The following is a 144,179-nucleotide window of genomic DNA, read 5'->3' as shown; positions in this document are numbered from 1 at the left end:
AGAATCTTCAAGACTGATTTCCTTTAAGATGGACTGGTTTGATCTCCTAGCAGTCCAAGGGACTCTCAAGTGTCTTCTCCAACACCACAGTTCAAAAGCATCAATTGGCGTAAGGTTTTGGCGTAGTCAATAAAGCAGAAGTAGATGATTTTCTGTAACTTTCTTGCTTTTTTGATGATCCAACAGATGTTGGCAATTTGATCTCTGGTTCCTCTGCCTTTTCTAAATCCAGATTGAACATCTGGACATTCATGGTTCACATACTGTTTAAGCCTTGCTTGGAGAATTTTGAACATTACTTTGCTAGGTTGTGATATGAGTGCAGTTGTGTTGTAGTTTGAAGATTTTTTGGTATTTCCTTTCTTTGGGAATGGATTGAAAACTGACCTTTTCCAGTCCTGTGGCCACTGTTGAGTTTTCCAAATTTGCTGGCCTATTGAATGCCACACTTTCACAGCATCATCTTTAAGGATTTGAAATAACTCACCTGGAATTGCATCACCTCCACTAGCTTTGTTTGTAATGATGCTTCCTAAGGCCCACTTTACTTTGCATTACAGGATGTCTGGCTCTAGGTGAGTGAGCTCACCATCGTGGTTATCTGGGTCATGAAGATTTTTTTGGTATAGTTTTTCTGTGTATTCTAGCCACCTCTTCTTAATATTTTCTGCTTCTCTTAGGTCTATACCATTTCTGTCCTTTATTGTGCCCATCTTTGCATGAAATGTTCCCTTGGTATCTCTTATTTTCTTGAATAGATCTCTAGCCTTTCCCACTCTGTTATTTTCCTCTATTTCTTTGCATTGATTACTGAGGTTGACTTTCTTATCTCTCCTTCTATTGCTTGGAACTCTGCATTCAAATGGGTACATCTTTCCTTTCTCTTTTGCCTTTAGCTTCTCTGCTTTCCTCAGCTATTTGTAAGACCTCCTCAGACAACCATTTTGCATTTTCTGCATTTCTTCTTCTTGGGGGTTGTCTTGATCATTGCCTCCTGTAAAATGTCAAGAACCTCCATTCTTAGATCTGCGGGCACTCTGTCTATCAGATCTGATCCGTTGAATCTATTTCTCACTTACACTGAATAATCATAAGGGATTTGATGTAGGTCATACCTGAATGGTCTAGTGATTTTCCCTACTTTTTCAATTTAAGTCTGAATTTTGCAGTAAAGAGTTCATGATTTGGGCTCCAGTCAGCTCCCATTTTTGTTTTTGCTGACCGTATAGAGCTTCTCCATCTTTGGCTGTAAAGAATATAATCAATCTCATTTTGTTATTGACTATCTAATGATGTCCCTGTGTAGAGTATTCTCTTGTGTTGTTGGAAGTGGGTGTTCGCTATGTCCAGTGTGTTCTCTTGGCAAAACTCTGTTAGCCTTTCCCCTGATTCATTTTGTACTCCAAGGCCAAGTTTGCCTGTTACTTCAGGTATCTCTTGACTTTTGCATTCCAAGACTGGTTCAAGAAATGGTCCAAGACTTTACTTTAAATGCTATCATCAACTAATAATAAAAGGAGGAGGTTAGGGAATGGAAGAAGCCATTTAAGGGAGATTATTAGGTGATGCAGTAAATAAGGGTGTGGTGGTTTTGCAGATTAACATCCAGGTCCATTTCTTAGACAAGCTTTTCTTGATACTTAGTCATCATCCAATTCCTGAACCAGAGAGGGACATACACTTACAGATGGAGATATCCTTAATAAATGTTAATCTGCTTCATAAAATGGCATTTCTACTTGCTTTTCCAAGATTCTCCTGGTGCTGCTGTTTTTTTAAAATTAATCAGTCCAAAATAATCCTTTTGTCAAACGGGCATATTTTGGGTGTGCTATATTGTGCTCCTCTTGACATGTCTGTGTCCTTATTTACTTATGAATGCATCTATGGAAGGACATCCTGATATCTTTAAGTTTTTAAGTATTATGAATAGAGCTGTCTTACATTACTTTATGCTAGTTTTTATTTCACAGTTTTGCAAAGCAGTTGTCTAAATACAAGAGGTACACTTCTTGGATCCTAAGGTAAGACTGTTTAGATTTGTAAAAAAGTGCCAAACTGTCTTCCAACGTTGACTGTCAGTGCATTCCACCAACATCTTGAGTGTTCTCCTGTATGCTTCTTTACTATCTCTTTAACTTCTTTGGCCAGGAGTGTATTTCAATCTTTACCGAATTTTAAAAAGGTCGTTTGGTGTAATTTGAGTCAGATCCTTTTTCAGATACACGTTTTGGAAATGGCACAGTAGTGAAGAACCCGCTTGCAAATGCAGGAGACATAGGAGTTGTGGGTTTGACCCCTGGCCTGGGAGGATGTCCTGGAGGAGGGTGTGGCAACCCACTCCAGTATTCTTGCCTGGAGAATGCCATGGACAGAGGAGCCTGGCGGGCTACAGTCCATAGGGTCACAAAGAGTATGGCCTGACTGAAGCAACTGAGCATGCATGCAGTATGTGCTTTGTCTTTTGGTTTTCTGAATAAAGTCTTCCATTGAGTAGAAACTTTTATTTTTATAAAGTCCACATTATTTTTTATTTTGTTGATAGACTCTTTTGTTAAAAGTTATTTTTTGTTTTATTTTTATTTTTGGCTGCAGTGGGTCTTTGTTGTGTACAGGCTTTGTCTACTTGAGGTTGTGGGGCTACTCCTTGTTACAGTATGTTGGCTTCTCTTGGAATTGGCCTCTCTTGCTGTGAAGCATGGGTTTCTAGGCTCTCAGGCCCAGTAGAAAATATTTTAAAAAGAGTTTTCCTGATGCATGCATATAGGATATTTTTCTTTTCTGTTTTCAATTTCTTTATCAATGCCCTATAGTTTTCTGATTATAAGTATTTTATGTCTTTGGTTAAATTTATTCCAGATAGTTTTTTTTTTTCTTGAATTGTTAGTGGGGTTGTTTTCTTATTCTTTTTGATGGTTTGTTATTCAGGTATAGAAACAAAATTGATTTGTGTGTATTCCATTTTGCAACTTTGCTGAACTTACCTTTTCACATATTTTTTGAAGTAATGTAAAAGATTGTGAAGCTAAAACCTCACTGTTTCTCCTGTAATCCAGATCATCCACAGGACCCAAGACTTAGTGGCTACTAACGCCCGCTTCCCACAATGCCTCTTAATACTAATACCATATGGACTCCTACAAGGGAAATAAGTGTCACAACTTCAGTTGAACTTGATGTGGTAAATCTTGGCATCTATAACAAAGTTTGATGCTTGTCTTACCTGATTTCTTGAATGGTATTGTCATGATTGTTTTGAAAAGTAACTGACTTTCCACTAGTTTAAAATGTACAGAAAGCTTTTAATAATGGCAAAAAGTACTCATATTTGCCAATTCACACAAAATGTTCAGTGTGTTTTACCCAAAACAGTGACACTGTCTTAAGGAATCAACACCTAGCCCCCACCCCCATGAGGAAATCATGAATTCTGTGTTATAATTTAATACACAGGCCCACTTGCACTTTCACCTACTGTCCCAACTGCATGAACATATCTTTTTCCATCCTGATCCAGTTTTCTTTTCCTGGAACCATTGCTGAGTTTTCCCATCATTTGGACAGCCTTGATGGATTTAAACCAGACAAGTTGAGTATGGGATCTAGGTCACCTTTTATGGTATGGCTTTTCTCACTAAGGACATTTTTAATATTCATCTATGTTGTAACAATTATGACCACTACACTTTTTTCCCATTTCCATTCAAAATATAAAACACAGCATTAACCATTTACTTCATTTTAAGTATGCAGTTTTGTGATATTAATTACTTTCACATAGTTGTACAAATGAGTTAAATAATGTGTGTACCTCATGTGTACATGGTTGATACTCACATTTATCTATATCTATCTATCTATAAACACACCACAGTCACACACACATACACATCTTTATCCATTTACCAGTTGGTGGACAGGTAGATTGCTTTCACATATTTGCTGATGTGAATAGTGCTGCTATGAATATAGTGGTGAATGTATCTTTTTGAAATATAGCTTTGTCTGGATATATGCCCAGGAGTGGGATTGCTCATTCATATGGCAACTTTTTAGTCTTTTGAGGCTCCTCCATACTGTTTTCCACAGTGGCTGCACCAATTCCCACCAACAGTGTAGGAGATTTCATTTTCTCCACTGCCTCACCAGCATTTGTTATTTGTAGATATTTTATTGGTGCCATTCTGATGACTATGAGGTGACAGCTCATTGTGGTTTTGATTTGCATTGCTCTAATAATTATCAGTGTGGAGTGTCTTTTCCTGTGCCTGTTGATCATCTGTATGTCTTCTTTGGAGAAATGTCTATTTAGACCTGCCCATTATTTGATTATTATTTTTTTTTGAGATGCACGAGTTCTTTGTGTATTTTGGAAATAAGGCCTTTTTGGTGGCATCATTTGCAAATATTTTCCCCAAAAAACTACACAGGTGCTGGGATAACCAGATCCCACATGCAAAAGAACAAAGTTGGACCCCTACTTCCCTTGTTATACAAAATCAACTCAAAATGGATCAAAGGGCTAGATGTAAGAACCAAAATTACACACCCCATAGAAGAAAACATGAGAGAAAAGCCTCATGACCTTGAATTTGGCTATGATTTCTTAGATCTGTTACCAAAAGCACAAACAACAAAAGACAAAAGAGACAAATTAGACTTTCCAAAACAAAAGTTGTTGTGCACAAAAGGAGTAAGGAAAAAGATTTGCCATACAAAATGGCACAAGACGTTTGCAGATCATGTACCTGATAAACGTCTATAGCCTACAAGCCAAGACTCCACTGGTCCAGTGGGGTGCCCGTGAGGCCTCTCCTGTTCCAGGTGATAAGGGGGTTTCAGGCCCCACAAGACCTTTGAGCTGGACACTGGTCATCCTCAGCACCCTCAAGGAGAGAGTGCTGGATGGTTTTGAGCCCGGTTCCTTCTCATCACTGCCCTCAAAGACTGGAGGCTTCAATATGCCTCCAGAAAAACACAGAGTCTTTGCAAGGCTTTGAGAACCAAGAGACCATCCTTCACTTTCTTGAAAAGTGCATCTTATTTCAAAGCAGTGACCTTTTCCAATGTGGCTCCCATGGTGTTCTCCCACCCTCTTTATTTTTCTGAAAGTGGCCAGGGAAGTTTGGGTGTCTCCAGTCCCCAAACCAAGTGACAAGGCCAGTGAGGCCAAGTCCTGGTGGTCCTTCCTTTCACTGGATCCTAACTCAGACTCTTAGGTTGAGATTGAAAAGCCCCTGCTTCTCCATCAAGAATTCTCATCTCCTCACTTTCTCTTCTGAACACAGCTGTAGAGTTACTGCTACAAAATATGGCCACAAGGCATCAGCATTTCTTCATGTTCCACTTTTTATTTCTTTTTTCTGCACATTCTTTGTTGTTTTATTTTGGAGTAGGGTTGATTTCAGATGCTGTGTTTGTTTCAGGGGTATGGGAGCTTGATTCAGTGATACACAGACGTTTATCAATTATTTTGGGGTTCTTTTTCCCTAGATAGTGGGTTTCAGTGTCTCCAGTACGCTGCCCTTTGCTATTCAACAGTTTTTTTTTTTTCCTGATGCTCTGTTTGATGTATATTAATGTCTGTTTGTTCCTTGCAAACTCTTCATTTATCCCACATCCCTTTTTTTAATAATCAGAAGTTGGTTTTCTAAGTTTGTGAATTTGTTTCTACTGTGTAATATCCTACATTTACATTAGTTTTAAGAAGATACCTGTCAGTGATACCTTGTGATATGTGTCTTTATCTCTCAGCCTTCCTCTACTTAATATTGTAATCACTCTATCCATCCATGCTGTTGTCACTGGCATTATTCTGTTCTGATTCAGGGCTGGGTAGCTTTGCAGTGTAGAGGTGCACCATTCTGTCTTCATTTTCCTGTCTATGGATAACTTGGTTGAATTTGTTGCAAGGAGAAGGAATAAAAAGGGCTTCTCTGGTGGCTCAGCCAATAAAGAATCTGCCTGCCAATGCAGGAGACATGGATTCAATACCTGAGTGGGCAAGATACCCTGGAGAAGAGAAAAGGCAACCCACTCCAGTCTTCTTGCCTGGAGAATCCCAGGGACAGAGGAGCCTGGTGGGGTACAGTCCATGGGGTCACAAAGTGTTGGACATGATTGAAGCAACTGAGAATGCATGCAAAGGAAAAAAAAAGAGGAATGAGTTTTTTATTCTTTCCTTTTTTTGAGAACAAAGGGGATAAAGAGAACAGTGAGCAGGTCTGAACATTCCTATATATATATATATATTTTTTTTTTTTTCACTTTAACTGCTCCTAAATCTGAATGTCTATAACTAAGTTTGCTTCTCTGCCCCTTAACTCTGCAAGAACTATGGTTAACAATTTTTCTTTGGACTCTATGCTAAATATATCCCCTACCTGGTGTTTACCCTTACAACACTCTTCCCCTTGTATTTACATATCAGAAAGAAGGCCGCAGAGCCACCCTAACTGCCAGGGTCAGTTACTGGGTTACTGACTTAAGCCTATGACCATCTTTGAAAAAATGCAAAAGGAAGAAATCAAGACCATATACCCTTTGTTCCTCATCACTGACTCCTGACTGTGAGCCCTTGCCTTATATAAGCCCCTAGACTCTTCATAGGCAGGGTGGAGGGCACAGTGTTTGAGGCATGACCCTACTGTGTTCCCATCTCTGCTGGCTTGAGAATAAAAGCCACCTTCCTATTTCCTTCAAACTCTGTTTCTGTATTTTTTATTGGCTTCACTCAGCCTTTAAGCAAAGTTTTTGGCCTGCAAGAATTCTAGTTTGGCCATTGTCAGTAGAGCTGCCCTGAAAACAAGGGTGCATGGGTCACTGTGAATTCTGATATTTTTCTGGCTCTGAGTCCAGACCTGGGATTGTCGAGCCATGTGGTTTCTGGATGTTTATCTGATAAGGAACCTCCTTGCTGTTTTTGATAGTTCCTGCACCCATTTACAACCCCACCAAGAGTGTAGGAGAATTCCCATTTGCCTCCATCCTCTGCAGTCCATATTCTCTGTAGATGTTTTAGACAGAGGCCATTCTGACCTGTGGGAGGGGATTTTTCATGGGAGTTTTGATTTGTGTGGATTTAATATACAGTGGTGTGCTGATGTCCATGCTATTGCAAATAGTAGGACACAACTGAGCGACTGAACTGAATACATATTGAGCTGGAGGAACTTTCCAGGTGCTTTTCGATATTGTACAGTGTGACTACAGTTTACCTCTTGAAATTGTCTTCTTGAAAGGTGGCCTTGTTTGAATTCCTGTCTGATGATTTACCTGGGACATGACTGGATGGGAGGTGTCATTTACAGTCCCGCAGGCCTTGTGAATATGAAGAGCCCAACAGCACTATGTTTAAAGTTGTTGTTCTGGAAGACGGCCCTAAGGAAATATCATTGTTTCCTGCCCCACTCTGGTCCTCAGGCATTGAGTCCCAAGGAAAACTGTTCATGGATTGTCAGCTAGAGTGGAATGTGCCAGAAGAAACACCCAAGGCTTGTGTCTCTTCTCCTTCCCCCTTACCCAGTGTCCCCAGAACATATCCCAGTTTTTTTGGAACACCATTCTGCAGAGGGTGCTGTCATCTGTAGGTGGGGTGACCCTAAGGATGGAGGCTGGAGGTAGGAAGCCCAGCCTAGAGGACATACAGTGGCCAGGGGACCTTGCAAACCTGTTGCAGCTCAGAGGCTCCACCAATTATTGGATGAGGTAGGCTTGGTTTCTCAGCAGGAGGGCTCACCTGCCTCTGGAGATTGGGTGCTCATGTGGAGGGCAGGAGGCATCCAAGGTCCATCGTGAGGTCACATTTCCTGCCACAAGATTTGTCTGCAGTGAGACTCTCCAGTCTTGGAAACCAGCTCATTCTCCAGGGGTGTGACACCATCTGAGTCACCATGGCCTGAGGTCAATAGAGTCAGCCTTTCTGATTCCTTTTTTGTACTTTTATTCCCTAATTTGAATTGGCATATGTAGTTAAATGACAAGGTTGTGTGTGTGCGTGTGTGTGTGTGTCTGTGTTTTTCCTTTTGTATTGATACCAACTTGATTCACTTGTACGTAGATGTATATATCTTCTCTTCCAAGTTCTTTTCCAGTATAGGATATTACAGAGTGTTGGATAGGATTCCTGTGTTACACAGTGGTTCCTGGTGGAGTCTTTTTTTAATAATATTAGACTCCCTATGTTGGACTGAATCAGTTCATTACTCCCTGTTCCAGTTTTTTGTTTTGTTTTGTTTTGTTTTTATTCTTTCTGGGGACCACTGATTCTTTTCTGAGTCTGTGAGACTGTTTTCTCTTTGGTTAAGAAGATCCTCTGTATACATATTTGGATCCCAGCTACAAGTGATATCTTAAGCTAATATCCCTCCCTGTCCCTCTCACCTCACTTGATATGATCATGTCTACTTTATTCCCTGAGGCCGCCCATGGCATTCTTTCTTGCTTATTGTGGCCGAGTGATAATTCATCATGTCTTTGTACCCCATCTTCTTTATTTCTTAAGGACATCTTTGTTTGCAGGTGTTTTTTCCCATTCTGAGGGCTGTCTTTCTCTTTCATTTAGGGTTTCGTTTGCTGTGCAAATGCTTTTAAGGTTAATTCAGTCCTGTCTTCTTAGTTTTGGTTTGTTTCTCATTATTCTAGGCACACTTGGTGGAATTGATATTACAGCATGCCCCCCCCATATTGTCCTCAAATTTGCATAGTGTCCATCCTATATTTAGATCTTTATCTTCTTTAAAGTTAATTTTTGTGTATAGTTTGAGGGATATTCTGATTTCACTCTCATTTTCATTGTTGATGTATGTCCACACTCTCCTCCATAGTGGCTTTCACTATTTTCATTTTCAGCAATGGAGGTGGAGGGTTCCCTTTTCTTCATGGCATCTGGCAGATTTAACCTTCGTTGACTGCTTGACAGTCACCATTCTGATTGGTGGTGTGAGGTGAGACTGAATGCCCTTCCTTAATATTTAGCAAAGTTGATATCTTTTCATGTGACTTTTTTTTTAATGTGTGAGTTAAAGGTACCTGTTAAAATTAGCTTTGTGGCAGTCTACCCAGTTATGAATTCTTTTTGATGACACCCCCCAGGAGACTCCAGGAGATCAGTTGTTTACTTAGAAACCCTTGGACCTTGTGAATGTTGAATGCCCCTCAACATGGCTTTCTGTTGATGGGCAGGGCTATGGCTCTCCCTGTTGTTTCACCTGAGACCAAACTATGGTGGAGGTAATGAAGACAATGGCAACTTCCTTCAAAAGATCCTGTTCCCGCACTGCTGCACTCAGTGCACCCGACCCTTCAGCAGGCCACCCCCAACTCACACCTCTGTCAGAGACTCCTGGACACTCACAGGCAAGCCTGGGTCAGTCTCTTTTGGGAACATTGCTCCTTTCTCCTATCTCCTGGTGCACACAAGGTTCTGTTTGTGCCCTCCAAGAGTCTGTTTCCCCAGTTCTGTGGCAGTTCTGTAATCAAATCCCACTGGCCTCCAAAGTCAAATTCCCTGGGGTTTCTCAGTCCCTTTGCCAGATCCCCAGGTTGGGAAATCTGTTGTGGGTCCTAGAACTTTCTTCACAGTGCTAGAATTTCTTTGGTATAATTGTTCTGCAGTTTGTGGGTCATCTGCTCAGTGTCTCTATGGTGGGGTTAACGGTGACTTCCTCCAAGAGGGCTTATGCCACACCCAGGACTGCTACACCCAGAGCCCCTGCCCCTGCAGCAGGCCACTGCTGACCTGTACCTCCACAGGAGATGCTCAAACACTCAAAGGCATGTCTGGTCAGTTTCTGTGGGGTCTCCTGGTCGCACATGGTTTTATTCGAGCCCTCTGAGTGTCTCTGGCAGGTATGGGGCTTGATTCTAAACATGATTTTGCCCCTCCTACCGTCTTGCTGGGGCTTCTCCTTTATCTATGGATGTGGGGTATCTTTTTTTGGTGGGATCCAATATTCTCCTGTCCATGGTTGTTCAGCAGTGAGTTATATTTTGGAGTTCTCACAGGAGAAGTTGAGCACATGTCCTTCTACTCCACCATTTTGTCACTTTGCATTAAAGATTTACTAAGCATGCCCCCCCCATCAGAACAAGACCCTGTTTTCCCCACAGTCAGTCTCTCCCATGAGGAAGCTTCCATAAGCCTCTTATCTTTATCAGTCAGAGGGATAGAGGTGAGGTGGTCTGTGAGCTGACCTTGCTGGATGGAGGTGGGGTGGTCTGTGTGCTGCCCTGGCTGGATGGAGGTGGGGTGGATGTGTGCTGACCTTGCATGGGTGGAGCTGGGTGTTCTGTGTACTGACCTGGCATCTGTGGAGGTGGTGTGGTTTGTGTGCTCATATGGCATGAATGGAGGTGGGGTGGTCTGTGTGTGACCTGACAAGAATGGAGGTGGGTTGGTCTGTGTACTGAAATGGAATGGATGGAGTTAGGGTGGTCTGTGTGCTTTATTGGCATGGAGGGCCCTGTGGTGGTCTATCTGCTGCCCTACATGGATGGAGGTGTGTTGGTCTGTGTGCTGACCTGGTATGGATGGAGTTGGTGTTGTCTGTGTGGTGACCTGGCATGGATGGAGGTGGGGTGGTCTTTGTGATGACATGGCATGGATGAAGGTGAGTGGTCTGTGTGCTGACCTGGCATGGATTCATGTGGAGTGTTTGGTGTGCTGACTTGGCATGGATTCATGTGGGGTGGTCTCAGTGGTGACCTGACAAGGATGGAACTGAGTATTCTGTGTGCTCACCTGGCATGTTAGGAGCTAGGGCGGGATCAATGTGTGTGTTCCTAAGTGACAGAGTTGAGCTGTGCTTGGCTGGTAGGTGGGTGAGCAGATTGATGATCATTCAGGAAGGAGGAATATACTTGGTGGTAGAGAGTCAATTCTCTCTTGATAAGAAGTCTGGGTACCCTGAAGAGGAGAAAGTGGTCTGGGGCTTTCAAGGCAAAGATATGGGACTGGAGTTCTCAAGGAGGAGGAAAGGACAAACTTTTTTTTTTCCTCTACATTCCTTAGTCTTTGACACATAAAACTTTTTTTTTTTTTCTTTAAGCCTGGTACTGATGATACACAACAAACAATTTAGTTTAAACTCTGTAATGCTGCTGCTGCTGCTGCTAAGTCGCTTCAGTCGTGTCTGACTCTGTGCAACCCCATAGATGGCAGCCCACCAGGCTCCCCTGTCCCTGGGATTCTCTAGGCAAGAACACTGGAGTGGGTTGCCATTTCCTTCTCCAATGCATGAAAGTGAAAAGTGAAAGTGAAGTCGCTCAGTCGTGTCTGACTCTTAGCGACCCCATGGACTACAGCCTACCAGGCTCCTCCGTCCATGGGATTTTCCAGGCAAGAGTACTGGAGTGGGGTGCCATTGCCTTCTCCGAAACTCTGTACTAGGGATTATTTAACAACAATGTGTCCTACTTGCGGACAGTTTCTTCTTCCTGAAAACTTTCTGGCTAATCCTGTTATCTTAAAATGTAAATTATGGGAGTGGATCTAGTAAAATCTTTACAGCCATGAGACATTCTTTTGATTTATTGTAAAACTAATTTAAAAAGTATATAACTCCCTTGCTAACACTAGAAAGGGGGGCATTCTCCTTCCCCCTTCTGATGTCTATGTCAGAAGCTTTCTCTGTCCCTTTTCTTACTTTAATAAAACTCTGCTACACAAAACTCTTGAGTGATCAAGACTGGTCCCTGGTCCCGAAGCTAAATCTTCTTCTTCAGAGATCATGAATCCGACATCATTCACCATAAGCTATCAGGGGTGGGTTTGATTTTTTTGGTTGACCTCTTGCCCTTTGTAAATGAGAGACCAGCTTTATGTGTGTGTGAAGTGAGTATTAATTAGCAGGGGGTCACTCTGACTCTCATTTTCTTAAACTGATAGCATCAAAATTATTTTTGCAGTGACTTGCATTAGCCCCAGGGAGCTCCACACCTTGGCTCCATACCTTGCTCCTCTTTCAGGGAGGTTTAGTGGGTCTGCCTGGCAAGTCCTTGGGAAAGCCTGTGGAGTTCAGTGCTGACACTGCATTAGTGCCATGTACTGGTCTGTTCATTTACTCTAATGTGCACTTTGCAAAACCATTATGAGATGTTCTCTTGAGATTTCTTATTCTCCTAGCAGTTGATACAGTGTAGCTTGGAACAGATCCAGAAATCAGTAAGTGGAACGTACTCTATACCTGTCCTTTTTTTGTTTAACAGAGTTTTATTTCATTTTTACTTGGAGGATAATTACTTCACAATATTTTGATGGTTTTCTGTACATCAACATGAATCAGCCATAGGTATACACATGTCCCCTCCCTCTTAAAAACCTCCCTCCCATCTACCTCCACATCCCACCCCTCCAGTATCACAGATTGGGGTTCCTGTGTCATACAGAAATTCCCACTGGCTATCTGCTTTACATGTCATAGTGTATATGTTTCCATGCTAATGTCTCAGTTCATCCCACCCTGTCCTTTCTGCACTGTGTCTGCATCTCTGTATCTCTATGTCTGCATCTCCATTGCTGCCCTGCTAGTAGATTCATTGGTACCATCTTTCTAGATTCCCTATATATATGCTAATATACAATATTTGTCTTTCTCTTTATGATTTGCTTCACTTTGTGTAGTAGCCTCTATGTTCATCTACCTCATTAGCAGTGACTTGAATGTGTTCCTTTTTATGGCTGAGTAATATTCCATTGTGCATATGTATTGCAGCTTCTTCTAGTTGCTTTAGGTATAAGATTAGATAATTAGGTAATTTCTTGAGGTAGGTTTGTACTGCTATAAAGTTCTGGAAAAGGTCAGTTTTCATTCCAATCCCAAAGAAAGGCAATGCCAAAGAATGATCAAACTACCAAACAATTGCACTCATCTCACATGCTATTAAAGTAATGCTCAAAATTCTCCAAGCCAGGCTTCAGCGATACATGAACTGTGAACTTCCAGATGTTCAAGCTGGTTTTAGAAAAGGCAGAGGAACCAGAGATCAAGTTGCCAACATCCGCTGGATCATTGAAAAAGCAGGAGAGTTCCAAAAAAACATCTATCTCAGCTTTATTGACTATGCCAAAGCCTTTGACTGTGTGGATCACAATAAACTGTGGAAAATTCTTCAAGAGATGGGAATACAGGCAGACCACCTGATCTGCCTCTTGAGAAACCTGTATGCAAGTCAGGAAGCAACAGTTAGAACTGGACATGGAACGACAGACTGGTTCCAATAGGAAAAGGAGTATGTCAAGGCTGTATATTGTCACCCTGCTTATTTAACTTATATGCAGAGTACATCATGAGAAACACTGGGCTGTAAGAAGCACAAGCTGGAATCAAGATTGCTGGGAGAAATATCAATAACCTCAGATATGCAGATGACACCACCCTTATGGCAGAAAGTGAAGAGGAACTAAAAAGCCTCTTGATAAAAGTCGAAGAGGAGAGTGGAAAAGTTGGCTTAAAGTTCAACATTCAGAAAACTAAGATCATGGCATCTGGTCCCATCACTTCATGGGAAATAGATGGGGAAACAGTGTCAGACTGTATTTTTTTTTGGGGGGGGGGGCTCCAAAATCACTGCAGATGGTGATTGCAGCCATGAAATTAAAAGACGCTTACTCCTTGCAAGGAAAGTTATGACCAACCTAGATAGCATATTGAAAAGCATAGACATTAGTTTGCCAACAAAGGTCTGTCTAGTCAAGGCTATGGTTTTTCCAGTGGTCATGTATGGATGTGAGAGTCGGACTGTGAAGAAAGCTGAGTGCCAAAGAATTGATGCTTTTGAACTGTGGTGTTGGAGAAGACTCTTGAGAGTCCCTTGGACTGCAAGGAGATCCAACCAGTCCATTCTGAAGGAGATCAGCCCTGGGTGTTCTTTGGAAGGAATGATGCTAAAGCCGAAACTCCAGTACTTTGGCCACCTCATGCGAAGAGTTGACTCATTGGAAAAGTCTCTGATGCTGGGAGGGATTGGGGTCAGGAGGAGAAGGGGACGACAGAGGATGAGATGACTGGATGGCATCACGGACTCGATGGACGTGAATTTGAGTGAACTCCGGGAGTTGATGATGGACAGGGAGGCCTGGCGTGCTGCGATTCATGGGGTCGCAAAGAGTCGGACACGACTGAGTGACTGAACTGAACTGACTGAGGTGTTGACAGTTTATGTTTTATTCAGTAAGAATCTGTTAGGATTTCAAAACCAGGAGGCAGCATCAAAAGTTAAGAAATTTATCACTTTTCTATATATGGGAAGATGCACCTGCCATCTCACCAAAATCATTCCCTTTGATACACATCTTACCACCTGGGACCAGTATACTGTCTTCTCCTTCCTGAGTTTTCTCAGGGATCACCATGGGGAGTGGCTACAATCTGATGGCTGCTAGAGAGCAGGTATTCTTCTACTTCCGGAGTTTCCTTAGGGCTTACAGTGGGGAGTGGCTGCCCTTTGATGGCTGCTAGAAAGCAGGCATTCTTTTCCTTCCTGAGTTTCCTCAGGGTTTACTGTGGGGAGTGGCTTCAGTCTAATGGCTTCTAGAGAGTAGGAGGAAGAACCTGGGTCCCCACTGAGATCATCTCAGCAGAGACAGCAAGCACCTCCTGTGACTCCAGACACTATCCCAACGTTCAAGTTCAGTGTTCAACATGCAAGATCCACAGCCATCAGCTCAGCCACCATGCTCTGCACTTAGTTGCTATGCAGCCCTGAAACCTACACTGCAGGAGGCCCTCTAAATGTGGCATCCTGTCCAGGAAACTTGGAGGATGTCCAGCCACATCCTCCAAGCCAAACCAATGCCCAGCTTTGCTGAGAGGGTCTCACTGGGCACCCAAGTTCCCCCTCTTGCTCTTCCACATTCCATACCTGAGTGGGGAGAAGTCAGGGGCTGGGGGCAGAGTGCCTCCAAGCAAGTAGGGCAGAAGTTTTCCCATGATCTCTTGTGGTCCATCCCTGGGAGCACAGTCTAATGTCACTTTTAGTAGCAGAGAACATGTGTCCCCAGATCAGGCAAACTCTCTAAGGCTGGGAGCTGTGAGCACTAACACAGGAAACCCTGAGTGACCTGCTTAGGCTGGAAGACTAGTTCCTGGGATGTGATCTAAAGTCTGAAAGTAGCTTCTCATTGGGATTAGCCTTCTCCAGACCTAGCTTAGGGGCAGCAAGAGTGCAATAAGTGGTCCCAAGCTGGGGCAGTCACACAGTGCCTCTCAACAGCCCTGGGGAGACTGTGCAGTATAGTGACCACGAGCCCACATTCACCCAGCAGATGGCCTCTGAGAGGTCTGTGACAGACCAGAGTGACCACAAGCCTGCACTCACAGAGCAGACAGCCTCTGAGAGGTCTGTGACAGACCAGAGTGACCACGAGCCTGCACTGACCCAGTGGATGACCTGTGAGAGGTCTGTGACACACAAGAGTGACCACAAGCATGCATTCAGCCAGCAGACAGCCTCTGAGAGGTCTATGACAGACCAGAGTGACCACGAGCCTGCCCTCACCCAGTGCATGTCCTCTGAGAGGGCTGTGACAGGCCAGAGTGGCCACAAGCTTGCATTCACCCAGCAGACAGCCTCTGAGAGGTCTATGACAGACCAAAGTGACCATGACTCTGCACTCACCCAGTTGATGGCCTCTGAGAGGTCTGTTAAAGGTCAGAGTGACCACAAACCTCATCCACTCATCTTCTTAATGTCCCAGCCTTAAGGAGAGCGTTTGCCCAGCGTTTAGTGGTGCGAACAGGCATGTAGATCTTTTCAGAGCACATGACACACCAGGGGATAATTAAAGTAAGCGGAACACACCCCAGTGATTGGTGTCCGAAAGACCAAATCCATCAAAGAAAGACCCCGTGGAAGGAGCCACCCTTTGAAGCCAAGTGGATCGAAATCAATGAGTGTCCACCCCCAGGAGTGCAGTTCCAGGTGAGCGGGTGACAGACACCCCCCAACTCAGCTGGATGGTAGCCAGGGGCTTCCCTACTGTCCAGAATAACCTTGGCCTGAGTCTAAGGACTTCACAGGGGGCTACCCAACCACTTCATGTGTGGGACCTCAGGTAGCATCCCTGATTCATGGCTGCAGAAGCTGAAGAGGGGTGCACTCAGAGTTCCTGGTCCCCTCAGGCATTTGTCACTCAGGCTTACCGTCTCTGCCTTCCTGGGGACCACCCTCTCCACCATGTCTGTCGCCATCTATTCCATTCCCCCTTCTGAGAAAAGGTGAGACCTGGGCAACAGTGCTGGCAGGACCTGTGCAGGCAGGATCTCTGTCCCCCTACTCTTTTTCAAAGGGCACGTTTCACAAGGTGGTAGTAAAGCTTTCAAACGCAGAGCATGTTCCATGCTGAGAGCTTGGCCTGACTCAGGAAGAAAGCTCAGAGGGACCCCTTGTCCGCAACACAGTCAAGACAAAGTGCTGGGAGCTTCCCAAAGAGAGGGAAGAGTGAGTGAGGGCTGGGCTCCAGGAGAATTCAGGGGCTGGGCCCCGGCCCTCCTCCTTCTCTGGGGTTCAGCCCTCCTGACCATTAGATGTGGGTTATGGAAGTTCTCCCGAGAGCCACACACACCTAATGCATGGCCCTAATTTTGTGTGAGGACATATGGGGCTTCTCAGAGCACCAGGGAGTGCCCGATGGGCAGAGAAGGCTGGGGGATTTGGACACCAGAGAGCGAGAGCCCATGACAGCATGGCCTTAACCTGGGGCTCCAAGACCCAGGGCTCGTGTCTGAGTCACACTTGTGGGGTGTCTGCTCTCTGCAGGAAGCACTGCAGCTGTGTTCCCACAGGCCAAGCTCTGACAGAGCTTTGGGCTCGGCCGGGGAGCTGGGGGTGCTCGGTGCAGGACACAGACGGTACCAGGGTCAGAGCACTGCACAGGAAGTCTCTGTGAGTGGTTGAGAAAGGCCAGAGCCAACTGCCCCTACTTGGAGGACATGGACATTCACCTGAGGGAGCAGAGAGGACCCCACACCCCCAACAACCACCCCAGAGGCCAGGCTAGTAGCATGCTGCCAGAACAAGGGCTCACCCATGACACCAGGCAGGACATGCCCCAGAAGGCTGAAGCAGGGAGTCCAGGCCACACGCAGGCCCAGTGACCCCAGGTGGGCACAGACAGCCTCAAATTGCATCAGCACCCAGATGTCAAGATCAGGGGGCTCCTGGGTGAGGTCAGGGTGGGGGGTCCCGACATTTTGCAGACCCAGGCCAGCTCGTACTGCACATCCTTGATGGTACTGTTCTTGATTCCAGAATGTCCGAGGAGAGGAAGGTGTCAGGGAAGTGTGGCCTGGCTCCACTGTGAGGACATCCACACAGGAGGGACTGCCATGAGAAAGCCTCAGTGCGGGACCCCGGTGTGTGTCCACCCTCAGACCCTGAGGGAACCTAGCCTCGGGGCTGGCTTCCTCAGGTCACCCCACTGGCCAGGACCCCAGAGCCAGGCCTGGCCACACCAAGGACCCCTGTCCACATCACCCACTATTTCTGTGACATCTCCCAGGTCAGGGGGCAGAGGAACAAGGCCCAGCTCTGGGCAGGGTCTCTGCCAGGTGAGGTCTGGCCTTCCAGCTCCTGGGTACCGAGGCCTTGTCTGTCCCTTCCCAGCAGCGCCCAGTGACCAGGATAGTCCAGCCCAGGGGAATACTGCAGACCACCACAGATGCTCCAGGGAACAGATGCTAAGCCTGAGCCAAGAAGTGCCACTCAGGGAAGCCTTCCAAGTACCTGCAACAGGCCACCGTGGCCCTGCCTCTCCTATAAGTGGCCTCTTCCAGCTCATCTTAGTGTCCAGGCAGATGGCAGCCGTGGCCTCAGCTAAGAGGCCAAGCTGCAGCAGGCAGTGGACGCGGGCTAGGACGGCTGGAAGGCCAGGGAGGGGCTGGGGAGACCTTGAACACACCGGAGCCAAGAGACCACGGCCAGGAAACCACGACTGCCCCTCCCCAAGGCTGAATGAGGGTCTGCACTGGAGGGATGGAGCCCCAACCACAGCCCTCAAGGCCTACCTCCAGCTTTCAGGCCACGAGGGTCAGGGCCAGGGGGCCCAGACGAGGCCACCAGCACCTCGCTAAACTGTACCTCCTCCTTCTAAACGGCAGTGGCCAGTGCCTACACCTTGAGCTCCAGGATGAGGTTCCTGAGGCCTGCCTTCTGCTGTACCTCCAGGATGCCCACAGTGAACTTCCAAGGACCCTTTCTTCCTTTCTTCCACATAAATACAGAAATCTGTATCTCTAACCCAGAAATGTATAACTCTAGGAACGTTTTCACTGTACACACAAAACCTGAACCTCACATGCACAATCCACAAGGACCTCATACTCAGCTATCTGTTTGACTTCTAGGGTCAAAAATCTAACAAAAGGTATATATCTCCCATAGATCATCATACCTGAATCAGGCAGCTGTATGCTGACAACAGTCACAGCATTGCAAATAGACTACACTACAACATAGCACAGGCATGATATAGCACAGAGAAGGAAAGAAAACCAGTGCCTACTTTATTCCCCACAACCTCCCTGACTGGGGCTGCTACCCCATCCCTGGAGCCTAACCAGGCTTGGGGTGGGCTTGAGAGAGCCTAGCATGGTGCCCAGCATTGAACCCTTTTAAACGTTTACTGTCTGCTTTGTTCTGGCTTGGACCAGACTCCCCAGTGGGATCCACGCCTCCAGGGACTTGGGAACAAATACTACTAAGCCACCACGTGCCCTGGTGCTGAGCATTCCAGCTCAAGCCTCCTTCCCAGCAAACTGTCACCCCTCATTTTTGTGAAAATGGAAAATACCTTCCATGAAGATGTGATGCTGTGAGTTGGAAATATAACTGAAAGTTCTGAGATAAATGTGCTGATTATGGAACACACTTGATCCAGCTTTCTATGAAACACCAGTGACAGTAATACCTTATATTTGTTTCACACTTTAGTTTATATGAGGTTTTCATTTGTAGTCTTTTCAGTGCTGCTTCCTAATAACCAATTTCACAAGTTTTTCAAGAAATCTCTGGGCTCCTTCTTCAGCAGCTCTAGGCTGGCCTCTGGCCCTGGGACCGATATAGGTCCCTCAGCTCCTTGGAGCCAGATTAACCCTAGCCTTTTGGTCTCACTTCCCAGAGTTGTAACCAGTGGTTAAGAGCACTCCACCCCTCCCACACACCTGCAAGCAGACAGCTGTGTCTAGAGCCCAGCAAGTAGCACAGTCTAGACCCCAGCACTCCTGACAAAAGTGGGGCAGGGCAGACAGACGGCAGGGAGAAGGGATGCTGGGCAGTAGTTCCTGCCCAGACCTTGTGTAAATGCAAAGCTTTCTGACCCTCATCCCCTTCTCATGGGCCTCCCATCCCTGTGTCTTCAGAGGCCTCTGCCCATGTGTTCTTTCCCCAAACCTGGCTTTTTATTGGGGGGGGGGGGCTTGGAAATCCCATGGATAGAGGAGCCTGGTGGGCCACAGTCCATAAGTTTGCAAAGAGGCTGACATGACTTAGCCACTACTCCACAACAAATGGAGACGGCAATGGCACCCCACTCCAGTACTCTTGCCTGGAAAATCCCATGGACAGAGGAACCTGGTAGGCTGCAGTACATGGGGTTGCTAAGAGTTGGACACAACTGAGAGACTACACCTTCACTTTTCACTTTCATGCATTGGAGAAGGAAATGGCAACCCACTCCAGTAGTCTTGCCTGGAGAATCCCAGGGATGGGGGAGCCTGGTGGGCTGCTGTCTATGGGGTTGCCCAGAGTCGGACATGATTGAAGTGACTTAGTAGCAGCAGCAGCAGCAACAACAACTAGTAGATGATAAAGCGAAAGAAGGTTAAAAAAGAGAGAGAGAGAATACAAAGCAATGAAAAATCATGTCACTGTCTTTATAAGGTAATTGAGGACCTGCTATCACCAATAGAAACTTTCAGATGAACACACAGTTGGAAACTGTACTGTGTTCCTACATCCTACCATACACATTCCTGCTATAATCTGACAGCAAAGACTTGTGAAATAACAACAATCATCATGATAATCAATTTCTGCTATTCATGACTATACTCTTCATTTTCAACACATTTTTGTTGAATATTTAATCGGTGTGAGGCATTCTCTAGGGGCTTATCTGGGGGCTCAGACAGTAAAGAATCTCCCTGCAATGCAAGGGGCCTGGCTTTGATCCCTTGGTGGGGAAGATCCCCTGGAGAAGGAAATGGCTTTTGGCTATTGACTCCAGGACTTTCGATCACTAGAGATCTCCTGGCCCCATAGAACACACAGTGCCCTCCCAAAGGCCTCCATCTCAACACTAAGACTAAGTCATACCCGAAAGCTAGCAAGCTATAGTGCCAAACGCCCCTCGCCTATCCTTCAGCCAAATAGGGGCACAACCTTGCATGTCAGTAGACAGGCTGCCCAAAGCCATACTGAATCCACAGACACCCCAAGCCACACTACTGGACCCAGCCACTGCCCTTCAGAAAGACAAGATATAGCTCCACCTACCAGAACACAAACACAAATCCCCCCAACCAGGAAACCTTCACAAGGCATTGGTCCAAACCCACTCAGGGGAGGCAGACTCCAGTCTGCCTGAAGAACTCCAATCTGTAGTTCTTCTGCCTGAAGAACTACAGTCCTTCAACCTTCAAAAAAGAGATCCCAAACAGAGTAAATTAAACAACATGACATGACAGAGAAACATCCAGGAAATTAAGGAACATGGTTAAAACCCACAGGATTGAACAACTGAACAGTAAACAGGAAATCTACCTGGAAAAGAATTCAGAGGAATGACAGTAGAGATGATCCAAACTTCTGGAAATAAAATGGAGGCATGGATAGACTAGAGACACAGATTGAGAAGATCCAAGAAGTGTTCAACATGGACCTTGAAGAATTAAAGAATAAACAATCAACAACAAACAATGGAATAACTGAGACTAAAAATCACTGGAGAAACCATATTTAAAAAATACACATGTATCCCAATGTTCCCTGTAGCACTATTTACAATAGCTAGGCCATGGAAGCAACCTAGATGTCCATTGACAGATGAATGGATAAAGAAGCTGTGGTACATATATATAATGGAATATTATTCAGCCACAGAAAGGAACGCATTTGAGTCAGGGCTAATGAGGTATATGAATGTACAGCCTATTAAACAGAGTGAAGCAAGTTAGAAAGAGAAAAACAAATATCATATATTAACACATATATAGAGAATCTAGAAAATGGCACTGATGAACCTATCTGTAGGACAACAATGGAGACACAGACATAGAGAACAGAATTATGGAGACAGGGTCGGGGGAGGAAGGAAATGGTGAGAATAGCATGGAAACATATACACTACCATATGTAAAAGAGATGGCTAGTGGGAATTTGCTGTATGATTCAGGGAACTCAAACTGGGCTCTGTGACAACTTAGAGGGGTGGCATGGGATGAGAGGTGGGAAGGAGGTTCAAGAGGGAGGGTCATATGTATACCAATGGCTGATTCATGTGGATGCATGGCAGAAACCAACACAATATTGTAAAGCAAGTATCCTTCTATTAAAAATAAAGGAAAAATAAAAGACCCTGGAGCAAATCAACACAGTGTCTGAGGCAGAAGAATGGATAAGTGAGCTGGAAGATGGAATGGTCAAAATAACTGAAATAGAACACAATAAAGAAAAAAGAATAAAAAGGAATGAGGACAGTCTCAGAGACCTACAGGACAACATTAAATGTAACAACATTCAAATCATAGGGTTCCCAGAAGAAGAAGACAAAAGGAAAGGCCATGGGGAAATACTTGAGGAGATTAGAGTTGAAAACTTATCTAAAATGTGAAGGGAAAGAGCCACCCAAGTCCACAAAGCCCAGAGAGTCCCGCATAGGATAAACCCAAGGAGAAACATGCCAAGACACCAAACTAACAAAAATTAAACACAAAAGGCAGCAAGGGAAAAGCAACAAATAACACACAAGGGGATCCCCATAAAGCTAACAGATGATCTTTCAATAGAAACTCTGCAGGCCAGGTGGGAATGGCTGCTGCTACTGCTGCTGCTAAGTCGCTTCAGTCGTGTCCAACCCTGTGCGACCCCATAGAAGGCGGCCCACCAGGCTCCCCGTCCCTGGGATTCTCCAGGCAAGAACACTGGAGTGGGTTGCCATTTCCTTCTCCAATGCATGAGAGTGAAAAGGGAAAGTGAAGTTGCTCAGTCGTGTCCGACTCTTCGTGACCCCATGGACTGTAGCCTACCAGGCTCCTCTGTCCATGGGATTTTCTGGGCAAGAGTACTGGAGTGGGTTGCCATTGCCTTCTCCGGTGGGAATGGCAGAACATACTTAAGTGATGATTTGGAAATGCCTACAACCCAGATTACTCTATCCAACAAGGATCTCATTCAGACTCAAAGGAAAAATCAAATGCTTTACAGACAAACAAAAGCTAGGAGAATTCCACATCACAAAACTAGCTCTTCCACAAATGCTAAAGGAACATCTCTTCATAGGAAACACAAAAAAGAGGCCTACAAAAACAAACCCAAAACAATAAAGTAAATGGTAACAGGGTCATACATATTGGTAATTCGCTTAAATGTAAATGGGCTAAATGCTCCAACCAAAACATACAGACTGGCTGAATGGATACAAAACAAGACCCCTATATATGCTGTCTACAATAAACCCACCTTAGACCCAGGGATATATACAGACTGAAAGTGAGGGGCTGGAAAAAGAGATTCCATGCAAATGGAAATCAAAAGAAAGAGGGAGCTGCAATACTCATATGAGATAAAGTAAACTTTAAAACAAAGACCATTACAAGACACGAAGAAGGACACTACATAATGATTGAAGGATCAATCCAAGAAGAAAATATAACAATTATAAATATGTATGCACCCAACATAGGAGCATCTCAATACATAAGGCTAATGCTAACAACTATTAAAGGAGAAATTAACAGTAACACAATAATAGTGGGAGATTTAATACTCTATTCACACCAACAGACAGATCATCCAATCAGATAGTTAATAAGGAAACACAGGTTCTAAATGATACATTGGACCAGTTAGACCTAATTGATACCTACAGGGCATTTCATCCAAAAACAACACATTTCACTTTTTTCTCAAGTGCATATGGAACACTCTTCAGGACAAATCACATACTGCACCACAAATCAAGCCTTGGTAAATTTTTAAAAAGTGAAATCATTTCAAGCATCTTCTATGACCACAACTCCATAAGACTACACATCAACTACAGAAAAAAAAAAACTATAAAAAACACAAACAAATGGAGGCTAAACAACATGCTTCTGAAAAACAAACAGACCACTGAAGAAATCAATAAAGAAATGAAAATATGCTTAGAAACAAATGACAATGAAAACACAAGGCAAAACCTGTAGGATGTAGTAGAAGCTATGCTAAGAATTAACTTTAGCAATACAAACCTACCTCAAGAAACTATCAAATAATCTAATTTATGCATAAAGCAATTAGAACAACAACAACAAAAAAAAATCCTAAGTAGAAGTAAAGAAATCATCAAGATTTATGAGCAGAAAGAAACAAAACAGAAACATAGCAGACAAAGATACCACTCACACAAAAAGAAATTTATAGACCAGTGTCACTGATGAACATAGATGCAAAAATCCTCAACAAAATTTTAGCAAACAGAATCCAACACATTAAAAAGATCATGCATCTTGATCAACTGAGCTTTATCCCAGGGATGCAATGATTCTTCCATATACACAAATCAATCAATGTGATACATCATATTAACATATTGAAAGATAAAAAGCATATGATCATCTCAGGAGATGCAGAGAAAACTTTTGACAAAATTTAACATCCATTTATGATTAAAAAAAAAAAAAAAAAACCTCTCCAGAAAGTGGGCATAGAAGGAGTATACCTCAACATAACAAAGGCCATACACAGTAAACCCACAGCAAACATTATCCTCAATGGTGAAAAATTGCAAGCATTTCCTCTAAAATCAAGAACAAGATAAGGGTGCCCAATTGTCACCACTATTCAACATAGTTTTGGAAGTCCTAGCCACAGCCATCAGAGAAGAAAAAGAAATAAAAGGAATCCAGATTGCAAAAGAAGAAGTCAAACTCTCACTGTTTGTACATGACATGATTCTTGACATAGAAAACCTTAAAGATGCCACCAGAAAATTGCTAGCACTAATCAATGAATTTACCGAAGTTGTAGGATATAAAATTAATACACAGAAATCCCTTGTATTACTATACATTAACAATGAAAACACAGAAAGAGAAATTAAGGAAACAGTCCATTCACCATTGCAACAAGAAGAATAAAATAATCAGGAGTAAACTTACCTAAAGAGACAAAAGACCTGTATGCAGAAAACTGTAAGACACTGGTGAAACAAATTAAAGACGACACAGATGGGGAGATACACCATGTTCTTGGATTGGAAGAATCAATATTGTGAAAATGACTACACTACCCAAAGAAATCTATAGATTCAATTCAATCCCTATCAAAGTACCAAATGGTATTTTTTTCACAAAACTACAATAATTTCACAGTCTGTACGGAAACACAAACTACCCTGAATAGCCAAAGCAATCTTGAGAAAGAAGAATAGAGCTGGAGGAATCGACCATCACAATCAGCCATCACAATCAACCCACGTCTACAGTCCTGACTTCAGACTTTACTACAATACTACAAAGCTCCAATCGTTGAAACAGTATGGTATAGGCACAAAAATAGAAATATGGACCAAGGGAACAAAAATAGAAAGCCTGGAGATAAATCCACACACCTATGGGCACCTCATCTTTGACAAAGAAGACAAAAGTATACAATGGAGAAAAGACAGTCTCTTCAATGAGTGGTGCTGGGAAAACTGGGCAGTTACGTGTAAAAGAATGAAATTATAACACTTTCTAATACCATACACAAAAGTAAGCTCAAAATGGATTAAAGATTTAAATGTAAGACCAGAAACTATAAAACTCTTAAAGGAAAACATAGACAAAATACTCTTTGACATCAACCATAGCAAGATCCTTTACAACCCATCTCCTAGGGTAATGAAAATAACAACAAAAACAAACAAATGGGACCTAAGTAACTTCAAAGTTTTTGCACAAGAAAGGAAATTATAAGCAAGGTGAAAAGATAGCCCTCAGTATGGGAGAAAATAATATGGGAGAAAAAAATGAAACAACTGACAAAGAACTGATTTTCAAAATATACAAGCAGCTCATGCAGCTCAAAAATGGAAAAACAAACAGCCCAATCAACAAGTGGACAGAAAACCTAAATAGACATTTCTCCAAAGAAGACATACAGATGCCTAAAACACACATGGAAAGATGGTCAACACTTCTCATTATTAGAGACATGCAAATCAAAACTACAGTGAGGTGCCACCCAACATTGGTCAGAATGGCCATCATCAAAAAGTCCATAAACAATAAATGCTAGAGAGGGTGTGAAGAAAGGGGAATCCTTTTGCTCTCTTGGTGGGAATACACACTGATACAGCCACTATGGAGAACAGTATGGAGATTCCTTCAGAAACTAGGAAGAAAACTACCATATGACACAGCAATGCTACTACTGCACATATACCCTGAGGAAACCATAGCTGGAAAAGACACATGTACCTCATGGTTCACTGCAGCACTATTTACAATAGCTAGAACATGGAAGTGACCCAGATGTCCATCAACAGATGAATGGAAGAAGAAGCTGTGGTACATATACACAATGGAATATTACTCAGCCATAAAAAGGAACACATTTGAGTCACTGCTAATGAGGTAGATGAACCTAGAGGCTACTACACAAAGTGAAGTAAATCATAAAGAAAAGATAAATATTGTATATTAGCATATATATATAGGGAATCTAGAAAGATGGTATTGATGAACCTACTTGCAGGGCAGCAATGGAGATGCAGACATAGAGATACAGAGATGCAGACACAGTACAGAAAGGAGAGGGTGGGATGAATTGAGAGATTAGCATGGAAACATATGTACTACCACATGTAAAGTACATAGCCACTGGTAATTTGCTGTATGACACATGGACCCCAATTTGTGACACCTAGGGGGTGGGATGGGGAGGAAGGTGGGAGGGAGGTTTTTAAGAGGGAGGGGACATGTGTATACCTATGGCTGATTCATGTTGATGTATAGCAGAAACAATCAAAATATTATGAAGTAATTATCCTCCAAGTAAAAATGAAATAAAACTGTTAAAGAAAAAAACAAAGGACAGGTATAGAGTACATTCCACTTACTGATGTCTGGATCTATTCCAAGCTGCACTGCATCAACCACTAGGAGAATAAGAATCAAGAGAACATCTCATAATGGCTTTGCAAAGTGCGCATTAGAGTAAATGAGCAGACCAATACATGGCACTAACGCAGTGTCAGCACTGAACTCCACAGGCTTTCCCAAGGGCTTTCCAGTTAGACCCACTAAACCTCCCTGAACAAGGAGCAAGGCATGGAGCCAAGGCATGGAGCTTCCTAAGGCTAATGCAAGTCATTGCAAAAATAGTTTTGATGCTCTCAGTTTAAGAAAATGAGAGTCAGAGTGACTCCCTGCTAATTAATGCTCACTTCACACACACATAAAGCTGGTCTCTAATTTACAAAGGGCAAGGGGTCAAGCAGAAAAATCAAACCCACCTCTGATAGCTAACGGTGAATGATGTCAGATTCATTATCTCCAAAGAAGAAGATTTAGCTTTGGGACCAGGGACCAGGCTTGATCACTCAAGAGCTTTTTTGTAGCAGAGATTTATTAAAGTAAGAAAAGGGACAGAGAAAGTTTCTGACATAGACATCAGAAGGGGGACGTAGAATGCCCCCCTTGCTAGGGTTAGTGAGGGAGTTATATACTGTTGTAATTAGTTATTACAATAAATCAAACCAATGTCTCAAGGCTGTAAAGATCTTACTAGACCCACTGCCATAATTTAAATCTTAAGATAACAGGGCGGGCGGCTGTGAGGGTGCACAAGCGCGGGCGTCTGCAATGGTGCAAAAGTGTGGCTGAGAGGAGCTTCCCCACGTCTGAGGTCAGGAGAGGCAGCAGAAAGGAACTACCCCATGCCCAAGGTCAGGGGTGGCAGCCAGGAGGAACTACCCCACGTCCAAGGTAAGGAGCAGCGTCTGCGCTTTGCTGGAGCAGCCATGAAGAGATACCCCATACCCAAGGTAAGAGAAAACCAAGTAAGATGGTAGGCATTGAGAGAGGCCATCAAAGGGCAGACAGACTTAAACCACAATCACAGACAACTAGCCAATGTGATCACACAGACCACAGCATTGTTTAACTCACTGAAACTAAGCCATGCCATGTGGGGCCACCCAAGACAGACAGGTCATGTTGGAGAGGTCTGACAGAATGTGGTCCACTGGAGAAGGGAATGGCAAACCACTTCAGTATTCTTGCCTTGAGAACCCCATGAATAGTATGAAAAGGCAAAAAGATAGGACATTGAAAGATGAACTCCCCAGATTGGTAGGTGTCCAATATACTGCTGGAGATCACTGGAGGAATAACTCCAGAAAGAATGAAGGGATGGAGCCAAAGCAGAAACAACACCCAGTTGTGGATGTGACTGGTGATAGAAGCAAGGTTTGATACTCTGAAGAGCAATATTGCATAGGAAACTGGAATGTTAGGTCAATGAATCAAGGCAAATTGGAAGTGGTCAAACAGGAGATGGCAAGAGTGAACATCGACATTCTAGGAATCAGAGAACTAAGATGGACTGGAATGGATGGATTTAACTCAGATGACCATCATATATACTACTGTGGGCAGGAATCCCTGAGAAGAAATGAAGTAGCCATCATAGTCAACAAGAGAATCTAAAATTCAGTACTTGGATGCAATCTCAAAAATGACTGAATGATCTCTGTTCATTTCCAAGGTAAACCATTCAATATCATGGTAATCCAAGTCTATGCCCAAACCAGTAATGCTGAAGAAGATGAAGTTGAGCAGTTCTATGAAGACCTACAAGACCTTTTAGAACTAACACCCAAAAAAGATGTCCATTTCATCATAGGGGACTGGAATGCAAAAGTGGGAACTCAAAAAACACCTGGAGTAACAGGCAAATTCGGCCTTGGAGTACAGAATGAAGCAGGGCAAAGGTTAATAAAGTTCTGCCAAGAGGACACACTGGTCATAGCAAACACACTCTTCCAATAAAACAAGAGAAGACTCTACACATGGACATCACCAGATGGTTGACACTGAAATCAGATTGATTATATTCTTTGCAGCCAAAGATGGAGAAGCTCTATACAGTACGCAAAAACAAGACTGGGAGCTGACTGTGGCTCAGATCATGAACTCCTTATTGCCAAATTCAGACTTAAATTGAAAAAGGTAGAGAAAACCACTAGACCATTCAGGTATGACCTAAATCAAATCCCTTATGACCATACAGTGCAAGTGAGAAATAGATTTAAGGGACTAGATCTGATAGACAGAGTGCCTGATGAACTATGGACAGAGATTCGTGACATTGTACAGGAGACAGGAATCAAGACCATCCCCATGAAAAAGAAATGCAAAAAAGCAAAATGGATGTCTGAGGAGGCCTTACAGATAGCTGTGAAAAGAAGGGAAGTGAAAAGCAAAGGAGAAAAGGAAAGATATAAGCATCTGAATGCAGAGTTCCAAAGAATAGCAAGGAGAGATATGAAAGCCTTCCTCAGTGATCAATGTAAAGAAATAGAGGAAAACAACAGAATGGGAAAGACAAGAGATCTCTTCAAGAAAATTAGAGATACCAAGGGAACATTGGTATCTGAGCACCGAAGAATTGATGCTTTTGAATTGTGGTGTTGGAGAAGACTCTTGAGAGTCCCTTGGACTGCAAGGAGATCCAACCAGTCCATTCTAAAGGAGATCAGCCCTGGGGTTTCTTTGGAAGGAATGATGCTAAAGCTGAAACTCCAGTACTTTGGCCACCTCATGTGAAGAGTTGACTCATTGGAAAAGACTCTGATGCTGGGAGGGATTGGGGGCAAGAGGAGAAGGGGACGACAGAGGATGAGATGGCTGGATGGCATCACTGACTCGATGGACATGAGTCTGAGTGAACTCTGGGAGTTGGTGATGGACAGGGAGGCCTGGCGTGCTGTGATTCATGGGGTCACAAAGAGTCGGACATGACTGAGCGACTGATCTGATCTGAAGGGAACATTTCATGCAAAGATGGGCTCGATAAAGGACAGAAATTGTATGTACCTAACAGAAGCAGAAGATATTAAGAAGAGGTGGTAAGAATACACAGAAGAACTGTACAAAAAAGAACTTCACGACCCAGATAATCATGATGGTGTGGATCATTCAGCTAGAGCCAGACATCCTGCAATCTGAAGTGAGGTGGGCCTTAGAAAGCATCACTATGAACAAAGCAAATGGAGGTGATGAATTCCAGTTGAGCTATTTCAAATCCTGAAAGATGATGCTGTGAAAGTGCTACAGTCAATATGCCAGCAAATTCAGAAAACTCAGCAGTGGCCACAGGATTGGAAAAGGTCAGTTTTCATTTCAACTCCAAAGAAGAGAAATGCCAAAGAATGCTCAAACTACCACACAATTGCACTCATCTCACATGCTAGTAAAGTGATGTTCAAAATTCTCCAAGCCAGGCTTCAGCAATACGTGAACTGTGAACTTCCAGATGTTCAAGTCGTTTTAGAAAAGGCAGAGGAACCATAGTTCAAACTGCCAACATCTGCTGGATCAGTGAAAAAGCAAGAGAGTTTCAGAAAAACATCTATTTCTGCTTTGTTGACTATGCTAAAGCCTTTGACTGTCTGGATCACAATAAACTGTGGAAAATTCTGAAAGAGATGGGAATACCAGACCACCTGACCTGACTCTTGAGAAACCTTTATGTAGGTCAGGAAGCAACAGTTAGAACTGCACATGGAACAACAGACTGGTTCCAAATAGGAAAAGGAGTATGGCAAGGCTGTACCTACTTATTTAACTTATATGCAGAGTACATCATGACAAACGCTGGGCTAGAGGAACCACAAGCTGGAATCAAGATTGCCAGGAGAAATATCAATAACCTCAGATATGCAGATGACACCACCCTTATGGCAGAAAGTGAAGAGGAACTAAAAAGCCTCTTGATGAAAGTGAAAGTGGAGAGTGAAAAACTTGGCTTAAAGCTCAACACATCAGAAAACCAAGATAATGTCATCCGGTCCCATCACTTCATGGGAAATAGATGGGGAAACAGTGGAAACAATGGCAGACTTTATTTTGGGGGGCTCCAAAGTCACTGCAGATGTTGATTGCAGCCATGAAATTAAAAGACATTTACTCCTTGGAAGGAAAGTTATGACCAACCTAGACAGCATATTAAAAAGCAGAGACATTACTTTGTTAACAAAGGTCCGTCTAGTCAAGGCTATGGTTTTTCCAGTGGTCATGTATGGATGTGAGAATTGGACTATAAAGAAAGCTGAGCACTGAAGAATTGATGCTTTTGAAGTGTGGTGTTGGAGAAGACTCTTGAGAGTCCCTTGGACTGCAAGGAGATCCAGCCAGTCCATCCCAAAGGGGATCATTCCTGGGTGTTCATTGGAAGGACTGATGTTGAAGCTAAAACTCCAATACTTTGGCCACCTGATGGGAAGAGCTGACTCATTGGAAAAGACCCTGATGCTGGGAAAGATCGAGGGCAGGAGGAGAAGGGGATGATAGAGGATGAGATGGTTGGATGGCATCACTGACTCAATGGACTTGGGATTGGGTGGACTCCGGGAATTGGTGATGGACAGGGAGGCCTGGCATGCTGTGGTTCATTGGGTCACAAAGAATCGGACACGACTGAGCGACTGAACTAACTGACTGAAAATAACAGGATTAGCCAGAAAATTTTCAGTTCAGTTCAGTTCAATTGCTCAGTCATGTCTCTTTGTGACCCCATGAACTGCAGCATGCCAGGCCTCCCTGTCCATCACGAGCTCCCAGAGTCCACCCAATCCCAAGTCCATTGAGTCGGTGATGCCATCCAACCATCTCATCCTCTGTCATCCCCTTCTCCTCCTGCCTTCGATCTTTCCCAGCATCAAGGGTCTTATCAAATGAGTCAGCTCTTCATATCAGGTAGCCAAAATATTGGAGTTTCAGCTCCAACATCAGTCCTTCCAATGAACACCCAGGACTGATCCCCTTTAGGATGAAATGGTTGGCTCTCCTTGCAGTCCAAGGGATTCTCAAGAGTCTTCTCCAAGACCACAGTTCAAAAGCTTCGATTCTTTGGTGCTCAGCTTTCTTTATAGTCAACTCTCACCTCCATACATGACTACTGGAAAAACCATAGCCTTGACTAGACAGACCTTTCTTGACAAAGTAATGTCTCTGCTTTTTAATATGCTGTCTAGGATGGTCAAAACTTTCCTTCCAAGGAGTAAGTATCTCTTAATTTCATGGCACCAATCACCATCTGCAGTGATTTTGGAACCCAAAAAAATAGTCAGCCATTGTTTCCACTGTTTCCCCATCTATTTGCCATGAAGTGATGGGACCATATGCCATGATCTTAGTATTCTGAATGTTGAGCTTTAAGCCAACTTTTTCTCTCTCTTCTTTCACTTTCATCAAGAGGCTCTTCACTTTCTGCCATAAGGGTGGTGTCATCTGTATATCTGAGGGTATTGATATTTCTCCCAGCAATCTTGATTCCAGCTTGTGCTTTCTCCAGCCCAGCGTTTCTTAGGATGCACCCTGCATATAAGTTAAATAAGCAGGGTGACAATATACAGCCTTGACATACTTCTTCTCCTATTTGGAACCATTCTGTTGTTCCATGTCCAGTTCTAACTGTGGCTTCCTGACCTGCATACAGGTTTCTCAATAGAAAGAAGGTTTTCGGGAAGGAGAAACTTTCCTCAAGCAGGATACATTGTTGTTATATAATCCCTAGTACAGAGTTTACACTGAGTTGTTTGTTGTGTATCATCAGTTTCAGGCTTAAAGAAGAAGAAGAAAAAAAAAAAAACATTTTATGAGTCAAAGAGTGAGGAATGCAGAGGGAAAAAAATCATTTGTTTTTTCCTCCAGCTTGAGAATTCCAGACCCATATCTGGGCTTTGAGAGCCCCAGACCCCGTTCTGCTCTTCGGGGAACATGGACTTCTTATCAAGTTGCTTACAAATTGACTGTTTCAGCACCAAGTACATGCCTCCTCCCTGACTGATCATCAACCTGCTCACCTACCAACCAGCCAAGCACAGCTCAACTCTGTCCCTTAGGAACACACAGATTGGTCCCACCCTAGCTCCACCCATGCCAGGTGAGCACACAGACCACCCCACCTCCATTCTTGTCATGTCACCACTTAGACCACCCCACATCAATCCATGCCAGGTCAGGACACAGACCACCCCAGCTCCATCCATGCAAGTTCACCAATGAGACCACCCAGACCCATACATGTAAGTCAGCACAAAGACCACTCTAGCTCCATCCATGCCATGTGAGCACACAAACCACTCCACATCCATCCTTGTCAGGTCAGCAGACAGACCACCACATCCATCCATGCTGGGTCAGCACACAGAACTCCCCACCTCCATCCATGCCAGGTCAGGACACAGACCACCCCAGCTCCATCCATGCAAGTTCACCACTGAGACCACCCCAATTCCACTGATTCCAGGTCAGTACACAGAACACCCACCTCCATCAATGCCAGGTCTCCACACAGACCATCCGACCTCCATCCATGCCAGTCAGCACCCAAACAATCCCCCGCTCCATCCATGCCAGGACACCACTCAGCCCAGCCCACATCCATCCAGCAAGGTCAGCTCACAGACCACTGCACCACTATCCCTCTGACTGATAAGGATAAGAGGTTTATGGAACCTTCCTCATGAGAGAGACTGACAGTGGGGGAAATAGGGTATTTTTCTGATAGGCGGGGCCATGCTTAAGTACAGTTCATTTGCTCAGTCATGTCCAACTCTTTGCATTCCCATGGACTGAGGCACGCCAGGCCTGCCTGTCCATAACCAACTCCCGGAGCTTACCCAAACTCATGTCCATTGAGTCAGTGATGCCATCCAACCATCTCATCCTCTGTCGCCCCCTCCTCCTCTCGCCTTCAATCTTTCCCAGCATCAGGGTCTTTTCAAATGAGTCAGCTCTTTGCATCAGGTGGCCAAAGTGTTGGAGTTTCAGCTTCAGCATCAGTCCTTGCAATGAATATTGAGGACTGATTTCCTTTAGGATGGAGTGGTTGGATCTCCTTGCAGTGCAAAGGACTCTCAAGAATCCTCAACACCACACTTCAAAAGCATCAATTCTTCGGCGCTCAGCTTTCTTTATAGTACAACTCTCACATCCATACACGACTACTGGAAAAAACATGGCCTTGACTAGACAGACCTTTGTTGGCAAAGTATTTTATTTTAATAAATATTTTAATATGTATTTATTTTATTTAATATTTATATTAAATATTTATTAAAATATTTACTAAAATAATTTAATCTGTATTTTAATATGCTGTCTAGGTTGGTCATAACTTTTATCCCAAGGAATCTTTTTATTTCATGGCTGCAGTTACCATCTGCAGTGATTTTGGAGCCCCCCAAAATAAAGCCTGCCACTGTTTCCACTATTTCCCCATCTATTTGCCATGAAGTGATGGGACCGGATGCCATGATCTTTGTTTTCTGAATATTGAGCTTTAAGCCAACTTTTTTCACTCTCCTCTTTCACTTTCTTCAAGAGGCTCTTTAGTTCTTCTTCACTTTCTGCCATAAGAGTGGTGTCATCTGCATATCTGAGGTTATTGATATTTCTCCTGACAATCTTGATTCCAGCTTGCGCTTCTTACAGCCCAGCATTTCTCATGATGTAGTCTGCATATAAGTTAAATAAGCAGGGTGACAATATACAGCCTTGATGTACTCCTTTTCCTGTTTGGCACCAGTTTGTTGTTCCTTGTCCAGTTCTAACTGTTGCTTCCTGACCTGCATACAGATTTCTCAAGAGGCAGATCAGGTGGTCTGGTATTCCCATCTCTTGAAGAATTTTCCACAGTTTATTGTGATCCACACAGTCAAAGGCTTTGGCATAGTCAATAAAGCTGAGATAGATGTTTTTCTGGAACTCTCTTGCTTTTTCAATGATCCAGCAGATGTTGGCAGTTTGATCTCTGGTTCCTCTGCCTTTTCTAAAACGACTTGAACATCTGGAAGTTCCTGGTTCATGTATTGTTGAAGTCTAGCTTGGAGAATTTGGGGCATTACTTTGCTTAGTAAATTTATAATCCAAAGTGACAAAATGGAGGAATAGAAGAATATGTGCTGAACTTCTCCTGTGAGAACTCCAAAATACAACTCGCTGTGAACAGCCATCGACAGGACAATGTTGGATCCCACCAAAAAAGATACCCCATGTCCAAGGGCAAAGGAGAAGCCCCAGCAAGATGGTAGGAGGGGCAAAATCTTGTCTAGAATCAAACCCCATACCTGCCAGAGATACTCAGAGGGCTCAAACAAAACCTTGTGTGACCAAGAGATCCCACAAAGACTGACCAGACCTGCCTTTGAGTGTTTGAGCATCTCCTGTGGAGGTACAGGTCAGAAGCTGCCTGCCACAGGGGCAGGGGCTCTGGCTGCAGCAGACCTGGGTGTGGCATAAGCCCTCTTGGAGGAGGTCATCATTTACCCCACCACAGAGACACTGAGCAGACGACCCACAAACTGCAGAAAAATTATACCAAAGAAATTCTCACACTGTTAGGAAAGTTCTAGAACCCAAAACAGAATTCCCAACCTGGGGATCTGGCAAAGGGACTGAGAAGTCCCAGGGAATTAGACTTTGGAGGCCAGTAGGATTTGATTACAGAACTTCCACAGGACTGGGGAAACAGACTCTTGGAGGGCACAAATAGAACCTTGTGCACACCAGGACCCAGGAGAAAACAACGGTGTCCCCCAAAAGAGACTGACCCAGACTTGCCTGTGAGTGTCCAGGAGTCTCCAGTGGAGGCGTGGGTCGGTAGTGGCCTACTTTAGGGTCAGGGACAATGAGTGCAGCAGTGCATGCACAGGATCTTTAGAATGAGGTCGCCATTTTCTTCATTTCCTCCACCATAGTTTGGTCTCAGGTAAAACAACAGGGAGAGCCATAGCCCTGCCCATCAACAGAAAGCCGTGTTGAAGGGCATTTAATATTCACAAGGTCCAAGGGTTTCCAAGTAAACAACAGTTGATCTCCTGGAGTCTCCTGGTGGGGGCGCAGGGGGTGGAGAATCATCAAAAAGGAATTCATAACTGAGTAGACTGCCACAAAGCGAATTTTAACAGGTACCTTTAACTCACACATTAAAAAAAAAATCACGTGAAAAGTTGCTAACATTGCTAAATATCAGGGAAGGGTATTCAGTATCACCTCATATCACCAATCAGAATGGTTACTTTCAAGTACTCTACGAAGGTTAAATCTGCCAGATGCCATGAAGAAAAGGGAACACTCCACCTCTGTTGCTGGAAATGAAAATAGGTGAAAGCCACTATGGAGGAGAGCATGGATGTGCATCAACAATGAAAATGAGAATGAAACTAGAACATCCCTCAAACCATACACAAAAATAAACTTCAAAGAAGATAAAGATCTAAGTGTAGGACAGATACTATGCAAATTTGAGGACAATATTAGCATAAGATATCACTTGTAGCTGGGATCTAAAAATGGATACAGATCATCTTCTGTATGAAGATGAAACAGTCTCACAGACTCAGAAAAGAATCAGTGGTCCCCAGAAAGAAAAAAAACAAAACTGGGACAGGGACTAATGAACTGATTTAGTCTAACATAGGGAGACTAATACTATAAAAAAAAAAAAAAAAAGTATCCACCAGGAACCACTGAGTAACACAGGAATCTTATTCAACACTCTGTAACATCCTACACTGGAACAGAACCTGGAAGAGAAGATATATACGTATACGTACAAGTGAATCAAGTTCCTGTTGATCCAAAAGGGAAAAAAAAAAAAACAACAACGACACAATCTGGTCATTCAACTATATATGCCAATTCAAATTAGGGAATAAAAGTACAAAAAAGGAATCAGAAAGGCTGACTCTATTGCCCTCAGGCCATAGTGACGTGGATGGTGTCACATCCTTGGAGCATGAGCTGGTTTCAGTCCCAAGACTGGAGGGTCTCAGTGCAGATGGAGCTGGGAGCATGTGGCAGGAAATGTGACCCCATGATGGACCTGGGGTGCCTCCTGCCCTCTGCATGAGCTACCAATCTCCAGATGAAAGTGGGCCCTCCTGCTGAGAAACCAAGCCTACGTCGCCCAAGAATTGGTGGAGCCTCTGGGCTGCAACAGGTTTGCAAGGTCCCCTGGCCACTGTATATCCCCTAGGCTGGGCTTCCTACCTCAATCTTTAGGGTCACCCCTCCTACAGATGACAGCACCCTCTGCAGAGTGGTGTTCCAAAAAACTAGGATATGTCCTAGGGACACGGGTAAGGGGGAAGGAGAAGAGACGCAAGCCTTGGGTGTTTCTTCTGGCACATTCCACTCTAGCTGACAATCCATGAACAGAGTTTTCCTTGGGACTCGATGCCTGAGGACCAGAGTGGGGCAGGGAGCAATGCTGTTTCCTTAGGGCTGTCTTCCAGAACAACTTTAAACATAGTGCTGTTGGGCTCTTCATATTCACAAGGCCTGCGGGACTGTAAATGACACCTTCCGTCCAGTCATGTCCCAGGGTAAATCATCAGACAGGAATTCAAACAGGGCCACCTTTCAAGAAGACAATTTCAAGAGGTAGACTGTAGTCACACTGTACAATATCCAAAATCACCAGGAAAATCCTTCCAGCTCACTATGTATTCAGTTCAGTCACTCAGTCACATCCTACTCTTTGCAATCCCATGGACTGCAGCACACCACCATGTACTACATCCACGCTAACCAAAACTCCCATGAAAAATCCCCTCCCACAGGTCAGAATGGCCACCATCTAAAATATCTACAGAGAATATGGGCTGCAGAGGATGGAGGCAAAAGGGAATTCTCCTACACTCTTAGTGGGGGTGTAAATGGGTGCAGCAAGGAGGTTCCTTATCAACTAAACACCCAAAAACCACAAGACCCAACAATCCCATGTCTGTGCTCAGACACAGAAAAAATCAGAATTCATAGTGACCCATGCATCCTTGTTTTCAGGGCAGCTCGACTGACAATGGCCAAACTAGAATTGCTGCTGGCCAAAACCTTGGCTTTCTCTGCCCAGTGAAGCCAAATAAAAAATACAGAGATAGAGTTGGAAGGAAATATGAAGGTAGCTTTTATTCTCAAGCCAGCAGAGATGGGAACACAGTAGGGTCATGCCTCAAGGACTGTGCACCCCCCACCCCACCCATGAAGAGTCTAGGGGCCCATATAAAGCAAGGGCTCACAGTCAGGAGTCAATGATGAGGAACAAAGGGGATAGGATCTCAATTTCTTCCTCCTGCATGTTTTCAAAGACAGTCATAGACTTAAGTCAGTAACCCAGGAACTGACTCAGGCAGTTGGCATGGCTCTGCAGCCTTCTTTCTGATATGTAAGTACAAGGGGAAGGGTGTTGTAAGGGTAAACACCAGATAGGGGAGGTATTTAGCATAGAGTCCAAGGAAAAAAATGTTAATTGTAGCTCCTGCAGAGTTAGGAGGCAGAAAAGCAAACTTAGTTACAGACATTCAGAGTTAGGAGCAATTAAAGCCTTTGACTGTGTGGATCACAATAAACTGTGGAAAATTCTGAAAGAGATGGGAATACCAGACCACCTCACCTGCCTCTTGAGAAACCTCTATGCAGGTCAGGAAGCAACAGTTAGAACTGGACAAGGAACAACAGACTGGTTCCAAATAGGAAAAGGAGTACATCAAGGCTATATATTGTCACCCTGCTTATTTAACTTATATGCAGAGTACATCATGAGAAACGCTGGGCTGGAAGAAGCAGAAGCTGGAATCAAGATTGGCAGGAGAAATCTCAATAACCTCAGATATGCAGATGACACCACCCTTATGGCAGAAAGTGAAGAGGAACTAAAAAGCCTCTTGATGAACGTGTAAGAGGAGAGTGAAAAACTTGGCTTAAAGCTCAACATTCAGAAAATGAAGATCATGGCATCTGGTCCCATCACCTCATGGCAAATAGATGGGGAAACAGTGGAAACAGTGTCAGACTTTATTTTGGGGGGGCTCCAAAATCACTGCAGATGGTGATTGCAGCCATGAAATTAAAAGACGCTTACTCCTTGGAAGGGGAGTTACGACCAACCTAGATAGCATATTGAAAAGCAGAGACATTACTTTGCCAACAAAGGTCCGTCTAGTCAAGGCTATGGTTTTCCCAGTAGTCATGTATGGATGTGAGAATTGGACTGTGAAGAAAGCTGAGCGCTGAAGAATTGATGCTTTTGAACTGTGGTGTTGGAGAAGACTCTTTTTTAATATAAATTTATTTTTGAGAGTCCCTTGAACTGCAAGGAGATCCAACCAGTCCATTCTAAAGGAAATCAGTCCTGGGTGTTCTTTGGAAGGAATGATGCTAAAGCTGAAACTCCAGTACTTTGGCCACCTCATGCCAAGAGTTGACTCATTGGATAAGACTCTGATGCTGGCAGGGATTGGGGGCAGGAGGAGAAGGGGACAACAGAGGATGAGATGGCTGGATGGCATCACCGGCTCGATGGATGTGAGTTTGAGTGAACTCTGGGAGTTGGTGATGGACAGGGAGGCCTGGTGTGCTGCAATTCATGGGGTCGCAAAGAGTCTGACATGACTGAGTGACTGAACTGAACTGAAAGTAAAAAAAAAAGAAACTAGGAATTTTCAGGCCTGCTCACTGTTCTCTTTATCCCCTTTGTCCTCAAAAAAGGGAAAGAATAAAAAACTCATTCCTTTCTTTTTCCTTTGCATGCATTCTCAGTCACTTCAGTCGTGTCAAACACTTTGTGACCTCCATGGCCTGTAGCCCACCAGGCTCCTCTGTCCGTGGGATTCTCCAGGCAAGAAGACTGGAGTGGGTTGCCTTTCCCTTCTCCAGGGGATCTTCCCTACTCAGGGATTGAACCTGCATCTCCTGCATTGGCAGGCAAATTCTTTATTGGCTGAGCCACCAGTGAAGCCCTTTTTTTCCTTCTCTCTGCAACAAATTCAACCAAGTGATCCATCGACAGGAAAATGAAAACAGAATGGTGCACCTCTACACTGCAAAGCTACCCAGCCCTGAATCAGAACAGAATAATGCCAATGACAACAGCGTGGATGGATAGAGTGATTACCATACTAAGTAGAGAAAGTCCCAGAGAGAAAGACAAATATCACAAGGCATCACTGACAGGTATCTTCTTGAAACTGATGCAAATGTAGGATATTACCCAGTAGAAACAGACTCACAAATTTGGAAAACCAACTTCTGATTATTAAAAAAATGTTAGCGATGTAGGATAAACGAAGAGTTTGCAAGGAACAAAAAGACATGAATATACATCAAACAGAGAATCAGGGGAAAAAAAAAAAAAAACTGTTGAACAGCAAAGGGCAGCATACTGGAGACTCTGTAAACCTCTATCTGGGGGAAATGAACCCAAAAAAGAATTGATAAATGGCTGTATATCACTGAATCAAGCTCCCATACTTCTGAAACAAGCACAGTATTGGAAATCAACCCTACGCCAAAATAAAACAAGGAATGCGCAGAAAAATAAATAAAAAGAGGAACATGAGGAATCGCTGACGCCTTGTGGCCATTTTTTATAACAGCAACTCTACAGCTGTGCTCAGTGCAGTTCAATCGCTCAGTCGTGTTTGACTCTTTGCGACCCCATGGATTGAAGCACACCAGGCTATCCTGTCCATCACCAACTCCTGGGGCTTGCTCAAACTCATGTCCATTGAGTCAGTGATGCCATCCCACCATCTCATCCTCTGTCATCCCCTTCTCCTCCCGCCTTCAATCTTTCCATGCACTTAATATTCACAAGGTCTGTGGGGCTGTAAGTGAAAAACAACTGCCTTCCAGAAGTCTCCTAGGGATGGTCAACGAACAATAATTCAAAACTTGGCAGATGATCACAGAACCAAGTTCAACAGGTACCTTTATAAGAGATGAAAGAGGACACAGAGGAGAAGCCTCATGAAGACAGAGGCAGAGATGGAGGGAGGGGGCCACAAGCCCAGCGACCCCTGGAGCCCCCAAAGCTGGTAAAGGCAGGAAGGACCCTATGCTGGAACCTCTGGAGGGACTTCAGTCCAGCACCACCTTGATCTCAGGTGTATGGTCTCCAGGACTGGAGGAGGGTGAACTTCTATTGTTTTAAACCACCCAACATGTGGTCATTTGTTAGAGAAGCCACGGAGAACTCACACAGCCTGTGCTCTGTAGGATCCTAGAAGTGTGGGTCTCACCAAAGGCAGATGGAGGGTGGATTACAGAACACTTAGAGTCAACACTGGGCCCTCAGAAATGCTAAAGCAGTGGCTGGACTCCAGAATGTTGAGGAGTCAATCTGAAGCATGTCCCTAGGGTACCAGCTGCACATGCCTCCCCAGGTTCTTACACCTGTACATGTGGCATAGTAAGTATCTAGTCCTGACTGAGGACATTTAATGTCACTGTTCACATTGCTCATTAAGAACCCACCAGGTACACAGGTGAAAACCCAAGTAGGATGCTAGGATGAACAATTCTGAAGATGGTTGGGATGGGGACTTTCTCCCATGCAGCCAGCAGCCCCAATATCCCTGCCTCTGCAAGAAGTGTCCTTACTGGGATGCTGGTAGGCCACGAGCAGGCATCTGGGAGTAAAGGTTAGCTGCCCCCAGGCCAGCTGCTCCTGAACCTTATCCACCCTTCCCAGGTTAAGATGTTGAAATATGTGGAAAGACCTTAGAAAGTGTGGAGGAAAGTGTTGGGAGCCACACTAGTGACAGCTCCCTTGCTGAGTTGGTGCCTGCAGACCAGGCAGGATGATCCTGGCCTGGGTGCTCTTCTGGAAGCTGTCACTTTCCCTGAGTTGCCCCCTCCACTGTAGCCACTGCCTTTTTTCTTGCATCCTTACTTCTGCCTGGGGAGGCTTCAGACAGCAAGCATGGGCATCACATTCCCTTTCTCAGCAGGTGGCAGCCTTCCAAGTCCAGCGGAAGGTCCAGCAGAGCCCCACTCACCTCTTGCTGCCTGGATGGGGTGTTTATATAGACCCCAACCCAGGAATACCTGGGAAGGGCCGGCCAGCTAGGTCAGGCTGCCCAGGTCAGCCAATCTTCACCCATCAGGGGCTCACAGTTGCAGAAAGCAGGCCTTGCTGCACAGGTCAGGACCAAGGACCAGGTGTGGGGTCCTGAAGGTCACGATGGACATGTGGCTGTAACTCTGGTTTCTTTTCTCATCATTTCAACTGGTCCATGAGTAGGGAACAACTTCACAAAGGCCATCTCTGCACAAGAGCAATCCAGGAGTCAGGGAGAAGGGAGTTGGTGGTGGAGGGGGGTAGACAGGAGCCCAGTGGCCTGGGTGCAGTGAAAGCCTTTAGAGGACTTGCTTCACTGGAAGGAGGCTGCAGAGTGAAGCCTCGGGCCATAGACCTGTGCAGGAGACTCTTAGTTCAGGTCCGGCTCTGAAGCACCCTGGGTCAGCTCTGACCAACAGGTGGGCTAGGGGTAGCCTGCAACAAGCGCTATGTGCATGCTTCCTGTGTGGAGCTGGAGGGGTGCCCCATGGCCTTGAAGGGACCTGCCCTCGTGAGCTCCCCATGGCCTTTTGGGGACTAGCCTCATGGGCTGCCATGTGCCTGCCCAGGAGAGCCCTGGGCACTGGGATTGTGTGTGAGCAAGCTTCTTCTCTTTGCAGCTGGTGCAGAGTTGCTTAGGAGGCAGGGTAAAAGGAGCCAAGGGCAAAGGTCAGGAGCAGGGTTGGGGGTTCCTCAGGTGTGCCCCCATGACTCCTGAGGTGCAGGGTTCATTGGAGTCCGTTACATCCACCTGGGGACCACCATGTGCCTGACCTCAGCCTTGAGCCCCCGACCCATGGCATCAGCACAGACCAGCCTGATGCAAGGCCCATAAGTTTGGACACTTCCATCAGGACTCAAGGTGATCTCCTGGAGCCTGGAGCAGAGGCCTGACCTCTGTGCACAGGCGAACCCGCCCTGCAGAAGTCCTGGTGCAGCACCCATTCAGTGCTGTCAGCACGGGTGCCCTTGGGGGAACCAGTGTCTGCATCCCTCCCCTGTGACCACAGACTGTGCAGCCCTGTTTGGCCCACAAAAGCAGAGGCAATGGAAGGCCCATGGGGGCGTGGGATCTGAGGAGTGAGGACTCAGCTACCCTTGCCTAGTGACCCAAGCCACACTGTCCACCCTGGGGTTGGTCAGGCCTTCCCACATCCTGCAAGAGGGCTGCCTCTCCTGTGTTTGGGGCACTGTCACAGCTGGGTGACTAGAGGGGGCCATCACCTGTCAGCCAGCATTGCATGGTGACTAGAGAGGGCCGTCACCTGTCAGCCCAGGTGGATTGAGGACACTAACCAAGAGCAAGCATGTGAGCCAAGAGATTGGCCTGGGTCAGCCCTGAGGCTGGACGGAGGCTGTGGAGGAGGCAAGGGTCAGGGAATAGTGGTTGGAACGCAGAGCTGACCACCCTGTAGCAGACAAGCCAGCGAGGCAGCAGGGGGAGGTGAAAATGGTACCCTATGGGAGGATGGAGACACCAGCAGGCCTAGCCACAGGCATGGGGATCCAGGCTGTTCCTTCCTAGACTTCACCAAGAGTGCCCTCAGCGCCCCCCAGGACTGCTGGAAACCACCTCGTCTCCAGCTAGACCTCAGCCAGGAAAGCAGGAAACCTGCAAACTCAACTGGACCATGCAGGAGTTGAGATGGGGAAGTGTGGGCGCTTGGAGCCTAGAAAGCAAGATTTCCTGTGGGGGACAAGATCAGAGGGTTCTGGAGAGAGACAGGGATGGACATGGACAGGGTGTTGGGCCTTGGACAGATGGATAGACGAGGGGACCATCAGTGAGTGTCCCCCACTAGTGCACGTCCATCCTCCCTCGGGCAGGTCCCCTCCCCTCAAAGCTGGGTCCAGAAACAGAGACAGGCAGCTCCAGGTAATCAATAGATCAGTTTATTATCCAGTAACTTACACAGTGGAATCAGGATCCAGGGACAATCAGAAGTATTTGCAGCTGCTCTTTGCATGGCCGGAGGTCACTGGGATTGTTGACAGTTGACATGGCGGGGGGCAGTGATTGGAAACAGGGCGTACAGTCCTGAATCAAGGTTCATGAATAGTTGACTGGTCTCATGGGTGCCAGGAACACTTCAGGGAAAGTCTTCATGGGTTGAGGACTAACAAGGCAGAGGGGCTACCTGGCTCTAATGATTATTCAGTTCAGTTCAGTCGCTCAGTCGTATCCGACTCTTTGCGGCCCCATGGACTGCAGCACGCCAGGCTTCAACAGCCTTTATTAGCTAGAAAACGGGTTTATCTAGGATATTTGTTGAGGGAATAAAAAACCTTTCCAAGGAAGTATTGATAGTGCATGATGACTAACTCCTCCCAAACAAAACCAAACACAATGGAGCAAAAGTTTTGTGAATATCTATCTAAATGAAGGCAGAGAAGAGGGCGGCAGAGGATGAGATGGTTAGATAGCATCATCAACTCAATGGACATGAATTTGAGCAAACTCCAGGAGATAGTGGAGGACAGAGGAGCCTGGCATGCTGCAGTCCATGGGGTCACAGTCAGACGTGACTTAATGACTGACCAACAACAAAGTGAAATGCGAGAAGGCAGAATGGTTCTTTGAAGACGCTTTACAAATAGCTGAGGAAAGAAGAAAGCAAAATAGAAGGGAGAAAGGGAAAGATACACCCAACTAAATGCAAAGTTCCAGGGAATGGCAAGAAGGCCTTCTTCAATGAACAGTGCAAAAAAAAAAAAAAAAGAGGAAACAATTGAATGAGAAAGATTAGAGATCTCTTCAAGAAAACTGGACATATCAAGGGAATATTTCATGCAAGGATGAGCATGATAAAGGACAGAAATGGTAAATAAGGACCTAACAGAAGCAGAAGAGATTGAGAAGAGGTGGCAAGAATACACAGAACTACTATACAGAAAAGGTCTTCATGACCCAGATAAACATGATGGTGTGATCACTCACCTGGAGCCAGACATTCTGGAGTGTGAAGTGGGCCTTACGAAGCACTACTACAAAGCTACTGGAGATGATGGAATTCCAGTTGAGGTATTTCAAATCCTACAAGATGATTCTGTTAAAGTGCTGCACTCAATACAGCAGCAAATTTGGAAAACTCAGCAATGGCCACAGGAATAGAAAAGGTCAGTTTACATTCCAATCCCAAAGAAGAGAAATGCCAAAGAATGTTCAAACTACTGTACAACTGCACTCATTTCATATGCTGGCAGTCATGCTAAAAATCTTTCAAACTAGGCTTCAGCAGAATGTGAACCAAGAAATTTCAGATGTACAAGCTGGGTTTCGAGGAAGCAGAGGAACCAGAGATCAATTTGCCAACATTCATTGGATTATGGAGAAAGCAAGGGAGTTAAAAAAAAACAAAAACCGACTTATATTTCAGTGTCTATGCTAAAGCCTTTGTAGGGATCACAACTGAAAAATATTTTTAAATTTATTTTTAATTGGAAGATAATTGCTTTACAGTATTCTGTTGGTTTCTACTAAACATCAACATGAATCAGTCATAGTTTTACCTATGTCCCCTTCCACTATGGAAAATTCTTAGAAATACCAGACCACCTTAACTGTCTCCTGAGAAACTTGTATATGGGTCAAGAAGCAACAGTTAGAATTGGATATGGAATAACTGACTGGTTCAGTACTGGGAAAGGATATGACAAGGCTGTATGCTGTCACCCTGCTTATTTAACTTCTATGCAGAGTACATCAGGCAAATGCCAGGCTGGATGAATCACAAGTTGGAATCAAGATTGCTAGGAGAAATATCAACATCCTCAGATATGCAGATGATACCACTCTAATGGCAGAAAGGGAAGAGGAATTAAAGAGTCTCTTGATGAAAGTGAAAGAGGAGAGTGAAAAACTTGGCTTGAAACACAACTTTCAAAAAACTAAGATAACGGCACCTGGGCCCATCACTTCATGGCAACTATAAGGGGATAAAGTAGAAACAGTGACAAATTTTATTTTCGTGGGCTACAGAATCACTGCAGACAGTGACTCCAGCCATGAACTTAAAAGATGCTTGCTCCTTGGAAGGAAAACCTAGACAGCATATTAAAAAGCAGAGACATTACTTTACCGACAAAAGTCCATATAATCAAAGCTATGATTTTTCTAGTAGTTAGGTACAGATGTGAGAGTTGGACCATGAAGAAGGGTGAGCACTGAAGAAGCGATGTTTTCAGATTGTGGTGCTAAAGACTCTTTAGAGTCCCGGACAGCAAGGAGATCAAACCAGTCAATCCTACAGGAAATCAACCCTGAATATTCACTGGAAGGACTGATGCTTAAGCTGAAGTGCCAATGTTTTAGATAGCTGATGTGAACAGCCAACTCATTGGAAAAGACCCTGATGCTGGGAAAGATTGAAGGCAGGAGGAAAAGGGGGCAACAGAGGATGAAATGGTTAGTTAGATAGAACCAATCACTCAATGGACTTGAATCTGAGCAAACTCCAAGAGATGGCGGAAGACAGAGGAGGCTGACATGCTGCAGTCCATGGGGTTGCAAAGAATCAGACATGACTTAGTGACTGAACAGCAACAATAGCTAGTTTTGTAGGCCAGGGGTTCTTAGCCAAAGTTGATTTTGCTCCCCTACTCCAACTTAGCAGGAACACTGGGACATTTTTAGTTGTCACAATTGGAGACAGTGTGCTCCTGGCATCTAGTGGTTTGAGGTTAGGGATGCTACTGAACATCCTGCAATGCACAGGACAGTCTCAAAGAACATCCGGTCCCAAACATTGACCGTGCAGATTGAGAAAGCCTGGTTTATGCAAGACCCTTCTGACTACTCTACCAAATACCCTGGGTTCCTTCTCATTCTATTGTGGCCAGAATACTCTTTCAACATAAGCTGGGGCAATAACTGGGCTCAGCCCTTTGAAACATCACTACCCCTTCATTGCCTGGAGTCCAGTGTCTTAAAAATGATCCCTTTACTGGGTTATTTCAAGCAGGAGGGTAAATATACTGTTACTCCATCATATTCAGAAGTGAAGTCTGTAAGGGGTATTACTGAATTTAATGCCCTCTCTCTGAGCATGAGACTTTTAATTGGAGTATAACCGCTTTACAAGGTTGTGTTGATTTCTGCTGTACAACAACAAGAATCAGCCATTAATATGTGTGTGTGTGTGTGTGTGTGTGTGTGTGTGTACCTCCCCTCCTCTTGAGCCCATAAGACTTTTAAAGTTTTCTTTATTTTGGTCCAAACTTGGAATATGAATTTTAAAAAGGTAAATCAGGGTGTCAACCTGCACATATAAATTTTCTTTCACAGCCATTCCTCTTTTTGGAAGAGATGTAACAAGTCACAATATATTTTGAATATAGATGTTTAATAAACACAGTTTAATAAATAACATGAATCCAAAATAATCTTGTACAATGTACCATGACCAAAAGAATGCTTTAACTTCTCAAATGGTCTTTCTCCATAAGATGAAACAGTTGAATCAATCTTTAGAATGAATCCAGGAAGAGCTTGGCTGGGCTAGATTGGCAGTGCTGTTCTAACCAGAAGCTAGGAATTTCGTTGAAACTCCTTTCCCTATACGCTTTTAGAATTCTGTTTTGCCAGTGAAATGAACTCACATGAGACTTGGAAAAAGGAAGGAAAGTGGAGGCCAATATTTTTTGCAGGTCAAGGCACTCAGACATGAAGATGCTAAGGTACCTGGCTTATCTCCCGGCTTTGTCTCAATCTCCTCCATTCTGCATCCAGCTCATCCTCTTGACTACTGGCCCTCCTCACCAACTGGGGACACAATAGGGTACTTGGCATCAAGTTTACTGAGACCATCGCTTCTTTGCCAGTCTTTGTCACACACCTATTTTGGCAAACAGACATGGAGGGCTTCTCAGGTTTTCCAACTGTTCACCAGCACTAGTACATTAAGTGAAAATATTTAGGACTCTTCCTCTTATCCCCTGGCACCTGGTTTCCAGACAGTCTCTTCCTACTTTGTCATACACCCGTGTACACTTGAATTCAGTATTAAACCCCTTATTTCCATCATCCTTGTCTTGGCTGTTTTCCTTACTGAATTCAAACCAAATCATAGGTCAACCACCACCACCACTCAGCCCCATTTATTATCACCACTCTACCCTATTACTTTTTAAAAGACAGTTCTAATGAGGTGGATGAAACTGGAGCCTATTATACAGAGTGAAGTAAGCCAGAAAGCAAAACACCAATACAGTATACTAACGCATATATATGGAATTTAGAAAGATGGTAACAATAACCCTGTATACGAGACAGCAAAAGAGACACTGATGTATAGAACAGTCTTTTGGACTCTGTGGGAGAGGGAGAGGGTGAGATGATTTGGGAGAATGGCATTGAAATATGTGTAATATCATATATGAAACGAGTCACCAGTCCAGGTTCGATGCACAATACTGGATGCTTGGGGCTGGTGCACTGGGACGACCCAGAGGGATGGTATGGGGAGGGAGGAGGGAGGAGGGAGGAGGGTTCAGGATGGGGAACACATGTATGCCTGTGGCGGATTCATTTCGATATATGGCAGAACCAATACAATACTGTAAAGTTTAAAAAGAAAATAAAATTAAAAAATAAAAAAAATAAAAGACAAAGGGGTCCAAACAGATCTGCTTCTAATGTAAAATATTGCACGAGGGTCTACAGCTGCTATTTTTGTTGTTATATAAATTTCCATTAAGACCCCAGGGAAGCAACCCAATTTCTATGTCCACCTTGAGGCTGGGAAGGCAGTTAAGACAAGGAAGAATCATTATCTGATGGAAGTCCTGCCCATTTATTCTGAAGGAAAAGTATGAATTGTGACACTATTTGACCTTGTGGCCAACAGGCTGAAGAGAAATAATTAGCCTGGGCCACTTCTTTTTCTGTTCATAACAACAAATAATGGCATCACCAACTCAATGGACATGAGTTTGAGTGAACTCCGGGAGTTGGTGATGGACAAGGAGGCATGGGGTCACAAAGAGTCAGACATGACTGAGCGACTGAACTGAACAACAAATAAATAGCATTCCCCCAGCCCATCTCTAAGTGTCTCCCTCGAGGAGGCCTGGGGAAAGCTACATGGGCTGTTTCTGAGTTGCCTTATCATGTACTAGAACATATTCTATCATTCTTTACTTCAGTTACCAAGATTCAAAGGCCCCAAGTGACCCATTATTCTTTTGCTGTGGCCAAGCTTTTTGTACATTTGATATTTGCCATCCTCTTTTTCTCTTTACCTAAATCTGTTTTGCTATAACAAATTATTCACTCTCACCCTTGTATGCCTTCCTTTGAGTCATCTATTTCAGAACCAGTCAGAGTTGAGTTGAAATGGATTACAATCCCTAGGGTTCTTTTGCTGTTCTGTCTCAACCATGGTCTCAGGATGATGGCTGTAGAGGCTGTGTGGTCATTTCATGATCTTTTTGTTGGTTACAGTACGGCCTACGTATTTTTTAACTTTTGTGTCTTTTGATTTTGAAGAAAATTTTATACACCTGAGACAGTACTATAGCTCTTTAAGTCTCCAGGTCACATTTTTAAATGTATTTTCATCATAAGTAAAATATTTTTATTCCGCAAACTATGGCAAAATGTCATCAGAAGAAATTAGATTCCACGAAGAAATTCTCAAACAAGCAACTCATTGTATTACTCTTATATTTTTATTAAGGTCTTCAGTTTGTGCATCATTTAAAATAAGGTATGTGCTTCAAAAAGCATTCCTATACATAAATAGACCAAGAGATGGTTAAGTAATTTATCCCTAAAACATGCACATCACTTTTATTCAGGTGTGTATAAGAAAGGGAAATGAACTTTCTGTCTTTTTTGTTGAATTAAAGGCATTTTGAAATTATTATTAAGAACGCCAAATGTTTTCATGGAACAAATGCTTTCCAATACAAAATGCTAATGGAATTAAAAGGCATTAGTGTTGATCAAAAGAACTGAAAAAACATTTCCACTATACACGATCACAAGGAAAAGGGTTCCAGTGGGTTGAAAACATATGTCAAATAAAGGAATCAGCATGAACTGAAAGGTTTAGATGGAAGAACAGGTAGCAGGATCCAGATTATGTGACATACATATATATATATATATATATACATATATATATATATATATATATATATTCAAGGCACATGACTAGGCTAAACAGGTGGCTAGGTTTCATAGACCAATTTGTTCTTTCATTGGGAAAATAGTCAAATGTAATATAATTTCCATTTACTGGCCTTTATTGATAAATAAATGCAATTAGATCTATAGAGCAAATGTTGTCCTTTCAGATACACACCAAAAGTACACGCTAGCTAACAGATGCCAGAGTAGCCAAAGCAGTATGATTACATTCCAGTTTTTTTTCACACTGCAGTTACATGGATGTTAGCTAAAATGTCTTTACATTGTTTCTAGATATCATACTGTCTACTCTCAAGTTACACAAAAAATAATCTTCAAAACTAGGCAGGTTAAAGAACTTACTAAACCACAAAGGATATTCAAACTATTGTTCAACACCAGTTAAACCCAAACCCTGGAATTGACTGTTGATTATATTCAGCCTGGGCTTTTCCCAGGCTGGAAAAGTTCTCCCACACTATCTCCCTTCATAAAGCGAAAATGCTAGCACATTGGCTGTCGTTCTCTTCTTTTTCTTTGGTGAATCAGTGGAATGCACCTACCCACGCCCTCTATTGCCCATTCTATTATCTGTACAATTGCCCTAAACATTCATGAAAGGAAAAGGAATATATAAAAAATCCTAGCCTTCAACAATATTTAAACCACCATTTTCTGAAATCAACTGCAATAGGGAAACAGAGGATATCAAGCTCTGCGAAGTTTGTGAATGATCAAAACTCTCTTTCTAAAAGTTAGTAATATGCAGACAAGGATAATTCTGTGTGCTTCTAACAGGCTAGCAAAACATTCCCCTTTTGACTGAGATAAACTGTTTAATATCAACACTTTACCTGCTTGGGTTCCTTGAAACACCAACAATTACATTACAATTCCCCAAATAACAACAATTCTCCATGAACATTGTTTTCAAGCATCTAAAACCCTTCAAAATCAAAAGACATTGAGACGAGATGTTAGCAACTTTTCAACTTTTGTGCGCACAAAGGTCATCCAGAATTTTAGCCGATAGCTCATAAGACAGGTGGTTTCTACCTTGGTGATAGCTTTGTGCAATTACAAACAAAATGTTTCTGCAAGTGGATGACACTAATTTACAAACCAAAGAAACAAAATGCTTTTTTTAAGGCTACTGCTACAATAAATGGTTCAGTCTGAAGTGCACTAAAATAAACAGGTCGACAGGACAAAGATAAACCTGGAGGCATGGGACAAGATTTCAAAAAAGAAAGAAAGAAGCAGGTTGAAGACACTGGCAGACACCATCTCTCAGTATTAAAAGGCCTGAATTACACGGATTGCTTTTAACTCCTTGGTCTTTCATATCCTTGGTTAATGATAACTTTTTTATTTCTTCACACAGTTTGGCCACGTAAATCCACCACAGAGAGGTGACACAATAATATAGATGAATACCTGGGGTGGGGGAGAAGGCAATTTTATTTTCTTGAATCTATCACAGGCTCCTAAATAATATATAAAGGCAAGACCAACGAACAAATTTTGGTTCCATCAGAGTAGCAGTGGTATAATAATACAACATACTAATCAAGTATTTCCAAAGATAGTAGTAGAATTAAAATGATCTTTTCTGATATAACTCACATCTACTTGAATTCCACTCTTTTTTTTTATTGGTAAACAGAGCAGTGGGGTTGTTTCTCTTCACTGGGAAGTGAGCAGACTAGAACTATATAAGCCACTCTACTGAAAACATCATTGTCATAAGAATCACAAATTAACATAATTCCCTTGAGGTATGATTTTATAATTAAGTACATTTTTAGATTTTGCACATGGATTTATTTTTCATTATTAGGGTGATTAAAAATCATAAAAAACATGAGTAGACTCTATATCTATACCACCTATGAGAAAGAATGTTGCCATGAACATTTCAGTGGATGTATTGTAATTATTCAATTGTAAGTAACACAGCAAAAACACGAGTCCTTTAAAGATGTGTTTCCTTTTTAATTATGGTATTATAATTGTAAATTATTCTATTTTAATGGTGTATGCTTGCTCACATTACTACATTCCAAAAATAGGTTTACTATCAAATTTAGGTTCACTGCACTGTTAGTCATTCTGTTTTGATTTAAATTATAACCTTCTAAGATCTTTAAGTAACTGATTTCATTAATCACATGCTTAGAAAAAAATGTGGATTTTTTTTCTCTACAAATGTTGGGGAAAATTATGGTTATTAATGAATACAGTAAAGTGCTCAAATTATATTCACAAACACAGATATTCCAACTTGATATAAAGCTGATATTTGCCACAAGTAAAATATAAGGATTTTTAAAGCTGAAGTACAATACTTGAGGTGACAGCACTTTTTGTCAGAGGTGGCAAAGTCCTCCAAATGTAACAAGTAATCAACAAAAATAATCAGTAATCAATAAAAATAATCTGAATGTAACAACTACTACTTTTATAACTCAATCTAAATTCCTAGATCACGGAAGGAAGAGGAAGCTAAGCTGAGAAGCCAAGAATGTGCCAGCCTTGGATACCATGGAACCTAAACAAGAAGACACGCAAGGCTATGGCACAATTTCTAGGATAACATGAATACATCTAGGGCTGCCATTCTTGGTTAGGCAGGTCCAGCTGTCTAAGGCAGGAAGACCTTCAATAGCCACCTTCTGGTGGCTCGGAAAGTAGAGTCTGCCTGCAGTGCAGGAGACCTGGGTTGAACCCCTCGGCCGGGAAGATCCCCTGGAGAAGGAAATGGCAACCCACCCCAGTATTCTTGCCTGGAAAATCCCATGGACATAGGAGCCTGGCAGGCTACTGTCCATGGGGTCACAGAGTTGAACCCAACTGAGCACCTTCATAACAGCCTGCTCTGTGGATTTTGGACTTGCCTAGCCAGCTCCTGCCATTCCATAAACTAATTCCCTGTGATATATCTTTTAATATATATTCAAAGAAATTCAAGGATAGAGAATATCTGTTAACAAGTATAAAAGTTCCATGAAAAAAAATGTTAAAACATAATAAACATCCCTAGAAATTTAAAACATGGCTTCCCTTGTGGCTCAGTTGGTGAAGAATCTGCCTGCAATGCAGGAGACCTGGGTTTGATCCCTGGGTTGAGAAGATTCCCTGGAGAAGGGAAAGGCTACCCACTCCGGTATTCTGGCCTGGAGAATTTCATGGACTGTATAGTCCATGGGGTTGCAAAGAGTTGGACACAACTGAGTGACTTTCACTTCACTTACAAAAATAAACATTTTAACATTAATCATTAATTTTTTAAATTAAGACCTGGATAGCAGAATAAACAGAGCTGGAAGAGTTAGCTGAATGATTCATCCAGAATGTGATACAAGAAAGGAGTTTAAACATATTAAAAAGGCTACCAAACATGCAGGATAGTTCAAAGTGATCCAATATCTGTTTATATTAGAGTTCCAAAAGGAGAACAGCATATAGACTATATTTACACACAAGAGAATTATTGCATTATAATAAGTAAATACTAGGAAATGGAACTCACCATGCATTAAAAAGTACCTCTTAGTACTTATTCCAGAAATTTAAAAAAAGTTAATTATTATTGCTTTCATTAATGTCATTCAATATATTAATAGTAAATGTAGTTTTATTATCAATTCATTGGGTGGAGAAATATCATTTCTTAAACTGAAATGCCTATTTCCAATTAAAAACAAAAACTTTTAGTACTCTAGAAATAAAAGGTTCTTTCACTTCACAATGAAAGTCTAATAAGAATTCATAGTAAATATCACTCATAAATATCAGAAGCATCCCAATTAAAACCAGGAACTAAATAAAAATTCTCAGTGATACTGTAATTATTCAACACTGTTGGTAAATGCTATATATATACATATATATATATATATATATGATAAGGTTAAGATTATTAACAGATGGCATTAACCTAATTAACCTAAGATAATTAACCTACAGCAGGAGTCAGTAAACTATAGCCTTCACCTGTGAGCTAAGAATGGTTTTTATAATTTTCAACATTTAAAAAAAAAAAAAGAATATGTGACACAGACAATATGCAACCTGCAAAGCCTGGACCTCACAGAACATTTGCTGACTCCTAATCTACAGCACACAGAAGAATCAACTGACAAACTATTACAACCAATAAAACTTATACAAGGTTGCCAGAAACAAAAAGATGAATTAGAAAAGAAAAAACAGAAACAGATGATAGAATTAACTAGAAAAGAGAGAATATGGACTCAACTGGAAAATGTAATTTGAAAAGAAGCCCATTTTAATAGGGAGAAAACCATGAAATAACCAGGAATATCATAGGAACTTCAGAGGAAAGTAAATGCATAGTCATATATTTCAGCATTAAAAGTTATATGTAGCTCATTTCAGAGTGCTAATCATTGAGAAAGAATTCCAACACCTAATTTCTTAGAGACTGAAAGATAAAAATCACTAAAGGACAAAACTTACAACTGATATGATGATGATGATGATAGTGAGCTTGAGATTCTTCATGCACATGGCTCGGGCAAGATTTCTGCTGGTTGTTTTGAAGGTGACAGACTAGGGAAAAAAAAAACCATGAATTGTTTGATCCCTGGCAATGACTACATGACGGATTTGCAATAATATCTGCAAAACTTTTACTTTCATTAATTCTGTTCCACTGTTCTTTACACCTTCCCTCTCTTCACATGTAGACTGGCCATTTGTAATCTCTAGATTCCCAAAGCAGGACTCTGCCATATATATAGTAAGCAGTAAACCCATTGCAAAGGGTTCCCTCCTTTTACTTCTGCACTGTAGCAGTACATGTAACGATGACCACTAGAAGTAGTTCTCCCTGCTAGCAGAAAAGCCTTTTTCTCCTTATGCTTCCAGTAAGAAAGTTTCTTTATGAGCCAGTTGGCTGGAAACACATTTGCCTATTCTGCCCCATTTAATCCTGCTATTGTGAACCATAAGAACTGTTTAATTCCCCCAGGAAGTTATGTATTTACTCATATGAGGGCCCAAACCCAAAGAACTTGACTCCTTCAGTTATCCATTTTCTTTTGCAGCATCAATTTCTTAATATATACCGAACCATTCCCACCAGGACACATGCAGTTTCAAACAAACAATAATCACTAATAGTTCAGAAGTTCCACTCCTAGATATATACCCAACAGAGAGGTATGTACAAGTTCAGCTAAAGACATATATAGAAATGTTTCCAATTGCATTATTTGTTTTATTTCAAAACTGGAAACAACCCAAATGCCTACCAACTATACTGCAAAGAATTTAACCGTGCCTGAAAAGGGATCTGACCTTTGCCCTCAGCTCCTGAAAGACAACCTTTTCTTGCTTGGGAACCATGTGCCTGCCAAATAGTAACTGTAGTTTAGTGCAGGGACTAGTCACTCCAGGAAGACCAACTGTATGATTTAGGATAGGGGTTTAGGTCAGACCTAGAGGAGCTTAGACTGTAGACTGAGATTAAGCAAGTAGGCAATCATAAGTCAATCATGCTTATGTAATGAAATTGCAATGAAAAATTAAACAATAAAGTCCTACTATAGCACAGGGAACTATTCAATATTCAATATTCTATAATAAAACCACAATGGAAAAAGACATGAAAAAGAACACATGTATATACACATATATGTATAACTGAATCACTTTGCTGTATACCAGAAACTAGCATAACACTGTATATAAATCAACTATGCTTCAATAAAAACAACAACAAAACTGAGCAATGAAGCCTGGGCAAGCTTCCATGTTGTACAATACTCTGCATATGTTGCAAAATAAATTTATTTGATGGCAAGATAGGAAAAATTTAAATATAAAACATTTTCTCTATCCTTTGGCTTCTTCCCTTCCCTCACTGTGCATTGTATATCTGCATTAGGCATCGACCAAATCTTCTCTATAACCAAAATACCTGCTCAACCATAAAAAACCAACATTCTACCAGAACCAACAAGACAACTTAAAGATAACATTCTTTCTTAATCTTGTAATGGGCCACAATCTGGATTGTGTAAACTGTCAACAATACGTCATTTAATGTCCAGCCCTCTGTCTCAAAAAAACTGATAGAATTGTGCCTTGACTTCCAATGGGCAGAACAGTTCTCAGAGCTTTCTGAGATGCTGTTCCCAGGTTATAATCCTCAAATTTGGCTCAAATAAAATTTTCAATTTCTGTGATCAATGGATTATTTTTTTGTTGACAATGTCATCACACATCTATGCTGGGAGAGTAACAAGCCCACAGGGAGAGAACAACAGAAACTCTGGGTTTGGTACCTCCCCTGAACTCCACCCCAATGTGCTTCTGCTCTTGGTTGAGCTTAATCTGTAACATTTGCCTGTAAAAAACCATAACGGTAGGTATAATAGTTTTCACAAAGTCCTTCTAGCAAGTTATCAAACCTGAGAGTGGTTTGGGGAATTAACAAACTTGCACTTGGTGTCAGAATTGAGGGCTGTTTGGGGACTGTGGCCTCTAAACTGTATATAGTTGGTGAACACTTCTAAGTTGCCTAAACTCTTTACAGTTATTCACAAAGTCACAATAAAGAATCCAAGGAGGAAGAAGATAATATGAAGAAGTAGTAGTAGTGAGCAATGAGCTTCCCTGATGGCTCAGTCAGGAAAGTATCTGCCTGCAATGCAGGAGACACAAGAGACATGGGTTCAATCCCTGGGTCAGGAAGATCCCCTAGAGGATGAAACAGCAGCCCACTCTAGTATTCTTGCATGGAGAGTCCCACAGACAGAGGAGCCTGGCAGGCCACAGACCATGGGGTCACAGAGTCAGACACGACTTAGTGACTACACCACCACCACCAGGGAGCAATAAAACTAATATAGTTAAGTGATTCAATGTATTGAAGATTTCTCCACAAGCCTCAGGTTAATATTCAAACACTAATAAATCACCTACTTAAAACCAATTCAACTAAACAGAACAATTGTTACACCTTACCAAAGCTTTCCGTGGAGACAGGTGGGGGTGGGTATAAGTAGAAAAGAACAAGAAAAAAGAAAAAAAAAAAAAAACCTGTGAAAATGACAAGGGCAAGCTGACAAGCCTATGGCCTATCCACTCCATGATGATGATTCCATTAGCAGCTGATGATGCCCTAAAATTGGGTGAAGGACTTGACTAATTTCTCCAAAGAAGATACAACAATAGCCAATAAGCACATAGCTTCCCTGATGGTTCAGATGGTAAACAATCTGCCTGCAATGCAGTGACCCAGGAAGATCACTGGAGTTGGGAAGATCCCCTGGAGAAGGGAATGGCTATTCACTCCAGTATTCAAATTGGGAAAGAAGTATGTGAAGGTCGTATATTGTCACCCTGCTTCTTTAACTTGTATGCAGAATACATCATGCAAAACGTCAGGCTAGATGAATCACAAACTGGAATCAAAACTGCTGGGGGAAATATCAATGACATCAGATATATAGATGATTCTAATCTAATAGCAGAAAGGGAAGAGGAACTAAAGAACCTCTTGATGAGGGTGAAAGAGGAGAGTGAAAAGGCTGGCTTAAAACTAAACATTCCAAAACCTAAGATCATGGCTTCTGGTCCCATCACTTCATGGCAAATATTAGCCTGGTGAAAAAGTAACTGCAGTTTCAGACTGTGAATTTTAAATCATTATAACTAGGCTCAAACACATTTTTATTAATAAAACAGGAACCATTACAATCAACACATTTTTGCCAGTGTGAAATAAGTTTGTTTATTCCTGTGGCATAAAAATCCATGCTTTGGGATTCGCTGAATTCTTGGGAAGCATTTTCTGCCTCCTGCTGGTTGTGGAAGCATTTTCCTTGCAAAAAGTTGTCGAGATGCTTGAAGAACTGGCAGTCTGTTGGTAAGAGGTCAGGTGTTGAATATGATTGATGAGGCAAAGCTTCATAGCCCAGTTCATTCAATTTTTGAAACACTGATTGTGTGACGTATATTGTCATGAAGAAGAATCGGGCCCTCCTATTGACCAATGCTGGATGCAAGAGTTGCCAATTTTAGTGCATTTCATCAATTTGCTGAGCATACTTCTCAGATGTAACAGTTTTCTTGGGATTCAGAAAGTTGTAGTAGATCAGACAGGCAGCAGACCACCAAACAGTGACCAAGACCTTTTTTTGGTGCAAGTTTGGCTCTGGGAAGTGCTTTGGAGCTTCTTCGAGGTCCAACCACTGAGATGGCCATCGCCAGTTATTGTAAAAATCCATTTTTCATTGCATGTCACAATCCAATCAAGAAATGGTTCATTGTTGTAGTACAGAATAAGAGAAGGCTACACTTCAAAACAATGATTTTTTTGATTTGTGGGCAGTTCATTTGATAAGGCACCTACTTATCAAACTTTTTCACCTTTCCAATTTGCCTCAAATGCCAAATGACCATAAAATGGTTGATGCTGAGTTCTTGGGCAACCTCTTGTGGTGTTTTAAGAGCATCAGCTTCAACAATGCTCTCAATTGGTCGTCATCAACTTCCAATAACCAGCCACTGTGCTCCTCATCTTCAAGGCTCTTGTCTCCTCTGCAAAACTACTTGAACCACCACTGTATTGTATGTTCATTAGCAGTTCCTGGCCCAAATGCATTGCTGATGTTGGGAGTTGTCACTGCTGCTTTATGACTCATTTTGAACTCAAATAAGAAAACTGCTCGAATTTGCTTTTTGTTCAACATCATTTCCCTAGACTAAAATAAATATAAAATAAACAGCAATAAGTCGTTAGCAAAAAAAAAAAAAAAAAACAAATAAAGCGAGAAGTGTGCATTAAAATGATGTATAACATAACCACATTTACTTAAGAATGTATTCAGCAAAGTGCAACAATGTAAAACCATAATTACTTTTGCACCAACCTACTAGAAGGGGAAACAGTGATAGATTTTATTTTCTTGGGCTCTAAAATCATTGCGGATGGTGACTGCAGCCATGAACTTAAAAGAGACCTGCTCTTTGGAAGGAAAGCTATGACAAATCTGACAGCATATTAAGAAGCAGGGACATCACTTTGCCAACAAAGGTTTGTATAGTCAAAGCTATGGTTTTTCCAGTAGTCAGGTATGGATGTGACAGTTGAACCATAAGGAAGGCTGAGTGCCAAAGAACTAATGCTTTGAAATTGTGGTGCTGGACAAGACTCTTGAGAGTCCCTTGGACTGCAAGGAGATCAAATCAGTCCATCCTAAAGGAAATCAGTCCTGAATATTCATTGAAAGGATGGATGCTGAAGCTGAAGCTCCAATACTTTGGCTACCTGATGCAAAGAGCCAACTCAATGAAAGAGACTCTGATGCTAGGAAAGATTGAAGGCAAAAGGAGAAGGGTAGTGACAGAGGATAAGATGGTTGGATGGCATCACGGACCCAATGGACATGAGTTTGAGCAAACTCTGGGAGATAGTGAAGGACAGGGAAGCCTGGCATGATGCAGTCCATGGGGTCAAAGAGTCAGACACGACTCTGTGACTATACAACAACAAATAAGCACATGGCAAGATGATTAACATCACTAGTCATTGTTGTTGTTTCAGTTGCCAAATCCTGTCCAACTCTCTGTGTCCCCATGAACTGTAGCCTGCCAGGCTCCTCTCTGTCCATGGGATTTCCCAGGCAAGAATACTAGAGTGGGTTGCCACTTCCCTCTCCAAGGGATCTTCACAACCCAGGGATCAAACCTGTGTCTCCTGCATTTCAGGTGGATTCTTTACTGTTGATCCACCATGGGAAGCCCCATTAATCATTAGGGAAATGAAAATCAAAACCACAATGATCCCACTTCATACCAATGAGCATGGTTATAATAAAAATATGGAAAATAACAAGTGTTGGTGAAGATGTGGAAAAACTGGTATCCTTGTACATATATATATAGTGGACATATATGTATACATATACATATACATATAGTGGGACTATAAAATGGTGCAGTAGTTAAAAAAAAATGTTTGGTAGTCCCTCAAAAAGCTAAACACAGGATTACCATATGATCCAACAATTCCACTCCCCCATAAATACCCAAAGTAACTGAAAGCAGGGACTTGAATGAATACTTGTAATGCCAGTGTTCATAGAAGCATAATTCACAAGAGCCCAAAGATGGAAATAACTCAATGGTCAATCAACAGATGAATGAATAAAAAAAGTGGTATATCCATATGATGGAATATTATTCAGGCATAAAAAGAAATTAAGTTCTGATACATGCAACAACACGGATGAAACTTGAAAATATGATGCTAAGTGAAATAAGCAAGGCACAAAAGAACAAATAACTATAGGATTCCAATTATAGGTATCTAGAAAAGGAAATTCATAGACAAAAAGTAGATAAGAGGTTATCAGGGGCTGAGGAGAGTAGGAATGGGAAGTAATTGGTTAACAGTTGCAGAATTTCTGTTTGGAACAATGACAAAGTTTTGTACATTGATAGCTATGACAGTTGTGCAACACTGTAAACATAATTAATGTCACTGAATTATACACTAAACTGGTTAAATGGGAAATTTATTATATATATTTCAAAATTAGAAAAATATAATATGCCAAAGCCCACTGAACTGTATACTTTAAATGGGTTAACTGTATGGTCTGTGGTTTATTTATAAATAAATAAATTTAAAAAGCTGTTAAAAGATCAAGAGGTGATAAAATGAAACAATTTTTTAAATACTTGAATAAAGAAATAAAAAAGAGGAACAAAGAAGACAGAGCAAATAAAAACCAAAGCACAACATAGCTTACTTAAACCCAACTCTTCCAATATTTACATTATACATAAATGGAATAAACATTTCAATTATAAGCACACTTTATATATTCAAGAACATAAAGGAAAGCTTGCAAATGTTTAAGGAGATAACACAAAAGATATAAAAAAGATCCCTGTAGAGATGAAAAATACATAAAATGGGAGTAACAGATTATAAACTGCAGAAGAAAAAGACAAGTAAACTCAAAGACATAGTAACAGAAACTATCCTAAACGAAACACAGAAAGAAAAAAGACCAAAAAATAATGAACAGAGCATCAGTGAGTCGTGGGACAACTTCAAATAGTTTAATGTACATATAGTTGGACTACTAGAAGGAAAGGACAAAAAAATATTTGAAGAAACAATAGCTGACTATTTTCATAATTTGATTAAAATCTACAAACTCACACTTCAACAAACTGAAAGCTGAATAAACATGAAGAAAACTACACTAAAGTATATTATAATGAAATATCTTAAAACCAATGATAGAAAAATGTTAAAAGCACCCAGAGGGGGAAAAAGACACATTATATATGCAAAAGCATCAATGGAATTTTTGTCAGAAACAACATAAAAGACAGCAATGAAATATCTTTAAAATATTGAATGAAAAAACTAATGCAAAATTCTATTCTGTGAAAATATCTTTTAAAAAAAGGAAATGAAAGACTTCAGATATACAAATACTGAAAGAATTCATTATTAGCAGACCTACAATGCAAGAAATTTTAAAAGACGTCCTATAAGCAGAAAGAAAATGTCACCAGACGGAAATCTGGACCTACAGGAAAAAAATGAAGCAAGTTACCAGAAATATTAACTACACGTGTAAACAGAAATGATGTTTTTTTAACTATTTAAATCTCTTTAAAAGATAATCAACTGCTTAAACAAAGAAAACAACAGAAAGAGGTGAGGGGAAGAAAGAACAGATGGTACAACAGGAAACAAATAGTAACATGGTAGATTTAAAATCTTCCCACACAGAAAACTCCAGGCTGGGACTGCCTCACTGGTGAATTCTTCCAAATAACTAAGGAATAGATAATTTCAATAGTACTAGCAAAAAACTCTTTTGGAGAACAGAGAGATGCAGGTAACACTTTTCAACCTGTTTGTTGGGGCTAGCATATCTCTGATACCAAAGCTCCAAAATAAAAGTAAATGACACACCAACGTCCCTCATGAACAAAGATGCAAAATTCCTGAATAGGTCAACAGCAATCCAGTAAGATATTATATAAAAAGGATAATGGATCATGACCTTGCAGGAATGCAAGGCTGGTTTAACATTCAGAAATAAATATTAATTTAGTAAGTTAAGTTCAGTAATATTAACTGAATAAAAGAGAAAAACTATATAATTCTCTCAGTAAGTAAATAGAGAAAAAATATTTGATAAAATTCATGAATAACTTTCAAATGAGGAATTGAAAGAACTTCTTTCATCTGATAAAGTGTACCTATAAAAAAATCAACAACATAACTGAAAATACTGAGTATTTCCCCACAAGATGTGCTCCATGCAAGAATGTCTGTCTATTCTTATGACTTGTCTTCACTATCATGTAGGTTCTAGTCAGTGTAATAAGACAAGGAAAAGAAATAAAAAGCAAGCATCTACCAAAAATGCTAGTAGAATAAGTGAATTTTGCAAAGTTGCAGGATACAAACCAGGTCAATATATAAAAATCAACTTCATTTCTATATATGAGAATAAATATTGAAAACAAAATTTTAAATTTACAATAGAACAAAAACCATGAAATTCTCAAAGGTAAATTTCACAAAGTATGTGCAAGACTTGTATACAAAAAACTAAAAAACACTGTTAAGAAAAATTAAAGAAATTCTATGCAAAGCAGAGATATGCCAGGTTAATGCATAGGAAGACTCAAGGCTGTCAAGATTCCCAAATTTCCCTAAATTGACTTATTAAATGCAATCACAAAGACACATTTTAAAAAAAATAAAAGGATGGAAAATAACAGGCTTATTCTGAAACATAAATGGAAATGCAAAGGACCTGAAATGGTGAAGACAATCCTGGAGAAGAACATCGTGAAGAACTTAGGGAATTCTATAAAGCTCAGTTAGCAATACAGTGTGGTACTGGCATAAAGGCAGACAGACAGACTATGGAACAAAATAAAGAACACAGAATTAAAGCCCAAAGAGAAGAATGGATAAACCAATTGTGGTTGGTAGATTTATACGATGGAATATGCAGTACAAAAAATAAAAATAATAAATTATTACTACACTCAACACCATGAACAAATCTCATAGGCATACTGGTGAGTGAAAGAGGCCAGACAGAAAAGAATATATAACATATGATTCCATTTTTCTATACATTCTAAGAACAGGAAAAAACACTATCTAGGGTGATGTAAGTCATAAAAATGACCTGTTAGGGACTGTTAACTGGAAGAGGCATGAGGCAGTTTTCTGAGGTGTTGATAGTGTTTCATATCTTAATATATGTCTTGATCTAGGTGGTATTTGGGATTCCCTGGTGGCCCAGTCAGTAAAGAATCTGCCTGCAATGAGGGAGACCTGGGTTTGATCCCTGGGCTGGAAAGATCCACTGGAAAAGGGAAAGGCTACCCACTCCAGTATTCTGGCCTAGAGAATCACTTAGGACAGAGGAGCCTGGCGGGCTGCAGTCCATGGGGTCACAAAGAATCGACACACTTGAGCAACTAAGCACAGCGTAATACAGGTGGTATTTACATGGGTATGTTGTTGTTGTTTAGTTGCTAAGTTGTGTCTGACTCTTTTGCGGCCCCATGAAACTGCAAGGTTCTTCTGTCTATGGGATTTTCCAGGCAAGAAAACTGGAGTGGGTTGCCATTTCCTTCTCCAGGGGATCTTCCCTACCCTGGGATCGAATCTGTGTTTCCTACATTGCAGGTGGATTCTTTATCACTGAGCCACCTGTGAGTCCTGTTCAGTTCAGCTCAGCTCAGTCATGTCCGACTATGGACTGCAGCAAGCCAGGCTTCTCTGTCCATTATCAACTTCCAGAGCTTATGCAAACTCATATCCACTGACTCAGTGATGCCATCCAACCATCTTATCCTCTGTCTTCCCCTTCTCCTCCAGCCCTCAATCTTACCCGGCAACCCACTCCAGGGTCTTTTCAAATCAGTCAGTTCTTCGCATCAGGTAGCCAAAGTACTGGAGCTTCAGCTTCAGCATCAGTCCTTCCAATGAACACCCAGGACTGATTTCCTTTAGGATGGACTGGATGGATCTCCTTGCAGTCTAAGGGATTCTCAAGAGTCTTCTCCAACACCACAGTTTAAAAGCATCAATACTTTGGCACTCAGCTTTCTTTATCCTCCAACTCTCACATTCACACATGACTACTGGAAAACCATAGCTTTGACAAGATGGACCTTTGTCAGCAAAGTAATGTCTCTGCTTTTTAATATGCTGTCTAGGTTGGTCATAGCTTTTCTTCCAAGGAGCAACTGTCTTTTAATTTCACGGTTGCAGTCACCACCTGAAGTGATTTTGGAGCCCAATAAAATAAAGTCTGTCACTGTTTCCATTGTTTCCCCATCTATTTGCCATGAAGTGCTGGGACCAGATGCCATGATCTTCGTTTTCTGAATGTTGAGTTTTAAGCCAACTTTTTCACTCTCCTCTTTCACTTTCTTTTTTTTTTTTATTTTTTATTTTTTTGTGGTCTTTTTTTTTTAATTTTATTTTATTTTTAAACTTTACATAATTGTATTAGTTTTGCCAAATATCAAAATGAATCCGCCACAGGCATACATGTGTTCCCCATCCTGAACCCTCCTCCCTCCTCCCTCCCCACACCATCCCTCTGGGTCGTCCCAGTGCACCAGCCCCAAGCATCCAGTATCGCGCATCGAACCTGGACTGGCAACTCGTTTCTTACATGATATTCTAGGCTCTTTAGTTCTTCACTTTCTGCCATAAGGGTCGTGTTATCTGCATATCTGAGGTTACTGATATTTCCCTCAGCAATCTTGATTCCAACTGTGCTTCATCCAGGCCGGCATTTCACCTGATATATTCTGAATAGAAGTTAAATAAGCAGGGTGATGATATACAGCCTCGATGTACTCCTTTCCAATTTGGAACCAGTCTTTTGTTCCATGTCCAGTTCTAAATGTTGCTTCTTGACCTGCATACAGATTTCAGATCTCAGGAGGCAGGTCAGGTGGTTTGGTATTTCCATCTCTTGAAGAATTTTCCATAGTTTGCTGTGATCTACACAAAGGCTTTGGTGTAGTCAATAAATCAGAAGTAGATGTTTTTCTGGAACTCTCTTGCCTTTTTGATGATCCAACGGATGTTGGCAATTTGACCTCTAGTTCCTCTGCCTTTTCTAAACCCAGCTTGAACATCTGGAAGTTCACGGTTCACGTACTGTTGAAGCCCAGCTTGGAGAATTTTCAGCATTATTCTGCTAGTGTGTGAGGTGAGTGCAATTGTGCAGTGGTCTGAACATTCTTTGGCATTGCCTTTCTTTGGGATTGGAGTGAAAACTGACCTTTTCTAGTCCTGTGGCCACTGCTGAATTTTCCAAATTTGCTGGCATATTGAGTGCAGCACTTTAACAGCATCATCTTTTAGGATTTGAAATAGCTCAACTGGAATTCCATCACCATGAACAGTATGAACCCCATTAACAGTATGAGAACCCCATGAACAGTATGAAAAGGGAAGCCTGCTACAGAGGTACAAACATATATATATATATATATATATATATATATAAAATAACTGAGCTGCACATTTATTAATAGTACACTTGCTGTACTTTGCTGTATTTGTTATTCTTCCATAAAAAGAGGCAGCAGTTAGTTAATTAATACCTTTTATTATTCTGAGTCATTTAGTCAACAAAATTAAGAAGGCTTTTTTTTTTTTTTTTCTGGAAAAGTGCAGACTCTATTAGTACTGGTCAAACACAGGCCACTACGGCTAAAAAAGGTCATTTCCAGGGATTAAGGGGGCTTCCCAAGTGGCTCAGTGGTAAAGTATCTGCTCACCAATGCATGAGACACCAGTTTGATCCCTGGGTCAGGAATATCTCCTGGAAAAGGAAATGGCAACCCACTCCAGTATTCTTGTCTGGGAAATCCCATGGACAGAGGAGCCTGGTGGGGCAATAGACCATAGAGTCGCAAAGAATCAGACACAACTGGGTGACTAAATAATAACAACCAGGGATCAAGAATAACTAAGAGATGGACTAAGTGAGTGAGTGACAGTCACTCAGTTGTGTCCGACGGACTGGAAGTACCAAAAATCTGCCAGCAGATTTACAATCAGATAACGTGTCTTCCCTCTTTGTCCCCAAGCAATGGTTTACAAAGTGAGACATTATAGAAGCCTGGTGTTTTGACTTCCTGCATGGTGGCACCCTTCCTTCAATTTCCATGTACTTTGGCTAAAGACCGCACTATTCTCCTAAGATCCACTGTTAATAGATGTCCCTGTAAAACTAACAATAACAATAAACCTTTAAATAGCTCTTACTATATATATGACACTGTAAGGGACTTTGCATGCATTGTGTGCTTTAACCCTCAAAATACTATGAAAAAGATACATCTCCATTTTATATATGATGATTGGAGGCACAGGGAGGTTAAGTAACTTGCCTAAGGTCACAAAACTAGTGAGTGGCAGAGATGGGATTCAGTCTCAGGCAACAGACTCTAGAGCTTGTGCTGTAAACCACTACAATCTAGCTGTCAGTTAAGAATGAACAAGACTTCTACTCTTCATGTAAATTTGCAGATCCAAACTGTGACTGATCTCTGCCCTCCTTCTATTCATTATCTATTCACTTCTTCTATATCTATCATCCTTCAAAACTTTCATCTGGTAACCAAATGGAAAATGCAGAGACACACATTAATTGCAGCAAGAGTAGATTACAGGGACATGTCAGTCTCTGCCTCTTGCTTAATACAAAGAAAAGTCAAACTCTCATGGTAAGCAAGTAAGTGACTTTACTGTCTGGTTTTCGGCATTCATCATGGGTCACAAGTGGCCTGTACTTTTGTTCTGTGTGTTACAAAATGTACACTTCTATGCAGCTGAAGTGCTAAGTTATGTAGGCACCAATCCAAGCTTTAAAAAAAAAAAAACTGTTCTTTTACACTGAGTATATTTTCCAAACAAAAGCTTCCTTAATGGCTATTAATAAGTTTCTATGCCTCAGTGTTATCCTCCTCATCACAAAGTAATCATGTAACAGGGGTTAGAAAGGAAAAAAAAAAAAACTCCACTAAAGTATCAATTTTAAGACATTTCCCTATTATTTTAGCCATTAACCACAGTATTTCTACTTTACAATACTATCATATCCCATACTTACCGAATCCACAAGATTTTCTGTTTTATCTATTAACAATTCCAATCTTTCGCCTCGCTGAGCTACCAGATCTGAAAATGTTGGGAAAAGAAAAAATATCATGTTCATATTACAAAATTGCTAATTATGGCTTTAATACAAATCGGATTTTAATTATAGTTGATATTCTTGACAACTCATATTTACTACATAAGCACTTACATCTTGAAGAAATAAAAGACTGTACTCAACTCTGGCAGATATAAGGGTTTCCCAAGTGCCTCAATGGTAAAGAGTCCACCTGCCAAGCAGGAGATGCTGGTTTGATTCCTGGTTAGGGAAGATACCCTGGACGAGAAAATGGCAACCCACTCCAGTTTCTTGCCTGGAAATCCCACGGACAAAGGAGCCTGGTGGGCTACAGTCCATCGAGTTGCAAAGAGTCGGACAAGACTGAGCAAAGGGGTGTGCACGTCAGACACAAACAGATAAATGAATGGGCATGATTGTGTTTCAGCAAAACTTTATGTAGAAAAACAGGCCAGATTTGATGCAAGGGCTATAGTTTGCAAACACCTAAATGAAGGGTATGATCTGAGAGTAAAAACAAATGAGAGGTGGACATTTCCAAAATCACAGTGTGAGGTCCTCCCCACAATGTCTCTCCAATAAAACCATCACAACTGGTAAAAATTAGAAAAAACAAACAAAAACAATTCAAAGTCTATGAAAACTGTGACTGTCCTAAGGGCATACAGCAAATGGAGAAACATTTATACAAGAAAATCAATGAACTCTCAGTGAGAACAGTGAGAGTCTCAGGCATTTGAGCCACGATCTACTTCATCCTTCAGTTCAGTGAAATGGCAGCTCTACTTCTGGCAAATAAAGCCTGGGAGCTCTCTTTTCCCTCAGGTCCCATTCAAAAGCTATGATTTCTCCCCACGAGGGGCAACTCATCAGCATTTCTCCTCCTGTCTCACCCCATTCCCAGGTCCATGAGGCAGAAGCTCTATTCGAGCACGGCATAGATGGTAGGTGTGAGGGCTCCTCCCTCTACCAAGCCCCTCGACACACACACAGGGCCGAAGCTCTACCACAGGAGGCAGGACAAGAACCCTGGGCTGTGAGTGTCCCTGCCCTGACATAACTCATAGAGTAGAGGTTCCACACTAGGAGGTGGCAAGTCAAGAAGACCAGGGTTACCCAGCACTCCAATGGCAGAGCACGGGTGTCACTCTAAGAGAAGCACTTCTCTGCCCATATCCACAGCACAAGAGCAGTGGTTGTTCCCAGGGGGAAAGGCAAGCCTTAGGAACAGATCTTCCCTGAGAGTTCAGACTTTATTTGGAACAGAGTATGGGCAAGTTCAAGCCTAAGGGTGCTGTCAAAAACAATGTACACCCATGGCTGATTCATGTCAATGTATGGCAGAAACCACTATAATAATGTAAAGTAATTAGCCTCCAATTAAAATAAATCAATTAATTAAAAAATATAAATTTAAAAAAAATGGAGATTTTGGATGTAAGCAATGACAATGAAGCTGGTAGCTTCATGGGAATAACAAGTTAAACTGTGGGACAGTTGGAAGTTAACAGAGAGTATTTGGGGAAGAATCAGCTAAGAAGAACCCTCCTGAAGTCAAAACAAACACCTAAGACTAGCCGCAAAGACAAGGGAACACAAACCTAATTAGATCACTGGAGGAATTTATGTCTGGGGAACTGTGAGAAAAATAAAAATAGAGCAACTAGCCTGCAATTAGTGGAGGCTAACAGCTGGGTGAGATACAACAAAGGCAGGCTTATTAGGGAGATCAAGAAAATAAACCAAGAGAGCTCTGTCATTCCAGGGTGACTGTGGGCATGCCCAAGACTGTTCCCTCTGAGAAGTGACACTGGAGGCTGCACACTGTGGGAGAAACGGACTTCAAAGAAAAAGTCCAGCCAAGTCACTATACAAGTAAACAACAAACCCTGGAAGTTGGGAAACAGAGCCCAGAGTTGCTACATTATCTAAACTGTCCAATTAAAAAAAAACATATATGAGAGATGAAAAGAAACAGGAAAGTGTGATCCAGACACAGGAAAAAGAACAGACATTAGACACCTGGGGAAGGGGGAGCTGAGCTGTTTCACTCAACAAGAGAATGAAATTAGAAATCAGTAACAGAAGAAAAACTTATGAGATGAAGTAAAAGCAGCGTGCAGAAGGAAATTTATAGCAGCAAACACCTACATTAAAGAGAATAAAATGTTACAGACTGAACTGCATCCATACAAATTCATATAATGAAGCCCTAACCCCTAATTCAGAGATGGGGCTTTTGGGAAATCATTAGGTTTAGATAAGGTCATGTAGGATTATGATGGGATTCATGTCCTTCCAAGAAGAGACACCAGAGAGCTTATTCCCTCTTTTATTTCCAGCCATCTGAGCACACAGTGATAAGGCACAATCTACAAGGTGGGAAGACAGTTCCCACCAGAACCCAACCATGCAAGCACCCTGATCTTGGATTTCCAGTCTCCAGAACTGTGAGACAATCACTTTCTGTTGTTTAAGCTACCCAGTCTGTGGTACTTTTTATAGTACTCTAAGTTGACTAAGGGGAGAAGGCAATGGCACCACACTTCAGTACTCTTGCCTGGAGAATCTCAGGGATGGGGGAGCCTGGTAGGCTGCAGTCCATGGGGTTGCTAAGAATCGGACATGACTGAGCGACTTCACTTTCACTTTTCATTTTCATGCACTGGAGAAGGAAATGGCAACCCACTCCAGTGTTCTTGCCGGGAGAATCTCAGGGATGGGGGAGCCTGGTGGGCTGCCGTATATGGGGTTGCAGAGTCGGACACAAATGAAGCGACTTAGCAGCAGCAGCAGCAAGTTGACTAAGACAAAAGATCTCAAATTAATAACCTATCTTTTTACCTTAAGGAACTGGAAAAAGAAGAGCAAACTAAATCCAAAGCTAAAAAGGGGAAGAAGATAATAAACATTAGAGCATAAAAAATATCAACAAAACAACAGAGAAAATCAATGAAACCAAAAGTAGGTTTGAAAACATCAAAAAATCAAACAAATATTTGCATAAACGGATCAAAAAAAATTTCTCAGTGTGTATGCCCAGCAGTAGGATTGCTGGATCATAAGGCAGTTCTATTTCCAGTTTTTTAAGGAATCTCCACACTGTTCTCCATAGTGGCTGTACTAGTTTGCATTCCCACCAACAGTGTAAGAGGGTTCCCTTTTCTCCACACCCTCTCCAGCATTTATTATTTGTAGACTTTTGGATTGCAGCCATTCTGACTGGTGTGAAATGGTACCTCATAGTGGTTTTGATTTGCATTTCTCTGATAATGAGTGATGTTGAGCATCTTTTCATGTGTTTGTTAGCCATCTGTATGTCTTCTTTGGAGAAATGTCTATTTAGTTCTTTGGCCCATTTTTTGATTGGGTCGTTTATTTTTCTGGAGTTGAGCTGTAGGAGTTGCTTGTATATTTTTGAGATTAGTACGTGTACCCCAATGTTCATCGCAGCACTGTTTATAATAGCCAGGACATGGAAGCAACCTAGATGTCCATCAGCAGATGAATGGATAAGAAAGCTGTGGTACATATACACAATGGAGTATTACTCAGCCATTAAAAAGAATACATTTGAATCAGTTCTAATGAGGTGGATGAAACTGGAGCCTATTATACAGAGTGAAGTAAGCCAGAAGGAAAAACATAAATACAGTATACTAACGCATATATATGGAATTTAGAAAGATGGTAACAATAACCTGGTGTACGAGACAGCAAAAGAGACACTGATGTATAGAACTGTCTTATGGGCTCTGTGGGAGAGGGAGAGGGTGGGAAGATTTGGGAGAATGGCATTGAAACATGTAAAGTATCATGTAAGAAACGAGTTGCCAGTCCAGGTTCAATGCACGATACTGGATGCTTGGGGCTGGTGCACTGGGACGACCCAGAGGGATGGTATGGGGAGGGAGGAGGGAGGAGGGTTCAGGATGGGGAACACGTGTATACCTGTGGCAGATTCATTTTGATATTTCACAAAGCTAATACAATTATGTAAAGTTTAAAATAAAATAAAATTAGAAAAAAAAATTCTCAAATTACTAAAATAATCACTATCAACTTCACAGAAATGAAAGGGATCCTAAGAGAATACTATGAACAAGAGTATGTCTTTGTGCCAGTACCATACTGTCTTGATGACTGTGGCATTGTAGTAAACCCTGAAGTCAGGCAGGTTGATTCCTCCAGTTCCATTCTTCTTTCTCAAGATTGCTTTGGCTATTCGAGGGTTTTTGTATTTCCATACAAATTTTGAAATTATTCGTTCTAGCTCTGTGAAAAGTATCATTGGTAGCTTGATAGGGATTGCATTGTATCTATAGATTGCTTTGGGTAGTATACTCATTTTCACTATATTGATTCTTGCGATCCATGAACACGGTATATTTCTCCATATATTAGTGTCCTCTTAGATTTATTTCACCAGTGTTTTATAGTTTTTTATATATAGGTCTTTAGTTTCCTTAAGTAGATATATTCCTAAGTATTTTATTCTTTTTGTTGCAATGGTGAATGCAATTGTTTCTTTAATTTCTCTTTCTATTTTCTCATTGTTAGTGTATAGGAATGCAAGGGATTTCTGTGTGTTGATTTTATATCCTGCAACTTTACTATATTCATTGATTAGTTCCAGTAATTTTCTGGTGGAGTCTTTAGGGTTTTCTATGTAGAGGATCATGTCATCTGCAAACAGTGAGAGTTTTACTTCTTCTTTTCCAATTTTGATTCCTTTATTTTTCTGCTCTGATCACTGTGGCCAAAACTTCCAAAACTATGTTGAATAGTAGTGGTGAAAGTGGGCACCCTTGTCTTGTTCCTGACTTTAGGGGAAATGCTTTCCATTTTTCACCACTGAGGATAATGTTTGCTGTGGGTTTGTCATATATAGCTTTTATTATGTTGAGGTATGTTCCTTCTATTCCTGCTTTCTGGAGAGCCTGACTTCAGGCTCTACTACAAAGCCACAGTCATCAAGACTGTATGGTACTGGCACAAAGACAGAAATATAGATCAATGGGACAAAATAGAAAGCCCAGAGGTAAATCCATGCACCTATGGACACCTTATCTTTGACAAAGGAGGCAAGAATATACAATGGAGAAAAGACAATCTCTTTAACAAGTGGTGCTGGGAAAACTGGTCAATCACTTGTAAAAGAATGAAACTAGAACACTTTCTAACACCAGACACAAAAATAAACTCAAAATGGATTAAAGATCTAAACGTAAGACCAGAAACTATAAAACTCCTAGAGGAGAACATACACAAAACACTCTCCAACATAAATCACAGCAGGATCCTCTATGACCCACCTCCCAGAATATTGGAAATAAAAGCAAAAATAAACAAATGAGACCTAATTAAAATTAAAAGCTTCTGCACAACAAAGGAAACTATAAGCAAGCTGAAAAGACAGCCTTCAGAATGGGAGAAAATAATAGCAAATGAAGCAACTGACAAACAACTAATCTCAAAAATATACAAGCAACTCCTGCAGCTCAATTCCAGAAAAATAAACGACCCAATCAAAAAATGGGCCAAAGAACTAAACAGACATTTCTCCAAAGAAGACATACAGATGGCTAACAAACACATGAAAAGATGCTCATCATCACTCATTATCAGAGAAATGCAAATCAAAACCACTATGAGGTACCATTTCACGCCAGTCAGAATGGCTGCTATCCAAGTCTACAAGCAATAAATGCTGGAGAGGGTGTAGAGAAAAGGGAACCCTCTTACACTGTTGGTGGGAATGCAAACCGTACAGCCACTACAGAGAACAGTACGAAGATTCCTTAAAAAACTGGAAATAGAACTGCCATATGACCCACCAATCCACTTCTGGGCATACACACCGAGGAAACCAGAATTTAAAGAGACATATGTACCCCAATGTTCATCGCAGCACTGTTTATAATAGCCAGGGCATGGAAGCAACCTAGATGTCCATCAGCAGATGAATGGATAAGAAAGCTGTGGCACATATACACAATGGAGTATTACTCAGCCATTAAAAATAATACATTTGAATCAGTTCTACATGAGGTGGATGAAACTGGACCCTATTATACAGAGTGAAGTAAGCCAGAAAGAAAAACACCAATACAGTATACTAATGCATATATATGGAATTTAGAAAGATGGTAATGATAACCCTGTATGTGAGACAGCAAAAGAGACACAGATGTATGTATGGAACAGTCTTTTGGACTCTGTGGGAGAGGGAGAGGGTGGGATGATTTGGGGGAATGTCATGGAAACATGTATAATATCATATGAGAAACAAATCGCCAGTCCAGGTTCGATACAGGATCCTTGGGGCTGATGCACTGGGATGACCGGAGGGATAGTTCAGGGAGGGAGGTGGGAAGGGGGTTCAGGATGGGGAACACGTGTATGCCCGTGGCGGATTCATGTTAATGTGTGGCAGAATCAATACAATATTGTAAAGTAATTAGCCTCCTATTAAAATAAATAAATTTAAATTAAAAAAAAGAGTATGTCAACACATTAGAAAAATGAAATGGATAAATTCCTCAGTCAGTTCAGTTCAGTTCATTTCAGTCACTCAGTCATGTCTGACTCTTTGCGACCCCATGAATTGCAGCACGCCAGGCCTCCCTGTCCATCACCAACTCCCAGAGTTCACTCAGACTCATGTCCATCCAGTCAGTGATGCCATCCAGCCATCTCATCCTCTGTCGTCCCCTTCTCCTCCTGACCCCAATCCCTCCCTGTCGGGAGCCATGATGGGAGATCTCACTCATGACAAAGGTCATGTGGAAGAGACCTGACAGGCAAAGGCAGATCAGGCCTCGAGGGACCCCCTGAATCTGCTCAAGCATCTACCCCAAAACCAGAATCTGTCTGTCTTACTATTTTGTGTCTTTTACCAACTCTTTTGACATTAACAGGGGGCTATCCCCAATCACCTTTTTTTTGGAAAAAATCAACTTAGGGCTTTAGTTATTAAGTCTCTTGGGCATGAAAGGAATATTTCTATTTTAACCCCTCTGTTGGCATTCTAGCTTGCCTGACAGGTTTATCCATACTCTTACAATTAACACACATGATTGTTCACAACTCCCCAACCTTGAAAGGCACGGGAAGCCAAAACATTCTAAAAGTCCTAATGAACATAGAGTCCTTTAAGGGATGAAAAATTATTAGAATATATAGTACTGGTAAAGGGCTTCATTATTGGGCCAATGCTTGCCACCAAGTTCCCATATCCCTTATCCATTGTGCACCTGGGAGTGCATTGGTTAACATAGTTGGAATGTAAGAAAAACAAGTAGCAGCCTTGGAATTAACCACATTAGACCTTTGAGCTGATTGGTTCTTTCTTTGTTGTGACCCACTGCACTTTTGCTCTGTGAGAATGTAACTCTGTTTAGTACTTTCTGAGGCTGGGAAAAATAAAAAAAGAAACACTTTAAGGGAAAACAAGTTTTCTGGCTGATTAGCCTTTATCAAAAAAGGGTCATAAAATGTCCACAGGCCTCCAAGGCCAGAAGATATTGTACACAATATTGTTTATGAGAAAGGTATGCAGAAAAAATCCTGGTTTTGACAAAGACAAAACAGATGTAATGTTTGAGCTGACTCTGTATGACTTTGCATCTTTCATTTCCCTCTATGTACAAGTCAAGGTATAAAAGTTCCTTTTGAAAATAAAGTTATGGGCCTTGCTCACCGAAGCTTGGTCTCCCCGTGTCGTTCTTTTCTTCCTTTTCCCTCCTTTTCTCTCTCTGTTCTTCTTTCAAGATGACTCCTTGGAACACAGGAGCTTTATTGGCTTTCTGTGTTAATCAAGAAAGATCAAGCCCTGCTCTCTGCTTTGCTATCCTTATCGCCTAGGCCGTCATCCTGAGGGTACCCCTAGATCCTGCTGAGGCTAGACCCCGACACCTCCCAGCATCAGAGTCTTTTCCAATGAGTCAACTCTTCGCATGAGGTGGCCAAAGTACTAGAGTTTCAGCTTTAGCATCATTCCCTCCAAAGAAATCCCAGGACTGATCTCCTTCAGAATGGACTGGTTGGATCTCCTTGCAGTCCAAGGGACTCTCAAAAGTCTTCTCCAACACCACAGTTCAAAAGCATCAATTCTTCGGCGCTCAGCTTTCTTCACAGTCCAACTCTCACATCCATACATGACCACAGGAAAAACCATAGCCTTGACTAGACGGACCTTTGTTGGCAAAGTAATGTCTCTGCTTTTCAATATGCTGTCTAGGTTGGTCATAACTTTCCTTCCAAGGAGTAAGCGTCTTTTAATTTCATGGCTGCAATCACCATCTGCAGTGATTTTGGAGTCCCAGAAAATAAAGTCTGACACTGTTTCCACTGTTTCCCCATCTATTTCCCATGAAGTGATGGGACCGGATGCCATGATCTTCATTTTCTGAATGTTGAGCTTTAAGCCAACTTTTTCACTCTCCTCTTTTACTTTCATCAAGAGGCTTTTTATTCCTCTTCACTTTCTGCCATCAGGGTGGTGTCTTCTGCATATCTGAGGTTATTGATATTTCTCCCGGCAATCTCAATTCCAGCTTGTGCTTCTTCCAGCCCAGCATTTCTCATGATGTACTCTGCATATAAGTTAAATAAGCAGGGTGACAATATACAGCCTTGACATACTCCTTTTCCTATTTGGAACCAATTTGTTGTTCCATGTCCAGTTCTAACTGTTGCTTCCTGACCTGCATATAGGTTTCTCAAAAGGCAGGTCAGGTGGTCTGGTATTCCTATCTCTTTCAGAATTTTCCACAGTTTATTGTGATCCACACAGTCAAAATTCCTAGGAAGACACAAACCACCTAAACAGACTCAAGAAGAAACAGAATATCTGAACAGAGCTACAACAAAGAAAGAAATTCAATCCGTAATTCTTAAACTTTGCACAAACAGAAGTACAGGCACAGATGGCTTTAAGGGTGAATTCTACCAAACATTTCAAGAAGAATTAATACCAATTTTCATAAATTCTTATAAAAATAGAAGAAGAGGGAATACTCAAAACTTATCTGATGAAGTCAATAACAGTCTAGTATCAAAACCAGATAAAGATATTACAAGAAAATAATACATCATATATCTTACGAATATACATTAAAAAGCCCTCAGTAAAGTACTGCTAAAATGAATCCAGCGATATATAAAAACAATTATAAACCATGATGAAGTGGCATTTGTTTCAGAAATGCAAGGCTACTTTCATATTCAAAAATCAATGATTGCAATGTATTAATAAAATAAAGGACAACACAACATGAATATCTCAGTAGATGCAAAAAGCACTTGATAAAATCCAACACCTTTACATGATAACCCAACAAACAAAAAATAGAAGGAAATTTCCACAATCTAATGAATGGCATCTATGAAAGAACCACAGCTAACATCATACATAACTGTGAAAGTCTTCCTAAGATCAGGAATAAGACAAGCATATCTGCTGTTCCTGCTTTTATTCAACAGTGTACTGGAGGTTCTAGTTAGGGCAATTAGACAGGAGAAAGAAATGAAAATTATCCAGATTGGAAAGGAAGAATTAAAACTCTATTTTCCAATGGTATGATCCTGTATATATAAAATCATAAGGAACAATTAAAGTAAATGAGTTCAACAAGGTTGTACAAGATCAAAATACAAAAACCGAATGCACTGCTATACAAAAAGCAATGAAAAATCCAAGAATGAAAGAAAAATTCCATTTACAATAGCACAAAAAAATGGGAACAAGGCAAGAAAGATGATGGAAGAGAGATATTATTAACAAATAATTCTGTTCATCAAAAATGGTAAGAAAGACTTTATTCAAGACTATTGCAACAGGGACTTCCCTGGCAGTTCAGTGGTTAAGAGTGTATGCTTCCAATGACGGTGCATGGGTTTGATCCGTGGTAGGGGAACTAAGATCCCACACACCATGTGGTGCAGCAAAAAAAAAAAAGAAAAAGACTACTACAATAGAGGATAGAGATTAAGCTCAACTCTGAATATAATAAGGAAAAGTGGGATGATGTCAGCAACATAGTAGCATAAGACATTGTTTCTTTTCTCCCTCCTTTTAAGCAACTAATTAGACATCTATCCATGAACAAGAGTCTCTCTGTTAGAATTTTGGGGTCCAGCATCATATGCCAAGGGCCCTGGAAGGATTCTCATCCACTTGTACATTGGTAACAGGCAGACAGACCATCACATGGGCTGTAGAATCAGCAGGACTGGTGATCTGCCCCAACCCCTCTTGGCCATGGTGGGGTTAGGGAAAATCTGAATAGTGCTGACTTGGGCAGGCACCCAAGGACAAAAGAGAATTAGTAGAAGTTCAGCCTTGCTGAGGGAGAGTCCAGCATGCCACTTGAGCAAAACAAAACAAATTTGAGGCTGGATTTCCATGACTGTGGGGAGATGGAATGAAGGAGATCAGGAAAGAAGCAGATAAGAATATTAAACATTATTAAAGGATATGGCTCCTGATGATTGTGTTCAGGACTTCAGCAGAAAGTCCATTCACAAGTTTATGGGAAACCCTCACTCCATGATCCCTTCACCAGTTCCACAATCACCTGCAATGCCCAGAGTGCAAGACTCACACCTCCCCCTACTCTCCAGCTATTTCCTTATACATACTCCTGAGTTCAGTGGCAAGAGCAAGCTCCAATAGAAAGAGTGCTCTCAAAGTATCTTACCAGGGTCTATGTGCAAGGGAGAAACTATAAACGAGTTGTAGTGCTATCTTCAGCAAAACAAAAGAGATGTTTCTAGCAGACACCCTGGTGAGCTGTAAGACCAGAGAAGACACAAAAGCTTAAAAATTATGCCATAAGAGGGAGCAAGAAGCATGGAGCATGGTATGTCAACACAAAGTCAGAGAAAATCCCAGATATAACAGATTTATGAATAGAATTTCCCACCTCAAGGGAACTAATAAAGATGTGAAGAGATGTCTGATACTTCTTATATGAAAGCAGTGACACAAAACTTCAAGGAACATTAAGAATTAAGAAAACACATGACATCAACAAAAGATAATCATTCACCAATAGCCAAAATCAAAGACATGAAATTTTGTGATTTAGCTGATAAAAGAATTCAAAAGAGCAGTTTTGAAGAAACCAAAGAGCAACAAGAAAACATAGAAAGACAATTCAACAAAATAAGGAAAACAGTACATGAACAAAATCTGAATCTTAATGAAGAGATAGAAATCATGCAAAAGAACCAAACAGAAATTCTAGAGTTGAAGAATTCAATGAGTGAAATGAAAAATGCAATACAGAGCATCTATCTCAGAATAGACTGAGTGGAAGATAGAACAAATGAGCTAGAGGATAGGAAATCTGACGTTAAAGGATAACAAAGAAAAAGTAATGGAAAAGAGTGAAGAAAGCCTATGTGATATATAGGATTCCATTAGACATACAAATATTAGAATAACTGGGGTTCCAGAGGGAAAAGAGAGGGATCAAAGGCAGAAAAGTAGCTGAGAACTTCCCAAACTTGAGGAGAGACTTGAACTTCAAAATTCATGATTCTAATCACCCTATTATCTTAATGCAAAAAGACTTTATTAAGATAAATCATAATGATATTGTCAAAAACAAAGATAAAGAGAAATCCTAAAAGCAGCCAAAGAAAAAGATTATGACCTAAAAAAGAATCCCCATTAGGTTATGAGCAGTTTTCTCAGCTGAAACTCTACAAGCCAGGAGAGAGTAGAATGACACATTCAAAATGTTGAACGAAAAACATTGCCAGCCAAGAATAGTACAGAAAAGTTATCCTTCAGATATGAAGGAGGAATACAGATATTACCAGACAAACAAAATCTGAAGGATTTTATCACCACCAGACTCACAATGCAGAAATGCTGAAAGGAAAAGATGTTAGTGACATGAAAACATATAAAACTATATAATACACTGGTAAAGGTTAAATACGTTGATTTCGAAGATTAATTCTGTAATATGATGGTGTGTTAAAAACTATAGTATAAAAGTTAAAGCAAAAGAGTATTAAAAATAACTACAGCTACTGTAATTTGTTAATGAATACACAATATAAAAAGAGGCAAAATGTGATAGCAAAAATAAAAGAGGGACAGAAAATGGGTGGAGCTTTTGTATGCAAAATTAAGCTGCTATCAGTTTTAAATGGGCTGCTTTATCTATAATATTCTTTATTTAAGCCCAGTGGAAGCCATAAAACAAAAATCTATATCAGACTCTCAGAAGACAAAGAAAGGGGAAATAGAGGACACTACTACAGAAAATCACCAGTTTTTAAAAAGTAAGCATAAATAGAGGAAAAAAGGAACAATTAAACTATAAAACAGCCAGAAAGCAATGAATTAGATGCAATCAGTAAGTCTTTTTATATCAATAGTTAATCAAACTATAAATAGATTGAATTCACCAGTCAAAAGGCACAGAGTGGTTGGACAGATTAGAAAAAAAAAAGGAAGATCCAACTATATACTGCCTCCAAGAGACTCACTTCAGACTGAAGTACACACAGAGACTCAAAGTGAAGGAATGGGAAAACATATTCCATGCAAGTGGAAACCAAAAGAAAGTGGGGATAACTATACTTAATATAACACAAAATAAGACTGTACAGCCTTTTCTTTCTCTAGGGTATCTTCCCAACCCAGGGATCAAACCCAGTTCTCCCACATTGCAGGCAGAGTCTTTACCAGCTGAGAAACAAGGGAAGCCTCCCAAAATGGTATCAAGAGATAAATAAGGTCATTATAAAATAATAAAGTGGTCAATTCACTACGAAGATATAACAATCACAATGATATGATCAAACAACATCAGAGAACCTAATTATCTTCGGCTAATATTGAAAGATCTGAAGAGAGAAATAGACAATACAATAATATTCAGTTCAGTTCAGTTGCTCAGTCATGTCAGTCTCTTTACAACCCCATGAATCACAGCACGCCAGGCCTACCTGTCCATCACCAACTCCCAAAGTTCACCCAAACTCATGTGCATCGAGTTGGTGATGCCATCCAGACATCTCATCCTCTGTCACCCCCTTCTCTTCCTGCCCCAATCCCTCCCAGCATCAGTCTTTTCCAATGAGTCAACTCTTCACATGAGGTGGCCAAAGTATTGGAGTTTCAGCCTCAGCATCAGTCCTTCCAATGAACACCCAGGACTGATCTCCTAGGATGGACTGGTTTGGTCTCCTTGCAGTCCTAGGGATTCACAAGAGTCTTCTCTAACACCACAGTTCAAAAGCAGCAATTCTTCGGCACTCAGCTTTCTTCACAGTCCAACTCTCACATCCATACATGACCACTGGAAAAACCATAGCCTTGACTAGGCGGACCTTTGTTGGCAAAGTAATGTCTCTGCTTTTGAATACGCTATCTAGGTTGGTCATAACTTTCCTTCCAAGAAGTAAGTGCCTTTTAATTTCATGGCTGCAATCACCATCTGCAGTGATTTTGGAGACCTCCAAAAAAAGTCTGACACTGTTTCCACTGTTTCCCCATCTATTTCCCATGAAGTGATGGGACCAGATGCCATGATCTTAGTTTTCTCAATGTTGAGCTTTAAGCCAACTTTTTCACTCTGCTCTTTCACTTTCATCAAGAGGCTTTTCAGTTCCTCTTCACTTTCTGCCATATGGGTGCTGTCATCTGCATATCTGAGGTTATTGATATTTCTCCTGGCAATCTGGATTCCAGCTTGTGCTTCCTCCAGCCCAGCATTTCTCATGATGTACTCTGCATATAAGTTAAATAAGCAGGGTGACAATATACAGCCTTAATGTACTCCTTTTCCTATTTGGAACCAGTCTGTTGTTCCTTGTCCAGTTCTAACTGTTGCTTCCTGACCTGCATAGAGGTTTCTCAAGAGGCAGGTCAGGTGGTCTGGTATTCCCATCTCTTGAATTTTCCACAGTTTATTGTGATCCACAGAGTCAAAGGCTTTGGCATAGTCAATAAAGCAGAAATAGATGTTTTTATGGAACTCTCTTGCTTTTTCGATGATCCAGTGGATGCTGGCAGTTTGATCTCTGGTTCCTCTGCCTTTTCTAAAACCAGCTTGAACATCTGCAAGTTCACAGTTCACGTATTGCTGAAGCCTGGCTTGGAGAATTTTGAGCATTACTTTACTAGCGTGTGAGATGAGTGCAATCGTGCAGTAGTTTGAGCAATCTTTGGCATTGCCTTTCTTTGGGATTGGAATGAAAACTGACCTTTTCCAGGCCTGTGGCCACTGCTGAGTTTTCCAAATTTGCTGGCATATTGAGTGCAGCACTTTCACAGCATCATCTTTCAGGATTTGAAACAGCTCAACTGGAATTCCATCACCTGCACTAGCTTTGTTCATAGTGATGCTTTATAAGGCCCACTTGACTTCACATTCCAGGATGTCTGGCTCTAGATGAGTGATCACACCATCGTGATTATCTGAGTCATGAAGATCTTTTTTGTACAGTACTTCTGTGTATTCTTGCCATCTCTTCTTAATTTCTACTTCAATAACCCATCTTCAGCAATGAATACATCATCCAGACAGAAAATCAAAAAAGAAACACCGGATTTGAAACATACCTTATACCAAGTGAACCTAACAGATATGTAAGAAACATTCCATCCAACAGCAGCAGAATACACATTCTTCTCAAGTGCACACAGAACATTTTCCAGGATAGACTACATGATATGATACAAAACAGTCTTAACTAATTTAAGAAGATTGAACCATACTATCTTTTCTGTCCACAATGTCACGAAACTAGAAATCAATACTAAAAGGAAAGCTAGAAAATCTTCAAATATGTGGAAGATTTTTAACACATTCCTAAACAACCAATGGGTCAAAAAATGAATCAGAATGGAAATTTTTAAAAAATCTTCAAACAAGTATAAATGGAAAGACAGCACACTAAAACCTATAGAATGGTGCAAAAACAGTCTGAAAGGGAAATTTATAGTGATAAATGAATATATTAAGATATTAGAAAGCTTTCAAATAAGCAACTAAACTTTACAATTCAAGGAATTAGAAAAAGAACAAAGTAAGCCCAAAATTAGCATAAGAAAGGAAATAACAAAACTTATGGTGGAAATTAACTGAAACAGAGGCCAAAAAAATGCAACAGAAAATACCAAGAAAACTATGAACTGGTTTTCTGAAAAGATAAACAAAATTGACAAAGTTTTGGCTAGACTAAGAGGACCCAAATAAATAAAACCAGAAATAAAAGAGAAGACATCACAACTGATAGCTCAGAAATAAAGAATCATTAGAGACTAGTATGAATAGTTATATGCCAACAAACTGGATAACCTAGAAGAAATGAATACATCTCTAGAAACATACAGCCTACCAAGACTGAATCAGAAAGAAATAAACTATGAACATTCTAATAATGAATAAGGAGAGTGAAAGTGAAAACCACTCAGTTATGTCCACCTCTTTGCGACCCCATGGGCTATACAGTCCATTCAGTTCTCCAGGCCAGAGTACTGGAGTGGGTAGCCTTTCCCTTCTCAAGGAGATCTTTCCAACCCAGGGATCGAACTCAGGCCTCCTGCATTTCAGGTAGATTCTTTACCAGCTGAGCCACAAGGGAATCCCAAGAATACTGGAGTGGGTAGCCTATCCCTTCTCCAGGGGATCTTCCAACCCAGGAATTGAACCAGGGCATCCTAAGGAGACTGAACCAGTAATCAAAATCCCAGTACCAAACAGCTTCACTAGTGAATTCTACCAAATATTTAAAGAAAAATGAATGGCAATTCATCTCAAACTCTTCGAAAAAACTTAGAAGGGAACACTCACAAACTCATTTTACAAGGCCAGCACTACCCTGATATCAAAGACAGATAGGGACACTATGAAAAAAGGAAACTAAACCAATACTCTTGATGAATATAGGTACAAAAATTCTAAAAAAAAAAAAATATCAAATTGAATTTGACAACACATCAAAACAATCACCATAAGTAGGTGGGATTTATCCCTAGGAAGGAAGGATAGTTCAACTACACAAGTAGTTCAACAATACACAAGTCAATACATGTGATATACCATGTTAATAGAATGAAAACTATTTACGATCATCTCAAAAAATGCAAAAAATACAACTCACAAAATACAGCATAATTTCATGACAACAACTCTCAACAATTTGAATACTGAAAGAACTTACTTCAAAATAATACAGGCTATATATGTCAGACCCAGAGTTTAACATCATACTCAACGGTGAAAGACTGAAAGCGTTTCCTCTAATATCAGAAACAAGACAAGAGAGCCCACTTTTCATCACTGTTATTCATAAAGTACTAGAAGTCCTAGCTAGAGCAATGAAACAAGACAAAGAAATAAAAAGCATCCAAAATGAAAAGGAAGAAGTAAAATTGCCATTATTTAAGATAATATGATATTATACATCAAACATCTCAAAGATTCAACCAGAAAACCTGTTAAACTAATCCATGGATTCAGTCAGGTTGCAGGATGTAAAATCAACGTACAGAAACCAGTTGTTTCTACATAACAACAAAATATCAAAAAAGTAATAAAACTATCCCAATCACAATAATACAAATTAATAAAATATTTTGGAATAATTTTAACCAAGGAAGTAGGAGGCGGTCCTAAGATGGCAGAGGAACAGGACGTGGAGATCACTTTCTCCCCCACAAATTCATCGGAAGAACATGTGAACGCTGAGCAAATTCCACAAAACAACTTCTGAATGTCGGCAGAAGACATCAGGCACCCAGAAAGGCAGTCCATTGTCTTCGAAAGGAGGTAGGACAAAATATAAAAGATAAAAAGAGAGATAAAAGAGGTAGGGATGGAGATCTGTCCCAGGAAGGGAGTCTTAAAAAAGAGAAAAGTTTCCAAACACCGGGAAACATTCTCTCCAGTGGCTCTGTGGCAAGCCTTGGAATCTCAGAGGGCAAAATAACCGGGAGGAAAAATAAATAAATAATTAAAACCCACAGATTACATGCCTAACAGCAACTCCCAATGGAGCAGCAGCCCAGATGCTTGCATCCCCCATTAGCAAGCGGGGCTGGACAGGGAGGCATGGGCTGCATTGCTTAGGGTAAGGACTGGGCCTGAATGCCCTGATGGCAATCTGAGGGAACTAGCTTGAGATAGCAACCCAGACTGTGGGACAGCTATCCCGCGAAAAGCCCTAACCTAAGACACTGCTGGGCCCATTCACAGAACAAAGGACTAAGCAGAGATAGCTGGCTGCGGACCAGCTTATTTCCTGCTGGAGACAGGTAGGCGAGGGCAGCCAGAGCTGGAAGGGGGCAATCGTGGCCCCAGAGAGGCATCCTATACCAAACTGCAAGCAGACTTTGTTGCTAACAAGACTTCTTGGGATTCTGGACTGTCGACATCCATTGGGACAGTCGTAGCCAGAGATCAGCTCCCCAGAAGAGATACACAGCACACCTGAGAAGGTGCGGCACCCATTGTACACCCAGAAAACCTAGCGGCTGGAACGGGGGAGGCAATAAGTCACAGTCCCCACCTGGGAGCGACTGTACTCACCAAGCACCTTGTCACCTGAGCTGCTCGGACCAGGGACAGGCTCAAAACGCAGGCCAAACCAAGTCTGTGCCATTGTGGAGTACCCGAGAACCTGAACCTGAGCAGCTTAGACATCGGGAGTTCATGCAACCCAGGGCCCGTGTCAGACAGTTATCAGCAGAGCAACCTAGAGCCTGAGCAGTGTAGACTGGGAAAGCACACATGCTGTGAGTGGGGGCAAACCCAGTGTGGCTGAATCACTGTGAGCACACACCACTGATATTTGTTTGCAGTGTTCCTCCCTCCCCACAGCACTACTGAACAAGTGAACCTAAAAAAAGTGACCATCACCACCCCACCATGTGTCAGGGCAGAAATTAGACACTGAAGAGACCAGCAAACAGAAGAAGCTAAAATAAACAGAGGGAAACACTTTGGAAGCGACAGGTGAAATATATTAAAACCCTGTAGTTAGAACAGACTACATAGGAAGGGTCCTATACACCTGGAGAAGTATAGCTGGAGCAAGGAACTCTCTGAAAATGAACTGACCTCACACTGTCCGCGACAGCTCTAGAGAAAGCCATAGATGTATTTTAACTATTATCATTTTTTAAATTAAAAAAAAAAATTTAGGTCCCCTATTACTCCTTTAATTTTCATTTTTATAATCTACTATTACCTTGCAAAAAAAAGACCCTACTTTTAAAGCAAACTTCATATATATATATTTTATGATTTCTGTGACTTTTTTCTTTTTTAATATTGTATTTTTGAGACTCTAACCTCTACTCTAGATTCTTATCTTTGCTTTTTGGTATTTGTTATCAACTTTGTACCTTTAAGAACCCAATCTTCAGTACCCATTTTTACTTGGGACAGAGATCACTGGTCTGATTGTTCTCTCCCCCTTTGGACTCTCCTTCTTCACCAGGTCGCCTCTATCTCCCCCCTCCCCCTTTTCTTCTCTACCCAACTCTGTGAATCTCTTTGTGTGTTCCGGGCTGTGGAGAACACTTAGGGAAGGGATTACTGGCAGGATCTGTCTCTCTGCTTTTGATTCCCCCTTTTATCCTCCTGGACACCTCTGTCTCCTTCCTTCCTCTTCTCTTCTCTTCTCTGTGTAACTCCGTGAACATCTCTGAGGGGTCCAGACTGTGGAGAGCAAAGGGAAGTGATTACTGGCTAGCTTGTTCTCTCCCCATTTGATTCCCCCTCTTCTCCTCCTGGTCACCTCTATCTCCCTCCTCCCTCTTCTCTTCTCCATGTAACTCTGTGTACCTCTCCGGGTGTCCCTCACCGTGGAGAAACTTTTCATCATTAACCTAGATGTTTTACCATCAGTGCTGTACAGATGGAGAAGTCCTGAGGCTACTGTAAGAATAAGACTGAAAACGAGAGGCAGGAGGCTTAAGTCCAAAACCTGAGAACACCAGACAACTCCTGAATCCAGGGAACATTAATCGATAGGAGTTCATCAATACCTCCATACCTGCACTGAAACCAAGCACCACCCAAGGGCCAACAAGTTCCAGAGCAAGACATACCATGCAAATTTGCCAGCAAAACAGGAACATAGCCCTGAGCTTCAATATATAGGCTGCCCAAAGTTTTACCAAACCCACTGACATCTCAAAAACCATTACTGGACACTTCAATGCACTCCAGAGAGAAGATATCCAGCTGCACCCATCAGAAGACTGACACAAGCTTCCCTAACCAGGAAACCTTGACAAGCCACCTGTCCAACCTCACACACAGCGAGGAACCTCCACAATAAAGAGGAACCACAAACTGCCAGAATACATAAAGGCCACCCCAAACACAGCAATATAAACAAGATGAAAAGGCAGAGAAATACTCAGCAGGTAAAGGAGCAGGATAAATGCCCACCAAACCAAACAAAAGAGGAAGAGATAGGGAATCTACCTGATAAAGAATTCAGAATAATGATAGTGAAAATGATGCAAAATCATGAAAACAAATTGGAGTTACAGATAAATAGCCTGGAGACAAGGATCGAGAAGATGCAAGAAATGTTTAACAAGGACCTAGAAGAAATACAAAAGAGTCAATATGTAATGAATAATGCTATAAATGAGATAAAAAAACACTCTGGAGGGAACCAACAGTAGAATAACGGAGGCAGAAGATAGGGTAAGTGAGATAGAAGACAGAATGGTAGAAATAAATGAAACAGAGGAAAAAAGAAAAAAGAATTAAAAGAAATGAGGACAACCTCAGAGACCTCTGGGACAATGTTAAAGGCCACAACATTTGAATCATAGGAGTCCCAGAAGAAGACAAAAAGAAAGACCATGAGAAAATACTTGAGGAGATAACAGTTGAAAACTTCCTTAAAATGGGGAAGGAAATAATTACCCAAGTCCAAGAAACCCAGAGAGTCCAAAACAGGATACACCCAATGCGAAACACAAGATACATATTAATCACATTAACAAAAATCAAACACAAAGAACAAATATTAAAAGCAGCAAGGGAAAAACAACAAATAACACACAAGGGGATTCCCATAAGGATAACAGCTGATGTTTAAATAGAAACTCTTCAGGCCAGGAGGGAATGGCAAGACATACTTAAAGTGATCAAAGAGAAAAACCTACAACCCAGATTACTGTACCCAGGAAGGATTTCATTCAAATATGAAGGAGAAATCAAAAGCTTTACAGACAAGCAAAAGTTCAGAGAATTCAGCACCATCAAACCAGCTCTCCAACAAATGCTAAAGGATCTTCTCTAGACAGGAAACACAGAAAGGGTGTATAAACTCAAACCCAAAACAATAAAGTAAATGGCAACGGGATCATACTTATCAATAATTACCTTAAATGTAAATGGGTTGAATACCCCAACCAAAAGATAAAACTGGCTCAATGGATACAAAAACAAGATGCCTATATATGTTGTCTACAATAGACCCACCTCAAAACAAGGGACACAGAACAGACTGAAAGTGAAGGGCTGGAAAAAGATATCCCACGCAAATAGAGACCAAAAGAAAGCAGGAGTAGCAATACTCATATCAGATAAAATAGACTTTAAAACACAGACTGTGAAAAGAGACAAAGAAGGACACTACATAATGATCAAAGGACCAACCCAAGAAGAAGATATAACAATTATAAATATATATGCACCCAACATAGGAGCACCACAATATGTAAGACAAATGCTAACAAGTATGAAAGGGAAATAAACAATAACAATAATAGTGGGAGACTTTAATACCCCACTCACACCTATGGATAGATCAATTAAACAGAAAATTAACAAGGAAACACAAACTTTCAATGATATAATAGACCAGTTAGACCTAATTGATATCTATAGGACATTTCACCCCAAAACAATGAATTTCACCTTTTTCTCAAGTGCACATGGAACGTTCTCCAGGATAGATCACATCCTGGGCCATAAATCTAGCCTTGGTAAATTCAAAAAAACTGAAATCATTCCAAGCATCTTTTCTGACCACAATGCAGTAAGATTAGATCTCAATTACAGGACAAAAATTATTAAAAATTCCAACATATGTAGGCTGAACAACACGCTGCTGAATAACCAATAAATCACAGAAGAAATCAAAAAAGAAATCAAAATATGTATATAAACCAATGAAAATAAAAACACAACAACCCAAAACCTATAGGACACTGTAAAAACAGTGATAAGTGGAAGGTTCAAAGCAATACAGGCTTACTACAAGAAACAAGAAAAAAGTCAAATAAATAACCTAACTCTACACCAAAACAACTAGAAAAGGAAGAAATGAAGAACCCCAGGGTTAGTAGAAGGAAAGAAATCTTAAAAATTAGGGCAGAAATTAATGCAAAAGAAACAAAAGAGACCATAGCAAAAATCAACAGAGCCAAAAGCTAGTTATTTGGGAAGATAAATAAAATAGATAAAGCATTAGCCAGACTCATCAAGAAACAAAGGGAGAAGAATCAAATCAACAAAATTAGAAATGAAAATAGAGATCACAACAGACAACACAGAAATACAAAGGATCATAAGAGACTATTATAAGCATATGCCCATAAAATGTACAACTTGGAAGAAACGTACAAATTCTTAGAAAAGTACAACTTTCCAAAACTGAACCAGGAAGAAACAGAAAATCTTAACAGATCCATCACAAACATGGAAATTGAAACTGTAATCAGAAATCTTCCAACAAGCAAAAGCCCAGGACCAGATGGCTTCACAGCAGAATTGTACCAAAAATTTACAGAAGAGCTAACACCTATCCTACTCAAACTCTTCCAGAAAATTGCAGAAGAAGGTAAACTTCAAAACTCATTCTATGAGACCACCATCACCCTAATACCAAAACTTGACAGTTCGGTTCAGATCAGCCACTCAGTCATATCCGACTGTGTGCAACCCCATGAACTGCAGCACACCAGGCCTCCCTGTCCATCACCAACTCCTGGAGTTCACCCAAACTCTTGTCCATGGAGTCGGTGATGCCATCTAGCCATCTCATCCTCTGTTGTCCTCTTGTCCTCCTGAACCCAATCCCTCCCAGCATCAGAGTCTTTTCCAACGAGTCAACTCTTCACATGAAGTGGCCAAAGTACTGGAGTTTCAGCTTTAGCATCAGTCCTTCCAAAGAACACCCAGGATTGATCTCCTTTAGGATGGACTGGTTTGATCTCCTTGCAGTCCAAGGGACCCTCAAGAATCTTCTCCAACACCACAGTTCAAAAGCATCAATTCTTTGGCACTCAGCTTTCTTCACAGTCCAACTCTCACACCCATACATGACCACCAGAAAAACCATAGCCTTGACTAGATGGACATTTGTTGGCAAAGTAATGTTTCTGCTTTTTAATATGCTATCTAGGTTGGTCAGAACTTTCCTTCCAAGGAGTAAGCGTCTTTTAATTTCATGGCTGCAATCACCATCTGCAGTGATTGTGGAGCCCCCCAAAATAAAGTCTGACACTGTTTCCACTGTTTCCCCATCTATTTCCTATGAAGTGATGGGACCATATGCCATGATCTTAGTTTTCTGAATATTGAGTTTTAAATCAACTTTTTCACTCTCCTCTTTCACTTTCATCAAGACGCTTTTTGTTCCTCTTCACTTGCTGCCATAAGGTTGTGACATATGCACATGTCATCTGCATATCTGAGGTTATTGAAATTTCTCCTGGCAATCTTGATTTCAGCTTTTGCTTCTTCCAGCCCAGCGTTTCTCATGATGTACTCTGCATGTAAGTTAAATAAGCAGAATGACAATGTACAGCCTTGATGTACTCCTTTTCCTATTTGGAACCAGTCTGTTGTTCCATGTCCAGTTCTAACTGTTGCTTCCTGACCTGCATATAGGTTTCTCAAGAAGCAAGTCAGGTGGTCTGGTATTCCGATCTCTTTCAGAATTTTCCACAGATTATTGTGATCCACACAGTCAAAGGCTTTGGCATAGTCAGAAAAACAGAAATATATGTTTTTCTGGAACTCTCTTGCTTTTTCCATGATCCAGCGGATGTTGGCAATCAGTTGAAGTAAGAAATAGATTTAAGGGACTAGATCTGATAGATAGAGTGCATGATGAACTATGGACAGAAGTTCATGACATTGTACAGGAGACAGGAATCAAGACCATCCCCAAGGAAAAGAAATGCAAAAAAGCAAAATGGCTCTCTGGGGAGGCCTTAAAAATAGCTGTGAAGAGAAGAGAAGTGAAAAGCAAAGGAGAAAAGGAAAGATATAAGCATCTGAGTGCATATTTCCAAAGAATAGCAAGGGGAGATAAGAAAGCCTTCTTCAGTGATCAATGCAAAGAAATAGAGGAAAACAATAGAATGGGAAAGACTAGAGATCTCTTCAAGAAAGTTAGAGATACCAAGGGAACATTTCATGCAAAGATGGGCTCGATAAAGGACAGAAATGGTATGGACCTAACAGAAGCAGAAGATATTAAGAAGAGTTGGCAACAATACACAGAAGAACTGTACAAAAAAGAACTTCATGACCTAGATAATCACGATGGTGTGATCACTCAGCTAGAGCCAGATATCCTGCAATGTGAAGTCAAGTGGGTCTTAGAAAGCATCACTACGAACAAAGCTAGTGAAGGTGATGGAATTCCAGTTGAGCTATTTCAAATCCTGGAAGATGATGCTGTGAAAGTGCTGCACTCAATATGCCAGCAAATTCGGAAAACTCAGCAGTGGCCACAGGACTGGAAAAGGTCAGTTTTCAATGCCATTCTCCCAAATCTCCCCACCCTCTCCCTCTCCCACAGAGTCCATAAGACTGATCTATACATCAGTGTCTCTTTTGCTGTCTCATACACAGGGTTATTGTTACCATCTTTCTAAATTGAGGGAGGGTATGGGGATGGAGGAGGGCGAAGGTTCAGGATGGGGAACACAGGTATACCTGTGGCGGAATCATTTCGATATTTGGCAAAACTAATACAATATTGTAAAGTTTAAAAATAAAATAAAATTTTAAAAAAAGGTCAGTTTTCATTCCAATCCCAAAGAAAGGCAATGCCAAAGAATGCTCAAACTACTGCACAATTGCACTCATCTCACACACTAGTAAATTAATGCTCAAAATTCTCCTAAAACCTGAAAAAGGATGCCACAAAAAAGAAAACTACAGGCCAATATCACTGATGAACACAGATGCAAAAATCCTTAACAAAATTCTAGCAAACAGAATCCAACAACATATTAAAAATATCATATATCATGACCAGGTGGGCTCTATCCCAGGGATGCAAGGATTCTTCAATATCTGCAAATCAATCAATGTAATATACCACATTAACAAATTGAAAGATAAAAACCATATGATTATCTCAGTAGATGCAGAGAAAGCCTTTGACAAAATTCACCATCCATTTATGATTAAAAAAAAACCCTCCAGAAAGTAGGAATAGAAGGAACATACCTAATGAAAGCTATATATGACAAACCCGCAGCAAACATTATCCTCAATGGTGAAAAATGGAAAGCATTTCCCCTAAAGTCAGGAACAAGACAAGGGTGCCCACTCTCACCACTACTATTCAACATAGTTTTGGAAGTTTTCGCCACAGCAATCAGAGCAGAAAAATAAATAAAAGGAATCAAAATTGGAAAAGAAGAAGTAAAACTTGCACTGTTTGCAGATGACATGATCTCTACATAGAAAACCCTAAAGACTCCACCAGAAAATTACTAGAGCTAATCAATGAATATAGTACAGTTGCAGGATATAAAATCAACACACAGAAATCCCTTGCATTCCTATACACTAACAATGAGAAAATAGAAAGAGAAATTAAGGAAACAATTGCATTCACCATTGCAACAAAAAGAATAAAATACTTAGGAATATATCTACCTAAAGAAAGTAAAGACCTATATATAGAAAACTATAAAACACTGGTGAAAGAAATCTAAGAGGACACTAATATATGGAGAAATATACCATGTTCATGGATCGCAAGAATCAATATAGTGAAAATGAGTATACTACCCAAAGCAATCTATAGATTCAATGCAATCCCTATCAAGCTACCAATGGTATTTTTCACAGAGCTAGAACAAGTAATTTCACAATTTGTGTGGAAATACAAAAAAGTTCGAATAGCCAAAGCAATCTTGAGAAAGAAGAATGGAACTGGAGAATCAACCTGCCTGACTTCAGGCTCTACTACAACACCACAGTCATCAAGATAGTATGGTACTGGCTCAAAAAGAGAAATATAGATCAATGGAACAAAATAGAAAGCCCAGAGATAAATCCACACACCTATTGACACCTTATCTTTGACAAAGGAAGCAAGAATATACAATGGAGAAAAGACAATCTCTTTAACAAGTTGTGCTGGGAAAACAGGTCAACCACTTGTAAAAGAATGAAACTAGAACACTGTCTAACACTATACACAAAAATAAATTCAGAGTGGATTAAAGATCTAAACATAAGACTTAAAAGCTTCTGCACAACACAGGAAACTATAAGCAAGGTGAAAAGACAGCCTTCAGAATGGGAGAAAATAATAGCAAATGAAGCAACTGACAAAGAATTAATCTCAGAAATATATAAGCAACTCCTGCAGCTCAATTCCAGAAAAATAAATGACCCTATCAAAAAGTGGGACAAAGAACTAAACAGACATTTCCCAAAGAAGACATACAGATGCTCATCATCACTCATTATCAGAGAAATGCAAATCAAAACCACTATGAGGTACCATTTCACACCAGTCAGAATGGCTGCGATCCAAAAGTCTACAAGCAATAAATGCTGGAGAGGGTGTGGAGAAAAGGGAACCCTCTTACACTGTTGGTGGGAATGCAAACTAGTATAGGCACTATGGAGAACAGTGTGGAGATTCCTTAATAAAAAACTGGAAATAGAACTGCCATATGACGCATCAATCCCACTGCTGGGCATACATACTGGGGAAACCAGAATTGAAAGAGACACATGTACCCCAATGTTCATCGCAGCACTGTTTGTAATAGCCAGGAATGGAAACAACCTAGATCTCCATCAGCAGACGAATGGATAAGAAAGCTGTGGTACATATACACAATGGAGTATTACTCTGCCATTAAAAAGAATACATTTGAATCAGTTCTAATGAGGTGCATGAAACTGGAGCTTATTATACAGAGTAAAGTAAGCCAGAAAGAAAAACACCAATACACTATACTAACGCATATATATGGAATTTAGAAATATGATAAGGAAAACCCTGTATGTGAGACAGCAAAAGAGACACAGATGTATAGAACAGTCTTTTGGACTCTGTGGGAGAGGGTGAGGGCAGGATGTTATGGGAGAATGGCACTGAAACATGCAAATTATCATATGTGAAACGAATCGCAGGTCCAGGTTCGATGCATGATACAGGGTGCTCGGGGCTAGTGCACTGGGATGATCCAGAGGGATGGTACGAGGAGGGAAGAGGGAGGGAGGTTTGGGATGGGGAACACATGTACACCCATGGCGGATCCATGTCAATGTATGGCAAAACCAATACAATATTGTAAAGTAAATAAATAAAACTGAAAAAAAATTCAGTTTAAACAAATTTAAAAAAAAAACAAGGAAGTAAAGATCTGTGTGCTCCAAGACTTTGATGAAAGAAATTAAAGAAGATACAAACTAATGGAAATATATCCTATGTCCATGGATCAGAAAAATTAATAGCTAAAATGTTCATATTAGCCAAAGTCACCTACAGATTCAATGCAATCTCCATCAAAATTCTAATGGCATTTTTGACAGAAATAGAAAAAAAAAATCCTAACGTGTACAGAACTAAAAAAGATCCCAAATAGCCAAAGAAATCCTGAGAAAGAAGAACAAGGGCAGAGGCATTACACTTCCTGGTTTCAAGCTACACTAATAAAGCTATAGTAATTAAAACAGTATTCCTGGCAAAAATAGATACATGGACCAAAGGAACAAAATTTGCAAGACCAGAAATAAACCCCCATGCATATGGTCAACTAAGATTTGAGAAGAGAATCAAGAATACTCAATGGGGAAAGGATAACCTCTTCAAAAAATGGTGTTCAGAAAACCACATGGATAACCACATGCAGAAACTGGAAATTGGACCCCAATATACATCACTCAAAAATTAATTTGAAATGGATAAAAGACTTAAACATAAGACCTCAAGCCAATAAACACCTAGAAGAAAATATAGGAAGAAAGTTCTTGACACTGGTCTTTGCAATGATACTTAGGATACCAAAAGCACAAGCGATGAAAGCAAAATCTGTAAGTTGGACTACATCAAATTAAAAAGCTTCTGGACAGGAAAAGTAACAATCGACAAAATGAAAAGGTAACCTATAGAATGGGAGAAAACATTTACAAACCACATACTGGATAAGGGTTTATCATCCAAAATATAAAAGGAATTAATACAACTCAATAACAAAAAAAAAAATCTGATTTAAAAATAGGCAGAGGAACTGAACAGAATTTTTCCAAAGAAGATATACAAATGGGCAGGCAGCAGGTACATTAAAAATGCTCAACATCACAAATCAATAGGAACATGCAAATAAAAACCACAATGAGTTATCAACCTTATACCACTTAGAATGGCTAACAAGAAGAAGATAAGACATAAGTATTGATGAGCATATGAAGTAAAGGGGAAGCCTTATGCACTGCTGGCGGGAATATAAATTGGTTCAATCACTACTAAAAACAGCATGGAGTTTCCTTAAGAAATTAAAACTATAACTAACACATATATCTAGCAACTGCATTTCTGGGTATCTATCTAAAGGAAATGAAAGCAGGATATTGAAAGGATATCTGTACTCCCATGTTTAGTGCAGCATTATTCACAACAGTCTAGATATGTAAATCAACTAAGTGCCCATCAATGGATGAATAGATAAAGAAGGCATGGTGCCTATATATAATGGAATATTACTGAGCCATGAGAAAGATGGAAGTCCTGTCATTTGCAATAGGGATGAATCTTGAGGGCACCATGCTTAGTAAGTTAAGTTAGTCAAAGAAAGACAAATATTGTATGATGTTACTCATATGTGGAATCTAAAAATGTAAACCTTGCTGAACCAGAATGGTGAATACCAAGACTGGGGGGAAAAGGAATTGGAGCGATGCTGTGAAAGGGTATAAATTTGCAACTAGAAAATTAATAAATTCTGGAAATCTAATGTACAGCATACTAATCATCGTCAATCAGATCAGATCAGATCAGTCGCTCAGTCGTGTCCAACTCTTTGCGACCCCATGAATCGCAGCACGCCAGGCCTCCCTGTCCATCACCAACTCTTGGACTTCACCCAGACTCATGTCCATCGAGTCGGTGATGCCATCCAGCCATCTCATCCTCTGCCGTCCCCTTCTCCTCCTGCCCCCAATCCTTCCCAGCATCAGAGTCTTTTCCAATGAGTCAACTCTTCTCATGAGGTGGCCAAAATACTGGAATTTCAGCTTTAGCATCATTCCTTCCAAAGAAATCCCAGGGCTGATCTCCTTCAGAATGGACTGGTTGGATCTCCTTGCAGTCCAAGGGACTCTCAAGAGTCTTCTCCAACACCACAATTTAAAAGCATCAATTCTTCGGCGCTCAGCCTTCCTCACAGTCCAACTCTCACATCCATACATGACCACAGGAAAAACCATAGCCTTGACTAGACGGACCTTTGTTGGCAAAGTAATGTCTCTGCTTTTGAATATGCTATCTAGGTTGGTCATAACTTTCCTTCCAAGGAGTAAGCGTATTTTAATTTCATGGCTGTAGTCACCATCTGCAGTGATTTTGGAGTCCCAGAAAATAAAGTCTGACACTGTTTCCACTGTTTCCCCATCTATTTCCCATGAAGTGATGGGACCGGATGCCATGATCTTCGTTTTCTGAATGTTGAGCTTTAAGCCAACTTTTTCACTCTCCACTTTCACTTTCATCAAGAGGCTTTTCAGTTCCTCCTCACTTTCTGCCATAAGGGTGGTGTCATCCGCATATCTGAGGTTATCGTCAATAATACTGTATTATATACTTCAAAATCACTAAGGCCATGCTTTATATAACTCCATTTATATAAAATGTCAAGAACAGGCAAATACATGTACACAGAAAGGAGATTAATTGCTGCTTAGGTCTGGAGGTTGAAGAGAAAAGAGGAGTGACTGTAAATGGGCACAGGATTTCTTTTGGGGATAATGAAAATGTTCTAAAATTGATCGTGATGATTGTCACACAACTCTGGATATAGTAAAAACAGTTGGATTGTATAGTTTAAAAGGATGAATTGTATGGTACATGAATTGCATTTCAATAAAGCTGCTAAAAAAATCAAAGGGAGAAGATTAGATATGTTTTTCCTACATTTTAAATTTGTTATTTCTATAATTCTAAAAATAAGTCATTTAAGAGGAGTTGATTAAAAAGGTTCATTTTCTAGAAACATTACGCATCTGCAATAAATAATATTTCAGCAGTTGACTGCTTCCACTTTCAAGCAAAATAAATATACTTGGTGACCAAAAAGAGAGAAAAATATTAGTAGTTTTTCACTAGGTTCTCTAGTCTGCATCTAGACATACAATCAAAATTAATATTAATGAAAGAAAATCCCTTCAAATAACCGAGACATACATATTAAGAAATGTAAAAATGTTTCTGCCTTTTGATTATTAATCTCATTTCTGGGAATTAATCTCAACAAGACAAGAAAAATAAGCATGATGCTCAGTTGTTAAGTTGTGTCAGACTCTTTGCAACCTCATGGACTGTAGGCCACCAGGCTCCTCTGTCTATGGGATCTGCCAGGCAAGAATACTGAAGTGGGTTCCCATTCCTCCTCCGGGGAATCTTCCCAACCCAGGGATTGAATCCCTGTCTCCTGAACCTACTGCATTTACAGGCAGATTCTTTACCCCTGTTCCACCTGAGAAGCCCAAGAAAAAATAATAGGCATAAAAATATTTATAACAGTACTTACTATAACAGAAACTTCTCAATCAGTGCTACATAAGAGTGTCTGCTACTGCTCAACTAAGTCTCCAAACACACTGTTTAGTCAAATTGATTTCATACCAAGATGTTCTCAATGAAGGAAGCACACCATTGACTTATATTCTCGAGCAAGCTGCTTAAATTCTGAGTAATACTGCTCTAAATAACCGAAGTGTCCAACAGAAGGACACAATTGGCAAACTGTGATATAACTCAAAGAAATACTGTACAAGCATAAAACAGACTAACAACTAATAATAATTCAGCTCTTACTATGTGTCAAGCACTGTACGAAGTGTTTTATATATATATATTACCATTTTTATCCTGGTAAACTTAGGTTTTATTATCTCCTTTTCTTTTGCAGATAAAGGTCAGAAAGGTTAGAGGGTTGATGAAGGCCTACCAGAAGGTAGGAAGTGAAATAAGGATTCAAACTCAGGCATATATGACTCCAAATCTCGATTACTATATTACAGTGCCTCCATAAAACTGAATATAAAATATGACTTTCAACTATGTAAACATATGAATAAAAATTTAAAGTAAAGTAAATGGAAATAAACTTTAGGATGGTGAGACAGTAAATTTTTTAAAACATCTTTTCATTACTTTCAAGTATTCTAATAGTGTAAAAGTAAATTCAAAATTATAAGTGGACATTTATAAAATGACATCGAAGGTAAACATTTTATAAAGCATTTATGTACCAATTTTTGTTCAATTTTATAAAAGAATTTATTGTATGTAAGACATTCCTCTTACAAGATATATTTAAGAGTGGTTCTATAACTTGAGTATGCATTAGAATCCTTTGGAGGGCTTGTGAAAACACAGATTTCCCACTCTAAGAGTTTCTGATTCAGTTGGCTTGGGGTGGGGCCTGAAAATTTGCATTTCTAACAGGTTCCCAGAGGATGGGATTAATTTCTGGGTTGTCTCTGGCCAGTCATTCTGACTCAGAGTCCTTCCCAGTAGTGCATACATTGCTCAGCCAAGATGGATGCCAGCGAGAAGGATTCTAGGAGGTGGTTGGACACATGCTGTCACCTTTCCCAAACTCTTCCAACTGGTGGTGGTTTATTAGTTCCGTGTTCCTTACCAGGACCTCCTGTTGTAAAACAACTCATGCAAACAGTTACTATGGTGCCTGGCCAGGGTGGGCAGTTTCAGTCAATGTGTTTCCCCTAACAGAAAGGAAGTGGGAAGATGGTGGCCAGTTGTAGAGTCCAGCCACAAAGAGCAGAGGGAGAGAGATGAGATGGCACTGGAGGCAGAGCCTGAAACAAAAAAAAACCCAAGGAAGAGCCTGAAGCTTTGGGAGCCATTTTATCTCACTGTTCACCTCAGTTCATTTAAAAATTTTATTTTAGAGAGGCAATTTTAGGGAGACTCCTAATAATCTTGGGAAGCCCCAAAATACCAAATGAAATAAGCATTCCACTCAGGTCTGGAAATTTTTGAGCTATTGTAATTAAATCTGGCTTTATGGAAATTAAGTTTGAGAATTTCAAAAGTTCCCCATTGGCCATTGGTATTCTAAATTGCCTTTGGGCAAGTCAGTCCATTTAGTTAGAAGACACATGAGCAAGGACCATTGCTTTTAAACATAAATCAGCTGGAATCCTGTTGGGGGGAGCACCTTCAAAATATTTAGATAACTGGGATCTCAATTATTAGTGGTTTTCCCTAGAGTTTAAAAAATGATTTTAAACAGCTCAAACATTTTACTATTCAAACAGCTCAATTCAAACTGCTTGCAAGTTAATCACAATCAATTCTAAGGAAACAGCTTGGTCCTGGGGAAGTCAGGTGAAACGCTTCTTAAAGCCAGTTTCCAGCTGAAAAACCTGGTACATGAAGCCAAAAAAGGTCCGTCTAGTCAAAACTATGGTTTTTCCAGTAGTCATGTATGGATGTGAGAGTTGGACCATAAAGAAGGCACAGCACTGAAGAATTGATGTTTTTGAAGTGTGGTGTTGGAGAAGACTCTTGAGAGTCCCTTGGACTGCAAGGAGATCCAACCAGTCCATCCTAAAGGAAATCAGTCCTGAATATTCAGTGGAAGGACTGATGCTGAAGCTGAAACTCCAATACTTTGGCCCCCTGATGCAAAGAACTGAATCAATAGAAAAGACCCTGATGCTGGGAAAGATTGAAGGAGTGAGGAGAAGGGGATGACAGAGGATAAGGTGGTTGGATGGCATCACCAACTCGATGGACATGAGTTTGAGTAAGCTCCAGGAGTTGAGGACAGACAGGGAAGCCTGGCGTATTGCGGTCCGTGGGGTCACAAAGATTCAGACATGACTGAGCTACTGAACTGAACTGAACCCAGAGGATGCTGATGCTGCTAGCCCAAGAACTACAATGTGAAAACTGGAGCTAGTAAAAATTAACATCATCCTAAATCTAAATACCATCATTATAATCAATCAAAAAATAAACTTGATGTATTTTCTTGGATTATTTTAATGTGCTATATAGGTTCTTGACAAAACACAGGCCAATGAAATTTATGTCACAGTTCATTCTCTTGAAGAATAGAACAGTCAGTTTTTTGATCCAATTACCTCTTTCAGTCAAGAGTAACAAACTTTACAAGGAGGTCAAAGAGTTATACTCTAAGTATCTATACTGATAATATCAACTATCTGGGTATTTCTAACCCAAATTGACTGAATTATTCTGAATTGAAACTATTTAAGAGTCTTAGACATAAGTCTTGCTAAGTAAACTAATGTATTTATTTTTTTAAAACATCTTTACAGAATTTGTTACAACATTGATTCTGGTTTATGCTTTGGTTTTTTGGTCTCAAGCCATGTGGGATCTCAGCTCCGCAAACAAGGGTTGAACCCTCATCCATTGCATTGGAAGAAGTCTTAACTACTGGACCTCCAGGGAAGTCCCTAAACTAACCAATTTAGAATGAAGAAAGTCATAAATGCTAAAAAGAAACCATTCATACAGCAGGCAGTATTAAGGTAAGAAATATCCACAACTCAGCTGACAATTACCTTCCAATATTAAGAATAAAGAAGTGCTATTTCAGTTTCTCTAGAATGATCTGACCCCAATCAAGTAATCTAATATCATTTTTGCCCACATACATGCAGAGTATGTCATGAAACATACCTATATTTCTGACCATGATTCCTTTAAGTTCATCCACTTGGGCTTGAGTCTCCATCACTTTATCTAGGCCCTTATTCTCAGAGTGATGCTTCTATAAAAAAAATATGATTTAACTTATGATACCCAGATATTATTCACAATACGAAAACAAAGAGAAGAGGAATGACACTGAGGAAAGCTACAACATAGGTACAAAAGAGATGTCACTTCATTCAAAAATTGTTACCAGACCTAGGGAAAAAATATACAAAAGCATAAAATTTGCTACCATATGAAATATAAGTGTTATAAAAATATCACCTTATTTCAAATGAAATAAAGCTAAGTATATCAAATACACATCTGAGATTCCTGGGCAGAAGTAGGGTGTTATATAATCTGTGTTCAGACAAGGAAGAAAGGAGAAAAGACTGTAGTTGAGGCAGAAGTAACAGGTTAGGGAAAAGGTACTCTTAATCTTTTCTTATTTCTTGGGTGTGATGAGGTAGGGACTGGCCTAGCTTCTGGGCATCTATTTTTGTATCTGTTGGGATAAGAGTATGCATGCTATTTTCACTGGCTTATTATAGGATCTAAAAATGTAAGACACTGATGAGAGTATATATTTTGAAGTTATTATCTATAGCAAATAATTGTGGACTTAAAATACAATATTCCAGTCACTTCACTGTGCTAAGTGCTTCAAATATGGGATATTATTTAAACCATGCAAAAACTCTATGAAGATACCATTATTTTTATTTCCATTTATAGACAAGATTCTGGCACAGATTTGTTTAGAGGTTCACACACATATCTGGAGCTAAAGATAAACTGGCTAAATTGAAAGTTTTACTGCCAGCTGAACCAAATACCTTTTTTCCCCTTATGATGTGAACTCTTAGGATTTACTCTCAATGACATTCATATATAACATAAAGCACTGTTAATTATATTTATCATGTTGTCCACTATATCCCTAGTATTTATTTATCTTATAACTGGAAGTTTGTACTTTGTGACCACTTTTATCCAATCATCCCTCACCACAACCCTAGCTCTCTGATCTCTTTTTCTATGAGTCTGCTTTGAGATTATGAGTTTGTTATGAGAGTTTGTTAGTTTCTGTTGCACAACACATTGCTGTTCAGTCACTAAGTCGTGTCTGACCCTTTGAGATCCCATGGACTGCAGCACGCCAGGTTCCCCTGTCCTTCACTATCTCCAAGAGTTTGTTCAAACTCATGTCCATTGAGTAGGTGTTGCTATCCAATGATCTCATCTTCTGTCGCCCCTTCTCCTTTGCCTTCAGTCTAACCCAGCATCAGGGTCTTCCGTTGCGTTGCCTGTTTGCATCAGGTATCCAAAGTACTGGAGCTTCAGCTTCAGCTTCAGCATCAGTCCTTCCAATGAACATTTAGGGTTGATATCCTTTAGGACTGACGTGTTTGATCTCCTTGCTGTCCAAGGGACTCTCAAGTCTTCTCAGCACCTAAGCATCAGTTCTTTGGCACTCAACTGTCTTCATGCTGTACTTAGTCGCTCAGTCATGTCTGATTCTTTGAGACCCCATGGACTACAGCCTGCCAGACTCCTCTGTCCATAGTGACTCTCCAGGCAAGAATACTGGAGTGGGTTGCCATGCCTTCCTACAGGGGCTCTTCCTAACCCAGGGATCGAACCCAGGTCTCCCGCATTGCAGGCAGATTGTTTACTGTCTGAGCCACCAGGGAAGCCCCAATTTTCTTTCTGGTCCAACTCTAACATCCGTACATGACTAGTGGGAAAACCATAGCTTTGACTAGATGGATTGTGTCAGAAAAGTGATATCTCTGCTTTTTAATACACTGTTTAGGTTTGTCATAGCTTTTCTTCCATGGAGCAAGCATCTTTTAATTTCATGGCTGGAGTCACTGTCTGTAGTGATTTTGGAGCCCAAGAAAATAAAATTTGTTACTGATTCCACTTCCCCCCATCTATTTCGCATGAAATGACAGGACTAGATGTCATGATCTTTATTTTTTGAATGCTGAGTTTTAAGCCAGCTTTTTCACTCTCCTCTTTCACTTTCATCAAGAGGCTCTTTAGTTCTTCTTCACTTCCTGCCATTAGGGTGGTATCATCTGCAATATCCGAGGTTTTTGATATTTCTCCCAGCAATCTTGCTTCCATCTTGTGATTCATCTAGCCCAGCATTTCACATGATGTAGTCTTCATGTAAGTAAAATAATCAGAGTGACAATATACAGCCTTGACATACTCCCTTCCCAGTTTGGAACCAGTTCATTGCTCCATGTCTGGTTCTAACTGTTGCTTCTTGACCTGCATACAGGTTTCTTAGGAGACAGTTAAGGTGGTTTGGTATTCCCATCTCTTTAAGAATTTTCCAGTTTCTTGTGATCCACACAGGCAAAGGCTTTTAGCACAGTCAATGATGCAGAATTTTTTCTGAAATTCTCTTGCTTTTTCTATGATACAACAGATGTTGGCAATTTGATCTCTGGTTCCTCTGTATTTTCTAAATTCAGCTTGTACATATGGAAGCTCTTGGTTCATGTATTATTGAAGCCTAGTTTGAAGGTTTTTGAGCATTACCTCGCTAGCATGTGAAATGAGTGCAACTGTGCGACAGTTTAAACATTCTTTGCGATTGGAATGAAAACTGATGTTTTCCAGTCCTATGGCCACTGCTGAATTTTCCAAATGTGCTGGCATATTGAGTGCAGCACTTTAACAGCATCATCTTTTAGGATTTGAAATAGCTCAGCTGGAATTCCACCACCTCCACTAGCTTTGTTCATAGTGATGTTTCCTAAGGCCCACTTGACTTCACATTACAGGATATCTGGCTCTAGGTGAGTGATCACAACATCGTGGTTATCCAGGTCATTAAGACCTTTTTTTGTACAGTTCTTCTGTGTATTATTGAAACCTCTTAATATCCTCTGCTTCCGTTAGATCCATACCATTTGTCCTTTACTGTGCCCATCTTTGCATGTAATGTTCCCTTGGTGGCTCTAGTTTTCTTGAAGATATCTCTAGTCTTTCCTGTTCTATTGTTTTCTTCTATTTCTTTGCATTGTTCACTTAAGAAGCCTTTCTTACCTTTCCTTGGTATTCTTTGGAACTCAGTATTTCTATACATTTCAAAATGATCACAAACAGTAAGCTTAGTTATCATATGTCAAAATCCAAAGACATTATATAGTTACAACTATATACTCACAATGGCATATTTCATACCTGTGACTCTTTTACATTGCAACTTGAATTGTGTAACTCAGACTCCTTCACCTATTTCTGTCCTACCCCCAACATTTTCCCTCTGGCAATCATATATTTCTTCTCTGTATCTGTATCTCTGTTAGTGTTTTATTATGTTTCTTTTTTTGATTCTACATATAAGTGAAATCATACAGTATCTATGTCTTTCTCTGACTTTTTTTCACTTAGCAAGACATCCTCTAGATCCATCAATGTTGCTGCAAGTGACAAGATTTCCTTCTTTTTTATGGCTGAGTAATACTCGTGTGTGTGTGTGTGTGTATATACATATCACATCTTCTTTATCCATTTATCTATTGATGCACATTTAGGTTGTTTCCATATCTTGGCTATTGTAAATAATGCTTCAATGAACATAGGGGTGCATGTGCCTTTTCTAATTAGTGTTTCTGTTTTCTTCAGATAAATACCCAAGAGCAGAACTGCTGGTAATACGGTAGTTCTATTTTTAATTTTTGGAGGAATCTCCATATTGTTTTCCATAGTGGCCACACCAATTTACACTCCCATCAACAGTATAGCAGGGTTCCTTTTTCTCTACATCCTCACCAACATTTGTTAACTTCTTGCCTTTTGGACAACAGCCATTCTGACAAGTGTGAGATAATATCTCTCACTGTGGTTTTGATTTGCTTTTCCTTGACAAATAGTGATATTGTGTATCTTTTTTCATGTGCCTGTTGGCCATCTGTCTGTCTTCTTTGGAAAGATGGCTATTCAGCTCTTGTGTCCACTTTATAGTTGGGTTTTTTTTTAATATAAATTTATTTATTTTAATTGGAGGCTAATTACTTTACAATATTGTATTGGTTTTGCCATACATCAACATGAATCCACCACAGGTGTACACATGTTCCCCATCCTGAACACCCCTCCCACCTCCCTCCCCATACCATCCCTCTGGGTCATCCCAGTGCACCAGCCCCAAGCATCCTGTATCATGCATTGAGCCTGGTCTGGCGATTCATCTCACATATGATATTATATATGTTTCAATGCCATTCTCCCAAATCATCCCACCCTCGCCCTCTCTCACACAGTCCAAAAGACTGTTCTATACATCTGTGTCTCTTTTGCTATCTCACATTCAGGGTTATCGTTACCATCTTTCTAAATTCCATACATATGCGTTAGTATACTGTATTGATGTTTTTCTTTCTGGCTTACTTCACTCTGTATAATAGGCTCTAGTTTCATCCACCTCATTAGAACTGATTCAAATGTATTCTTTTTAATGGCTGGGTAATACTCCATTGTGGTTTGTTTTTTAGATGTCCAAGTTTTATCAGTTCTTTGCACATTGTAGGTATTATCCCCTTATCAGATATATTGTTTGCAAATATCTTCTCCCTTTCAGTAGGCAGCCTTTTCATTTTATTGGTAATTTCCTTCACTGAGGAAGGAAATTTGTATTGGTTTGATGTACTTTTCAGTTTGATGTACTCCCATTTGTTTATTTTTACTTTGTTTCCCTTGCCAGAGACATATCCAAAAAAACTATCAATACCAACGTCAAAGAGCATACTATGTTTTCTTCTAGAAGTTTTATGGTTTCAAGTCTTATATTTAAACCTTTAATCCATTTTTAATTTATTTGTGTCCACGGTGTGAGAAAGTAGTCCAGTTTGATTCTTTTGCATGTAGCTGTCCAGATTTCCCAACACCATTTAGTGGAAAGGGAAAAAGACAGCTTTTTTCCCCACTGTATATTCTTGCCTCCTTTGTCATAGATTAATTGACCATATAAGCATGGGTTTATTTCTGGGCTCTCTATTCTGTTCTATGGGCTTCCCAGGTGGCTCAGTGGTAAAGAATCCACCTGCCAATGCAGGGGATACAAGAGACACAGGTTCAATCTCTAGGTTGAGAAGATCCCCCAGATAAGGAAACAGCAACCCACTCCAGCATTCCTGCCTGGAAAATCCCATGGACAAAGGAGCCTGGTACAGTCCATGGGGTCACAAAGAGTTGGACAAGGCTGAGCATGCATGCATTCCATTCCACAGATATATGTGTCTGTTTTTGTTTTTTTGTGTTTTTGACAGTACTGTACTGTTTTCACTATTGCAGCTTTGTAGTATAGCTTGACATGAGGGAGTGTAATACATCAAGTTTTTTTCTTCTTTCTCAAGATAGTTCTGGCCATTCTGCCATCTTTTATGTCTCCACACAAATTTTAGAATTATTTGTTCTAGTTCTGTTAAAAAAAAAATCATTATTGGTAGTTTGATAGGGATGGCATTGCCTCTCTATAATGCATAGCATAGTCTTTATTTTTAGTATAATCATTTTTAACAATATAAATTCTTCAAATCCATGAACACAGTATATCTTTCCAACTTCTTCAATATCTTCAATATCTTTCATTAGGTTCTTAAAGTTTTCAGAGTACAGGTCTTTTACCTCTTTAGTTAAATGCATTCTTAAGTATTTTATTATTTTTGATGTGATGGTTAAGTGGGATTGTTTTCTTAATTTCTTTTCCTGATAGTCTGTTGTTAGTATATAGAAAGGCAATAGGTTTCTGTATAATTTTGTATCCTGCAATTGTACTGTATTATTTCTAACAATTGATTTTTTGGTGGTATCTTTAGGATTTTCTATAGATAGTATGATGGTTATCTACAGAGAGAGACAATTTTGCTTCTTCTTTTTAAATTTGGATTCCTTGCATTTCTTTTTTGTATCTGATTACTGTAGCTAGGGGTTCCAAAACTATGTTGAATAAAAGTGGCAAGAGTGGCATCTTTGTCTTATTCCTAATTTTAGAGGGAATACTTTCAGTTTTTCACTACTTAGTATGATGTTAGATGCAGGCCTGTCATATATACCCTTTATTATGATGGGGTATGTTCCCACTTTGTTAAGAGGTTTTATCATAAATGGATTTGAATACTGTTAAAAGCTTTTTCTGTACCTATTGAGATAATCATGATTTTTATTCTTCAATTTGTTATCATGGTGTATCACATTGATTTCCAGATACTGAACCATCCTTGCATCTTTGCAATAAATCCCGCTTGATCATGTGTATAATCCTTTCAATGTATTGTTGAATTCAGTTTGTTAAATTGTGATTTCTAAATCTATGTTCATTAGCTATAATGGTCTGTAATTTTCTTCATTTGTGGTATCTTTGTCTGGTTTTTGTGTCAGGGTGACGACCTATAGAATGAGTTTGGATGTGTTCCTTTTGCTGCAATTTTTGGAAGAGTTTTCTAAATGTTTGGTAGAATTCACCTGTGAAGCCATCTGGTCCTAGACTTTTGTCTGTTCGAAGTTTTAAAACTTCAATTTTCAATGTCATTACTGGTAATTGTTCTGTTCATGTTTTCTATTTCTTCTTGGTTCAGTCTTGGGAGACTGTGCATTTCTAGGAATTTCCCTGTTTCTCTTAGTTTGTCCTTTTTATTGGCATATAGTTGTTCATAGTAGTCTATTATGAACTTTGTATTTCTGTGTTATCTGTTTAATTTTTCCTTTTTTCTTATTTTATTGATCTGAACCCTATTTTTTTCTTGATGAGTCTGGATAAAAGCGATCGGCTTTATCTTATCAAAGAACTAGCTCTTAGTTTCGTTGATCTTTTCTATTATTTCCTTATCTCTGATTCATTTATTTTTGCTCTCATTTTTATGATTTCTTTCTTTCTACTAATTTTGGGTTTTGTTTTTTCTTCTCCTGGGTCCTTTCAGTGTAATGTTTGTTTGATATTTTCCTTGTTTCCTGAGGTAAAATTCTATTACTATAAACATCCCTCTTAGAACTGCTCTTGCTGGATCCCATAGAGTTTGAATCACTGTGTTTTCATTTTCATTTGTCTTCAAGTATTCTTTTTCTCCAAGTATTTTTTTATTTCCTCTTTGGTTTCTTCAGTAATCCATTGTTGTTTAGTAGCATATTGTTTAGCCTTCAAGTGTTTGTGTTTTTTGCATTTTTTTCCCTTATAGTTGATTTCTAGCCTCATAACATTGTGGTCAGAAGAAACGCTTGACATGAATTCAATTTTTCTTAAATTTACTGAGGCTTGTTTTATGCCCAGCATGTGATCTGTCCTGGAGAATGTGCTAAGTGCACTTGGGAAAAATGTGTATTCTGATGCTTTTGGACAGAATGTTCTATATATGTCAATTAAGCCCAATTAGGTGTAATGTGTTGTTTAAGACCACTGTTTCCTCACTGATTTTCTGTCTGGATGATCTGTCCATTGAGGTAAGTGTGGTGTTAAACTCTCCTACTATTACTGTGTTGCTATCAATTTCTTACTTTATGTCTATTAATATTTGCCTTATATATTTAGGTGCTCCTATGCTGGGTGCATATACATTTACAATTGTATCTTCTCAGATTAATTCCTTTATCATTAATGTCTTTGTCTCTTACAGTTTTTGTTTTAAAGTCTATTTTCTCTAATATAAGTATTGCTATCCCAGCTTCCCTTTCATTTCTATTTGCATGGAATAACCTTTCCCATCCCTTCACTTTCTGTTTTTGTCTTTAGAGCCACACCGAGTCCCCTGTAGGCAGTATATATACGGGTTTTGTTTTGTTATCCATTCAGCCACTCTGTGTCTTTTGACTGGAGCATTTAGTCCATTTCCATTTAATTATTGATAGGTATGTATTTACTGCCATTTTGTTAATTGTTTTTCAGTTGTTTTTGTACTTCTCTTTTGGTCCTTTGCTTTCATCCCTTATGATTTGATTAGTATCTTTTGTGTTATATTTGGATTTCTTTCCCTTTGTGTATATCTAATATAGGTTTTCTGGTTTACGATTATCATAAGGTTTGTATATAACAATCTGTATATATCTACATGATTATTTTAAGTTTTTAATCTCTTAAGTAGAAATGCATTTTAATAACCCTACATTTTTATGCCCCCTCCCACAGTTACTGTTTTGACATATTTTATACCTCTTTTTGTTTTGAAATCCCTTATTGTGGTTATGGGTGATTTTACTCCTTTTGTAATCCTCCTCATAGCTTTATATGTGGTTGGTTTAGTACCTTTACTGTGTATTTGCCTTTACCAATGAGATTTCTCCTTTCATAATTTTCATATTTCTTCTTACAACCTTTTTTTCAGCTTGGAGAAGCCCCTTAAACATTTCCTTTAAAGCAAGCCTGGTGGTGATGAACACTTTTAGCTTTTGTTTATCTGTAAAACTTTCTATTTCTCTATCAAATCTGAGTGAAAGCCTTGTTGAGGATTCTCGGTTGTCGGTTTTTCCCTTTTACCACTTGAAAAATATCATGCCACTCCGTTCTGGCCTTTTATGGGAATTTCCTTGTGTGCAACATTTTGCTTTTCCCCAGCTGCTTTTAATATTCTCTCTTTATCTTTAATTTTTGCCATTTTAATTATAATGTCTTGGTGTGGTCTTCTTTGGGTGGATCCTGTGGGAACTCTCTGTGCTTGCTCGACCTGGATTCTGTTTCTTTCCCCAAGTTAAGGAAGTCTTCAGTTAATTTGCTTTCAAATATGTTCTCTGCCCCCTTTTCTCCTTTCTTCTGGGAGCCCTACCATGCAAATGTTAGTACATCTGATGGTGTTTCAGAGGTATCTTAAACAGTACTCATTTCTTTTTATTCTTTTTTCTTTTTTTCTGTTGAGCTTCAGAGATTTCCACTACTCTGTTTTACAGCTCACTGATCACTGATCATACAATTCACTGTTGATTCCTTCTAGTTTATTTATTTCAGTTATTGTATTCTTCATCTTTGCTTGGTCATTCTTTACATATTCTCTTTGTTAAGAAATCCTAATTTCTCACTCTGTTAATCCAATCATTTATTGGGTTCTTTGATCATTTTACAATCACTACCTTGAGTTCTTTATTGGGTAGGTCGCTTATGTCCACTTCACTTAGCTCTTCTTATGGGCTTTTCTCTTGTTCTTTCATTTGCAACATGTTCCTCTGTCTCATTTTGCCTAATTTCCTTTTTAATTTCTATGTATTTGGTAAGTTGGTTACATTTCCTGACCTTGCAGAAGTGGCCTTTTCTAGGAAACGTCCTATGAATCCTAGCAGTGCACTTCCCTCTGGTCTCCAGAGCCATATGCTGTACGGACAATACCTACATAGGCTGTGTGGGTCCTTCTGTTGTGGACAATCTGGTAGGCATGGCTGGCCCCCAGTCTGGTTGGTTCCCAGACCTTACCTTGTGCAGAGGCTGTCAGCCACTGGTGGGCAGAGCCAGGTCATAAGGCAGCTGGCTGCAGAGACCCAGGGGGTCCTGGGATCTCTGGCTGAAGGGCCTTGGAGGGTCCCAGAGCTGGTGTTGGCCTACTGCTGGGCAGGGCAAGCATCCAGTGGGTCCTGGGACTGCTGTTTGTCCACTGGCTGGTGAGACCTACTGGTTTGTGGAGCTGGGCCCTGGGATCTCTGGCTGAAGGCTTATGGAGGTTCCAGAGTTGATGTGTCAGCCTGCTGGTGGGTGAGGCTGGGGTCCAGGGGGTCCTGGGGTGGCGCTTACTCACCGGTAGGTGATCCTGGCCCTGGGGATAATGCTGGCTCACTGGTGGGCAGATCCAGGTTCCAGGATCTCTGGCTGCAGGGCCTAAGTGGGGGTTCCCAGGGCTAGTGCACACACACTGGTGTGCAGGGCCATGTCCTGAGACCCCTGTAGGTTCAGGAGTTCTTAAAGCAACCAGCCTGCAGTGAGTGGGGCTGATTCCCTGTTTGGCTAGTTGTTTGGCTTGAGATGTCTCAGCATTGGTGCAGATAGGCTGGTGGGTAGGACCACGTCCTGACATTAATAGTTTAAAGGGAAGATTCCTAAATCGTCCTTATGGGCTCCACTGGTACAGAATGGTAGAATGAGCTCCCAAAAATGCCTACCACCAATGTCTATGTCCCTAGGGTGAGCTGCAGTGGCTTTCCACCTTTCCATGAGACTCTCCAAGATCAGCAGGTGGATCTGATCTGGGCTCCTTTCAAATTACTGCTTCTGCCCTCATTTCCTGAGCATGTGGATTTTATACATGCTGTTTAAGAGTAGAGTCTCTATTTCTCACAGTCTTTCAGCACTGTTGAAATTAAGCCCTGCTGGCCTTCAAAGCCAAATATTCTGGGGGCTCTTCTTCCCAATGGAGGACTCCAGGGCTGGGGAGCCCCATGGGAAGCTTGAGCCCCTAGCTGCTTTGAGAGAATCGCTGCAATTGTAATTATCTTTCCACTTGTGGGCCACCCACTCCAAGGTATGGATCTTGATTATACTGTGTGTCTGCCCCTCTGTCTTGCTGTGGTTCCTTCTCTATATCTTCAGTAGTATAAGATCCTTTCTGCTAGTCTTCTGATCTTCCTCATCAATAGCTGCTCCGTAAATAGTTGTAATTTTGGTGTGTCCATGGAAGGAGGTGAGCTCAGGGTTTCCTACTTCACCATCTTGGCCATCAACCTGACCCTATTTATTTTCAAATGGGCATTGGTATATATTTTGCTGATGGTGTTTTACATAGGTGCATGTATATAAGTATTTCCTAGTGGAAGTATGAAACAAACCAACTGAATAATAAAGACTCATTAACTATTTAAACAAACTTCATCCCCATAGGATGCATATTTAGAAGTATAATCCTCAAAAAGGTATTAAAAACAACACTTACAGGAGAAACAAACAGGAAATTATTCAATGACAGTGAGTCCTTTTTTCTCATTCACAACACTATCATAGATAAAACTTCTGTCTTTGCACTCATATGGTTTGATGGATAAAAAGTAAGCATTCTTTAATGCAAAATAAGACCACAATGAGATATCATTACATATCCACAAGGATGAATAACATTAAAAAGACAGACCGTAACAAGTGTTGGCAAGTATGCAGAAACACTGGAAGTACTAGTGGGAATATAAATGGTACAACCACTTTGGAAAAAAGTTTGATGATTCATTATAAAATTAAACATCATTCACCATATGACCCAGCAATTCCACCCCTAGGTATTTACCAAAAAAAAATAAAAACACATGTCTGTGCAAAGACTTGTACATCATGGATGTTCATAATAGTTTTGTTGGTGATAGCTGAAAACTGGAAGTATCTCAAATATCCAGCAACAGGTGAATGGATAAACAAATTGTGTTATATGCATACAATACTACTCAGAAAAAAAGGAAACTACTGATTTATACAATATGGATCAATATCAAAAACCTTACACTGAGCAAAACAAGGAAGATACAAAAGAGTATATAATGTATGATTCCATTTATAAGAAATTCTAGAAAAGATAAAACTAATTTATGGTGACAAAAATAGAGAAGCGGTTGCCTCAGGGAAGGACCTGACTGCATAGGAACATGAGGACTCCTTTAGGGTCATGAGATGTTTTGTATCTGTAAAAAGTATGTAAATATGTATATGTATATATCTATGTATATATATATGTATAATATGTATATATATATGTATAAATTCACTGAACTGAGAATTAAGTATTCATACAGATAAAGAGACTTTCAAATGACTAACTGAGCTACCCAAAAATTAAATTTACCTTGTGGGAAGGTAGAAGTTAATCTACAGGTTAAGTCACCATTTGGCATGTTGAGTGGATTTACACATTAAATGGGTAGTTGAAGTAGATGATCTTTAATCTCCTTCCCAATCATGAGATACTCTGACCACCATTTATAGAGAATATCACTTTCCATCCTAAAATGGCCCATTTATATATATTTTTTAATCTGGGAAGTTTTACTATCTTGGCATATAATAACAGTCAGAAAAATACACTGCAGGTCAGGGTCCTCTATATCCATGGTTCTTTAAAGTAATAAAGAAGATATGAATCAAATACTATATCCCGAGAAAGATCTTACCAGCTGTGCAGCCAAGACACTTGAGAACTCACTATTCATGGCATATGGGAGTGCTGTTTGTGCTCTTGAACCATATGTAGTCTGGAACCTCTTCTTTATCTCATTCAGAAAATTAAAGGCTCGCGAACGCTCAAAATCCTGAGGAGATGAATAGAGTTAACACTAAACAAAAATGATATGGATGATTAAAAACAACCGTAAGAACAGCTAATATTTACTGAGCAATGATTCTATGAGGAGGAACTGACCTAATTTTACAGATAAAGAAACAAAGGCTCTGAAAAGAAACTAACTTGCCAAAAGTGAAACTAGTAAATGAAAGAGCTGAGTCGAATCCAAATGTTAGATTACTGCCAACTAAGATAACAATACCTAGGTTAGCATCTTAAGAGCAGGAATTGGGTTTTACTCCATCCATATCTTTCACAGGATCTATTAGAAAATCCAGCACGAGAAGATGCTTGAGAAATCCATAGTAATAGTACAGTCTTTCACACACAAAGATAACACTATTGACATAAACTTTTAATTAACTTTTTTCAGTAGTGGTGGTATATTTGAAAAGATCAAGGAATGTACTCTTGTCTAGTTCCAGTCAAAAAGTGTATGTATGTGTATAACCTATACACAAAAGTATAATTATAGCTTAAGAAATGTAAGACTCAACTCTGACCATCCCAAATTTAGTGCTATTTCTCACCTACTCCCAGCACTTTCACATCAGTCATTTCAAATATAACTGGATTTTTAAAATAATTTTAGAAAATACAGTGAAACCAGGGAATATAAGTCATTGTGATAATCACTGTGGTTGACACACATCTCCATTTCACCTAAGATTAATAGTCTAAGCCAAGAGTTCTTAAAGTTGGGTCAATGGTCCAAATTCAAGGGGCCAATGTACTTGGATTAAAAAAAAAAACTCATTATTTTCACCAAACTTTAACTCAAATTTCAACTGTGAATGTAGTAACAAAATAGAGTAGTATTAAACAGTACCTGGGACTCTGTCACCAAGAGAAGTCTTTTTTACATGTACCATCAGTTACAGACATCTCTCAAAATATCATTAATACTTAACACCACATCAAAACTATTTTATTAAACCCATGACTATATCTTGTTATTAGTGAATTCATAAAGAAGCATATATTACTAAATCAATATTTAAACTATTTTGAATACTGTGAAAGTCACTCAGTTGTGTCTGACTCTTTGAGACCCCATGGACTGTAGCCTGCCAGACTCCTCTGTCCATGAAATTCTCCAGGCCAAAATACTGGAGTGGGTAGCTGTTCCTGTCTCCAGGGGATCTTCTCAACTCAGGAATCAAACCCAGGTCTCCTGCATTGCAGGCAGATTCTTTATCAACTGAGCCACCAGGGAAGCTCTGAATACTGGATTTCAACATAACTGGTATTACTAGGTTGGTGCAAAAGTAATTTCGATTTTGCATTGTTGAACTTTGCCATTTGATATTGAAATATTTTTAAATACATGTGGTTATGTTACATATCATTTTAATGAGCATTTCTTGTTTTATGATTTTTGCTAATTATTACTTGCTAACTATATGTATTTTAGACTATGGAAATTATATTAGGCAAAAAGCAAATCTGAGTGATTTTCTTATTTGAGTTCAATATACATCACAGCTGCAGAGAAAACTCACAACATCAACAATGTGTTTGGCCCTTGAACTGCTAACAAATTGTATGGTGCAGTGGTGGTTCAAGAAATTTTCCAAAGAAATCAAGTATTGACAATAAGAACCACAGTGGCTGACCATCAGAAGTTGACAATAACTAACTGAGAGCATCATCAAAGCTGATCCTCTTACAACTACATGAGAAGTTACCCAAGAACTCAATGTTTATCATTCTATGATCATTTGGCAATTGAGGAAAATTGGTAAGGTGAAAAAGTTTGATAAGTGGTTGCCTACTGTTGTTGTTGTTGAGTCACTCAGTTGTGTCCAACAATTTGCAACCCCATGGACTGCAGCATGCCAGGCTTCCATGTCCTTCACCATCTACCAGAGCTTGCTCAAAATCATGTCCATTGAGTCAGTGATGCCATACAACCATCTTGTCCTCTATCATCCCCTTCTCTGCCTGCTTTCAGTACTTTCCAGCATCAGGGTCTTTTCTAATGAGTCAGCTCTTTGAATTAGGTGGCCAAAGTATTGGAGCTTCATCATCAGTCCTTCCAATGAATAGTCAGGGATGATTTCCTTTAGGATTGACTGGTTTGATCTCCTTGCAGTCTAAATGACTGTCAAGAGTCTTCTCCAACACCACAGTTCAAAAGCATCAATTCTTCAATGCTTGGCCCTCTTTATGGTCCAACTCTCACATCCATACATGACTACTGGAAAAACCATAGCTTTGACTATATGGACCTTTGCTGGCAAAGTAATGTCTCTGCTTTTTAATGCTTAGGTTGGTCATATTTTCTCTTCCAAGGAGCAAGTGCCTTTTAATTTTATGGCTGCAGTCACCATCTGCAGCAATTTTGGAGCCCAAGAAAATAAAGTCTGTCACTCTTTCCATTGTTTCCCCATCTATTTGCCATGATATAATGGGAACAGATGCCATGATCTTTGTTTTTTGAATGTTGAGTTTTAAGTAAGCTTTTTCACTCTCTTCTTTCACCTTCATCAAGAGGTTCTTTAGTTCTTCTTTGCTTTCTGCCATAAGGGTGGTATCATCTGCATATCTGAGGTTATTGATATTTATCCCAGCAATCTTGATTCCAGCTTGTTCTTCATCCAGTCCAGCATTTTGCATGATGTACACTGCATGTAATAAACAGGGTGACAATATACAGCCTTGACATACTCCTTTCCCAATTTGAAACCAGTCTATTGTTCCATGTCCTGCTCTAAGTGTTTCTTCTTGACCTGCATACAGGTTTTGCAGGAGGCAATTAAGGTGGTTTGGTAGTCCCATCTCTTTAAGAATTTTCCACAGTTTGTTGTGATTCACAAGAGTCAAAGGCTTTAGTGTAGTCCATGAAGCAGAAGTTGATGTTTTTTTTTTTAATTCTCTTGCTTTTTCTATGATCCAACAGATGTTGGCAATTTGATCTCTCTCTGGTTCCTCTGCCTTTTTTAACTCCAACTTGAACATCTGGAAGTTAATAGTTCATGTACTATAGAAGTCTGGCTTGGAGAATTTTGAGCATTACTTTGCTAGCATGTGAAATTAGTGCAATTGGGCAGTAGTCTGAACATTCTTTGGCACTGCCCTTCTTTGGCACTGAAATGAAAACTGATCTTTTCCAGTCCTGTGGCCACTGCTGAATTTTTTAAATTTGCTGGCATATTGAATGCAGCATTTTAACAGCATCATCTTTCAGGATTTGAAATAGCTCAGCTGGAATTCCATCACCTACACTATCTTTGTTCATAGTGATGTTTCCTAAGGCCCACTTGACTTTGCCCTCTAAGATGTGGGGCTCTAGGTGACTCATCACACCATTGCGGTTATCTGTGTCACGAAGATCTTTTTGTACAGTTCTTCTGTGTACTCTTGCCACCTCTTCTTAGTATCTTCTGCTTCTGTTAGGTGCATACTGTTACTGTCCTTATTGTGCTCATCTTTGCATGAAATGTTCCCTTTTCTTAAAGAAATCTCCAGTCTTTCCCATTGTATTGCTTCCTTCTATTTCTTTGCATTGTTCACTTAGAAGTCTTTCTTATCTCTCATTGCTATTCTTTGGAACTCTCCATTCAGATGGGTATATCTTTCCTTTTCTCCTTTGCCTTTCACCTCTCTTCTTTTCTCAGTTATTTGTAAGGCCTCCTCAGACAACATTTTGCCTTCTGAGCTGACCACAAATCAAAAAAAGATCATCATTTTGAACTGTTATCTTCTCTTACTCTACACAACAACAACAAACCACTTCTTGGTTGGATTGTGATGTGCTACAAAAACTGGATTTTCCACAACAGCCAGCTCAGTGGTTGAACTGAGATGAAGCTCCAAAGCACTTCCCAATGCCAAACTTGCACCAAGAGAAAAAAAAAGGTATTAGTCACTGTTTGGTTGTCTACTGCCCATCTGATCCACTACAGTTTTCTGAATCTTGGCGAAACCATTAACATCTGAGAAGTGTGCTCAGCAAATTAAGGAGATGCACCAAAAATTGCAATGCCTGCAGCCGGCATCAGTCAACAAAAAGGGCCCAGTTCTTCTCTGCAACAATGCCCGGCCACTTGTCACATAACCAATGCTTCAAAAGTTGAATGAATTGGGCTATGAAGTTTTGCCTCATCTGCCATATTCACTTGACCTCTTGCAAACTGACTACCACTTCTTCAAGCATCTCAACAACTTTTTGCAAGGAAAATGCTTCCACGACCAGCAGCACACAGAAAAAGCTTTCCAAGAGTTCATCAAATCCTGAAGCACGGATTTTTTTGCTACAGGAATAATCAAGCTTATTTCTCATTGGCAAAAATGTGTTGATTATAATGGTTCTTATTTTGATTAATAAAGATGTGTTTGAGCCTAGTTATAATGATTTAAAATTCAGGGTCCAAAACCGCTATTACTTTTGCAGCAACCTAATAAAATCATGCATTTAAAAAATTCTGGGAGTGATCCATGAGCAGCAAAGAGGTCTGTGATACAATAAACATTAAGAACCATGATCTATGGCAATCATGCCCATTCCAATTTAAAAATAAGTACATAACCTAGTCCTAGCCAGTAAGGCATGAAAAGTCCGCTTTGAAAGTGGGAGAAGGGAAAGGTGTACCTCTGGGGAGTTTCCTCATTCCTGCAGGAAGAGACCTGAGAAGACATAGCCCCTCTTTTTTGGACACAAATAAATAAGCACGTAGCTCTTTGAAACCATAAGGGAAATGTGTCCAAGAAGAAGTCGACACTAGGATTGCAGAGAGGAGAGAGGACCTGGATGGCACTGTTAAGGTACTGAGCATTTTGCATCAAACTACAAATACTCAAAAAACAACCTACCAATGTAAACTATGGGTTTACAAAGTTGATTATAATGTGTTGTGATTCTGTTTTCCCAAAGTCCACATACATTAGAAAATTCACTAACTACTGATTAAAGGAGTGAAATAATCTATTTACTATTTCAGATAAATTTTGAGAGGGTCTGATACTGAAGAATCATAATAATGAACACCAATTCTCACTATACAATAAATTAAGTGTAGAAGTTATAATAAAAGGTTCAGCTAAAACTCTACAAAACCAAACTGATTTGCAAATACCCAGATATCAACTTTTTCTGTGATTTGCTACTCTACATGACAAATGCAAAGCATAAAAAACAATTCTGAGCTATAGAAAGTTATATTTGCGTCAACTTTACCCACCACAGATACAGATAATTAAGAACTAACTCTACTAATTTTACACATAGTTAAAGAGCAACATGTCCTCAAATTACTTACATCATCAGTGATACAAAGATATACAATCCTGTCTTGGCAGATGTAATGAAACAGATAACTGTAGAATAAAAGATATAAAACTTACTGTGGTTATGAGCAATATCTCTTTCACTTCTATCTTCTATCTACGTATAAGAAATTTTAGAACTGCCAACATGACCATATTATTTACAAATACTGTCTATTTTCCTTCTCCCCTATATACCTATTTCTCTCAAGTCAAACTTGATAGAAATAAATAAGAAATTAAAACAGGGTCTCTATTCTATCTAAATAGTGCAACATGATGCACATTATCCATAATAATAATATCTAAGAAAGCATACTTGGACTGTTTTTGCTCTGCTGCATGGCATTCCAGACCATAGTTCCCTGACCAGGGATTGAACCCAGGCCCCAGCAGGGAAAGCACTGAATCCTAACCACTGGACTGCTAGAGAAGTCTCAGATTCTTAAGGTTTGAACAAGAGATGACATCTGAAGGACACATAATTAAGATAAACACCCAAATGGGCCACACAGAGCAAACATTTTTTTCTACCAGATACTCAACAATAACATATATTTGGCATCGACTCGGAGCCAGTTACTGGGTTAGGTGCTGAGGATACAAATAAGCAAAATCATCAGTCCCTGCCTTCAGAGAATGAAAATGCAGGCAATTGTGGAACAGCATACTAAGGAGGATGATAAAGAGTTAGAGGGGAGGGGAAGAGTTAAAGGCAGTACATGGTGCTATGGGGATATAGAAGAGACACCTATATCTATATAGAGGAGTTTGGCAAAGGGTAACTGGAGGACATCCCAGAGCACATGTCTGAGCTGAACCTGAAGACTAAGTAACAGATGGCAAGAAGAAGAACAAGTGAAGAGAGTTCTGGAATGAGAGACCAACAAGCTTAAGGGCTTTGGGATAAAACAGCACATAATGGGTTTGAAAGTAAAATTAATTAACATGGCTAAAGTATAGAATGTACGGAACAAAAATAAATGGCTTCCACAAAGGAGGTTGTAAGCAAGCAAATACTTTCAAATTTTGTATAAGGTTTTCAAGTCTCACTATATCTATACAATCCTAAGAACAATGATCAAGTATCAAACGGTCTTAGCAAGGGGACAGAGTGATCAGAACTGCCACAGAAAAGGATGTTTTGGCTAGAGTATGAGAACTAATAAAAAGGAGGAGCAGGCAAGAGACTACTGAAGTACTGAAGTAGAACACTGAAGGAAACAAACTAAACTACTATGGGCAATGAAGAAGGAACAGAGAAAAGAACTTGAGGACTGGCTACTGGGGTTGAGGCAGAGGGATAACTCGATTTTGCTTCCCAGATTTCTACTCTGGGCAAGTAGATAGACAAGAGTAGCTGCTGAATTGTATCATTAATGTTCACATAGAGGTTTTATGTGAATTATAGGGAGGTATTGGAACTCAAATGTCTTCCTCCACCACTCTGAAACTGTTCACATCAACTCCACCAATCACTTTCACACTCCATATCCAGTGGCTCTTTCTGACACATTTGATACTGTGACCACTTCCTTCCTCTAGAAACTGCTCTCTCTTCACTAGATTTTTTGACACCAGGCTTGCCTGGTTTATATGGTAATCTCTTTCCCTCTCTGTTGATGGCTTTCCAGCATCCTCAGTCCCCTGCTTTTCTCACAAAGACTCTTTGGAGGGTGGCACCCACTTTCATGTTTTGCTGCCGATACCTGTTTTCAGCTAATACAATTACACTGATTTCCAAATCTAAATCTGACCTATCTCCTGAGCTCAAGGCCTGAATATGCTACTGTTGGTTAGACATATCTAACTAGATATACCATAGACAAACACAGCAGGTGCAAAAATGGAAGTCATCATTTCCCCCACAAAATTTGTTTCTGCTAAACCACACTTTTTGCCTTTTCATACTTTTCATGGGGTTCTCAAGGACTTTGGAAGTTCTTTGGAAGGATGGATGCTGAAGCTGAAACTCCAATACTCTGGCCACCTGATGCAAAGAACTGACTCATTGGCAAAGACCCTGATGCTGGGAAAGATTGAAGGCAGGAGGAGAAGGGGACGATATAGGATGAGATGGTTGGATGGCATCACCGACTCAATGGACATGAGTTTGAGAAGGCCCCAGGAGTTGGTGATAAAACACAGAAGCCTGGTGTGCTACAGTACATTGGGTTGCAAAGAATCAGACACGACTGAGTGACTGAACGGACAGAACTGAAATCACATTTAGAATTGATGCTTTCGAACTGTGGTGCTGGAAAAAACTCTTGAGAGTTCCTTGGACAGCAAGGAGATCAAACCAGTCATTCTTAAAGGAAATCAATCGTGAATACTCACTGAAAGTACTGATGCTAAAGATGAAGCTCCAATACTTTGGCCACCTGATGCAAACAGCTGACTCATTGGAAAAGACTCTGATGCTAGGAAAGATTGAAGGCAGAAGGAGAAGAGGTCGACAGAGGGTGAGATGGTTAGATGACATCACTGATTCAATGGATGTGAACTTGGGCAAACTCCAGGAGATGATGAGGGACAGGGAACCTGGCATGCTGCAGTCCACTGGGTCACAAAGAGTCGGACGCAACTTGGTGACTGGACAACAACAACAAAATCACACTTGGGAGTACCTTGGTGCAAAGACCATAGGAGGTAATGAGGTATGGTTATTGCCATCAGAGAGCCTATAGTCACGGTACAGAGACAAAAAATGAAGATTGCAATTATAACACAGTGTCAGAAGTGCTATAATGGATAAACACAGGATACTATGCTGCTGTTAAGTCACTTTAGTTGTGTCCGACTCTGTGCGACCCCATAGACGGCAGCCAACCAGGCTCCCCACCCAAGATTCTCTAGGCAAGAACACTGGAGTGGGTTGCCATTTCCTTCTCCAATGCATGAAAATGAAAAGTGAAAGTGAAGTCACTCAGTTGTGTCTGACCCTCAGCGACTCCATGGACTGCAGTCTTCCAGGCTCCTCCATCCATGGGATTTTCCAGGCAAGAGTACTGGAGTGGGGTGCCATTGCCTTCTCCGACAGGATATTATGGAGACACATAAAAAGGAGGCACCTGGCACAGTCTTGGAGTTTTCAGGGGTTTCCAGAAGAGGAAACATAAGCTCAGGAAGACAAACTCAAATTTTGAAAAAGTAACAGCTATTGCAGAGGCTAAAAAGAGAGAACAAACCCAGAACTGATATGCACATAGCTAAGTATGGCTGAAGAACAAAACTGAGAGCTCAAATAATGAGAGATGAGGCCAGAAGAGGCAGATCTTGAAGAATTTTTCAAGTTGTGTTAAGAAACTTTATCCTGCGTACCTGCTGAAGGAAGGGACATTATTAGAATTGCCCTTTTAGAAGGATTAAAATGAAAATTAGAAAGTATTTCATTTGGGACCTGTAAAATAGGAGGGGAAGGACATTCCAAGATGCAAAATCAAGAAAAAAAATATACCAAAGCTTAAAATAACATAGATTGGTCTGGGAATGACAAAGATATCTAGAGAGACAAAGATGTAACAGAAATACACAAAATAATGAAGGCTTAGTTTGGGTTTTAAGCAAGAAAGTATAATCTTAGGAATGTTAAATACAGATTTAAGGAGGGACCAACTAGAAGCAGAAAAACCAGTTGTGGTTTAGTCACTCAGTCATGTCCAACTCTTTGCAACACCATGGACTGTAGCCCACCAGGCTCCTCTGTCCATGGAATTCTCCAGGCAAGAATACTGGAGTGGGTTGTCATTTCCTTCTTCAGGAGACCTTCCTGATCCAGGGATCAAACCTGTGTCTCCTGTGCTGCAGGTGATCTGCATTGCAGATCGACTGCTTACTGACTGAGCCACCAGGGGAGACGAAAAACCAGTTAGGGGGAGGTCATTAGGAATGAGAAACAATGAATGCCTGGACAAACACTATGATGAATGTGGAGAGAGGAGACTGAAATACCTCTTGTAGCTGAATGGCAAAGATTTGGTGAAGAAGTCAAATGTGATTCTGAAGTTTTAAGATTAGCCAGCTGAATGACTGGTGATGCTATTAATGAAAGAAAGAAATAGCAAGAAGAAGGTCAGATTTCAGGAAGAAATGATTTTCACATAATAAAATGGAACTTTTTATTTTGGTATACAGTAATAACACTGGAAAAGACCCTGATGCTGGGAAAGATTGAAGGCGGGAGGAGAATGGGATGACAGAGGATGAGATGGTTGGATGGCATCACCAACTCGATGGACATGAGTTTGAGTAAGCTCTGGAAGTTGGTGATGGACAGGGAATCCTGGCGTGCTGCAGTCCATGGGTCACAAAGAGCGGAAATGACTGAGTGAACTGAACTGACTGAAATAAAAGATATCTTTATCTTTGATTGGGATGATGGAACATGATTATAGGAAAGAAACCAAGGTAGAAGCTTAAAAAGAAAGAAACAACTCAGTGATGGATACTTACTCCAAATGAGACCAGGTAGGACTGGGTAAGGATGCAGGTAGAAAGACACAGCAGATAAGTTAACATTGCTTTCTTGCAGTATAACCACATTTTCATTGGATTACATAGCCAACTTCCCTTAGAGTTAGATATGGCTATGTGATAAGTTCTGCCTGATAAAATGTGAGTGGAAGGTGCATACCCTGCTTCCCAGTCTTGCCTCTAAAAAGATGACACATGCTTTCCCTGAGCATTTTCCTGGGAACTAACTAGAAACATGATCGTTAAGCCCAGCAAATTTTTTAAGAAACCCTAAAGCCATACTCACGAGCAACTGGGGTCATTTAACCCCCAGGTAACTTCTCAGACCCTAAACTACAGCAGAGAGTAGTAGACTACAGAACGTGTAGTTTCCAAAGATGACAAACTCACTAATACCCATTTTGGACGTGGCCACAGAGGATAATGTACCAGGAAGAGCCTCCGGGAGAACAAAGGGAGAAAAGATGAAGAAATTCTTCCTGCAAAGCAGAACCACTCCTGGATCTGAACAGGAGTCTCTGAAATTGCTGTGTGGTAGTTATTTGAATACTGCTGGGAAGCAGTGACATCTACATGTCAATAGGCCACAGGAGTCATCCCTGGGTATGACAGAGAGGACTGTTATCACCCAGATTGTCTGGACCTGGAGCTGGACAAAGCGATCAGATAAATCTTTGGGGCCACTTCCTGCAGAGAGGAAGTGTGCTTTGGGAAGAAGAGCACATCCAAATATTTTGGAGGCCCAGAACAGTAGACTGGAAGATTGTGAGCTGTCTCCTGATACCCTATAACTTCTTCCAGAGTAATGGAGTTTTAGCTGAGCACATGGCTACATAGCTAGAAATGACAAATTCTAGTCTTCATTTCCAGCTAGGTTAGCTACATAACGATGTAGTGAACAATACTATCAGCCACTTCTGGACTGTGCCTTAAAAAATACCAGAACTGAAGAAGCTGCCTTGGCCAGAATTGGAAGGCACTAATTAAAACTGGCAGAGCCACTCCAACAGTCCCAAAGTCTTCATCTCTGGGCTATCTCATAAATTAACACTGTCTTTTAGGGTCTCTCTGTTGCAGTAACTTACACTAAATCCTAAATGATATAAGGAGTTACTTCTGGAAACCAACAAGGACCTCCTCCTGAGATAGAGTCTAAGGAAATTAGGATGAGTTAGGTATTGAAAGATTTTTAAGTATTAAGGAGGAAGGCTGAGGCAATATTTACGATTACTAAGATTTCCCACCTATGCCCCCTTCAATTCATTCTCCAACCAGCCACAACAGTGATCTTTCTAAAGCAAAACCTTACCATGTCACACCCCAGCTGGAAACATTCAATGCCTTCCCATTGCCCATTGTGTAATGTACAACCCCTTAACGTGGCCTATGAGGCCCTATAGGACTTCTCTTCTGTCAATCTCTCTGGCTTTATTTTCATGACGTTGGGCACCAGTCACAGAGAATCACCCGAAGTTCACTAAATATGCATCATGAGCTCATGTCTCCATACTTCTCTACCAGCTGTTCCTTCTACCTGGAATACCACCCCCCTACCCACTACCTTCTACTCTCTACCGTGATTATCTATGAATTTGACCATCTCCTTCATTAAACTATAACCTCCATTAAACAACGAGGACAAATACTGAGTAATTTCTTGTATCTCCAGCACCACCAAAGTGTCTGGTGACAGTTAAGTGCTCAGTAAATATTTACAGAAAGAATGAACAAATAATTGTTATTTATCATAACTATATCAAGTTTCACATATCCTAGAGCTCTATAGCAGAGTCACTTTTATATCTAACATTTCCATATTGTTCTTTAAAATATGAGTATCACTTAGGTGACAGAATAAAATAATTTTTAGTTAAATTTAAAATTAATAGAACCAGACATTTTCTAAGCTGGTAAAGATTATTGTTCTGTCAGCTTATTCAAATTATCTACTGAGAAGCTTGCTTTTCTAGTTTTCTTCTGTTCTGAGTATAATAATATAATTTTTTTTACCCGCTACCCACACAGAGCAGAACTCACTTGCCGTGTGAGTACGTTAGTTTGTTATTTTCAGAAGGTATCTTAGCCAGAATCTGCTCTGTCACCTCCAGGAAGTTGCCTCCACACCAAGCATGTTTGGCAAGGATAGTGGTTCCCCTGGCAACAACAGCAAAAAGAATGGCCATGGCTTCAATCTATCAAAAAGAAAAAAAAAGAAACATAAGATTTAGAATATTTCTTTGACATAACCTTTCAAAAGTAACTTACTATTTATCATTTACCAACATCCATCTGGAGACAATATTGACCAAGGCACTGTAAGAGTAAACAGAACAGACTTAACAAGGTCACAGTCTTGTACAAGCCTAAAACATACTGATGTGCATTCAAATATAGAGACAAATCAAATGGATACATATATATACTTTTATGTGTATGTGTGTATACAATGCAATGCATATGATACATACATACACACATAATTGCATTGATAGATAGGTTGCATTTTCAAATTATACAGCACAAACTGATATCACCCCCTGAAAAGCAATGGCCGTAGATGGCAAAGGGACAGAAAGATGTCTTCATTCTTTAATGAAGTGACCTCATCTTGAAAATTTATCCTAGGGAAATAGTTCAATAAAAGTTAGATTCTAGATTCACAAATACATGTATTATCAATAATAATAGCCCATATTTATTAAGTACTTACTATATGCCAGGCACAATTTTAAGCACTTTACATTTATTAACTCATTTAATCCTTACATCAATTAAATTAATACACTATTATGACACTTACAGTAAAATGAGGAAACTTAAGGATAGATGACTTACATAATTTATCCAGAATTACTGAACTAAAATTACAGTGGCAAAAGTTGTGATTTAAACTGAAGAAGGATGATTCTAATACCCACAATTTTATCTCTATACTGTATACTGCCTCTACTATGAAGGCATTAACCATCACAGGAACTAAGTGAAAATAACCCAAATCTTCCACAAGAGAAGAATGGTTCTATAAATTATTGTAAGATCTTTTATAAACAAAATATTTCAAAAACAATACAGCATGAGTTTAAGACTACAGTAATACCTGGGAGATACTGCAGGTTCAGTTCTAGACTACCACAATAAAGCAAATATAACAATAAAACAAGTAACATGAACTTTTTGCTTTCCCAATGTATACAGAAGATATGTTTATAATATGCTATAGTCTACTAAGTGTGCAATAGCATTATATCTTAAAAAATAATATTCATGTCTTAAATAAAAGTACTTAATTGCTAAAAAATGCTAACCATCATGTGAGCCTTCAGCAAGTCATAATAGTAACATCAGAGATGACTGATCACAGATCACCATAACAAATAAAATGAAAAAGTTTGAAATATTGCAAGAATTATTAAAATGTTACACAGAGACATGAAATGTGCAAAATATCATTGGAAAAGTGATGCTGACAGACCTGTTCAGTGCAGAACTGCTACAAACCTTTGATTTGTTTTAAAAAAAAAAAAAGGCAATATCCATGAAGCACAATAAAGCATACTGCAATAAAAAGAGGTTTGCCCATATTTTCCTTATATTTATCAATTTATACTATCTTTCCCCACAGAACAGTCAGGTTTGTCTTATTTAATGCCATAAACTTATAAAAGGGATGAACAAATGTCTTTATATTCTTCAACTAACTCTTCAACCTAATGTTATTTGTTAACATGTTCCATTTCATCCAATAAGCCAGAGTCATCCTGGGTGGCAGACTGAGAATTCCTTATTAAAAATTCAAATCCCTGGTAAAATCTCCTGAAATTCTCTTCAAGTAGGCCTGAGGTAGGGCCCTGAAATATACATTTAAGCCAACCCAGTCTCGATGCAGGTGATTCACAGGCCCACATTTTGTGAAACACAGCAATTATATTGAGGTGAGGGAATCCACTGATTCCCTCTTAGAATGTCCTTGGTAAGAAGGACAGTATACAGAAGTGCTCATCTGTCTCTTGAGCTGAACTCCTCTTGAGGTCTCTTCATTTCACTCTCTAAATGAAAGTGTTTCAAGGGTTGTGTTCTCAGCCATCTTCTTTCTGGATTTCTCCAAACACATATGTAGTAGCATGTCTTAATTTCTAAATTACTCTCTCATACATTATATTCCTTGATTCTAAAAGCCTCAACTGGCAGAGGAATAGGATGGGGAGACCACTTTCTCCCCCACAAATTCATCAAAAGATCATTTGAATGCTGAGCAACTTCCACAAAACAACTTCTGAATGCTGGCACAGGACACCAAGCACCAGAAAGGCAGCCCATTCTCTTCGAAAGGAGGTAGGACAAAATATAATAGACAAAAAGAGAGACAAGAGTTTGGGACAGAGACCCATCCCGGGGAGGGAGTCGTGAAGGAGGAGAAGTTTCCAAACACCAGGAAACCCTCTCAATGGCGGGTCTGTGGGGAGTTTGGAATCTCAGAGGGCAACATAACCGGGAGAAAGAAAAAGAAAACTCACAGGATACAAGCCTAACTGCAACTACCAGTGGAAGAAGTAGCCCAGATGCTCGCATCTGTCAGCAGTGAGCAGGTACTGAACAGGGAGGTGCGGGCTGCACTGCTTAGGGTAAGGACCATGTGTAAATGCCCTGAGGGCAATCTAAGGGAGCTAAGGTGAGATAGCAACCCAAACCATGGGGTAGCCAGAGAGAGAGAAAAAAAGAGAGAGAGAGAGAACTTTCCTACAAAAAGCTCTAACCTAAGGCACAGTCTGGCCAGCTCACATAACAAAGGACTGAATGATCACCAAAGGAGAGCTGGCTGGCTGTGGACCAGCCCCTTGCCCACTGGAGGCAGAAAGGCAGGCGTGCAACAGCCAAAGCCCGAAGGCAAGGGGCCATCTCAGTCCCAGAGACAGCATCCTCCACCAAACTGTGAGCAGGCTCCCAGTTGCTAATCACATCTTCCTGGGATCCTGGATGGTTGACATCTGCCAGGAGGGTCACAGCCTAAGATCAGCCTCCAAGAGGAGACACATGGCACAACTGAAACATGCTCTTGCAGTGCACCCGGGAAACCAAGGCGCCAGGACCAGGGAGGAGATTAAGATGAACAGCCCACATGGGATAGTGCACTCACTAAAAACCTGGTCACCTGAGCTGCTCGGACCTGGGAAGGGCACAAAAAGCATGCCCAACCGAGTCTGTGCCTTTGTGGAGTACCCGAGAACCTGAACCTGAGCAGCTTAGACCTGGGAAGTTCACAAAACACAGGGCCCACTTTGGACAGTTCCCCTGCAGAGCAACCTGGAGCCTGAGCAGTGTAGACTGGGAAAGCACAGGCCATCGTGAGCTGGGGCAAACCCCATGTGGTCTATACACTACGAGCACTCCCCAAACATGCCAGTGATATTTGTTTGCCGTGTTCCTCCCTCCCCACAACACAACTGAACAAGTGAGCCTAAATAAGTGACCACCTTTGCCCCCTTCTGTCAGGGCGGAAATTAGACACTGAAGAGACTTGAAGCCAAAATAAAGAAAGAACAGGGAGCCACTCTAAAAGTGACAGGTGCAACAGATTAAAACCCTGTAGTTAGCATTGACTAAGCATTGGAAGGGGCCTATAAACTTTGGAGAAAAAGTTAAAGCTGGAACCAGGACTATCTGAAACTGAAATGACCCCACACTGCCCTCAGCAGCTCCAGACAAATTCCTAGATATATTCTACTATTAACATTTTTTAACTTTTTTATTTTTAAATTCTTTATTACTCCCTTTTCATTTTTACAATCTACTATCATCTTGCAAAAAAAGACTATTTTTAAAGCAAATTTCACATTTATATTTTTCATAATTTCTGTGATTTTGTTTTGTATTCTTAATATTGTATTTTTGAGAGTCTAAGCACTACTCTAAATTTTTAATCTTTGCTTTTCGGTATTTGTTATCAAGTTTGCACCTTTAAGAATCTAATCTTCAGTACCCATTTTTACTTAGGGGTGTGATTGCTGGCTTGATTCCTCTCTCCCCTTTTGACTCTCCCTTTTCTCCCACAGGTCACCTCTATCTCCTCCCTCCCCCTTCTCTTCTCTACCTAACTTTGTGAATCTCTTTGGGCATTCCAGGCTGTGGAGAGCGCATAGGGAATTGATTACTGGCTAGATGGCTCTCTCCCCTTTTGGCTCCCTCCCTTCTCCTCCTGGTCAGTTCTGTCTCCCTCATCCCTCTTCTCTTCTACATGCAACTCTGTGAACCTCCCTGGGTGTCCCCCACTGTGGAGAATCTTTTCACCATTAATCTACATGTTTTATCATCAGTGCTGTATGGATGGAGAAGTCTTAAGGCTACTGTAAGAATAAGACTGAAAGCCAGGGGCGGGAGGCATAAATCCAAAACTTGAGAACACTAGAGAACTCCTGACTCCAGGGAACATTAATCTACAAGAGCTCATCCAAAAGCCTCCATACCTACACTGAAACCAAGCTCCACCCAAGAGCCAACAAGTTCCAGAGCAAGACATACCAAGCTAATTCTCCAGCAATGCAGGAACTCAGCCCTGAGCATTAAAATACAGGCGGCCAAAAGTCACACCAAACCCACAGACATCTCAAAAATCACTACTGGACACTTCACTGCACTCCAGAGAGAAGAGATCCAGCTCCACCCACCAGAACACAGACACAAGCTTCCCTAACCAGGAAACTTTGACAAGCCACTAGTCCAACTCCATCCGCAGGGAGGAACCTCCACAATAAAGAGGAACCACAAACTTCCAGCCTACAGAAAGGCCACCCCAAACACAGCAATCTAAACAAAATGAAAAGGCAGAGAAATAGTCAGCAGGTAAAGGAACATGATAAATGCCCACCAAACAAAAGAGGAAGAGATGGGGAGTCTACCCAAAAAAGAATTCAGAATAATGATAGTAAAGATGGTCCAAAATCTTCAAAACAAAATGGAGTTACAGATAAACAGACTAGAGACAAGGATTGAGAAGATGCAAGAAATGTTTAACAAGGACCTAACAGAAATAAAAAAAAGAGTCACTCAATAATGAATAATGCAATAACAGAGGTCAAAAGCATCTGGAGGGAACCAACAGTAAATAACTGAGGCAGAGGATAGAATAAGTGAGGTGGAAGATAGAATGGTGGAATTAAATGAAGCATAGAGGAAAAAAGGAAAAAGAATTAAAAGAAATGAGGACAACCTCAGAGACCTCTGGGACAATGTTAAAACCCCAACATTCAAATCATAGGAGTCCCAGAAGAAGAAGACAAAAAGAAAGGCCATGAGAAAATACTTGAGGAGATAATAGTTGAAAAACTTTTTAACACCATACACAAAAATAAACTCAAAATGGATTAAAGATCTCAATGTGAGACCAGAAACTATAAATCTCCTAAAGGAAAACATAGGCAAAACACTCTCCGACATAAATCACAGCAGGATCCTCTATGACCCACCTTCCAGAATAATGGAAATAAAAGCAAAAATTAAAAAATGGGACCTAATTAAACTTAACAGTTTTACACAACAAAGCAAACTATAAGCAAGGTGAAAGACAGCCTTCAGAAAGGGAGAAAATAATAGCAAACAAAGCAACTGACAAAGAATTAATCTCAAAAACATACAAGCAGCTCCTGCAGCTCAATTCCAGAAAAATAAACAACCCAATCAAAAAATGGGCCGAATAACCAAACAGAAATTTCTCCAAATAAGACTAACAAACACATGAAAAGATGCTCAACATCACTCATTATGAGAGAAATGCAAATCAAAACCAGAAATGCAAAATCAAAATGAGGTACCATCTCATACCAGTCAGAATGGCTGCTATCCAAAAGTCTACAAACAATGAATGCTGGAAGGGTGCAGAGAAAGCAGGATCCTCTATGACCCACCTCCCAGAATATTGGAAATAAAAGCAAAAATAAACAAATGGGACCTAATTAAAATTCAAAGCGTCTGCACAACAAAGGAAACTATAAGCAAGCTGAAAAGACAGTCTTCAGAATGGGAGAAAATAATAGCAAATGAAGCAACTGACAAACAACTAATCTCAAAAATATACAAGCAACTCCTACAGCTCAATTCCAGAAAAATAAATGACCCAATCAAAAAATGGGCCAAAGAACTAAACAGACATTTCTCCAAAGAAGACATACAGATGGCTAACAAACACATGAAAAGATGCTCAACATCACTCACTATCAGAGAAATGCAAATCAAAACCACTATGAGGTGCCATTTCACACCAGTCAGAATGGCTGCAATCCAAAAGTCTATAAGCAATAAGTGCTGGAGAGGGTGTGGAGAAAAAGGAACCCTCTTACACTGTTGATGGGAATGCAAACTAGTACAGCCACTATGGAGAACAGTGTGGAGATTCCTTAAAAAACTGGAAATAGAACTGCCCTATGACACAGCAATCCCACTGCTGGGCATACACACTGAGGAAACCAGAATTGAAAGAGACATGTGTACCCCAATGTTCATCGCAACACTGTTTATAATAGCCAGAACATGGAAGCAACCTAGATGTCCATCAGCAGAGGAATGGATAAGAAAGCAGTGGTACATATACACAATGGAGTATTACTCAGCCATTAAAAAGAATACATTAGAATCAGTTCTAATGAGGTGGATGAAACTGGAGCCTATTATACAGAGTGAAGTAAGCCAGAAAGAGAAACACCAATACAGTATACTAACGCATATATATGGAATTTAGAAAGATGGTAACAATAACCCTGTATACGAGATAGCAAAAGAGTCACTGATGTATAGAACAGTCTTTTGGACTCTGTGGGAGAGGGAGAGGGTGGGATGATTTGGGAAAATGGCACTGAAACATGTATAATATCATATATGAAACGAGTCGCCAGTCCAAGTTCGATGCACAATACTGGATGCTTGGGGCTGGTGCACTGGGACGACCCAGAGGGATGGTACAGGGAGGGAGGAGGGAGGAGGGTTCAGGATGGGGAACACATGTATACCTGTGGCGGATTCATGTTGATATATGGCAAAACCAATACAATATTGTAAAGTTAAAAAATAAAATTATAAAAATATATATCTATAAAAAAAAAAAGAGGACACTCTTACACTATTGGTGGGGATGCAAACTAGTACAGCCACTATGGAGAACAGTGTGGAGATTCCTTTAAAAACTGGAAATAGAATTGCCATATGACCCAGCAATCCCACTGCTGAGCATACACACCAAGGAAACCAAAAATGAAAGAGACACGTGTACCCCAATGTTCACTGCAGCACTGTTTACAATATCTAGGACTTGATGGCAACCTAGATGTTCATCAGCAGATGAATGGATAAGAAAGCTGTGGATTACTCAGCTATTAAAAAGAATGCATTTGAATCAGTTCTAATGAGGTGGATGAAACTGGAGCCTATTATACAGAGTGAAATAAGTCAGAAAGAAAAACACCAATAGAGTATATTAACGCATATACATGGAATTTAGAAATATGGTAATGATGACCCTATATGCGAGACAGCAAAAGAGACGCAGATGTAAAGAACAGACTTTTGGACTCTGTGGGAGAAAGCGAGGGTGGGATGATTTGAGAGAATAGCACTGAAACATTTATGTTATCATATGTGAAATAGATCGCCAGTCCAGGTTCAATGCATGAGACAGGGAGCTCAGGGCCAGTGCAATGGGATGACCCTGAGGGATGGGATAGGGAGGGAGGTGGGACGGGGGTTCAGGATGGGGAACACATGTACACTCATGGCTGATTCATGTCAATGTATAGCAAAAACCACTACAGTATTGTAAAGCAATTAGCCTCCAATTAAAATAAATTAATTTAAAAAAAAAAAAAGCTTGATCTGACCCTCTAACCTGCTCCAGGTACTGGTCCATTTCTTAAAATCATTTACACACTATCACTGCATCTCTATCTCCTTGTAGTTCTTCAGCTTCCTATAATCTGGCTTTTGCTCTCAACACTCCAGAAAACCATGCCTGTGAAGAGCACCAACAGCCTCTACATAGCAAAATTCTATATTCACTTCTCTATTCTCACCTCAATTGATCTCTCAAGAATACTCAACACAGCTAAATAACCCTCCTTCTGTAAACACTCCTACAGGTCTGGCTGCTCCTTCTGTCTCCCTGCTGAATCCTCCTCTGCTAGCTGACCTCTAAATGCTGACTTCCCATGGTGACTGGTTCTGCACTCTCTTAACCCTAGATAAGCTCATCTAGACCTGCCATAATAAACATACGTTCTTTGCTGAAGACACATTGCATACAGAAAAAAACAAAAGGCATAACTAAAGCTGAGGGGCAAACCAAAGACAAAACCCAAGGTATACCAAATAGTTGAGGCAAAGGTAGATGAATAGAGACCCACAAAGACAGAGGAGAACCAATCAGGAAAGTGAGGTGATCTTGAAGCCAAAGGGGGAAAAAAACACTTCAAGAAGGAACAAGTGTCACCTCCCAGCTCTGTTCACTGATAGACAGCATTAGGACTGTAAAACAGTCACTGAATTTTTACAAGGAAAGAGGCCATTGGTAAGGGTCGAAGAGACATGCTATGGAGTGGAGAAAAACACAAGAGAAACAGTGATGACAAATCATATGGTCCCTGAGACAGAGATGAAAATGTAGCAGCCTTCAAGAAGAAAACTGAGTTTAGCAACAATACAAAAATATCTAGGGTCTTAGTGGACCATAAGTTCTTTATGAAGGGTTATGAGGTAATTGCTTAAAATTCTTACGCTTATGAAATCTTAAAATTATATCAAGTAACGGGATGTCTTTATCACTTTAAGTACTCTTGCCATTATACCCTGTGTTGGTTAGAACGCATGCGTAATACTGAGTTCAATTCTGGGACAGTGTATTAAGACTAGACAGAAGTGCAAAGTATGGTGAGAGACCTGGAGACTGTTATCACCCAAAAGATGACTAGAGGACTAGAAATATTAAACATGAAAAAGACTTAGATGGAATACGACAGCGATCTTCAAGTTCATATAAAGTGTAATCCAATGGCTCTGTGGGTAAAGAATCCATCTGTAATGCAGGAGATACAGGAGATAAGGGCTCAATCCCTGGGTCAGAAAGATCCCCTGAAGGAAGACATGGCAACCCACTGCAGTATCCTTGCCTGGGAAATTCCACTGACAGAGGAACCTGGCAGGCTACAGTCCATGGGGTCGCCAAAGAGACATGACTGAGCAACTAAGCACAAGCATACAAATCACCTAGAAGGGGGATGACATTATTTGGAATATAACTAGGAACAGTGGATATAAGGATAGCTCTGGAAGCTATGCATACAGTGTTTTAGTCAATTTAAAAAGTCCTCAATTTTAAAAATGGCTGACTATTACATACCGGGTATAAAGCCACAGAAACTTTATTTTCCTCTCAGATGTCACTAACAAGCATTTCTTATTCTCTCCTATATTGCTAAAACTCACACCTATAATCAAGTCTCACATACGCCCACTACAATGCTCTTGCAACAGAATCTGTAATGTCTAAAGGAATAGTGGAATAATGGAAATATCTATAGTACAAAGAATACTGCATATGAAGTCAGAAAATATGTTCTGCTAATAATGAGGAGTATGTGAATGCCCAATAAATGATAAAGCACCATATAAGATCATAGTCAAGAAGAAAAAGAATTAAATTCTAAGCCATAAAGAGAAGAAGAAAAAAAGATAATGAAATATAAAGGAAAGTCGTCTTACCACAGTTCTTCCCTGTGGTAAGAACTCACTCCTTGCTTTGTCCCACAGCCATTAACCCTATTCCACTACATTTCTGCTAAGAATCCTGAATGAGTTTCCTGTGGCTGCTGTGACAAAATACCAAAAGATGCAAAGTTGAAAACAACAGAAATTTATTGTCTCATAATTCTGGAGGCCAGAAGCCCCAAATCAAGATGTTGGCAAGTCCATGTTCCTCTAAAATCTGTAGGGGGGAATCCTTCCCTGTCTCTTCCTAGTTTCTGGTGGTTTGCCAGCAATCCTTGGTGTTCTTTGGTGCATCCATGTCTTCACATGGGAGTCTCTGTGTCTCTTCTCATAAGGACACCCACTCCAGTATGACCTCATTTTAACTTACATCTTAATTATATATGCAAAGACCCTATTTCCAAATAAGGTCCCATTCACAGGTAGCAGGGGTCAGGATTCAACACATGTTTTTTGAGGATACAACAAATCCTTGTCTTGGAAACTCACCATTCCTCTCAAATCACTCCTAGTCTCCTCCCTCTACATATTCATTATCACCCCAATTTGCTTCCCTGACCTCTCAAAAACCTCTATCTTATCCCTTTCCTTAATCATATTAGAAGCATGTCCTTAGAACAATGGACCAGAAAGGGAACCTCCAATTAAAAAGACCTGTTTCTTCTGCCTAGAAAGTTCCAAGGAAAGAACATTTTTGGTTCAGTTGCTGGGGTTCCCCCCACAAAAAAAAAAAAAAAAAAGATATACTATTGGGGAATCCAAGTGAGAATTCTGAATGCAGTTTTTTCTTATAGAGGAATTATTAGAAATTGTGGTGAAGGTCTTTCAGTCCATTAAATTAAAGGTTATATAAGATGTGACTGGTTGACCTAACAACCTAAATGTCATGAGTACCCTTATTTATAGAAAAAAATGCACCCAGATTTTCAAAAAATCTTACAAAGGAATTTTTGGGTTATATCCATTTGTAAGTAAGAGGCTGCTTGCATTTAAAAAAACTGCTAACAAAATAGCACAGCAACAATATAAATGCTCCTCCTCAGTGAAGGCATCTTTAAATGGAAGCTGAAGATGCTTTCAGAGAACTGAGTATTGAAAAAGGATGAGTCGGTGTTTCTCACACTCAAGTTTATGTGTTTGAACAATTTTTTAAATTCTGTATTTTTATCTTGATAACATTAAAAATATATATAAAAAATAAAAACAAAACAAAAAATATATAAAGTATCCTGGATTATCTACATGTATACCCATTAAATGAGTGATGGCACACAATTCAGTGCTGCGTTTGAATTACAAAGGCATAGGTGCCAAGAAATTCCCTAAAATAACAGTGCTTAATTTTCAATGTACTGGAAGCATGTCTGGCTGCTGTTAGGTTGGCACATCCTAAAATCATAATGACAATCATGACTCAAGCACTCTTGTATTCCTGCTGTGTTTTTAAATCTATTATAGAGACAAAATTTATCTCTTGCAGTAATGATTTACAAGAGCTGAGACTTTTATCTGATAGTCTGAAAATGACGGTGTGGAAAAATAGCATTAACACATAAATTATCTCAAGCTAAGCAGAAAATAATACTGAAAGGTGTTTGTATCAAGTGGAAACCAAGTAATACTACAATGTGCTATATGAACAAAGGTAGTGCAACTATTCAAACAGAACAAAGAAATGGAAAAATTAACTTGCCACAGAGTGCATGGTAATGGCCAATGCTAAATCAAAAGAAAGCATTCCGTATCATAAATTGTATTATTGCAAGGAGATGTATTATGTTTAATCCTTACAACAGTTTATTAGCAGGATGTTTCACAGAATATATGTCAAGAAAATTAAATTTTCCACCCTTGTATCATAGGCCATACTATTAAACTGGCCCATTAAATTAAATGCAGGTGGAGATGGAAGGTGCTCAGGAAGGTGGTGCTAGTGGTAAAGAACCTGCCTGCCAATACACAAGAGGCCCGTATTCGATCCCTAGGTGGGGAAGATCCCCTGGAGGAGGGTATGGCCACCCACCCCAGTATTTTTGCCTGGAGAATCCCATGAACAGAGGAGCCTGGTGGGCTAGTCCACGGGGTCACGAAGAGTGGGACACAACTTAAGCGGCTGAGCACACTGCATGGAACAAGAGAAGGCATAGAAGTGAGAACATGCTAGAGAAGGTTCATGAACTAGCTGGATGAGATGGAACAGTTGGCATTTGGCAAATGAGATGATTTAGGGATAAGGATAATGGCCATATGTAAAAACAAGGCCTTGCATAAATTAAGTACTTTGTATTTGCTCAAATAGTCTTTCGATTTCAGTTCAACACATGTTCTAAGCACTCAGTATAGCATACATTGGAGGCATGAAGACCAGTGAGAAAGGCTAGCTATACTCAAGGGAGCCAGAGTACAATATGGAAGACAGAAAGAAACAAATAAATGCAATAAAGTTTAAGAGTGAATAATCTAAGAATGTACACAATTGCTCAGATTTCTTGTGATTATCTCATCTTGGACAATGAACAAAGAAAAAAAATGCAGGTGTCAGACTGTATATTGGGAATTTCCTCAGTATACAATTATTTCTTCTTGGAAGAGAGGTCAAAGTGTCTATTTTATCCTCACTAGGTTCTCAAAACCCAGCACAGTGCCTTACATATAATAATCCCTCAAATATTTAATAAATTAATAAACACTGAGCATCTTTTGGTTTTATTGGGGGCTTCCCTGGTGGCTCAGATGGTAAAGAATCTGCCTGCAATGCTGGAGACCCAGGTTCAATCCCTGGGAGGGGAAGATTCCCTGGAGAAGGGAATGGCTACCTACTCCAGTACTCTTGCCTGGAGAATTCCATGGATAGAGGAGACTGGTGGGCTCCATGGGGTCACAAAGAGTTGGACACATATGAGTGACTTTCATACACACACATAAATGGTAGATAACTTTATATCCAGTAGGACCTGGCAAGAACAATATTTTGATTACCAAGCTATCTCCCTAAGTAAGATAAATGAGTTGAGCTGAGAGTAATGCAGTCCTCAACTCTTCTCAGAGAGGAAATAAGCAAATGACAGAAAACCACCAATTCTGATGCAATAACCTTGGAAGAGACAGAAAAATGAAGAACAATCATTTATATGGGAGAAAAAGAAGATATGTTTATGAAAATCCTGAAATCTGGTCCCAGATCAAGGATATTCTTGTTGGTATTGTAAATATTCTTTTGGGGTGATGCTCTGAGACCCAACCTAATCCTTGTCACTTTCTCAAGACAGGAGATTACCCTGTCAAGTAAAAAAATACCTGTTCTATTTTGCATTCACCACCACCACCATATAACATCATCTTGATTCTTTCTGTTTGCCCCTTCCACACACACTCACAAATATGTAAGCTACTGAGAGTAGCGATCTATCTTACTACCAGCTATATCCCCTGCAGTTAGAAGAGTGTCTAGCTCATATTAGCTGTTCAATAAATGTTTGTAAAACATATGAGTGGCTCTGCTTTCAATCACAGCTATTCAAAGTGAAAGAATGTCCAAAACATGACAGTATCCTCTGGGGTCGAGGATGAGACCATGGAGTTACAGGTAGCTGAAAGCAATTCATAAAACATAAAGATAACTGTTTGTGAGGGTTATGGAGGAGGGAGGCGTAAAGCATTTCCTCAAGAGTCTAGTACGCGTTCGGTTCGTTAAATATCGGCCAACAGTAATAACAAGAACATCACCATACAGGTCTGACGCTGAGGAAATAAGTCTGGGCAGAGACAGAGAGTTCCTATTTGAACTGAGGAAGAAGAAATGACAACATTAGGCCTTGGAGGAAGGGCTCGCAGAGGGTTACAAACCCAGAAGTAGAAGGTAAGGCAGAAAGTGACGTCATCGAAACTAGGGCGTAGAGTTTTTAGAAGATTCAAGAAACCTCAAGAGATTCGAAACCTACAAAGGGGTCTTGTGGAATACAAAGTGAGGGAAAATTTAACATTTTTCTTTTCCCTTCTGTAACAACTTGTGACGCATGCGGACTCTTTCGCTCGAGGCCTTTTTAGGTGCATAAAACGCACTTCACCCAAAGTGAACCTGTCCGACCATTCGAACTGTCGACACCAGAGAAGCCCTAGTCACCCTTCCACTGCCTCCTAATTCCACCTTCCCGTGGGCATCTCTGCGGTCCCCCTGCTGTCGTCTCCCCGCCTTCCACCCCGTTCTCCCCGCTGCTTTTACCTGTCCGGGCACCGTGCAAGAACTCGCCGCGCCAGGACACAGCCGCTCGGATCAGCACCGGATCCCAGGCTGCCCGTTCCCAGAGGAGGCTGGACCGGACGCCGCCGGCTTCCGCAAAAAAGCGCCCCGCCCGCGCGCGGCCCCCTGGGAATGTGAGCGCTCATCCAATGGGAGCGAGAGGCGGGGCGGGGCCGGCGGCGTTCCCAGTCCTCGTACTTCCCAGGAGCCGCACTGCATCCTGGGAGTGGTAGTTTCGGCTGGTCTATCGCCGACGCTGTTGCGCCTGCTCAATCAACAATTCTCATCATCAACCACATCAAGCGCTATTCCTTAGAGAAAACGAGAGAATGTAGGGCCACCAAAAGTCCAGCATTGAGTTGGTAGGATCAATGAAGAACTGAGCTTTACCAACCATCTCCCTGCTTAGTCGCAGCAGGTAGCGTCACCTGTTACTTCATAGACAAGAAAGAATTCATCTGACAGAAATTCCCTCTACTTTCGCCACGACATTTTTTAACCGCTTTGGGTCGCTCAGCAATCCTTTCTCCCATTCCTTTCAATGATAGTTGTAGAGTAGTAGTAGTAATAATAATAATAAACTACTCTTTTTAGCTGTAAACTCCCTCATCCCTTTTACATCCCTATTCCTTCTTACCAACTTGAGCTCCACTAATAAACTCGAACTCCACTAAGAAACTCGTCTGTTTCATGTCTCAACGGCTCTCTGCTTACTTGCTCTTTGTTGTTCAGTAGCCAAGTCGTGTCCAACTCATTGCAAGTCTATGGACTGCTGCACGCCAGGCTTACCAGACCCTCATCATTTCCCGGAGCTTGCTCAAACTCATACCCATCAAGTCGGTGATGCCATCCAACCATCTCATCCTCTGTCGACCTCTTCTTCTGCCTTCAATCTTGCCCAGCATTGGGGTCTTTTCCAGTGAGTCATTTTGTTTCCATCAGGTAGCCAAAGTATTAGAGCTTCAGCTTCAGCATCAGTCCTTCCAAACAGTCCTTCCAAATCAATTCAGGATTGATTTCCTTTAAGATTGACTTGTTTGATCTCCTTACTTTCCAAGGGACTGTCTACAGTCTTTTGAAGCACCACAGTTCAAAGGAATTAATTCTTCCATATTCTGCCTTCTTTGTTGTCCAGCTCTCACATGACTACAGAAAAGATTATAGCCAGACAATACGGACTTCTGTTGGCAAAGTGATGTCTTTGCTTTTTAACACATTGTCTAGATTTATCATAGCTTTCCTGCCAAGAAGCAATTGTCTTCTAATTTCATGGCTGCAGACATACAAGATGAGAGAAACCGCCCCAACCCTCTCACCGCACACAGACTTAACCTCCTCCCCTTTCCAGTCAAAATTCTCAAAGGTGTTGTTAAAACAAATAGACATTTTCCAACCAACAGTGGCAAATATTATTTTCTTGGGCTCCAAAATCACTGTGGATGGTGACTGCAGCCAGGAAATTAAGACACTTGCTCCTTGGAAGAAAAGCTATGACAAACCTAGACAGTGTATTTAAAAAGCAGAGACATCACTTTGCCAACAAAGGTCCATATAGTCAAAGCTATGGTTTTTCCAGTAGTCTGTACGGATGTGAGAGTTGGACCATAAAGAAGGCTGAGTGCCAAAGAATTGATGCTTTTGAACTGTGGTGTTGGAGAAGACTCTTGAGAGTGCCTTGGACTAAAAGGAGATCAAACCAGTCAATCCTAAAGGGAATCAGTCCTGACTATTCACTGGAAGGACTGATGCTGAAGCTCCAATACTTTGACCACCTAATAGGAAGATCTGACTCATTGTAAAAAACCCTGATGTTGGGAAACATTAAGGGCCGGAGGAGAAGGGGATGACAGAGGATGTGATCATTGGATAACATCACCAACACAATGGACATGAGTTTGAACAGACTCTGGGAGATAGTGAAGGACAGGGAAGCCTGGTGGGCTCCAGTCCATGGGGTCACAGAAAGTTGGACATGATTCTTTTTTTGAAGTGCTTCTGGATATGCACATTAGAGTGCATGCAGAACCATTTAAATAGGTGGCTTTATAATTTTATAATTTTCAAATTTATAAGTTCTGTTACCATTTATCCAAGCTATTGAAGAGTGGAATCTCTTTTCATAATACATGATTTTAGATAGTTTGAACTTCTGTAGTAAAGGTTTCAATTTCCATTTCAGTTCCTGGTGTTAACAAGCCTAGAATTATAGAACTGATGATTTATATAACCTAATGTAATCTCCCAACGGTATGGACGACAAAGATTATGAAGCCAAGAAGAGATGGAGCCTGGATTATGAACTAGCTTCCTTACACCATAAGCTTGAGAAATATCTGATGGGCTAAAATAAGATACATATATCACACAGAATTCTACTCATATTTGAGAGATCTTGGATTTACATTCTGCTTATCAGGATTGGATCACGATGTATTATTTTGTAGTTCACAAACTAATTCAGTGACTGTTGCTTTGGCAACATCAAATTCATTCACATTATTGCAATATATCACTGATCATCAGTGCTGTTTATGCTTCTTTTCTCCTGGATATTTGGACTTGGACACAGTTTCTTCCTATTTGTGCTCAAGATAGAATTACCTCAAGAATGCCTGTTCTCCTTCAAAATTCACAGTCACTAGAGGGAGTGAACACATTACCAATATCTACAAAATCATTGCCATTTACTATGCAACAGTTTCTCTTTGCAGCTCATTCCAGTTAATGTCGCCACATATCCTGCTCTGCTGGTCTGAGCCATCAATGATTCCAACATAAGCTTTGGCAAAGCAGCTGTGAATTATTTCTAAGCTGTCTATCCCATTTGCAAAAAAGCAAAATGGCTGTCTGAGGCGGCCTTACAAATAGCTGTGAAAAGACGAGAAGCGAAAAGCAAAGGAGAAAAGGAAAGATATACCTATTTGAATGCAGAGTTTCAAAGAATAGCAAGGAGAGATAAGAAAGCCTTCCTCAGCAATCAATGCAAATAAATAGAGGAAAACAATAGAATGGGAAAGACCTCTTCAAGAAAATTACAGATACCAAGGGAACATTTCATGCAAAGATGGGCTCAATAAAGGACAGAAATTGTATGGACCTAATGGAAGCAGAAGCGATTAAGAAGAGGTAGCAAGAATACATAGAAGAACTGTACAAAAAAGATCTTCACAACCCAGATAATCATGAAGGTGTGATCACTCACACTCACCTAGACTCGGATGTCCTAAAATGTGAAGTCAGTGGGCCTTAGGAAGCATCACTATGAACAAAGCTAGTGGAGGTGATGGAATTCCAGTTGAGCTATTACCAATCCTAAAAGATGATGCTGTGAAAGTGCTGCACTCAATATACCAGCAAATTTGGAAAACACAGCAGTGGCCACAGGCCTGGAAAAGGTCAATTTTCATTCCAATCCCAAAGAAAGGTAATGCCAAAGAAAGTTCAAACTACTGCACGATTGTACTCATCTCACACGCTAGTAAAGTAATGCTCAAAATTCTCCAAGCCAGGCTTCAGCAATATGTGAACTGTGAACTTCCAGATGTTCAAGCTGGTTTTGGAAAACGCAGAGGAACCAGAGGTCAAATTGCCAACATCCGCTGGGTCATCGAAAAACCAATAGAGTTCCAGAAAAACATCTATTTTTGCTTTATTGACTATGCCAAAGCCTTTGACTGTGTGGATCACAATAAACTGTGGGAAATTCTAAAAGAGATGGGAATACCAGACCACCTGACCTGCCTCTTGAGAAACGTGTATGCAGGTCAGGAAGCAACAATTAGAACTGGACATGGAACAACAGACTGGTTCCAAATAGGAAAAGGAGTACGTCAAGGCTGTATGTTGTCACCCTGCTTATTTAATTTATATGCAGAGTACATTATGGGAAACGCTGGGCTGGAGGAAGCACAAGCTGGAATCAAGATTGCCAGGAGATATATCGATAACCTCAGATATGCAGATAACACCACCCTTATGGCAGAAAGTGAAGAAGAACTAAAGATCCTCTTGATGAAAGTGAAAGAGGAGAGTGAAAAAGTTGGCTTAAAGCTCAACATTCAGAAAACTAAGATTATGGCATCTGGTCCCATCACCTCATGGCAAATAGATGGGGAAACAGAGGAAACAGTGTCAGACTTTATTTTTGTGGGCTCCAAAATCACTGCAGATGGTGATTGCAGCCATAAAATTAAAAGACTCTTGCTCCTTGGAAGGAAAGTTTTGACCAACCTAGACAGCATATTAAAAAGCAGAGACATTACTTTGCCAACAAAGGTCCATCTAGTCAAGGCTATGGTTTTCCTAATAGTCATGTATGGATGGGAGAGTTGGGCTATAAAGAAAGCTGAGCACCGAAAAACCGATGCTTTTGAAGTGTGGTGTTGGAGGAGACTCTTGAGAGTCCCTTGGTCTTCAAGGAGATCCAACCAGTCAATCCTAAAGGAGATCAGTCCTGAGTGTTTGTTGGAGGGACTGATGTTGATGCTGAAACTCCAATACTTTGACTACCTGATGCAGAGAGCTGACTCATTTGAAAAGACCCTGATGCTGGGAAAGATTGAGGACAGGAGGAGAAGTGGATGACAGAGGATGAGATGGTTGGATGGCATCACCGACACAATGGACATGGGTTTGCGTGGACTCTGGGAGTTGGTGATGGACAGGGAGGCCTGGTATGCTGCGATTCATGGGATCGCAAAGAGTCGGACATGACTGAGTGACTGAACTGAACTGAACAGAACTGTCTATCCCACACAGCAGTGATATTTCTCATCACACCAAGGGCATGCCATGTCTTTCCACCTGAAATAGAAAAGTGCTTCTCATAACATACCAAGCAGCATCCAACTTTTGATGACTTATTATTTTTCAGTTGAATGGCTACACATAGCCATAGTGCTGGTAGGCAAATAAAAGACTTCGTTGTTGTTTAGTTGGTAAGTCATGCCCCGCTCTTGGCGACCCCACGGACTATGGCACATCAGGCTCCTCTGTCCTCTACTATCTCTCAGAGTTTGCTCAAATTCATGTATATTGAATCGGTCATGCCATCCAACTATTTCATCCTCTCTTGCTCCCTTCTCCTTTTGCCTTCAATCTTTCAAGGCGTGAGTGTCTTTTCCAGTGAATCAGCTCTTCCCATCCAGCAGCCAAAGTATTGGAGCTTCAGCAAAACTCCTTCCAGTGAATATTCACGGTTGATTTCCTTTAGGATTGACTAGTTTGATCTCCTTGCAGTTCAAGGGACTCTCAAAAGTCTATTCTAGTATCACAGTTTGAAAGCATTTATTCTTTGGCCTCCAACCTTCTTTATGGTCCAACCTACACATCCACACATGACTACTGAAAAAACCATTGTTTTGACTATATGGACCTTTGTTGGCAAAATGATATCTCTGCTTTTTAATACACTGTCTAGGTTTGTCATAGCTTCCCTGGTGGCTCAGATGGTAAAGAATCTGCCTGTAATGCAAGAGACCTGGGTTTGATCCCTGGGTCAGGAAGATTCCCTGGAGAAGGGAATGGTCACTTACTCCAGTATTCTTGCCTTGAGAATTTCAAGCACAGAGGAGCCTGGTGGGCTACAGTCCATGGGGATCATGAAGAGTCAGACATGACCAAGAGACTAACATTTCCTTCCAAGGAGCAAGTGTCTTTTTATTTCATGTTCCCAGTGATTTTAGAGTCCAAGAAAACAAAATCTGTCACTGCTTCCATTTTTTTTCTCTTCTAGTTGCCTTGAAGTGATGGAACCATCTGCCATGATCTTGTTTTTTAATTGTTGAGTTTTAAACCAGCTTTTTTACTCTCCACTTTCACCCTCATCAAGAGGCTCTTTAGTTCCTCTTCCCTTTCTGCCATTAGAGTGGTATCATCTGCATGTCTGAGGTTGTTGATATTTTTCCCAGCAATCTTGATTTCAACTTGTGATACATCCAACCTGGCATTTCTCATGATGTACTCTGCACATAAGTTAAATAAGCAGTGTGACAATATACCACCTTGGCATACTCCTTTCCCAATTTTGAACCAGTCCACTGTTCTATGTCCAGTTCTAACTGTTGTTTCTTGATTTGCATAAAGGATTTTCAGGAGATAGATAAGGTTGTGGCACTCCCATTTTTTAAAGAATTTTCCAATTTGTTGTGATCCAATATTGCATAGGGAACTGAAATGATAAGTCCATGAATCAAGGTAAATTGAAAGTGGTCAAATAGGAGATGACAGGAGTGAACATCAACATTTTAGGAATCAGCAAAGTAAAATGGACTGGAATGGGCGAATTTAATTCAGATGACCTTTATATCTACTACTGTGGGCAAGAATACCTT

General features: G+C 40.6%; 1 protein-coding gene across 11 annotated transcripts; it reads right to left on the bottom strand.

The window, feature by feature from the left end:
- Window positions 1-46,636: 46,636 nt before the first annotated feature.
- VAMP7 (vesicle associated membrane protein 7) lies at window positions 46,637-138,228 on the bottom strand. Of its 11 annotated transcripts, none has more exons than XM_086385926.1 (8): window positions 137,830-137,983; window positions 123,903-124,057; window positions 117,383-117,440; window positions 111,952-112,089; window positions 99,856-99,946; window positions 66,619-66,686; window positions 53,927-54,019; window positions 46,637-47,147 (listed from the first exon to the last, which is right to left on the bottom strand). In XM_086385926.1, exons 2-8 carry the CDS (start codon window positions 124,046-124,048, stop codon window positions 47,055-47,057), a joined length of 687 nt encoding a protein of 228 aa, XP_086242052.1. In that variant the 5' UTR covers window positions 124,049-124,057; window positions 137,830-137,983; the 3' UTR covers window positions 46,637-47,054. The 11 variants fall into 11 exon arrangements, 10 of the variants coding, with proteins under 10 accessions (XP_086242052.1, XP_086242056.1, XP_086242060.1 ...); XM_086385927.1 differs by lacking the exon at window positions 46,637-47,147 and adding an exon at window positions 48,963-50,881 and having other exon boundaries at window positions 137,830-138,228; XM_086385930.1 differs by lacking the exon at window positions 66,619-66,686.
- Window positions 138,229-144,179: the final 5,951 nt, after the last annotated feature.

This window comes from Bos grunniens, chromosome X, assembly GCF_055505025.1.
Source record: "Bos grunniens cultivar Pamir isolate PY7600 chromosome X, Bosgru_T2T1.0, whole genome shotgun sequence".
In the NCBI taxonomy this organism is placed as follows: domain Eukaryota; kingdom Metazoa; phylum Chordata; class Mammalia; order Artiodactyla; family Bovidae; genus Bos; species Bos grunniens.
The sequence above is the reverse complement of the archived record's forward strand: the minus strand, read 5'-3'. Positions and strand labels throughout refer to the sequence as shown.

Excerpts from the sequence above, each read along its gene's own strand:
- VAMP7 (XM_086385925.1), bottom strand. The coding sequence starts at position 124,048 with ATGGCCATTCTTTTTGCTGTTGTTGCCAGGGGAACCACTATCCTTGCC. Across the intron at positions 117,441-123,902 it reads CTAACGTACTCACACGGCAA|TTATCTGTTTCATTACATCT; the intron begins GTGAGTTCTGCT and ends TTTATTCTACAG. Across the intron at positions 54,020-99,855 it reads AATCATGGTCAGAAATATAG|TCTGTCACCTTCAAAACAAC; the intron begins GTATGTTTCATG and ends TTTTTTCCCTAG.